At 30.9% G+C, this 130371-nt stretch overlaps 7 protein-coding genes and 1 long non-coding RNA gene across 8 annotated transcripts; 4 read left to right on the top strand and 4 right to left on the bottom strand.

The window, feature by feature from the left end:
• Positions 1-12341: 12341 nt before the first annotated feature.
• Positions 12342-14130, bottom strand: LOC129287882 (uncharacterized). Its single transcript, XR_008587833.1, has 4 exons — positions 13774-14130; positions 13475-13684; positions 12733-12981; positions 12342-12458 (listed from the first exon to the last, which is right to left on the bottom strand). It is a non-coding gene; the product is annotated as an uncharacterized LOC129287882 (long non-coding RNA).
• Positions 14131-27245: 13115 nt separating this feature from the next.
• On the bottom strand, positions 27246-30895 carry LOC129287513 (patatin-like protein 4). The gene is made up of 7 exons (XM_054923703.1): positions 30687-30895; positions 30221-30405; positions 29905-30079; positions 28990-29148; positions 28600-28884; positions 27832-28007; positions 27246-27628 (listed from the first exon to the last, which is right to left on the bottom strand). The coding sequence occupies exons 1-7, from the start codon at positions 30813-30815 to the stop codon at positions 27565-27567; spliced, it is 1173 nt and encodes a 390-aa protein (XP_054779678.1). The 5' UTR covers positions 30816-30895; the 3' UTR covers positions 27246-27564.
• Positions 30896-57822: 26927 nt separating this feature from the next.
• On the bottom strand, positions 57823-58953 carry LOC129289099 (phospholipase A(1) DAD1, chloroplastic-like). Its single transcript, XM_054925915.1, has one exon. The coding sequence runs from the start codon at positions 58906-58908 to the stop codon at positions 57823-57825; it is 1086 nt and encodes a 361-aa protein (XP_054781890.1). The 5' UTR covers positions 58909-58953.
• A 112-nt stretch (positions 58954-59065) lies between these two features.
• Positions 59066-81732, top strand: LOC129289098 (patatin-like protein 2). The gene is made up of 7 exons (XM_054925914.1): positions 59066-59140; positions 77152-77330; positions 78462-78579; positions 79112-79198; positions 79813-79935; positions 80017-80127; positions 81568-81732. The coding sequence occupies exons 1-7, from the start codon at positions 59066-59068 to the stop codon at positions 81730-81732; spliced, it is 858 nt and encodes a 285-aa protein (XP_054781889.1).
• Positions 81733-85797: 4065 nt separating this feature from the next.
• LOC129288199 (patatin-like protein 1) lies at positions 85798-92108 on the top strand. The gene is made up of 7 exons (XM_054924685.1): positions 85798-85983; positions 86120-86298; positions 87131-87305; positions 87386-87532; positions 89263-89550; positions 90147-90322; positions 91868-92108. The coding sequence occupies exons 1-7, from the start codon at positions 85864-85866 to the stop codon at positions 91923-91925; spliced, it is 1143 nt and encodes a 380-aa protein (XP_054780660.1). The 5' UTR covers positions 85798-85863; the 3' UTR covers positions 91926-92108.
• A 10405-nt stretch (positions 92109-102513) lies between these two features.
• Positions 102514-107555, top strand: LOC129288200 (RGG repeats nuclear RNA binding protein A-like). Its single transcript, XM_054924686.1, has 7 exons — positions 102514-102970; positions 103603-103906; positions 103987-104052; positions 104172-104304; positions 104880-105035; positions 105116-105172; positions 107076-107555. Exons 1-7 carry the CDS (start codon positions 102763-102765, stop codon positions 107247-107249), a joined length of 1098 nt encoding a protein of 365 aa, XP_054780661.1. The 5' UTR covers positions 102514-102762; the 3' UTR covers positions 107250-107555.
• A 3452-nt stretch (positions 107556-111007) lies between these two features.
• On the bottom strand, positions 111008-115872 carry LOC129288202 (ras-related protein RABD2a). The gene is made up of 8 exons (XM_054924688.1): positions 115719-115872; positions 114489-114561; positions 112776-112823; positions 112648-112695; positions 112356-112427; positions 112100-112255; positions 111845-111948; positions 111008-111362 (listed from the first exon to the last, which is right to left on the bottom strand). Exons 1-8 carry the CDS (start codon positions 115730-115732, stop codon positions 111269-111271), a joined length of 609 nt encoding a protein of 202 aa, XP_054780663.1. The 5' UTR covers positions 115733-115872; the 3' UTR covers positions 111008-111268.
• Positions 115873-116863: 991 nt separating this feature from the next.
• Positions 116864-119701, top strand: LOC129288201 (50S ribosomal protein L4, chloroplastic-like). The gene is made up of 2 exons (XM_054924687.1): positions 116864-117798; positions 119372-119701. The coding sequence occupies exons 1-2, from the start codon at positions 116943-116945 to the stop codon at positions 119407-119409; spliced, it is 894 nt and encodes a 297-aa protein (XP_054780662.1). The 5' UTR covers positions 116864-116942; the 3' UTR covers positions 119410-119701.
• Positions 119702-130371: the final 10670 nt, after the last annotated feature.

Below are 130371 nucleotides of genomic sequence, written 5' to 3'. Positions count from 1 at the left end.
TAGACATGGGGTAATTTTTTTTAATAAACAGAAATGATAGATGAATACAACCCAAAAATATTAAAAATCAAAGGTGGCTTGGAAATTTAAAAGATTCCATTAAAAAAATATGACTACTAAAGATGTCAAAGGTAGGTTAGGGAAATTTCAGAAATCACTTCGGAAAAATTGGCAATTCGCTTGAAAATTGAACTATTAAAAATTATCTTAAGCTGTAATCAACTATTATCGAAATCAATTACTGTTAATCACTTACCACTAGCTGTTATCGACTTTTTTAATTTTAAAATTATTTTCAAATTAACATAATCAAACATATTTTCATTTTATTTTGTTTTGAAAAATGATTTACAATTTTTTTAAAAACTAAAAAGTGAAAACAAAACCAAATGAGTTCTTGGTAATTTTAAACTTTGGTCGCGGGAGGCATTTATATTCACTCAAAAAGTTTTTTTTTAGAGTAAAATACTCTGACTACCCTTCTACTTTATCTTAATTACATAGACCTCTCCTCTATTTTGAAGATCTACAAGTTAGTCCAATCCATCAACTCTGTTAGGAATATTCTAAAAAGATTCTAAAACAAATTTTTAAATTAAAATTTGCACTATTTACTAATTTATCCCTCACCCTAATAAATCCTAAATCATATTATTTTAATTGTTACATCATTTCATTGTAAAAAACATGTTTACAAATTTTAAATTTAAATTATTTATGAAATCACTTTAATTATGTTATGAGATGCAACGGCGGATGAAGGACCCTAAGTCAGCGGGGGCATATTTTTTATACAAAAATAATAAATATTTTTATTTAATTTATCTAAATTTATTATTTTTAATAATTTTATTTGTCAAGTAAAGATTTGTTACTTCCCTTATTGATAAATTTTTGTAAAAATAATTTTATTATCCTATTTGAAATTTCATAAAATTTTCAATATACTAATTCAAAATCATGTTCTAACTTGGAAAATATAATTTGAATGAATAAAAATGATTTATAGGATCATAAATTTAAAAATATATTTTAGGCAAAGGTGCATAAAAATAAAATATTTTATGGAATAAAGTTATACAAAGTAAATGAAAAAATTCTGTGCTAAAATAATATAAAAATATTTTTATTTTGTTATAATATATTTTTGTATTACTTTTAAATTTGTTGAAGAGAAGAATAAAAGAAATGGTTTATAAGGATTTTAAAATAATGTAATATTTCATTTGATGGTTTCCTTTTCCAATTCCCACCACTTTGAGCAGCATCATCACCTTCTACAAATTGCATATCTCATTCTCTCTACAACATAGAAAATGCTCCTTTTTCAGCCATGAGATTTCTCCTTTGTTTCTGTGGCCGTGTAAGGTAATTTATTTTTCAAATTTTCACATCTGTTATTTGTCTTAGAAATAGAGCTAAACAGGGAGCAATAGTGACTACTAATGTACTACACAATGATGGTTTTGAATGTCTAAAATCTCACTCCACTTAACAACCACACTTGTTGGATTGGATTCGGAATCTTTCACTCTGGCATTGAAGGTAAGAGTCACCTTTTCTTTTCATTGTTGCTATTGAACCTTCATTGTTTCTTCAACTTTCTCATCTGCATGCTTGATCTTGATAAGAGCCATATTACTATATTAGTATGATGACTAGAGAAGAATTAATTTTGATATGTGCTCTTCATTTTCATCTCGTATTTAACTCTCTCAGGTCTCAACTGTGCTTGTTCAGTGGGTGCAGAATTAAGGGATGAGGAGGGGCAATGGTGTATATATATATATATATCAATACTAAATATAAGGCTTCTGGAAATTTGAGGGGGGGCATCTGCCCACCCTGAAAGAACGTAGGTCTGCCACTGAGATGAATAAAAATAAGTATAAAAAATTTGATAAAAATTGAAATCATAATATTTTATAATGTGATAAAAATTAAAAAATTTTATAATATAATAAAAATTTGAAAATGTATTTATTATATTTTTTAATTGCATACAAAAAAGTATTGTTTTGCAAATATAGATTTTTAGAAAATTCTTATGTTAAAGAGGGGCATTTTGATCAAATTAAAAGTTTTAAAGTCAAACTTTATGGTCAACTAACGGTTGGATGAATGGAAATAGAATTTCAAATATAAAAAGGGAGATTTATGTAACATATATTTAATTTTAAAGGAGGTTTACATGAGTTTTCAAGATACATGAGAGGTATATGTGATTAAGACATAATAGAAAGGTCATCAGTGTATTTTACTCTCTCTCTTTTTTTTTTTCTTACCATGACCCTGGTCTTTTTAAAAAGTTAGAATTTGTGGTCATTAGTTTTTAATTACTAAAAGTCTTGTAAGGTCTTCAAATATTATTCTCTCATTTAAAATTGTTCTTAGAGTATTCGCGCCCCTCGTCAAAAACATGTGCTAGTTCGCAAAACGACACCTTTGCAATCAATCTTGCAACAGACGTAACCCCACTTTGATAAGCTTGAAATCTACTCTTTCCGTCTTTATATATAAGATATTTTTAATTAAATTATACAAATTAATAAATTTTTTTATTTAATTAAAAATACAGTAACATTTTAATTTTACCCCTAATTATTGTAAATAAAAAATGAATCCTTTTTTTCAAAGTAAATTAATAAAAATGCTTTTCTTATCTTTTCAATTTAATAAGAGTTATAATAGTTTATTTATTAAAAATATGCTAATGACATCTTATATTTAGGGATAAAATAAATTTTAGAAAACTTCTAATATATAGGGATAGAGGGAGTACTTCCTCTTGTCTAAAATAAAGACATTTTTTTCGATGAAAAAAGTGAAGACATTTTTTATCAGTTGTTGTTAGACTATTAATCTAAAATGTAAAATATTTTGTAAAAAGTAAATAGCATTAAATTATAATTTTTCACAAATTTCATTATTAGAGAGAGATTATATAATGATTTTAATTAGAAGGTAATATTGAAAAAGAAACGTTAAGATTTTATTATTTTAATGATGCAAACTACTTTTCTTAATCTTTATCAAACAATTAAAAATGCCCTATACTTTGAATAAAAGGGACTACCTGCACTTTAATTATTGGGTCACAATTGTGAGTTCAATTTCATTAAAAATGCTTTATATTTTAAATAAAAGGCTTTTTTTTTCTAAGAATGATAGTAAAATCTTAAAGAATGAACTAATGATAGTTAGGTCCCAATGATTTTTTTAATAAAATATTGTGAATATTAATCATATAAGGCTTCTTGTCTGCATTAATTATAGAGAACGACTATATAAGAATGAAAATAAAGGTAATTAAAATATATTAATTTTAATTAGAAAATAATCTTGAAAATTAATAACAATTTTTTATTATTTTACAAACTACTTTTAATTTTTTTTCTTATTTTTGTAGAAAACTTAAAAATCCTATATTTTCTGCTTCAAATTAGCTTTGCCAGCTCATAAATCATATAAGGTTTCTTTTTAGGGCTAAAGTGTTGGAAATTGTGCCTGAAAGCCAATCATTATAATATGAACATTATTTTTCAATAAATTCTTCTTCTGTTATCATATCAATGACATATTCATTATGATAACTGTATCCTTAGATAATCTATAGTGATTATCCTAAATGTCCCTGATTAGTCATTTATAAGGGATCATAGATAAAATAAGACTAATATGACTTTGATTAATTATAAAGATATAAATCAAAGTCATGGGTATTTAAAAAGGTATAAGGTGCTAGATTGACCCGCTATTAGAAAGCTGCATAGTACGAATCACAACCTTATCTCATATGTAACCATGTCACTAAGTCTTTTGACCTGAGATCATCATGAATTCCTATATAATGACTACTGAACTTTGACGTAATCAAAAGTCACTTTTAACCAAGTGATCATAAAGGCTATAATTGAGTTTTCTGATATTCATGCAGAGGAATATGAGTGGTCAAGATAAAATTTGTTTCTCACATTAATTAAGAGATATTACTAGGCTCCTCAATAAGTAAGACTAAGAAAATGTATGGTCATAACAATATTGTAGTTAACTGGCATGGAATTTCCTCTCCCCTGTTCTCGAGGCACTTTCTTTTTCCTTTCTTCTGTCATTGCTGATAGTTAAGGTAAGAAGCTATAAACTCTTCTTCTTAATGACCATGTGTGTATGAGGATTTGATTTAAATGCAATTTTTCCCCCCTTTTTTTTTGTGTTGTTGCTGCCAGTGGACGTGTAGCGCGGAGATGAATTAAGCTTAAAAATTTTATACCAAAAGCATGATGATAATAGTGGGGACTTGAATATATATTGTTATTGAGTTTAATTGATTTTTTATGGGAAATTTGATTGGAAAAAGCAATATGCATTAATGCTGTAGAACTGTTGGAAGAAATTTGAGATGGGATTTGAAGGAAGAACTTAGTGTTAAAATTTAAACATTGGTGCCTATAAAATGTTCGATAAAATACCACAAATTGTTTGAGAAAATTATTTAGCAAGTAAAATTAAAAGTGTTGACAGAAGTTATTGGCGAAAGAGAATTTGTTAGTTGTTGGAGATTAGGATATCAAATATTAACTTACTTACATCAAGGAAAGAATAAATAAGTGATTTTAAAATTGTAATTTACTTGTTAGGAAATTAATGGCACCATTGAAATTAAAATGAGAAGTTGAAGTGATCGAGCTTTAAATTTTTGGAAAACTCTTAAGTGAGTGGGTAGTGTCCTAAATAATTTCTTGTAAAGTATTTATAAAATTTTTTATTTAAAATTTTATAGTATTCCTTTATAAGTTGTATAAATATTCTTGTTAATTCTATTTTTATGATTTATATAATTTTTCTTACTTACCTCACTTTTATATTAATTTTTCATTACAGAATCTGCTTTATTTTCATTAAGAATTATGCTATTGTTAAGAATTACTCATTCCAAGCATTTCTATTGTCTAAATTTTAAAATTTATATAACAGTGGTTAACAGGATGATTCGTATGTGGAGAAAAATTGAAAAGAAAATTTGATAGCTAAATATTATATTTTGAAAGAAATGGTTTTAAATGAATGTTTCAACTTCATGTATGCTTGATTTAATTAGGGACTGAGTTCATAATACTAGATGCTGATGGTAGTTCTATTAGCCCTTGACACGATATAATACACTTAGCTAGTAAGGTGTTTAAGAGGTGTTAGTCTCATGTGAGGGCTAACACACATGGAATGGAAGGATGGTTATTTATGAACATTATACTCACGCTTGTTTTCATAAGCTTTGTGCTTGTGTTTATTTCATGGACTTTATACTTGTGATTGTTTTCGTGGCCTCGAGCTGCGTTTGTTAGTTACTTACCCTTATAGACTATGTGTCCACACTTGTTAATCGTTCTAATAAAGCCCTACTAAAAGTGAATGTTTGGAAACTTATTATTTTTAAATTTATTCTATTAAAAAATTGTTGTTTGATCATATATGATTTTATGTGGTAAATTTCCTCATAGATTGGATTTAAAAATTTATTGCTTTATATTAGTTAATTACAAACAGTTTTTATTATATCATTGTTTGAATTCCTTTTATATATTTTTATGAGTTGTATGATTCTTGATAACCTATAAAATTTTAAAATTATTTGTTTATTTCATTATTATATTGTTGAGCAACTTTGTCATTTATTATTAGTTAAAATATGTATTTTAATATTCCATCAACTTGTTTTAAACTAAATTGTATTAGTTATTACTTTTACATATTTATCTATAATTTTGATTGGGACATAACTCACAAAAAAATTCTTTAGTCTTAGATAATGTAGTTGACCCTATACCTCCAGCTGATCATTGAGGGGCTCTATTGCTTTTTAGATAGTGGAAGCATGCTTCGATCATTTATTTTAATGTAAATATTTATTATATTATACAATGGTAGTTACTGCTCCACATATAACATAATTAGGTTTTGGTTCTATTTTGTTATCATGTAATTTGCTGGTGTGAAACTAAGCTCCTTTTCTAGATTGGTTGATAGGTTTAATGATTGTAGAAATTTTAGGATGTCCTAATTACAGCAAAGACTCTACTAAAATTTCTACTGAATGTTTAAGACTTTACAAACTTTATAATTATATATAAATTTATATTATATGATTTATTGATAAGTATAATTTATCTATCACTATTATGGCTTAGTATTTAGGTAATTAAGGCTTATAAAATATGAGTTTATATCATATTCTGTGCCGGTCACACCATTAGTACTGGGGGTGTGACAGTTGTGGAGTTTAGTTGATATTTGAGCAATAATAATTAACAACTATCCAGAACAATTTCAGTAAATGACATGAAATTTAGTGTAATTTTGTGATATATTGTTTGATTAGCTAGCCTCAAGTGATGGCCAAACAAAATTTTCATTTGTTTGTGCGCTGTTTTTTAAAATTTATTCCCTGTTTCAATTAGTTTATTCTTATTATTATTATAATTTCATTTTTAGAAAAAACATTTAGCAGTGTTAAATGCGTTTTAGTGATGACATGTGAGTGACAAGAGGGAGCCGATTCATAACCCCAAATTAAAATAAATAAATAAATAAGTCTCATAGTTTGTTTTTTGCTTGTTTCTTGTAGGAAGGAACTGGCGAAGAGCTTTAAATTGAGCAGATGGCTTCTATAAGAATATGACACATGCATCTGCATTGAACACGTCATATTGTCATGATCTTGAGGAAACAATAAAGTTATATCTCTACTAATTTATGTCTACATCTTTTTTTCTTTTTTAATAGCAAGCCATGTGTGTTTGATATATCCTATATATAATATTGTATCTAATAATGATGTGTCTATGTAATTGAGAATAAATGCCAACGGTGTTTGGAAAGTCCTGAAAGCTATATTGTTTTTTTGGTTAAAATTTCAATACTTGTTAAAATTTGAAAACTCAGTTGCAATGAAAATCACTCTTTAGTTAGTTGTGAATGCGGAAGATTGAAAAAATAATTAATTCCATTAAGTTTAGAGATTTGAGATTAATCCTTCTAAATGATTGACAATAGAATGGCTTGCAACTATATTTTCAAAATTTGAAATTAAATATTGAAAACATATTTTGTTAATATTCACGTACTCATCAAGTTTCATAGATTTTTCACTATTATTTTTAAATTTACAACTGACAATAGAGGGACTTGCAAATGATCATCATCCAAAATTTAATTAACACAAAATATTGCATGCAAAAAAAAGAAACTTAAAAATAAGGTTATTTAAATAAATTATCTTTAAAATTATGATCATTTTTTTGGTCTTTTATTAAAAATATAAAGGTAGTTTAGACATTTACAAAGATTTTGGAAAAATCATGCAACTTGTCACTTGAAAATTTAATAGTTTTAGAATTGGAGTAATTTTTTTTTTATAAACAGGAATGATAGATGAATACTAAGGAAGTCAAAAGTAGGTTAGGAAATTTTCAAAATTCACTTTGGAGAAAATAGGTAACTCGCTTGGAAGTTTAGTTATTTTAGACTTCTGCAACTGGTGACATTGGTTCTAGTTATTTTCAAAATTGTCATATTCTCTCATTTAAAATTGTTCTTAAATACAGAAAAGGACAATGTATTCACGCCCATCTTAAAAAACATGTGCTAATTCGCAAAAGGACACCTTTAAATTACATGCAATTTTCAACAGACGAAAGCCACTTTGATAAGCTTGGAATCTACTTCATGTGACTTAGCCAAAATGGATCGATCCTGTGAATTTAGGTGCACTCCCCCTAATCATAATATCTTCACTAGATTTCTCACCAAAAGACAAAAGAACAAATTGGCCCATAAATTATACGTCAACAGTATTTGGAATCTTAAACTCATTTTTTATATAATATTTTTCTTCAACTTTTAAAAATAGTGTAATTAAATCTCTTCTATTAACAAATGTAATATAAAAGGACCTCACAATTTATAAAAAAGGACCAATAAAATTTTCTTGATCAATGTCTATAATTTTAGTGTCATTGTCTATAATTTTTAAGTTCTTTATTGTAATTTCTAAGATCCTTTTTTATTATTTTTCGGTCAACAATCAGAGTTAACTTTTATTAATTATAGAAATCAGATTATATTACACAATTTTAAAGTTTGTTGAGAAATGTTACACTAAAAAGTTATCATCTTTAATGTTGTAGAGCAAATAACCCTTTTGGCTACTATATGATATCTTAAGAATATACATGGTTGAGATCTAGGTTGAAATAATTTATCTACCCCTAATGTCTTAGCAAAAGTTAAACACCCAGAGATTCGTAAATGATTTAAATCTGATTGTTTATGTACACTATTTCATAGAACGTTTGTTAATTAATGGCCTTTGAGGGGTTCTATTGATGAGGTATGTGGCAGTCCGTACACTATCTCCACCCACTAGCATATGTCTCTGTTTTCTCTCAACTATTATGTTTTGTTGAGGGGCATAAGAACAAGCGATCTCATGAATAATTTAATTATCTAAAAATAAGTTGTCACATTTTTATTGTGGAATTCAATACCATTATCACTACAAATCCCTTTAATTTTAGCAGAAAATTGATTTTATACATATATAAAGAATATTTTTAGATAATAGTTAGAAATCTTTATTTTTAGTAGTCATCAAATATACCCATGTTGCATGGGAAAAATAAACCACGATAATTAAAAAATAGGGAGAATTGCATTTAAGTCCCATAAGGTCTAATAATAACTGAATTAAGGTCATTGAATTGGCTTTAGTTCAGATGTTAATGGATTTTATGGTAATTAATTTTTTTATATGAAACCTTAGTTCAATTGTTAATGAATCTTGTGATAATTAATTTTCTTATATGAAACCTATATGTAATTTCCTTTTATAGGGTTCCCACACATCCACATGTAATAGATCAAAACAAGATACAAAATTAATTTCGCTAATAGTAAAAGATAAATGAGGTTACTTTTCTTGCAAACAAATGTCACAATTATTAGAGGGAGAGTTTCATCTAAGGATCAAAAAGAGAAATATTTACCAGTGGGTCCAAAAAAATCTAAAAATTCTATGCTGGTTTTTTTAATCACATAGAAAAAACCAAGTAACTGATCGAAAGATTTATTAATAATATAACTTTACTTGTTAACTATAGAATATGACTTATTAACTACTTAACTTTACTTGTTAATTAGTAACTCCTTAAAATTGACTACATTGCTTGTTAATTTTTTAACTTTACTTGTTAATTCTACAATAACAGTTGTTAATTTTGTAACTTAACTTGTTAATATAGTGATAAAACTTGTTTAATTTGTTGATATGAAAACAACTAAATTATTTATTAATCGTATAATTTTACTTGTTATTACTCAATAGCACTAGTTAATTCTCTATCGTCACTTATTAAATGACACTTGATATCTTGTTTAACATCAAATTTGTAACAAATTCATTACTTGTAAAATTATTATCTTAAATTGTAAACTGAAAAATATTACTTGTTAACCAAATAATATTACTTAATAATGCTTGGTAGGGATTAGCGAGTAAATTTAACTAGTTAACAAGTCTTGTTATGTAGTTAACTAGTGAAATTACATGATTAATAAGTCTTTTGATTAGCTGTCTTTTTTCTTTTTTTTGCATAAAGCAATTTCGGTCTTTTTAGCCAACAACTTTACTTCAATTCAGTCCAAAGAATTTGTAGTGAATTTTCAGAATTTTGTTTGGGACCCATTGACAAATATTTCTTTTTCTTGGTCCTTAGTTGAAATTCTTCTTTTATTATATTACTTTCAACAGATGACAATTGATCTTTTAATGAAGCCAAATGTCTAATTAAGTACATTGTAATTAAGATGCATAGCCTATCCTAAAATGCCAAAAGCTCAGTCATTGAAGCAGTATGACTGTTAACAAGGACTATAGTTTCTTCCATTATGCAAAGCATATATTCTATTTTACCAATCACATTCATGCTTTTTTCGGCCATTAGGAATATGATTTGTAAAGGAGGACCAGTATATTTGTATTCATCAAGGTAATCTAAAGAACTGACAACATGACTAGTGGCCCCAGAATCTAATAACCAGTGTGCCTTATTTGTGTGTCCTAAAGGCAAAATTGTGAGTCAAACCTCAAGACTGATCTGAGTCATTAGCAGTGACAGCCCCAAAACTATAACATACTTGGCTTCCTTCGTCAATAATTTGAGGATACTTTCATAGTCCTGCTAGAATAAAAGTTATAATTCTTGCTAGACAAGATTTGCATGTTCATGATAGACAAATGGATAATATGAAGAAGAGATCTTGATGGAACTAGGGTTTCAAAATGGGTCGGGTCTGAGCCTATTGGATCTGATACAAAAATGAATAATACCTCTTATTAAACCATTAGGCTGGCAAATGTTAAGCTTCAATATCGAAAAACAAAATTACTCTGGGCTTGCCTATGCAACACAATATTCCATCAACCCAATAAGCCCAATTACCCCAAAACCATTTAAGAAAAGAAATATAAGAAACTATTAACTAACTAATATCTTCCCCAGACAGATTTAGTTGTTGCACTAAACATTCATTATTTGAAAAATTTAAGTAATATTGTGTTTTTTATAAAAAAAATTTCGCCAAATATGTTTTTTTGCTGGTTTAATATCACATAGTATAACGTAAGAAATTTGAAAAATATGAGAAGTTATCATGCTGAAATGGATTCTTTTACACACACATTGATGGACGTGCAAAACAGGTCAAGCAGGCTTTTATGATTTAGGTCAAAATTGAATTTAATGATTTAGGTCAAAACAGGTCAAGGTTTTTAAAAATACAGATTAATCCGTATAATAGAAGCTAAGGATAGATAATTTGAACTTCATAGTTGGTTGAGAAGCTAAAATAAAACATTGTGCACATGTTAACAAGAAAAGAATAATATTCAGAAAAAAATTGAATTTTGAATTACTCTAATCTGTTTCATTTTTATTACTATATATTATAGATTTTGTAAATTGTAAATTAGCTACATTTTTTAACCTAAAATCTTATCATTATCACACATTACAAGGGATATGGAATTACTTTTCCTTTTTTTATTATTTTTTTTTCATCTGATCTCTATTAATTAAATTGGGATGTTTTATTATTATGCTTAAATAAAAGTTAAAGGATTAACTACGCTTATATTTATTAGATGAAATTACAAAATTAAAATAATTTGCATTATTTACCATTGTAATTAATACAAGGAATCAAGGGGTGTTTAATCAGGTCAACTAGTTGAGGAAGTTAAATTAGGTTATCATAAAATCTCAAGTTCAAATAATGAGATATGCAGTCACGTTAAATAAATTTGTCAATGCGTGGCATTCCCAAAGCACCAGTAAGGTCACCGTGGATAGTAAGGGTCCCATATAGTGGGAGTTTGGATTAGCTAGGACAAGAGGTTATAATGCTCAGGTTTCTCAAAATATTGATTGATGGAATTTAAAAAAAAAATAATACAGGGCCCCAAGATCTAGTTGAAATAAACATATATGATCATCCATTGACATTCATGTGTATTAATTGTAGAGCCGGTCGTTAATTTTGTCTTCACATAGAAAATTCGTTAAATATACGATATGCGGGGTGTTCCTTTTGTTTCTTTCATAATTATTTCCTTTCTTTACGGGGAAAAGTCTTTCATCTCGTTTTATTTTTAATCCTCGTAATTTTTTTCAATTTTTTTAGTTTCTAAAGTTTCAAAAAAATTGGATGACATTTGTTTTATAGGTCCCTATAGTTTTCATTCTTTTAGTGATTTTAGTTTATATAGGGATTGAAAATATTAAAAAAAACTACAGGGCCTAAAAATAAAATTTCTATAAAACTATAGGGACCAAATATTATAGTTTCCTTTCTTTCTATAATATTTTATTTGGAAAAATTACAATTAGGGATCTATGAGAACATTAATGACAATTCAGGGATTCAGGGTCTCTTATTGTCATTAATATTCTTATGGGATAACAATTATTTTCCCTTTTTTTTTAATTGAATAACCCTTCACTAACCTTGTTTTTGATTTTGATGATAACAAAATATACGAAAAACATTTTAAATTACTTATGATTTAGTAATTTATTTATAGAAACAAGTATCAAATTTCATTTGATTGGAATTATTTTCTTGTCGCAGATTTAGACAAATTTTAAACAAATTATGGAATATTAATGGACGACAAATTATGAATAAATTATGACCTATTTTTAAACTGCCCTTGTTTCATCACTAATCATCTATCTTATTTGAACTTAATCAAGTTATATAAAATAGTTAATAGATCCGTATAATAAGCACCAAAGGAGGAAACAGATATTTTATTACATGAATCAAACACTAAAGAGATTTGAACATGATACATCAAGATTGGCACAGCCAGGTAGAAAAAAAGAGACTTTGCAGCGTCCTCCCTGTGAAAAATAATAATAATACCGTGAGACTTGTTTGTTTTGGGATTACAATTGCAATTATAATATAATGTTAGAGAAGCATAGTTAAAGTGGACATTATATTTGCTGAAAAATTGACTAACTAGGGATAAATCCAAAAAGTATCGGACTCTGTCTACATTCATAAACAAACTTATCATATAGAACTATATAAGAATGTGAGAATTAGAATACTGAATAAAATTAGAGAGAGAAAAGACAGAAAAAAAAACCAAAAGAACAGAAATGAACTTACGCGATGGGTGATGGAAAGTGTGAGAAAATTAACGTCGTGAAAGTTAAGGAGCAGCAAAAAAGGAAGCAGTGTTGCAATCAAGGAGTGTAACCCCATCCTCTTCGACACAGAGACGAACCTCATGAAGAAGACGGTGATTTGTTGTGGCATTAAATTTGAAGGTTACCAATGCATCATGTCCTGTGGCATCCTTAACAGCCTTCAGTATTTCTGTTTCACCATGTGGAGTACTTCCATCTGGATTGATACCTAAAACAAAGCAAACCCACAAATTAATTTTATGTTAATCAAATCTAGATCTGATATCACTTATTAGCTAGGAACGAGGAGCAACCTCTTGGAAACAGATGGAAAGAACAAATTGGTGAATAATTAACTGTGAAAAGATATTATATCTTAACTCAAAACTTAAACACTTAGAGTTTTTGTGTCTTTCTACATTATTAAATATCTATTATTTTATTAAACTCAATTTTTAAATATCTATTATCTTATTACACTCAATTTTTTATCCTGCACATGACTTCACTCATCAATTCAAGTCTACTCATGCTTGAACATCATATAATAATTGGGAGTCAGGTGTTAGAGTTGTCATAGGAAGAGGATCTGATCAGATAGAGAACAATTGAGACAAATTAATTAAGGTGAGGATCATATATAAGCAAGTAGAAGCACCCATGAACTTTAGATTAAGATGTGGTGTCAAGCTCACTTATATACTCATACTAAAAGAAATTACCAGCTGCTTTTAATTTGGTCAGGATGGATTGAGCATGCGTTTTTGCGAGATCGATAGTTATTCTGAGATAATGTTGTGGTGCGAACTTGTTTGAAGAGCAGCTTCCATGCTTGTTCCACTCGTGTTCCCAGAATGGGATGCTTGTTGAAAGCTTTGAGCGTTCTGCAAGTCTGGCCAGTAATCAAGCAGATCTTGCTGGAACACCACAAGCTGCATGCAGTGATACACAACATAAACACGCTTGTATACATAGAAATAAAGCAATTTTTGAGAAAAAGAGAGTTTAATCAATTAATTACATCATTAACAGTGATAGGAGGAGCGGGTAGACAATTTTCAGGAGCTTTGTTAAAATTGAAATCAGGCCAAAGCCCATGAATGGTGAATTCTTGGTGTGTCGGAGGATTTGGGTCGCAAGGGATTCTCCTTGGAGGAGTATCGCAGAAAGCGTTCGGCCATCGCAACGTAAACACAAAAAAATCGAATCCTGGTTGGAGTTGGACGGCACTGAACTGTGCTGTGCTGGTATCGGTGTTGCGTGAAGACCAAACAAGGTTTGTGTTTTTGGTAGTGTTGTTGTTGAAGTGATACAAACACAACCAAGCCATTATCAGAGGAACAACAAACACCAACACTTGTTTAGAGATCCTCATGATTGATTGTGTTGCTCTTTCTGGGATATTTCGTGCTTGCTAGCTAGCTACGGTTTTATAGCCATCTTCAACATCATGTAGTGCCATTTTTTTTTTATTGATAGGGCAAGTTCCAAAGATCATAGAGACACGCAACATGACTCAAAATATATATATATATATATATTATATATCCATAACAAGATATTGATCATCACGTGGGTAACGTGATTCAAATCATTGCCTTTATTTATGGTGTATGAGTTGTAATTCTTATGAACTATAAATCAAACTTTGTTGCATGGCTTAAACAATGTATATTGTTTTACGAACTTGAATTTAGTTTAAATCTAAATTCATTTTAAATTATAATTTTTTTATAATTTTAAATTTCCTTTGCACACTAGTCTTTTGATAGTTTAATCACTTCAAGCATTTTATTTTCTTCATATTTTTATTATTGATACCTCTATGACTTTCATATTTTTTCATCTCTTGATGATTAAAAAATATAAATAAACTCATCATTTTTAATTTTCATTTTCATTTAAAATTTCTATTCATCTCTTTTCTTCATTTGAAATATTTTAAACTATGCAAACAAAAAATTTTAAATACATGAATGTTAAATGTGAGGTTTTAAATTCAAGATTTCAAATATAAAATCCCAATCCAAATCCCACAAATGTATGCCCATGCTTGGTTGGAATCCTAAACATCACACTCAGGCTCAAGCTAGGGAAGGTGGTGTTGCTAAGCAAAGGCAACCAGACATTGGCTTATATATTGTTTACTTAACCAAAAATCAAAATGTAAATTTAAGATTCCTCCGTTCATAGCTGGCCATCGTGGAAGCAGCAAACCGGCAACTTGGAATATATAATTTATAACGACAAAAACTGTAATCTTTATATAGAATATAAAAAGACTAAAGACTCGATCACTTAATTTTTTTTTTAAAAGTATAATATTGGGATTATCATAGTAACATAATTGTCAACTTATAAACACTTGTCTCCATATATGACAAATAAATGTTAATCCAGTTTATTATAAAGATTTGGCTCATAACTCACAAGATCATGACATTAAATCTCATGATCGGTGTAAAAACCTTAATGATGGATGATCTATTGGAAATGTGTGTTTTGAAAGTTGTAAATTATGGTATAAGAAGAGAAAATCACTTGAAGTAGCAGTGATATATTCGACAAGTTTTTTATTTATAAATTAACAAATTTCACTTGCAAATTCTTGTTTCCATGGTTGCAAATTATGGAATGAGAGTAGCCAATTTCTAGACAAATTCAGTATTGCATATTTGAACTAAATCCCTCATTTAGATACATAAAAGTCTATGAATTTGAACTTAATCCAAATCTAAATCCATATTTTTATAGCTTATTTATAACTATATTTCAAATTCCCTCTAGACTCTATTTATTTGAAATGTTAGCTATTTCAACCCTCTCATTTTCTTTACATTTTCATTAACATAATGGTACCTTTGTTACTCTCACTTCTGTTATCTTTCATCCTTGTCTCTCATTGATTAAAAAATAGAGGTAAATTCCTTATTCTTAATCTTTCATTTCTTCAAATCTTAGATCACCTTTCTTTTATCTTTAAATTTTTTTACATTATTCAAATAAAAAATTTTAAATATAAGATTTTAAATTTAAAATTCAATTTAAATCCACCAATCCTTTGGACCTTATTTTAGATATTTTCAAATCCTTTGGACCTTATTTAAATTTATTTCAATTTTTCATCATTTAATGCCATTCCCCATTGATACTTTAATGAGAAATGTTGAAAAAGATTTTAGGAAAAAATACTACTTCCTAGAAGTAAACAAAATATTAAAATAAACTGCTAGCACTACATCTCTTGATGTTTCTAATATTCGAATAACTTATGAAGACCAAATTTTTTAAACTGACAAGATTTGGAATAAATTACAATATAATGACCAAGACTCTCATTATTTATAAAAGAAAGAAGACCTGGACGTGGTCTCTTGATCTATATGATAATGAAAAGGTAAAATTTATATACTTAGCATCATATAACTTAATATACTGTTATCCAATTAAATATCAATTTTAATATTAATATGTTAATAATATAAGGTACAATAATTTAATTTTTTTTATATAATAAATAATCTATAAAAATAATGGAATAATAAAACTTTTAGTCCCTCAAGTTTGTCTCAATTTTTGATTTGGTCCTTCAAATTTAATTTTTATTAATTTGGTCTCTTATGTTTTCTTAAATTATCATACAAGTCCTTTAAGTTTTACAACACAAATTAACTATCAAGATAATCTAATGAGTAAGGTACATTGATGACTTGACATGTATATATAGCTAAATGAGAACAAATTAATCATACTTCTTTTCAATTATTTATATTGATGTCTAAATAATAAAGGCTAAATCGATAGCTAAAGTAAACTTCAAGGACTAAACTGATAAAAATTAAACTTGAAGAATCAAATAAAAAAATTGAGATACAAACTTGAGGAACTAACAATTGCATTATCTTGTCTTTGATTTAATTGAAACATATATTTGATGACCCATAAATTTGAAGCTTTCATGCACATTAAAACTTTCTTAGCCCATGTCAACAATCAATTTGGTGTTAGTATTCCCTCCATCTCAAATTATATGATACTTTTAAAGGAATTTTTTTATCTCAAAATGTAAAACACTATGGATAGATTGAGATTTCATTAAATATATCAATTTCAATTTCACCCTTTCTCTCTTTATAATTAATTCATGTTCCTTCTCTTTTTAATATATTAAATGATGGGTATTTTTGAAAGTTTATATTTTTATTTTGGAAAGATAAGGTTGTTAAGTGTATTTAATGAGGTTTCTTAGTACATGAGATTTTATCTAAAAATGTCTTATAATTTGAAACGAAGGGAGTATTAGATAAAAAGTGCTGTTGACTTTAGAATTTGTCAACTCTGCAATTAGAACCATTTTTAATGAAAGGGGAATAATGCATCAAACTTCTTGTCCCAATACACCTCAAAAAATTGGATAGTGGGAAAAAACCACAGATACTAGATGTGGCTAGTTGAAAATGCTTTAAACATGTATAGCTTCAAAATTTTGGAGAGAGGGCATTCAAACAGCAGCATATCTAATAAATAGGACTCTCTCTAGGATACTTATTTTTAAAACACCCTATGAATTGATTTATGGAAAGCAACCCTTTATAGAACATATGCGAGTGTTTGAGTGTTTAGCTTTTGCCACAAAATTACATGATATTGATAAATTAAATTATCAAATCAAGATAGTAGGTGACAAAACTCAGGGGCAGACCAACTACAACAAATTCAACCTTTTTCGTGTGATTATGAATTACCTTTTTCTGCTATAGACAAGAACAGAATAATGTGCAAGCTGCATCTCAACATCAAAATAATGTGCAACGTGAACAAACTCCTCACAAAAGACCTACAAGGGATATAAGATCCCCTAGATGCATGAATGAGAGACTATGAATGCATGAAACCTTCACACAATCAACCAGAGACAGAATCTGACTACCATGAAGACTCAGAGAGTGGAGGTGAAATAGCACATCAACATTAAGATTCAAAAACTGAATCTGATCTGTCCATAATAATGCTTGAACGGTAAACAGGGGAGTTGTAAAATATCCTATTTAAGATTATCTGAATTATTCACATGTTTCTCCCTCTTATAAAAAATTTATATCTTGTAATTATTCTATTTTTGAGCCTATAACTTTAGAAGAAGCAGTTAAAGAAAACAAGTGGATCAAAGCAATGAGACATTTGAGTTTCTGAGTGAGTTAACATGATATTGTAAGATAGAAACATAAAAATGATAAACTTATATAGTTAACTCAAGAGTTTGACATTAACGCTAGGAAGAAGATGGTTATATTGTCATATTTTTCAAGATATTGAGCAATAAAATAAAAAAATTATTTCTTTTTGTTGACTAAAGAGAAAAGAAAAATGTTTTCAGTCCATCAACAGGAATTCCGTGTTTGAATTGTCTACCAACGTACACAACGGTTAGGATAATATTGTTCAGGCACTGACCCGCTGAAACGGTGTAATGTAAAATGTATATCAATGAGTGTCTTAAAAAAATAATAGTGCAAGCAAGGTTGTTAAACTTATGAGTTTAAGTAAAGTCGTTGCAAGAATATAAACTCATAAGAGTTTACCTTTATTAACTATAGCCATTAAAATATGACTGTAATTTAATTTAAATATATTAAAAATATAAATCATTAAAATTAAACTCATTTACATTGATAAATTATGATATACAAGACATACAAATTTTAAAATAGGGAAACTTATTTTTGATATTTTTGTTTTCTTTTTGATTACTATTAATTTTTGCATTTCAAGTTTTTTTTTTCCCTTTGAACCAAGTCCTCTAACTACTATAAATTGAATTCTTCATAACATATACTCCCTCCATTCAAAAATGTAAGGCATTTTTAACCGAATCTCACTCTTCAATAAAATTCTTATCTACTTTCAAACTAACGCTATCTTTTTATATTTATCCCTATTAACTATCCTATAATAAATATAAAGTCATTATCACTAGGGGCACTTTTAAAAAAAAAATAATAATTACACCTCGAAAGACTAAAAATGCCTTACATTTTTGAATAGAAGGAGTACTTAACTTGCTCAACTTAAAAAAAAATTGACAAGCTTAACAAGTTTAACCAAGCTTGCATCTAATCCGAGTTTATAAATTAGTTGATATAATTTTGTAAGTTAGAAATGTAAAAATGATAAACTTGGAGGTAAACTCGTGACTTTAACTGAGATTGCATCTAGTTTGAGTTTATGAGTGGGTTGACACAATTTTATAAGCTCAAAATATAAAAATGTTAAAATCATAGAGTCAACTCGAGAGTTTGACAACTATGAATGCAAGGATTAATAATAATATATGCAATTAACAATATACAAATTGGTGCAAAGTTCACGGACTGAACAAATCATCAATTATATATATAAATATAAATTTATTCAAGTGGCAATAATTTTTTTTAATGGCATAATGCAAAACAGCAAAAAATAAAATAGAGGATTAGAAATATAATCTTAAAAAAAATTATGTCATATAAGTCTCTAAAGATTTTATAATAATTATCTGAGTTTCTGATACTCTTTTATCATTTACCTATTTTTATACAATTTATTTGTTATTCTCCATATTTTATATCACGCCCAAATGGTTCATGTATAAATATAACTTCGCTTCTACAATAAATTAAAGTATTCGAATATCATATTGCTTTCGTGCAATCTCGTATTGCATATCAGTGATTTAATTATTACATAGATCAAGAGACCTTGATGGTCTAGGTCTTCTTTCTTTTATAGATAATGAGAGTCCTGGTCATTATAATTTATTCCAAGTCTTGTCGGTTTAAAAATTTGGTCGTTATAAATTATTCGAATATTAAAAACATCAAGAGATGTAATGCTGCAGTTTTTTTTTTTTCATATTTTGTTCACTTCCAGAAAGTAGTATTTTTTTCCCAAAAAAATTAGTATAAGAATTTTTTTTGAAAAAATTTTCTGCTACATTTCTCGTGGGAATAACTTGCATAGAAAATTTCATAAAGATCTGTGAAAAAAAAAATTCTTGAGAAAGATAGCATGTGGTTTGAACTATTTTCGCAGGTTTTTCCCAAACTTTTTGATGAATAATAAACCTGCTAAAGACGAAGAAAGACCAAGCCAAAAAATATAAAAAGATAATGACATAAAAGAATCAACAGATTGAATTAAATTTGATTAAGGGCTTAAAAATTTTAAAATATCAAATAAGGACCAAAGATCTTTTAGTAAATTACTCTAAAATTAGCTACTCTCATTCCGTGATTTGCAACCATTAAACCAAGAATTTATAAGTCACATTTGCTAATTTGTAAAAGAAAAACTTGTCAAAAATATCACTATTTCAAGTGATTTTTTACTCTCCTACTCTTATTTGCAACTCTCAAAATATATATGTACGAGTAAAATTTGTTGATTTGTTAAGGGAAATATTTTTTATGTAATAATATATTTTACTTGAAAACTCTTGATACAGCCCACCAATCAACAAAATTACAAGTCATTTACTTTCATTATATATTTTGATGCCTTACACTTCAAAGTATTTTTACGCTGGCATAAAAAAAATAACACTAAATAATTTATAGTCTATTACCTCATGTCCCAGTTACCAAAATATATATATATATATATATATATATAATCTGATATGTTCCCAAAATCCAGTTTTGTTAAACTTACAATAATGACAAATTTGATATAAAATTATCCCGAACTGGTTTCCCATAAAATTGACGTTTCCAAGTAGCATAGAACACGGAAATCCAACATTTGTTATTATTTTTTTGCCAACCATCCATTTGTTTTGGTCTTTTTTTTTTAATAAAAAGTTTGGTCTTCTTAAATAAAATTACAAAGAATTTATATTAAAACAATTCATAGACTTGTATGTATACAAATGGGAAATTTGGTTCAAATTCAAATCCCCATGCATCAAAACACAGCCTCAGTATTTAATTTATTTTGCATTGACTTCATTAAATAAAGTTTATAAATATCACACAAACACTGCTACACTGATTAACATCTAATACTACCTAAAAGGTAGTATAATTTGATAGAAATTTTACTACCTAAAAGGTAGGAAAATTTTTCCCTATCATTTAAAAATATATATATCACATTTTAGGACAAACTTGGCTGTTACAATAAAAAAATTACGGTATAAATAATTTTAAGTATAATTTATACAGTATTATGCTTTTGTAGTTTCAAACAATGAATAAATGTTTACATTATAAGATAGTATTTCCCTGAAATAGATACCAAATATATATCCATCCACAAATTAATTCAGGTATGTATAAGTATACTAATATTGGTGTATTCAATATTACAAATTGTCCCTAGTTGTTTCAAATTTTAATATTTGGTCATTACTAAAAATCAGTGATTTAATTATTATATAGATTTGTTTGTCAAAAATTGGGTGATGTGTTTGAATAACAAAAATACCATGCATGCTAAAGAAATAGAGTCTCAAATATGATCAAAGGGTCTTCAAGGTCCCTTACCTCAATTCACTCAAATGTAAAGATGCAAAAACAATGATAGGTTGATCTTATTAAAATATAAAGTTGCAATGATTACAACTATAAAATTGCGAGAACAATTCTAATCTAAGTACATGATACAAAGTAAATTGAATTTGAGACTAAATAATGAGAATGTTATGTGGAGATTGTCTAGTGTTGATTTTATCAGTTGGATCCCCTTTTATACTTGAACGCTTGAGACCGTGGTGTTTGAAAAATTAAGAGCTCATTTGCAAAATAATTGCTATTGCTAGACATGGTCCAATGAGATTTGGGACACATTAGATAACGATCACACATCCTTTTAATGGCCTTCCACACTCTGTCACTCCGAGTCTTAAAGCTCATGCCCCCAACCTTAGCACGTGCTTAGTACATGGACTAGGCTCCATTTTAGGTTGAGTATTGGGCTTGTTGTTTTGTTTTCTTTCCTCCTTGTTATTTTGAGCTTGCCGTTTCATTTTAAGTCCAAACAAGATCAAGAGACCTCAATGGTCTAGGTCTTCTTTCTTTTATAAATCACGAGAGTCTTGGTCATTATAATTTATTCCAAGTCTTGTCAATTTAAAAATTTTGGTTGTTACAAATTATTGGAAAAACACAATCTTTGCTTCTTATAGTTTCATCAAGCTTTGTTTTTAGTCTTTATAGTTTTGTTACAGTGTATTTAATGCCTATAGTTTTAGAAAAATTGGGCAACTTTTGTTTTTGAAATCCCTATAATTTTCATTTTTTCAGTGCTTTTAGCCCCTACAGGGACTGAAAAACATTGAAAAGAACTGTAGGGATTAAAAACAAAACCTAATGAAATTATAGGAACCAAAAATTATGTTTTCCCTAAATTATTCGAATATTAAAAATATCAAAAGATGCAGTGTTGCAGCTTTCCCCCCATATTTTGTTCACTTCTAGAAAGTAGTATTTTTCCCAAAAAAAATTAGTGTAGGAATTTTTTTCAAAAATTTTCCGCTACATTTTTCGTGGGGATAACTTGGATAGAAAATTTCATAAGAAATCTGTGAAAAAAATCGTGAGAAAGATAGCATGTGGTTTGAACTATTTTCGCAGGTTTTTCCTAAACTTTCTGCCGAATAATAAGCCTGCCAAAGAGGAAGAAAGAACGAGCCAAACAATATAAAAGGAGGAATGACATCAAAGATCAAATGATTGAATTAAATTTAATTGAGGGCTTAAAAATTTTAAATATATAAAATAAGGACCAAAGATCTTTTGGTAAATTACTCTAAAATTTCCTACTCCCATTCCATGATTTGCAACCATTAAAACAAGAATTTATAAGTGTTATTTGTAAATTTGTAAAGAAAAAACTTGTCAAACATATCACTACTTCAAGTGATTTTTTACTTTCATACTCTTATTTGCAACTCTAAAAATATAAATGTACGAATAAAATTTGTTGATTTGTTAAGGAAAATGATTTTTATGTAATAATATATTTTACTTGCAAATTCTTGTTTTCGAGGATGTAAATCATAAAATGTGGGTAATAAACTTTTAGACCAATATATTCAAGGACGTTTAATCCTTCTTTTGAATTTCTAAATTTTTTATTATTTAATTTTAATTTAATCTTTTAGTGCTTTCATATCATTTCTTTGTAATATTTGTAGGTTGTTACGAGGGATATTGTATTTGTAGGGGGGACAAGAATATCACTGTTTGAATTTTTTAAATGTTACTCTTGGCCATTCAAGTAGTAAATACAAGGAATTTTATTTTATCAAATATAGGGAAAATATTTATTATTCTCTTCTCATGGATTGGTTTTGAGATAACTTTAAAATTTGAAAAACAATATATCATAGTCATAATATGAACGAATTTGATTAAGAGAGAGAAAAAGGAGGCAAGTGTTCATAATTTGATAATTAGGTCATTATGATGACCCCAATACCAATATTACAATTTTTTAAAAACATCAAGGGATCGAGTTTCGTTAGACACACACACACTATAATTACAGTCTTGGTCGTTATTTTAAATTATATATTCCAATTTCACCTAAAAAAAATTATATATTCCAAGAGGCCGGTTTGCTGATTCAACGATGATAAGCCATTGAACGGAGGAATATTAAATTTACATTTTGATCCTTGTTTAAGTAAACAATATATATATCACATGTGTGTGTCTCGCTTTTATATATATATATATATATATATAAACAAACAGTCAAGGATAATTTTTTTTTAAAAAAAGTAGCACAATATACTACTTTGGTCTATTTATAGTGGCAGAGTGAGTATTATTTGATGTGGTCCTATTTACAAAAAACTTCAATGATTATTGTATTCATCTTTTATCTTTACCATTTTATTGCTATTAAATGTTGGGAATATTATTAAGAGTATTTTATATTTAAAGAATGTATGTTTGATAGAATAAAGTTGGAAACTTATTGAATTTTTAGACAAAGTTAATAAAATTTAAATTTTTCTTTCATTTTAGTGAAAATATTGAAAATGGCTTATAAATAACATCAGTATACTTCTTTTGGCCCCTATTATAGGGAACCTTCCAGGAGCATTTTGTAGTCACTAATATAAGGCACACTATGTGGTATTAATTACATTTTTCTAGTATTATTCTTATTTAAACTTATTAGCTATAAGCGAGTAGAATGTAATAAAAATTTGAAAGTTTTTCATTTAAATAAGGGTAAAATTGAAAGCTTATTTTATTTTCAAACAAAGTTAACAACTTAACTACCTCTCATTAGTTCTAATGACATAATTGAAGGTTCTTTATAATAGGGACTAGATGAAGTATTGTTTAAGCTGACAAAGTTTGATTTAGTTCATATGAATACAACTCACACCTAATAAAAGGCATGGATTTGAATCATGCTGTCCACTTGAATATCTTGTTATGGATAATTTTTAGTTATATACTTCGGAACTTCTCTTACAGTATATCTTTTGTGAGCCTCAAGGCCTAGCTAATTCACTTGAGTCCCGTTTGATTATCTCAATTCCATATCTGTCCAGAACCTATTCCTATGACAGCTCTCACACATGACTCCCAATTATTATAGGTAATTAAAAAGTGGTATCAGATCTATGTTTGATTAACATCAATTAATTTATGGGTTTAATTTGTTTTAGGTATCAATCCAGATGGAACTACTCCACATGGTGCAGATCATCATCTTCTTCATGAGGTTCGTCTGTGTGTCAAAGATGATGGGGTTACACTCTTTGATTGCAACGCTGCTTCCATTTTTTCTGCTCCTTAACCTTGACGACGTTTTCTCACACTTTCCATCACGCATCGCGTAAGTTCATATCTTTTCTTTCTCTCTGTTTACTGTCCTTTCTTTTATTCAGTGTTCTAATTCTCTCATTCTTATATATGACAAGTTTATTTATGAAAATAGACAGATGGATCTGGCTAGTTGGTCAATTTTTCAGCAAATATATATAGATATATATATATATATATAATGTGCACTTTAACTATATTTCTCTAACATTAGGTAATACCACAACAAATGAGTCTCACAGTATTTTTATTATTATTATTTTGGTACAGGGAGGATGTTGCAAGGGCTCTTTTTTCCACCTGGTTGTGTTAATATTGATGTATCACGTTCAAGTCTCTGTAGTGTTTGATTCGTGTAATAAAATATCTCTTTGGTATCTGTTTCACGAAATAAGAAAATAATTCCAATCAAATCAAATGTGATACTTTTGCTTCTATAAATAAATTTCTAAATCATAAGTGATTTGAAATGTTTTTTGTATATCTTTGTTATGATGGAATTCAACAAGGATAGCAAAGGGTTATTCGATAAAATAATAACAGAAATAAAGAAAGGAAACAAAAGAAACACGACGCATTGTATATTTAACTAATTTCCTATATATGAAGACGTTATAACAAGCGGCTCTATTGGAATAAATATAATAATTTATGTAAAGGTCACGGCCTGAACAAATCAATTATGTTTGCGGGTGTGTAAAATTTATAGTAGTTGCAATATTTAGTAATGATAAATACTACTTCCTCCTATCCTTAGTATAATACACCTTCAACTATCTTATCAAAAGACAACTAATTAAGTTATCAACTTTGTTTGAAGATATAATAAACTTCTAATTTTACTCTTGTCTAAATGAAAAGTTTTAAAATTTGCATTACATTTCTCAATTTTAGTTAATGAGTTTCAATACAGGTAATATTAAAAAAACATAATGAATACCCTATAGTGTGCCTAATGTTAAGGACAAAAATTTTCTTTAGAAGGTCTCCTAATAATAGGGATCGGAGGGATTACATCTCTATGTGAGTAGCAATGGGGTTATGTATTCGATTGTGTTCCTGTTTTTAGATTTCTTTTTTGGACTTAATTTCTTTTGACTGCAATTTATCTAAACTATGCTTCCATTACAAGTTTAAATTGTTCAGGTCAAATTTTAACCATACAGGTTAATTTGTACTTTTAAAAGCTATCAAATCTAAATAATCAAATTCGATTTGGCAGTTCAAGCCGCCTCCTGCCTCCCCTAAACCTTGACCTTGTTTTCACGTCCATCACTCATCATGGTGTGAATTAATTTTCAATGTTCCCCAATTATCGCATTTTTTCTATTAGGTGAGGAGAATTTGAATTTTATTTTTATTTTAAGTTTCAATTCACTTGCTATCTCTTGACTTTCATAAAGATAAGTTTATTAATAGTCTGAGACCATGAGTTCTTTTTTGGCTCTGGAGTAATTTGCAGAAAATATTCATTTCAATTACATTCTTAATTTTTGGCTCTGGATTAATTTGCATGGCCTTACATTATATTACTAAATTTTTTATTTGTACAATATTAATGAAAAGTAATTAAAAGAAGAGTACTAATTTTGTAGTCCAAAGCGAATGAGTTATACCCTTAAAAAGCAACAAACAAAAAAACCAGATTGACACTTGTTTCTTAATGTTGATACATGTGCCATCTTATTCATGTCGTAAGTGTTTGATTACTGCAATAAAGTACCTACTAATAAAAGTATCTATGTTCGATAGCCAATGTCTTCATCACATGATTTTCCTCGCATGACATCAATTTGGAATAGAATCTTTATAAGGATGACTAAATCAATTGCAAAGTTAATAGTAAAGTAAAATAGATGATTTTTCTTTTCAGTTTTGCTAAAATTATACAGAAAAAATAACAAGTTGATCTATTGGCATAAACATACAATTAATAAACAAATCAATTATGTTTATGCGTGTGTAAAATTTATAGTAGCTGCGATATTTAGTAACGCATGAGAAATAGTACTCCTTTCAATCCCTACTATAAGATATATACCTTCAACTACCTCACAGGAACAAAAGAAATGAAGTTAAATTATTAACATTATTTAAAAATAGAAAAACTTTCAATTTTGTTCCTATTTAAATGAAAATTTTTCAAATTTGCATTACATTTCTTTCTCAAAGTTAATGATTTCAAATAGGGATATTATTGGTGAAAATATAATAAATACCCCATGGTGCCTTATATTTAAGGACCAAAAAATGCTTCTAAAAGGTGTCACGTAATAGGGATCAGGGGAAGTACATCAATGTAAGAAGCGATGGGGTTATGTATTTAATTGTGTTCCTGTTTTTAGATTTTTTTTTGGATTAATTATACTAAACACCTTTTTGGAGACTTGAGAGAGAGCAGCACTTGTTGGTACTTTAGTATTATTGACTAGCATAATTTATCAATAAGAGGAAATTACATATATTGGGGCTGGGGTTAAATGATTGAGCATTCTTAAAATAAAAGGGGATAAATAATCTTAGGCCTAATTACCTTAAAAAAAATTCTAAATCAATTTTTGCTTTTCTGAGTTTTTATATTCTCTCACACATTTAATTTATATTTTAAGCACAATAATCATGTTCACACTTTTCATATATATATATATATATATATACAGCAGCTGGACACACAGTAACGGCTTCGTATTATTGCATTCATATTTAAAATAAAGTACAATGTATAAAAACCATACCACACGTACGACTGCAATCCAACAAGGTAACATAATATTTAATCACAAACAAACCCACGACCTAAGGGTCGCTACTTATTCTCTTTGGCCATTACATAATCATTAAACCACACAACAATCGACAAGGTAACAAAACGACTTCATGAAATAACACCATCACACTATTGAAGCCTTCACGAAATTACAGAACGACTTTAATGATTGACTCCCATATGAATATCACCACTTTAATGCCATATATAGCGACTTCACTTATTTATTAGTGCGTATATTCGCCAGACGTTCGCTCTTCTCTTTCACAAGTATCTCAGCCATCCTGCATTGACAATAAAACAAAATTAAAGGGACTCAATAGCCAGACATTAAGAACTATGTGTGTGTGTGTGTGTGTGTGTATCTTGAATATGCCAAAGTAAGATTCTTATTTGATCTAGGGTTTTAAGTTGTGCATGTAAACTCAGAAGAAATAAGCTATTTGTTAGGATTTGCAAATATATATATATATATATATATATTTACTTCTTAATGGCCACTGCATTTGTTGGACCACCGGGTACAGGTTCAAGCTTGAAGGTGTCCAAGTTCATCCTCGTCTCGGGTTGGCTTAGCAACTGATCTGCTAACGTTTCAAGATTCTTCAAGTTCTCCTCAGTGGCGCAATCCAAATCAGCCATAGTTTCACTTAATACATCTGTCTGCAGAATATGAATGAAAGAAATGGCTTATTTTGTGAACGATAATTAAAATGTAGAGAACATAACAAGAAATAGGTTTAAACTTATGAGTCATTCTTCTTCAGGAAGGGCCAATCCCATTGTGAGATTTAAATGTGAACACAATAACAGGCTTTCAGATTCCAGGGAAAAATCTAACTCTAATACCAACTAACATCACATCTTAATTCAAAAACTCAAAGTTCAAGTTTATGAGTGATTCTTCATTATTATATACTCTCTTTGTTCCAAATTGTAAAACACTTCCTGGGGGAGATTTAGTGTTTCAAAATATCAGACGCTTTGGTAAAGATAAGATTTCATTGATTATGCTTTTTCAATATTACCCTTTTCATATATTCTATCTCCTTAATATTCTATCGCAAATAGAGCATCTAATAATGTCTGATAATTTGGGACAAAGAGAGTATTATAAATTAATTCCAACTTTCTTTGATAAGAGACTTCCCCCATTGACTCAAGTCCACTCACACTTGTAGCTAACAATAACACACACATACACACAGAGCCATGTGTTGGAAGTGTGGATGATAAAATATGAGATGAAGGGTACCTGAATTCGAAGGTAGTTGCTCTCAGCTCCAAGGGCGCGGAAAACAGATGCAAGATGATAATCAACAAGGTCTTGACTTCCATCAAGAGCAAATTCAATACTTGGTTTAGCCCATTTCAAAATACCCCATTTCTTTGCATCTTCGGCATTGTAAACATTAGGTTTCATGAATCCAGTTCCAAAAGACACCAACACAATTCTCTTATAATCATTTGGTTCAAAGCCCGAGAATTCTGGATTTTTCTTTGTTATTTGTTGTGTCACCTCACTGATAGCAATTAATGCCTGCAATGTTTTCAAGTTCATTCAAATTTAATAAATCATAAATGTCATAGTTTTTTTTTTTTAAAAGCACACACACACACACACGAAAGTGCTTAATTAGCTTACAGGATTGTTGGCTATGATACCACCATCAATCAAATTCAATTCTGTTTCACCATTTTTGAAAGGATAAGGTGGTAGATAGGTTGGCGCAGCTGAAGTTCCAATGCAAATATCTGACAACAAGGCGTCTAAGCCAGCAGGGACGTTGGACTCTGTGTTTAGCTGCATCATGCATGTATCCATATCCTTGTCAACTTTTGATGATCATTAACTAAAGCAAATTGTTGCAACCCTTTAAATCTATTTGGTAATTTAGATGGTTTCAATTTACAGTTTCCAATAATAATTTTTTGCAAGAAAATAGGGTAAGAGAGCAAATTGACCCTGAAATTATAGGCCTAGGAATGTATAGAATCTTAAATTCATATTTAGTGCAATGTTTTCATTCAACTTTCAAACATAATTCAATTTGGCCCGTATTATTAATAAAAGATAACTTTAATTATTAGTTGACCTTAAAAATTATAAAAAATGACTAAAAAAAATCATAAAGGACCCAAAAATTAAAGAAGGACCAAGAAAATTTATTGGTCCTTTTTTGTAATTTTTATATCCTTTCTGTCATTTTATGGTCAACTAAAGCTGAAAGTTAATTTCTATTAACAATGGAGGCCAGATTACACCTCTTTTAAAAGTTGAAAGGAAATATTACACAAAAAATAAATTTAGGATCATAATGCTCCTAAACCTACAATTTAGGGGCTAATTTTCTTTTTTATCCTAGAAAATATATTCATCCAAAAAATTGTCTTTATTTCAATAAACTATAAGCAGCTGTTGGAACCCTAAACTATACGATCCATCCTCTCAACATTTCAAGACAATGCAATATTATTCCTCTTGCTAAGAATAAACAGAGGGAATATCGATACTTAAGAATGGATTATGGTGGAGAATGGGTATAAATTTTATATATACCTTCAAGCTTGAGAAAATAGTGGGTCGGACTTGTTTCATATCGAACGTTGGGATTACAATCTTAGTCAACGTGTCATGCAGCCTTTTTCCATCCAGATGGTACTGTATAGCACTATGCAAATACTCTCCATTGTACTTGGGCTTGTAGAGATAGTTCCAGATAGATTTGAACCAACTTGAGTAAAACAATATTGAAGAGGAGTATGTGAGTATCATATAAAAGATTCAAAATTGAACAATAAAAACAGTACTTGGGTTTCTCATCACCGAATTACTTTCAAGGATAATTAGTTATACAAATTTGAAATTTACGTACTTCTTCGGGGGGAAAATTTGTGGGGATTCCTTTCTATAGAAATCTTTGATTTGTGGAGCGGAAAATAATGGACGATGGTTCCCATCTGGGGCTGTAAGCATTGCAGTGATGATTCCACCTGTGCTGGTTCCCGCAATTATGTCCAAATAGTCTGCGATCCTCGCATTCTTATCTCCAGAAACATTCTGAATAAAATAAAAAGTGGAGATCATGACATCTCAACTCAACTTAAAGTTCAAGTTTATGAATCATTTTACTTTATTATATATTAATTAATTTGAAAAGAGAAATAACTACCAAGGTATGAAAACATATCAGTTATTAAACTAGTTAAAGCATTGGTTTAAAAAGTAAATGGTTAAAACTGTAGTTAAACTATGATCAAACTGGTCAAGACACTAGTTGACCGGTTCAATTGGAAGAGTTGAACCAAATTTATATACTATGATAACAACAATATACGTACTTGCAACTCTTGCTCTAGTTTCATAAGTAGGATAGCAGGTATGATCCCTCTAACCCCACCTCCGTCAATACTGAGAATAGTGACAACGTTCCCAGCTGATGGAGGTGGCAGCTTTGCTATTGCCTCCATTACTTGACGAGCAATGAAGATCTCAGACAAATGATCAGAGATAGAGAGAGAGAGAGAGAGAGAGAGAGAGAGAGAGAGAGAGAGAGAGAGAGAGAGAGAGTTAGGGATTGCTTGTGTGCTCTTCGTTCGTTGGTGTGAATGGTATTTATAGACCCCATACCGGGCACAAAAAAATTTATATTACTTTCCTTTTGAAAAAAATATATTATGTTTTCTAAGAAAAATAACCAATATTTTACAAAAACATTTTTTTTATTTGTGCCCCTCGATAGATTATGCAGAGCTTAAGAGATGAGCCGAAGTGATTATGACTCATAGATATAGACAAATCCACCTGTTCCCACGCTTGTGAATAATTTGACTTCTTTGATTTGCATCTTAAGAAATACTCCAATCTCCATTTTCAAATGTAAGTAAATTTCAACTAGCTTATATAGCTTAAGAAAGTTGATTAAGCATAATAATTATATTTAAAAAATCAGATTAAAATATCCTTATAATTCATGTTTTTCTCTAATTTAATGATACAATCCATTTATGATGGGAAATTTGAAAAATATATAATAAATGCTTCTTAAATTGTGTTGTTTTGTTTATGAAATAAGGGATAATAAAACTTTTAGTCCCTCAAGTTTGTATTTGTTATTGATTTGGTCCATTGAGTTTGTTTCAATTATTAATTTGTTCGTTAATATTTAAATACAATAACACTATTAAAATTTGTTAACATAGACAATGGAATTTTTTTTTTTTTGCCCAATTAGACAATAGAATATTGATGGTAGCTATGTAAAGTAATAAAAGGAGAGTATAATTATTTATGTATGGGAAACAAAACAGGCTCAAAAACTCTAAAAAAACAAAATAACAAAATGCATGTAAGGAACTATGTTAATAAAAATTAAATTGATTTAAGAGTTAATTTGTTCTTATTTAGCTACATATACGTGCCAAATCATCATTATACTTTATATATTAGAATGGAAATAAAAAGTAAAATATAAAGTCAAGTTTAGCAAACTTTTAGGCTTCTTATTGTATGCAGATTCCATTATGCGTACATAGGTTAATCCCTCAAAACATGATGAATCAATATTAGAATTTCTGTTGAGAGAGATGTTACACAATTAAACATTTTAAGTGTGAGGGATAATTTAGTCTTTTCATGTCAAATTAGTCCAATCATTTTTTTCTCATTATATCAAACATCACTTGGTGATATATTTTTGGATAAAAGTGCAAATTTAACTACAAATTATTTTTTAAGAATAACTAAATAGCTCATACCATAAATTGATGTGAAATAAATCCTAATCTAATAAAAATATAGCAATGGGTGCCTACTATTAATTTGAATAAATGGACATTTGTTTGTTCAATTGTTTGACTTTAAAAATTATCAAGCCACATGTCATCTCTTCATTTGATCCCCTCATTTGTGACTCTCTCTCTGTCCCCACCTTTTCTTCAGGGTAGACCTTGCAATAGTAGCAACCTATGGCATCCAAAGTCATTTTCCAGCGAATCTGATAGCAGCAAACTCAATAGCCATAGCCTCCAACTCGGCAATCACAAATGTTTTCAATAGCATTTTTCCGGCAACTTGACAATGTAGGCCTCCCAACGTTGATGCTGCAACATTCTTCGGCAACATGACAATGGCGCAACGACAAATGCCAAACTTCCGACAACCAGTAGCTCTGCCATAACACGCTCGACCCAATCAACAGTACCGACCTTAAGAATTATATAAAGTTAGTGGACAGAATCCGCTATGAACACTGTCATCTAGTCCTTTAATCTTACCGATAGGGTTGCCGTCGAGCACGAAAATGGAACCATGAGAGGCATCAACATGGTCGTTGAGGATTGTAAGGACTTGTTGCAATTTGCTATTGTGAAACTGCAAGCAATGGGCCTAGAGAAGAAGAAGGATGGTGAGGAGAAAGAGTGAGAGAGTGAAACAAAAGCCAAAGGGTCAAAGACAGAGGGTCAGGGAGGGAGGGAGAAGATAAATGGGCCCCACAATGCAAAATAAACGGACCTTAGTTGAAAATAAACAGGAGGCGCGGGAGCTTCATTTTCAATAGTTTAAAATTTATTTCGTAACATCTCATAAGATAGATTATTCAATAATTCTCGAAAAATATTTTACAGTTAAATTTGTACATTTACGCTATATTTTTTAGTCCTAGAAATACTAAATATCTTTTTATATCCAGCACCATCTATTCCCTTCTCAATCCTTATCTCGGTTTTATGTATACATAAAAAATAAAAACCCACCCTCTAAACTATACAGGTGTTAGACTGTAGACCAGTAAACAATTCCTTCCATCTATTCTATGTTGTCAGTTGTAAACAAGCTATGGTGGTGTTTAAGTAATAAAAAATTATTTATATAGAGAACACATTGATCGTTTTTTTCTTAGAAATTAATTACTATCATGATCTTAATTGTTGTATTATACATTGGGAATACATGATATATCATTTGTTGTTTCTATCAGAAAGATCTTATCGTTCGTTCATTTGAAAGTTATAGGGAAAATTAAATGACTTTGCATATATATATATATATATATATGTATATGTTTTGAAATTCAAAGAAAAATTATTGGAATGAATTTTTTTGAACATCTGCTATTAAAATGAATATAAAACCTAGCATTAATAAAAATTGTATAATTTATAAATTATGGCACACTAAACCTCCATGATAATTTTGTCTAAGGTCTCCAAACTTGTTCACACGGCTATGAACAGGGCTCCTATAAAAAAGAGCAGTGGGATTGTAGATTAGTTTGGAATTCATGAACAGGGCTCCTTGATATTTTCTAAGCATAGGCAATATTATTATTCACAAGTTGATATTAAGATGATAATAAGTCTGTTCAAAGTTGGCCGGCCTAAATTAAATTAATTTTTTATGTTCAATCACTAACATGGATTTATATATATGGTTTTCAGTTACCACGAAACCTGACATTATTTTCACATGGATTTATATATAGTCTTGATTTTGACTTAGAAGAATCAACATTTGAACCAGTGCAACGAGGCAAAGGCGCTCAAGTCATATGGTGTTGATAAAGACATTTAAGAACAATTATATTTTTCTAAGACAAATTTAGTTGTTGTAATAAACATTCATTATTTGAAAATTTAGTTTTTTAGAAATTGTTTCACGTGGGAAGGAGAAGGAACAAGATTTCGCTGCCCTTCTTTCTGAGAGACTATCAAATACGCTTGATTGATAGTTAGCAGTGGGTTCATGAGTAGGATTTGGATTCGAACTTGTTGATAAGAGGGATAAGTCCCTTTAGAAATTGAAAGAGTTTCTGTTGTTATATATCTCTTAGTATATATCGCTTGAGCAACTAGTAGGTGGATAAATGACCAATCCAACTGTCCTATTGCATGTTTAACTTGAGGATGAGTCTAAGTCTAAGTTTGAAGATGTGTTAATCTCTATAATTTCATATCATTTACAATGTGCACATTTTCCTTAGATTTTATCATATTTTGAATACTCAATTGAGGGAAATGTGCACATTGTTTGGAAATTCACACAACGGCATTAATTTGGTATTTTCTAGCTAATTTATGACTATCTTGGTTAAAGGATGTGTTGGAGGCCATTCTGGTCATTATGCGAAGTTTTTGGAGGGCTATAAGATCGAGGAATCTGATGCAAAGAAGAACAGTCAAGCCAAATAAGGGAAGGGTACTTAACAGAGCAAAGTAACAACCAAAGTCACGACTTTATTAGCGACTTTCACCTCTAACATTACAGCAAAACGATGCATTTATTGAAAATGATGCATTTTATTTGGTTGATTTAAGTTAGAGTTTTTGAGCATATAAGAGCTATTTTCAACCATGGCCAAAATTATATGCTTCTTGGGAGTATTTGGGAGCTTTGAGTGTGTTAGAGCTTGAATTTTGATGAAGATTGAACTAGGGTTTAAAAATGGGAAGAGATTTTAGCTTCAAATCTTGATTTAATGTTTTGTTCTATTACATTTGTATTTCTTATGGGTTTCTAAACATTTGTTGATAAACTTTTGATTCTAGTATTAATTTGAAACTTTGCTATGGATTAATACTAATTTTCTTCTTTCTCTTTTTATTAATGATAATTAAGTGTCTATTTTACTCTTCTCTTAATGATTTTAAGTCATTGGCCACCATTTAGATGTTTTGATTCATTTAAGTGATACTTAAGAAGACTAGCTTGAGTGTAGAACTTAGGACAAAATAGTGCAAGAACTTAAAATTTACATGATCAACGGATGGCTTTATTGGTAAGTTAGACATATGTTTGTTAGTTTTGCATAGCCACATTAGTGAGGGTTGGAGCTTAAAATTGGGTTTTATTAATTGTAACAAGAGATTGAGTAATTAATTAAATTAAATACTTCTTCATGCCTTGAAAGATCTTCTTCAAGTATTTTTAGAACCCTAATTTTGCATTTATTTTCATTAAAAAAATCTATGAGAAGAGCTAATTTCATTAAGAAATGTAAGGAGAATAAACAATCATAGGTCCCAACTCAATCTTAAAGTCTAAAAATAATTTGTTTTTCTTTATTTTCTAGTTTTAATATAGCTTGCAATATCAACTTTATCCAACTAATTGTGTTTTGCTCAACTTAATTGAATTTATGAAATATTCTACTTGATCATATTTTTAATAGGGAAAATATAACTTTTGGTCCCTATACCTTTAATGTGTTTTGGTATTAATTTGTTTCCTATACTTTTTATTTTGTTGTTTCAAATCCCTTAAGTTTCATTTGTCTGCAATGTTAGTCCTTATATTTTTAAATAGTGACTAACATGTGCATAAACTCTTTTACTTCCTGTACTGACTTGTTAAAATAATCATGAGTTGTATAAAAAATGAGTTTTAAAAAAGGAAGACATTAAATCAGAATCCTTAAACTTACAATGGATTAAGCTTCAAAAAGAAGAAAACACAGCTAGGGCAGACCCAAAAAACAAAAGTTTAATGGCCAGTTGCTTATATAATGTCCAACTCATAATTTTATCAACTCACCAACAAAATTAAACATAGTTATGTACACATCAGCTTATTTAACACCGCCAATTATGACTAGGACCAACATCATATTGTAGACATATGAAACTTAAAAAACTTGGAACAATGAAATAAAAATATAGGGACTAAAACCAAAAAACATTAAAAGTATAGAGACCAATAGTTGTGTTTTTCTTTTTTATTGCAAATATCTCTAAGAACAATACTCTATTCACTTTGTATTATTTGTTACAACCTTTGCACTTGTAGAAATCCCAAGAGAACATCTAGTCTTGGTCAACTTTCTATATAGTGAGTCATTTTAAACTTTTCATAGTTTTCCTTAATGCTAAAATAAATTAATTAAAGTAGTCACCCAAAGTTTGTGAATTTAATGCAGTATCATCTTGATGACATCTTTGTATAATTCTATTATTGATGCATTACATGACCGAGTACGTAGGATGTGATGGCGTATACATATACATAGATATAAACGGCGTGTCTGTCTGTGTGTGCATGTATGTATATATATATATATATATATTATTTATTAGAGTTTATAATGTTATAAATCATTTTTTAAAACCTACAACGACCAATTTGATATAAAATTAGCATGGGCTGGTTTCCACGAAAATTGACGTTTACAAGTGGCATAGAAGAACACGGAAAGCCATACATTTGTTAATTTATTTTTTGGCCAAACCTTCTATTTGTGGATATGATTATTTAATCACAAGGCCTTGCGTTTGAGCTAGTGTGAATGCAAAAAAATATTTTTGAGAGAGCTACATTTAATTAGATTTGACAATGCTTCAATCTGATATAGTTAAATAATTTTATATACACACACACACACACACACACATACATATAAGATTTAGTTATAGCGTTTTTAAATAAAGAAATTAGTGTTTTTGTTTTCATAAATTATTCCATATGCAAAAAAGAAATTTGTATGTGAAGTTCACTACTTAAAGAATTTTCTTCATACCAAAAAAATAAAAGGAGTCAACCAAAGTTATAAATTTAATCCAGCATTATCTTTCTCTTATTAATGCATTGCATGACGTTGGGACGGGATGGTGTGTATCTATGATGTTATAAATCGTTTTGTTAATATGAAATTCTAGTCAAAAAATTTTGATATAAAATTATCACAAGTAGCATAAAAGAAAACGAACAGCCATCCATCTTTTTTTTCTAAAAAAAAAAAGAAATTATATTTTTGGTCTTTATAAATTATTCAATGTGCAAAAGAAGAAATTTTTCAATTTTTCTTACAAAAAATTTGACAGAGAGAACTTCTCTCCTAATGAAGGCAGAGTGATGTTAAATTCTTAAACAATTTAATGATAATTAGGTTTTTAATAAAAAAATTTAAAAAATAAGTTGCAAGTTGCAACAATCTATTTAAATAACTAAAAGTTCAGAAATTTCAATAAAAATAAGATATTTAAATTCTAAATATTATTCTCAATTTGCAGCTAGGATTTCTGTTTGCGACTTTCTAAATCAATATTTACAATTCATTTTTTATAAAAAAATCTTGGAGGAAATAATTGTTTCTAATTTTATCTATTGGGACTTTACTGCCTTCCTAGTTTGACTACAATTTTTTATGTCCCTACCTATAATTTTTTGTCTTTTGTTTGGGTAATTTTCAATGTGTTTTTCTATTATTTTTTTGGTTAACTAATGATCAAAATTAACTCTCATTAATGGTAGGGGCTAAATTGTATCATTTTTAAAATTTAAAAGAGGACATTGTACCAAAACTAAATTTAAAATCCCAAATGCTCTTAAACTTATAGTATTTTAGGGGTCAATTTTCAACTTTTACCCTTATTTTAATTATAAAAATTGCCTTTTTATTTTTTAAAATCTATATATAAACCTCAATTAGAATCAGAAGTTACGTAACAAAGACTCTCATCTGCTTTTAAGATTCAACTAAGCATGAATTAACCATTAAGTCATATGTTTGAAAATCATTACCAAAAAAACAATTTGAAAAAAATGCATTTCTTATCCTCTTATTTTTTTTATAAAATTTCAGTTTAGCAGTTTAATTTGATAAAATATATTTTCAATCTTTTTAATATTAATATAATTAGTCTTATTAATAGAAAATGCCATCAGTCAATTTTTAATCCTGACATGCTAAGTCTAATTTAAAAAACTAAAAAATCATTGGATTAAATTATCATTTGAGAATTTCTTTTATTAGCATTTAAAATTCTAGTGTTAGTAATTCCTATTAATAAAATTAACAGGGTTAGTGTTAAAGAAATGTAAATACTCTCATAAAATTAATGGATCAAATTAAAAATTTGTCCTTTTCTTGTTCTTTTTAAAAGTCACTTCCAACATATTTTAACAAAACTAAGGAAAAACTTAGAACTTGTTAATTAACTTTGTGTAAAAATTTAATAAGTTTTCAACTATGCTCCTATTAAATATACATACTTTAATAATAGAATTTTAATATAATGTTTTTAATAGAAGCTTTCACAAATTATGGTTTAAATTTTTAACAGAATTTTTTCTTAATAAAATTAAGTAATTTAGAGGATTTGGTAATACCCTTAATGGTGTTAAAAAATTGACTAAAATGTTTGTTTCTAAAATGAGAAAACTTATATATTTATCTTTATGTTTAAGGTTCTTATTTCTAATTAAATTAAGACATACGTATCTTGCATAGATTATTTAATTTATAACAAATTCTTTTTATTAATATTATTAACACATTAAAATCCAAATGTCTTGATTTAAATGGATAAAAATATATTAAAGTATAGGGCAAAGTATGCAAGTCTTGCCCTTTTGAAATAAATGAGAAATTTATTTGTAATTTTATCAAAATAAAAGGGAGGCCATTATATTTTAATAAAAAAATTATAAATAAGAAATGTTGGAGAAAATACATGAAAAGTATATATGGTGTGTAATGGCAAGAATAAGGCGTGAAGCATTCTTGCGAATTTGTCTTGAGCATATCTGGTTGTAGATCTCATGCATAGAATTGTTCGCTCGAACTCGAATATTATTTCTTAATTCTCTTGGACTGTTTTAGATAGAGAAGAAAATAACTCCACTTTCTTTTTATTGTCAACAAAAGTTGAAAAAAAAAACAAGAGGTTTTATTCCATTAGATGAGATCAATTATATAGATTATGCAATTCTATTGTGCTCTATTAACAATAAAACTTTTGAAAATATTGTTAATCAAGAGATCTCTTTCAACAACTTCTATTATGATGAATACTATTTTCTTTGATTTTCCTTTATTTTTCTTTACAATAGGGTTCAAGACTATATGTTTCACTTTCCTTGTTAGGGCCTCTCATAGCCTTCTTTGTATATATCCAAATTATCTCAATTTGTTTTTGACCAACCCATCGGTTTGTTGATATGATTATTTAGTCACAAGGTTGAGTTTGTGTGAATGCAAAAAAATACTTTTGAAAGAGCTACCTTTCGTTAGATTTGACAATGCTTCAATCTAAGACAGTTAAATAATTATATACATATATATATATATATAAAATTTAGTTCTAGTGTTCTTAAATAAAGAAATTAGAGCTTTGGTTTTCATAAATTATTCCATATGCAAAAAAGAAATTTGCATGTGAAGTTCACTAATTAAAGAATTTTCTTCATGCTAAAAAATAAAAGGAGTCAACCAACGTTATAAATTTAATCCAGCATTATCTTTCTATTATTAATGCATTGTATGACGTAGGAATGGGATGGCGTGTATCTATGATGTTATAAATCGTTTTGTTAATATGAAATTCTAGTAAAAAATTTTAATATAAAATTATCACGGGCAGCTTTCCTAGAAATTTGACGTTTACAAGTAGCATAAAAGAAAACAGAAAGCCATGCATCTGTTAAACGAAAAAAAGAAATTAGAGTTTTGGTCTTTATAAATTATTACATGTGCAAAAGAAGAAATTTTTCAATTTTTTTCTTACAAAAATTTGACAGGGAGAACTTCTCTCCTAATGAAGGTGGAATGATAGTTGAATTCTCAAATAAATTAATGATAATTAGGTTTTTAATAAAATTAAAAAAAGTTGCAAAACAATCTATTTAAATAACTGCAGATTCAGAAATTTCAATAAAAATACTATTTGTAACTTTCTAAATCAATATTAAAAGCTCATTTTTTTATAAAATTTTGTCGGAGAACATAACTATCATGAATTTTATTTGTTGGGACTTTACTACCATTCTCCTCCTAATAAATCCTTCCTAATTTTTTGTGTCCCTATGTGTAATTTTTGGTCATTTATTTTTGTATTTTTAAGTTCTTTTTCTGTTATTTTTTAGTTAACTAATGGTTAAAATTAACTTTTGTCAATAGTAGGGGTTAGATTGCACTATTTTTAAAAGTTGAAAGGGAACTATAGTATTTTAGGAGCCAATTTGTTATTTTATCCTTATTTTAATTACAAAAATTGCCCTTTTATTTTTAAATTTTATATAACCTCAATTAGAATCAAAAGTTACGTGACAAAGACTCTCATCTGCTTTTAAGATTCAATTTCCATCGACCGTAGCATTAATTAACCATTAAGTCATATGTTTGAAAATCATTTTAAGTTACCAAAAAAATAATTTGAAAAAAAATGCATCTTCAATCCTCTAATTTTGTATAAAATTTCATTTTAGTCCTTTAATTTGATAAAATATATTTTCAATTTTTAAACATTAATATAATTATTCTTATTAATAGTCACAGCATATTTTCAAATACTGACATGCTAGGTTTAATTTTTAAAACTAAAAATGATTGGATTAAATTATCGTTTGAGAAATTTTAGTCAGCATTTAAAATCCTAGTGTCAGCATTTTCTATTAATAAAATTATCAGTGTTACTGTTAAAGAAATGTAAATACTCTCATAAAATTAATGAATCAAATTCAAAATATGTACTCTTATTCTTTTTAGAAGTCACTTCCAATACATTTCAATAGAATCAAAGAAAACATTAGAATTTATTAACTTTGTCTAAAAATTTAATAAGCTCTCAACTATAATTCTATTAAATATACATACTTTAATAATAGAATTTTAATATAATGTATTTAATAGAGGCTTTCGTAAATTATGGTTTAAATTTTTAACAGAATTTTTACTTAATAAAATTATGTAATTTAGAATATTTGATAATACCCTTAATGGTGTTAAAATATTGACTAAAGTGTTTGTTTGATAAAACTTATATATTCAGCCTTAAGTATATAAGGTTGTTGTTTTCAATTAAATTAAGACATACATATCTTTTATATATTATTTAAATTATAACAAATTCTTCATATTAATATTATTAACACATTAAAACCCAAATGTCTTGATTTAAATGGATAAAAATATACTAAAGTATAAGGCTAAGCATGTAAGTCTTGCCCTTTTAAATTAAATGAGAAATTTATTTGTAATTTTACCAAAATGAAAGGGAGGCCATCATATTTTAATAAAAAATATAAGTAAGAAATGTGGGAGAAAATACATGAAAAGTATATATGGTGTGTAATGGCAAGAATAAGGCATGAAGCATTCTTGCGAATTTATCTTGAGCATATCTGGTTGCAGATCTCATGCTAGATCTCAAACTCGCATATTATTTCCTAATTCCCTTGGACTGTTTTAGATAGAGAAGAAAATATCTCCACTTTAACAGAAGTTGAACAACCACAACAAGCCATTGTGCTTTATTAGTAACAAAACTTTTAGAAGTATTATTAATCAAGAGATCTCTTTCAACAACTTCTATGAGTATTGTTTTCTTTAATTTTTCTCTACCTCTCTTTACAGTGCTCAAGACTATCTATTTTATACTCTTCATTAATGCCTCTCCCAATCTTCTTTGTATATGTTCAAATTATCTCAAATGATTTTCTACCATCTCTTTCTTAATAAATGTAATGTTTACTTTTTCTTGCTTTTGCTCACTATGGATTTTATCTTTTCATGTATGCTCATATATTCATCTTAACACTCTCATATGTGCTACACCAATTTTATGCTCTTGTTATTTGTTTAAAGCTCAAAATTTACTATCCCATAATATGTCTGATTTTATAGCAGTTTAGTAAAACTTCATTTTGATACTTTCAGATTACCAATAACTATTTTAATCTTTCTGCATTTAAACCACTCAACTTATATTTTACATTTAATAACCCCATCAATTTTATCATGATCATTTTGAATAATATTGCACTAAAATTTTCGCTCTTGCACTAAAAATTTATAGTTTATATATTTTAATAAAAGTATGATTTATATCCTATATTATAATGCAATAAATGTTAAAATCATTAGATAGTATTACACTGAAATAGCTCTAAGACAAATTAATGCTGGTATACTAATATTGGCATATAGTAAAAAAAACATTACGAATTATTCCTATTTGCTTCAATTCATTATTAAATAGGTCCTCTTTCTTTTATATATAAATAATGAAAGTCCTGGTCATTATAATTTATTGCAACTTCCGAGTCTTGTCCTTTAATTATTCCAATATCAGAAGCATCAAGAAATGTAGTGCTGGCAGTTTCATTTCACATTTTGTTCACTTCTAGAAAGTATCCTTTTCCCCCCAAAAAACAAATTAGTATAAGATTTTTTTCTCAAAAATTTGTCCACAACATTTCTCGGAATTAACTTGGATTTCTATTTTGATAGAAAATTTCGTGAGAAATCTGTGAAAATTTGGTGAGAAAAATAGCATGCGGTGCGAAACTGCGAACTATTTTTGCGGAGTAATAATAAGTCTGCCAGCTGATCCAAAATAATAATAATAATAATAATAATAATAATAATAAGAAGGAGAAGGAGAGAGGACGAAAGAACGAGCGAAAAATACATGGAGAAAACAGGAATATCAGTGCTTGAATTTTTTAATATTTCTCTTGGATTCATTTTTCAACGAGAAAACATATGAAAAATATTCATTATTTTGTTCCCATGGATTGGTTTTGACTTTTGAGATAGCGTTAAAATTTGAAGAACCGTATATATCGTGTTCTTAACAAAAACGAATTTGAATAAGAGGGAGAAAATGGAGTCAAGTGTTTATAATTTGATAATTTTGTACTATGAATATGATATGATGATCCAAGTATTACAATTTTACTAGCATCAAGAGATCGAGTCTTGGTCCTTATATATATGTATATATATTATAGTCTTGGTCTCGTTATAAATTATATATTAATTCCAAGCGGCCGGAATTTTCTGTTTCAACGATATCGGCTATGCATGGAAGAGCACTGAATTTAGGAACAACTACGTATTGGATATGTGGAGTATACCTATTTACAAGTAAGTCTCACAAAATTTAGAAGCCACAGTTATTTTCTTTGGAACCTGAATATAATTTGGAATTAGAGTGGAAAGATAATACTAATGAAATACTGCAATTAGATATATAACACATGATAAGTTTAACTATTAAATATGTAAAGTTATAATTATAAAATAGTAGAGTGATAGTTGTAAATCACTAATGAGGTAGTTAAACTTTGATTGTAATGCATGATCAGTTTGAATATAAGATATGTGAAATTATAATTGTAAAATTTTTAAGTGATAGTTGTAGATTGTACACAATTAGTATAGAACTTTAACATATAATCAGTTTAATTATTAAATATGTGTACCGTGAAGTTACTATCTATTGTAAAAATTTAAAGTAATAGTTATAAATAACTGATAAAGTAGGTGTAAATTATTTTATTGATTTAATGTATTTTTAGTAGGTGTATTATTGTTTTTGCACTGTAATTTCAAATTACACTTACATCCCAATGAACTTGACTGTGATTTTTAAATTCTACAAGACTTATTTTAAATATGTCCATTCCATGAGACCTATATATAATTTTTCCTTGACTTTATTACATTATTGATTTTTGACTATAATATATAAAATTCCTTTGAACTTTGAGGTAGTATAAGATCCCATGACCTTTAAATGTTTCAAATTAACTTCACTAATTTTTTAATTTTTTTTATGAAAACCCCCTGATGTTAATCAACTATATATATTATCCTGTTAATAGAGTTTGGCATGTTAAATTAGTGAAATACGGATCACCTAACATAAACCAATTAGAAGAGATTAATGTCTCTGCAATGGTGCTTTGTACAATGCCACACTTTGCATCTATTGAGAATGCATGCTTACTCAGATTTGGATTTGGTGAGTGCCATAAGTACACTGAATAAGTGAGTGTTTTAATTACTATTTATTTTCCATCAATACTTGAAAATTATCAAGATATATTTCTCTCTAAAAATTCAAAACAATCAACACAATTTTAACACTTTTTACTCTTGTAGTTTCCTTCAAAAAGCTTAGATTTGGTACTTTTTGAGTATTATATGACAAAATCTTTGACAACCATTCAATTAAATCAAACCATTGTTATCATACCACATGAGATAATCATTGAGTGAGTGTACTTAAGCAACTCACTGAATCCAAATCTTGTTTACTCCATAACTTAGAGTCATACTTATCTAATCAATTAGTAACATTGGGGTCAAGCTCCTTCAGGTGTTTCATGTGATGGTTAAATTCTTGTTTAATTGTCGCCCTACTTGCATTCCGAAGTTCATCTTTTCAAAATCTTCTCCTTTTACTTGAGCTTGAAATTGCCATCTAAATGCCGAACACAACCTATACTCACATTCTATCACCTTAAGCACCTCTTGCAATCCATGCAAATTCATTAAATGCATCTATAATTATTTAACCATCATTGATTATTAATAAAAGAAATAGAAATACATTAATATTAATATTAATAATACTATAAATACTATACCTTTTGCACATCTGACATCAGAACCTGCCCTTTATTTTGGCACAAGCCAATGTCCTCAAACAAGTCATCATATCTTAACTCAAAACCTAACTTTATCTAATGTAGACTTTTCCTATCTACTTAAGTCCATCTCACACTTAGACATTGTAATAATCTTCCTCTCAAGTGTGAATCAACAAACTCTCCATATCAAAGATGCTCTAGACATCTTTAGTGTTATAAGTTGTAATAGAGAAACTAACTCTTTTACTATTTCACAATGTTCACAAAATTCTAACTTATCAGTAATTTGACAATATAAGAGGCCTTTCTTACTTAAAGTATTTATACTTTCTTTTTCATACGACCATATGGCCCAATCGTGTGTGCCATAGTTTGAGTAGTATGAGAATAATCAAGCATAGATGTAGGGGCCTGTTTGTCCTCTCTTCTGTCTCCGCTTATTCGCTCTTCATTCTTATCATGCACATCATCTGCATTAAGTGCATCTTCATTCCTTATACCTCAATTCCATGACCCTCCTACTTGATTATCATGCAACCATTGATTAACTTCAACGGCTAGCATGATCTCTTGAAGAAAATATTAATTAATTGTATTCATCAGATATTCTTTTGTGGGATGTTAATTTGGGAACCCACGGTTATTGAGTTGTATTCTTGGGTTTCTTTCGGTAGATTTTTTTTAATTGTTTTTGGGTTTTGTTTGTGAGAGGGCTATATATAGGTGAAGCCCAGCATTTGTTATTTGGTTGGCTTTTGTAAATTGACAGCCCAATATTCAATAATATGCATTATTCAGTCATTTTCTGTTCTCCCCAATATCTCTATCAAGATTTTCATTAAAAAACAAGTCAAACTGATCATTATTGCTGTCGAAAAATTCACACCCATTTAGATCAATTTGAGTCTTTAACGCTCCTCCTTCAACTCTTTGATCCTCCCCATATATATATATATTTTGGATCTTCTTGCCTTTCAGCTATGTTCTTCTTCTTTTTTCCCTTTTCAAAAATTTAGATGAATTGGGTTCCAATGACTCATTAGGGTTAAGATATATTTCCAAACTTAAAAAACACTTACAAAAATACTTATAGATCACGTAGACATCCACTAACAAAGTGTTGTTAGTGGACACATAGATTAGCAATGAGATTTGAACCACAGCTTTGGGGATTATGGGCCAAATCATTACCAATTAAGTCAATTTTTATTGGTTACAACTATATTCTCTTTCAAGATCATTGTCATCATCTCAATAACTTAACCTAATCTTTATTTAAAAAAAATGTGTATTATATTAAAGAAAATTTTCATATAAAATAAAGGTGAAAAAGATAACTTAATTAGGAAATGAAAGAAAAAAAAATCTACGATCTCTTATTATTGCGAGGCTTCAAAACTTTCAATTTGCCTACAAGTAGTTTTTCTTTCTTTCTATCTATTTTTTAACAAAATGATACAAATCACCAATAGCCAAAACTGTCTTGTTCTAGAGCAACACGCAAACCATTTGTAACATTCTTATTTCAAGTTTAAAAAAGTTCAACATACCAGAATGGAAAAGGTTAATTTTTTTTTTTATTATTATTATTATTATTATTATTGTAATAATAATAATAATAATAATAATTATAAGCATTGTTGCAGACCAATTACCTTTTGTCTTTGTGGTTGGGGCAAAAGAAAACTTATAAGAAGTTGTCAACGGATAAACCAAATACTAGAATGGAAATTGACAAATGCAGAAATAAATTATACCTTAGCTTTTGTCTTGTTCGCAAATGCAAGTCTCTTCCTGTCTTGATTCTGGAATTGAATCATGTATGTGTTGCGACGTCAAAAGAATTATTTTGTTTTGCGTCAGGAATGGGTGTACAGCAGCAAGAAGAAAGGGCAACCATGGTTTTTTAATTGATGAATGGTATTTTAATCCTCATAAAAGATAATATAATTTTAACACAGTTATTATTAACTTACATAGGATGCTACATAAGTTTCTATGTGTCGACAAGTCAAATTCTGTTAATAAGATTCTGAAACTGTTGAATTAATGCCAATGCAGCACATTTTTCTACACTTTCACATACTCTTGGTTATAATTGTGAATGTTTTGAGTAGAAATAAAAGAAAATGGGCTTTGGTTGAATTTGGCCTTGGTGATGGAATTTATTGGTAATTCTTTTGTAAAAATCATGCCGTTTGAAAGATCCAATAGTTTAGTTCATGGTTTCAAGTGACTTCTAATGGGCAATCATGATAAGAGACAGCTAAATGATGCTTGAGGAGGTAGTAGACCATAAATAAAGATGGATCTCCTTATGCCATGTGTCATGACGCATGTGCGGTATGCCATAGCATATGGCATAGAGAAGAAGGATTTCCTGGAATGCCAAGTGTGCCATGACACATGCACATATGTCACAGCAGACTTAAAACAAATGACAATATGCTGTAGTGCATTAATGTACACTTCGACACACTCCTAAAAATGCTCTATATGTCAAGGCACATTGCTATATACTGTAGTGTATGGAGCAAAATTAATTGTTGTTATGCATTTTAGCTATTGAAGCAAAAATTAGGGTAATATATAATCATTTCCATGCTGCCAAGGAACACACAAAAAATTTCCAAAGGTTCTTAGATGCTAGCTTTGCTAAGGTTTTGGGTTTTTGAAGGAAATTTGGCCAAGGATTGAAGATTTGAAGGGATTCAAGTGCATTTCCTTCTCTCTCTCTCTCTTTTTTTTTTTTTTTTTGCGTTTCTCTTCCCTTTTCTCTATGTGTTTCTAATGTGGGTGCTGCATATTTTGACGTTTATTGCTTTGTTCTAAACATAAGTAGCTAGTTTTCTCATCCTAGGATTATTTTGAAACTTTGTATAGATTAAAACTTGATTATTTCTCTTGTTTAATAATTAATAATATATATGCATTTATTTTATCCTATGCTTAATGCGTCTAAATGTTTGATCACCATTTAAATTATTTTGTTAACTTGAATTGTGCTTGAGAATGCCAATTTAGGTATAAAAGTTAGATAAAATAGTGTTGGACTTGAAATTTATAAAGATAAATGAATAGTTTTGTTGGTAAAAATAGACATATTTTGTGAACCCTTCATAGTCAAATTAAGATTGATGTTTCAAATTTATTTTCATTAATTATTTTTAAGAGATTGAAAAATTTTAGTGCTTGTAAAAATATTTGATTATGACTTGAGAAATATTTTTCAAGTAAATTAGAATCTTAGGTTAACACTTGTTTTCACTAAAAATCATTTTGAGAGTAATTAATTTGAGTTTTATAACATACAAAGGGGAGAGATAATCCTATGTCCTAATTCATCTTTGAAATCTAAGAATCAATTGTTTTTTCTTTATTTTCCAATTTTAATATAATTTGCAAAATCAACTTTTTCACTCAAATTGTGTTAAACTCAACTAAATTGAATTTGCATAGTCATGTGTTTGGTCATTATTTTTAAATAAATATATGAGAGAATAATATTTTACTTACACTTTATTACTTGTCATGCACTAGTGATAAAAGCACTTTTTGCCACAATTAATAGCCTATTTTCACAACACAAGATGGTATGTAGTAGAGGAGAGTAATGTAATCAATGAAGATTTTTCACCACAGTTGACAATGGAACTATGGTAGAAACTCACAAGTTTCTAAGTTCAGGCATATCAAAACATTTTAAAATTTATTAAATGAATAATTATTTAATTAATATTTTTTAAAGACAAGCAATTATAGCAACAGGCTCACCAGAGTTCAAGCACATTAAAACATCTTAAAAATTATTAAAAGAATAATTATTTAATTAATATTTTTTAAAAAGACAAGCACTTATGGGACATTAAAATAAATTTAAATTAATTAATTAAAAAAATTATTTAATTACAATTTTATTTTATTTAAATTCATTAATGATATTTTATTAATAATTATTCATTTTAATTTTTGGCCATAAGTTTCTTAGATAGATTTAGCCAATGTTAAATTTGTTAAATAATTAACAAATATGTATTATTAACTTTTTAATTAAATTTTATTTATTTTAATTAATTATGGCATACTCATAATTTCTGCCAAAATATCTACATTTTTTCACTTATTTACAAGATTATTGTAAGATCTCTCATACTATTCTCTAATTAACTCAAATGTTAAGGAAATTAAGGGACTAACCCCAAATAAAAATTTCTAATTTGTGACATTCATCAAAATAGGATCCCAAGTTTTCACATGGAAACAATTCAATATGTCTTTACAAAAAAAAAAATTGAACTTAAAGATGTATGTGGAAGCATGGGATCACTCACAAGTTAAAGCATTTGCATAAAATATGAAAACAATAAAAATGATGCAAAAAAGTAGACTTGCGTCGCCGCTTATCATACATGCACCGTGGCATGTATGTCTCTATGCCATGTGTCGCGGCTCAAGCACCATGTTTGACAGCATTACTGCTGTCATTTGACAGCAATAGAGACAAGCTTTTGATGTACCCTATTTCTCTATCCGACATCTGATTGAGATGATATAGGTGTCTATAAAGAGTTATTTCCTCACTCTAAGTAATGGCACTGGTTTCACAATCAAATTATTTCTCAATAAAAAATTGGACACCCATTTTACAACTTACTCCTTTACACAATTTAAACACATCTTTGGTGTCCTAATTTTATTCCAAGTGTCAAAAGCTTTAAATATCACCCAGACCCTACTTAATAGACTATTATGGACCTGTGCAATATATCATATCACTAGCAACACATATAAAACATATTTTCAATGCTCAACCCCTTAATCACAAAAAGAGAAGGGGGAGTATTAAATTCACAAATCATCATATCATTCCATAGTAATCACAATCTCACTAACTTCCTACTTGCACTAATATTTTAGCACTATAGTTGATTTCACGATCAATATAAACACACCTTAAGGCCCAAATACACAATATAGTTTAACCACCTAGTGCAAGTAAGCCCAAAAATATGGATAACTCTAGTTAGCAATATCATGAAAGATTATATGAAACATTCTCACTCCACTAAACATAATTAACTAATACAATACTTGCTAATCAGAAACTTAACTCAACAAGATAATTACCAAGGTTATCCCAAGTTTTCTAAATAAAAATGAGTTAAAATCGATCAAAATCTTTCATATCAGAGTAAAAATAAGTTATGGAAGCATGAGATACCTCAAAGGAGTAAAAGAAGTCAAAAATAGTTAAAAAAACAAAACATGTGCTATGATACAGGGCAATACGTCGTGGCATATTGCTCTCTGTACCACACCTTGCAACTCAAGCACCATGATATGATAGCAGAATCAAGGAAACTTCTGACTCGACCCAATTCTCTATCCGACGTCCGAATGATGTGATCTAAGTGTCTACAGAAAGCTCTTTACATGAACTAGCTAATGGCACAGGTTTTACTTTCAAAATGAGTCATACTAGGAAGTTGAGCACCCAAACACATTTAAACTACTTTCCAACACTTTTACACAAAATGGGTGTTCAAAACCCTCAGCAAGTGCTAAAAGCTTTTCTTAACACCTGGACCATGTCCAATGGACCTAGGACTACCAGTACAACACATCACAAGCATCAAAACATCAGTATAATAAAAATTCACTTTTTAACCCCATTTTACCAAAAACAGAGGGGAGGTAATTTGTCATTGCATCTCACCTAAATTATTCACAACATGTTTAAATCATTATTTCTACACTTGCACTAGTATTTTGGCCCTATAAATATATATATATATATATATCAACATACACAAAGACTAAGGGTCCAAAATACAAATCTAACATTTCAAACAACAAAATAGTACAAGCGTGGTTGCATGCATCCTAGAATTGACAAATCATATACTATTATACAATTAAATCTAAACTAGAGACATATAGTAAAAATATGCTAATTTCCCACCTCTTTAACCTTCTCCCTCTCAACACTAAAGCTAGAGCCTGAAAAATTTTAAATAAAAGGGGTGAGTCTAGCCACTCAGTAACTAAGGTTAAACCTACCCTATGCAGTTATATATCAATTATAAACTAAATACATGCATGAAGAAATCAAACACATAAAACATGCTGGCATATATCATATCTCGTTATTTATCATTAAATAACTTCCTTAGCTCTCATAACTAGGTGCATTGTCACCATATTCTCAGATATGTGACATGACTCATACTCATGCGACTTGCCACCACTTATCACGTGTGACCTGTCATATATTTAATTAGGCAATGATCAACCAACCTTATATCTTCGTTATTTTCTCATATTGAAACTATGAGCTATAAAACTGATTAGGGCTCCATCCGTGTAACTAGACTACTCATGCTCACCAATTGTAAGGTGTGACCTAGCCAAAGATCACAAGACTTACTCTCGGACCACGGCTTCCCCCATTCTTGAATCCCTGAGGTGTCTCATATCCTAGCCTATTCTCCTCATTGAACCGGTGGAGATAGCTAGGTTCTAGTTCCTCGACAAACTATAGGACAATCCCTCAACAAACTGTGGGATAAGACTATACCCCCATGCACTGTAAGGCAGCCTAAATACCATATAAATTTTCTCTACTCTAAACCCCTAGTCGAACTCTCATCACTGATCATGCCATAATTAATATTTACTCATTTCACTTTTTCGTTTTCATATACTCATTATTATAACAATTACATTGGGCTCACGATCATACGCTACCCAAGTATGTACTCTCATCATTTTTTTCAAAATTCATTTCTCATAAACACACAAATACCTCTACACATCATCACATTCATTTTCCAAAAACCTAAGCATATTCATAGTTAAAATCCTCTTGACTTCATATTTTACATTTTTAAGCCAAAAATAGCTTTTTCATGCACTCATTTAAACTAGTATATAGTTTTTACTTTAAAAATCAATCCCATGCATGTAACACTCATAATTCACATTTAACAACCAATTAACATATAACTACCTAAAGTAGAGTTTTCCCCGGTTACCTCAAACTTTTGAGAGGTTAAAGGTTTATCCTTTAATTAGCTAGCTTCCAACTTGAATTTCTAATCCAATAGGTGACCAAGAGCCAAAACTATAATCAATCAAGTTAAATTTCATCAATATAACCAACTCAAGCATTTAAACTCTCAATCTCCCCTTTTAAATTGCCCAACATTTACTCTACAAGAGCTGCAGCCTATCCATTAGGTTTAATGATTACCTTTAGCCCCCAATAGCATTAATCAGCCATTAAATCCTTATTAATTGCATCACAAACTTCCAACCATCCATAATAAATGAGATTTTTGAATATCAATGGTGTCCAACAATCCAAGATACCAAAACTCATTATACCTAAGTTTAGATACTATAATCTACTCTCATTAACTCTATTTGAGTTAATAAATTCAGACCCATACCTCATATAGACTAAAATCACCATTCTCATGTAAACCCTAACTTAAATCCTTGAAAAAATGAAAGAGAAAAGGAGGAAAAGGGCTTAAAAATCTTACATTGGATGATTTAAAGCTTCAAACCTCCTTAAATTCTCATCTAAGTTGTGCCCTAGCAGAGCATTGGTGCGTCTCTCTGTTTTTCTCTTTTCTTTTTTTTATTTCTGTCCTATTTCATGTCTAATAAACTACAGAAAATGGCCATGCATGGCGGTGGACGCACAATACACTGCAACACATGGCACAGAGAGGTCCTCCCTCATTTAGAAACAGTTGTGTGCCATGACAGACAATCTCTACGCCGCAGTGTGAGGCACAGCAACATCAACTCTTTCTTTTCTTCTCCCTTTAATGCTCAAGTGGCCCACCTCGATATCGAACCCACAACTAGGGCTAAAACACCATCACATGATTATTAGACCTCTTTGCCCGCACACCACAACTTACTTAATTACCCTAATTAGGTTTAATTAATCAAAGAGTTAAAACTCGAGATGTTACATTATACACATTAATAATAAAAAAGAAAATGAGGCCAATTGATAGGATAGTAATCTTATACCTTAAATCGTTTCCCTCTATCTTATCCTCTTAAGCTAACTCCTATAATATTGAAGAGAAAGGGTAAGTACAACCACTCAGTAACTAATGAATCTCTAACTTATACTAATACATGTTAATAAATTTAAATGTAGGTGGAAAAGATATCATTCTTAAATCATTTAGCATGTTGAAGAATACTATTCACATTTCTCATTTGTAGTAGCATATAATCATGAGATAATAACTTGATAACATAAAGTCACATGGATATAAGACTAATCACATGATTTTTTTTCACTAGGGTCACAATACTGACAACTATATGCCCTTTTATCATTATATGCATGATTACACCTCCCTTATATCCTCCTTATGCCTCTAATATGAAACTATAGGCTAAAATACACTGGGCTCATATAAGAGATGAGACTACTCTAGCCATTCATGTGTGAGAGGTTACTCGGCTAAGGTTGCCTATCTAACTTGTGGGTCACAGTTTCCCCCAAATCTCATGCTGTAGAGTGTCATTGTCTCTAAACTAGCTTCCTTGTCAAACAAGTGGATAATTAGTTAGGTTTGAGTCCTTCATTGAACTAGTAAAATAGTCCCTCGTTGAACAAATAAAACAATATGAATAATAAATCCACATAAACCATTGAGCTCTGATGGAAGCCTTACCATATAGATTTCAACTTACTACTTCACTTTCTAAGTAAACTCTTGCCTCTCATGATCATGCAGTGCATAAATACAATATCACATAACATGCAAAATTACATAATGTTCAGGCATGCTTAATACTATCATCGTATTCATGTTACATATGTTCATCACATAAACACATCCCAACCAGTCACAAGACTCTACTTTACTTTGCATCATTGAACTCCACTAATACACACTTCATTAAACTTCTTAAAAAACACATCATTGGACTCCGCTTATAAACATTCATGGAACTTTCAATTTCTCACATTCATTGAACTTCACATTTTACACACATCATTAAACTCCATAAACCATAACATTAAACTCCATACAATCACACAAAATCATTGAACTTCATTACACATGATCATATTTGATTTTTCAAGATATTTTATATCACAATTTCATTTCAATAAATTTCACGTACTCCAAATATAACATTTTTAAACAATAAAGAAATTAACATATAAAAGCACAAGAAAGAGGTTTCCCTAATTACCTCAAACTTTTAAGAGGTTGAAAGGTTTTACCCCTCAATTAATCACTCCTAAAGCTTTCACAAAGCTTGAATGATGCCAAATGTGATCCCTTTACATTTAATCACAATATAAATTATCAATATCCCTTTCAGTAATTTTCACTATCTAATTTAACACTTCTTTACTCTTAAGATTCAATCCCTTCACATACAAAGGTACCTATAGAGTTTCTTAGCTTTCTCTAACTCTCATTAACTTCATTGAACTCTTAAATAACTGTTAATGGAGCTAGGGCTATGCAACGGGCAGGACAGGCTGGCCTAAGGGGTTGCCTGCAGCCCATCCCATTTTGTACAAAATGGGTTGGGCCAGCTCGTACTTGTATACAGCAAAATGAGCTAGGCTAACTCATATAGATATAAGCAAGTTAAGTGTAACCTGTTTTGTGTACTAGCCTCATTTTAATTAAAAACACTAGCAAAAACCTATCTAATTTCCAAAACTCTTCAATCCTTTAACAAAAAAAATTTTAGAAAGCTAAGAAATAAATAAAGCATTGTTTGCCAAATCTTAAATTAACCTAGATCAAATTCAAATTCATCAAAATTTCCTAAAGTGTAATGATTATTCCCAAATTACACCCAAGCCAAGTACCAAAAAATTCATCAAAGCAATTCATCAACAAGTTTATTATACTTCAGATCTAGATAAAGGTAAAGCAAGAATGAGTGAAGGAATCTGATGTTGAGTGAAGCAAGAAGAGAAGACAAGCACTAGTTGGATGAAAAGGGATGTATCGACAGGCAACAGAGGTAGACAAGGTAACTAGTCATCCCATAGTAGCAATGGAGGGAGATGTAAGGGTTTCAGATAAAGATTGAAGAAGAAGGGCAACAAAGTACATACTCGAAAGGTGCAAATTACTTATTTTTTGATTTCTTCCTACAAGTCCTTTTGGTCTCCTTTAACTTCAGCCTTGCCATAAACGAGAAGGTGACAAAGCTTAGGCATTGACAAAGTCAGCAAGAGAGAGGAGTGAAAAGATAAGATGCTAAGGTTCTTTTATTTGGGAAATGGGAATTTGCAAATGTGTGACATAAGGTGGGGAGGTTAATGGGTTAGGCTTTACATGTGATTTTTTGGATTGACTTTTTTGGCTAAATTTTGGACTGACTCAATCTAATAGAATTTTTAATAAAAATAATATATATATATATATATATATGGGTGGGAATGGGCAGCTCGAAGGTCTCCTATAGCCTGTCCTGCACATATTTTTTTCTAGCCCCTTTTTTATCTAGCTCGCCCGTTTTTATTTCTGGCCAGGTTTGGGTTAGCCCAAATTAGCTAAATACATGCGAGTATAAGTGGGTTTATGAGGTCACAAGTCACTTGCTCACCCTAAATGGAGCCACATTGCTCCAACCACCTCCTTAATGGTGGAATTTCATATATTGATGGCTTTCAATAACCAAAAATGCATAAAGTCATAAATGTTAGGTTTAAATAGCTTAAATAACTCCCATTAACTCTATTTAAGTCAATGGGTTTAGACCTATAGCCTTTATGGATCAAAAATTATCTTTTTCAACAAACTTTAACTTTCAACTTCAAGAAAAATGGAAGAGAAAGAGAGATTCAACCCTAGGAAACTTACCTTCAGTGGTTGGAAGCTTTAAAATACTCCCAATGCTTCTAAACCATTTATCCTTTTGTTTCTCTTTTGTTCTGCATCAATTTCATGACTTACTTCTGCAAAATTTATACCATGCACTATGGCGCCAGTCTCTATGCACTGCAACATATGGTGTAGAGAGCATGATCTTACCTCCTTGTGGCCCATGTATGATATGCCACAACATGTGGCACAGAGCCTTTTCCTTTTATTTTTCTCACTTTTTGATGTCCAGGTAGCCTAACCTTGCTCCAGACTCAATCTTAGGGCTGAAATCACAACCTATAACACTTATTAGCTCTCTATAACTATACACCACATTAATTTATTTAATTAACTTCATTTACTCAGTTAGTTAAGGATTAAATTCTCCAAGATGTTACATTTTTTACCATAGGTATTTTGGAAACTGTGGCAAAAAGTCTATTGTTAAAATACCATTTTGCACTAGTGATGGCTCGTGCACTTGTGGAGAGTACAACAAAGATAACAGAGTTACTAATGGTAGGGGGTTTTGAAAAGAAAAATAGAAGGAAGTGAGGTTAATTTTAAACATTTAAAGGTGAGAAGTGTCAAAGACAATGGCCTTAAAGCTCAAGAAAGTTTTTTATATTTTAACCTTGATTTTTGTTTAAGAAAACATTATACTCTGTCTAGTCCTTAATATAAGGAAAATTTAATTAATTTGTTGCCTATGAAGAAATGTTAGTTACCTCTTTGAAATTGTTAAAAAAATGTTATGCTTCAATTTTACCTTCCTTTGCAATTAATAATCATGATAAATGATTGTCTGGAAAGTCAAACAATAATAAATAATTAAGGGATAAAATTAGAAAAATAACATTAATTACTCTAACTTTGCCTTATATTATGGACAAAAATGCTTTCAAATTTTATCTTATAGTAAGTCAATCTCTAAATATCTTAGTTACAACACCATCTTTATTTGAGCGTGAGGCCTAAGATTTGAACCTTGCATTATGTGTAACCGTGTGTGTGTCTCTCTCTCTCTATTATGGAAACAGGGGAATCACATCCAAGGACCTATAAATAATGTTATTCATAGGCAATGATTGATAACAAGTTATCATTAAAAAAAAAGGGTCTAAATTTTCATTTTAACAATAATCTATTCTGTATTAATCTTTATCTATAAATAGCATTTTTATAGGTGCTTGGATGTGATTTTTCCTATGAAAAAGGCTAGACATAATTTAAAAAAAAAGGATAGTAAAATTTTTAGTCCCTCAAGTTTATCTCAATGTTCAATTTAGTCTCTCAAATTTAATTTTTATCAATTTGATCTCATACATTTTCTTAAACCATCAAATTAATCATTTAATTTTTTAAACACAAATTGACTCTCAACTTAATTTAACATGTAAAGTATATTCATGATGTGGAGCACATGCACACACACATATAGAATTAAATAAAAGAAGTTGATGGTCACTTTTATCCATGAACTTTATCCCTAGGTCTGCCACTATCTTAAACTTGACATTGAGTCATTTTTGCCTCTAAATTTTTATCTTAGAATTTGCAAGTACCCTGAACTTGATTTTAGGTCATTTTTATCCTTGAACATTTTAAATTATATTTTTTATAATAAAATATTATATATGGGTCTTAGTCTTCTTTCTCTCCCCCTCTTTCCTCCCCACATTCTCTCTCCTCCATTCCTTCAGTCTTCATCTCCACACTTTGCAATAGAATCAATAATTCATGCTAAAGCCCAAATAAACTTAAAAAAATTTAAAATTGAGCTTAGTAAAATAATCATTTTTAATGTTTTGACCCATTTGGGCTGGCCCAAATACCTCTAAAAATTGTCATGCCAAGCCTGCTTAGGTTCAAACTTGACCCAAATATTTGAATGTAAAATAATTTTTATAATAAAATATTAATCATATATTAAATTTTAATTAATCCTTTAATTCATTTGACTAAGAGACCAAAAATTTTGATTAAATAAAATGAACCAAAATTTTTTAATCCTTTCTATAATTTTATGGGTTCTTGTCTGTAATTTTAGGTCCTTCATTGTAATTTGTAGTCATTTTTTATGTCTTAAAGAATGGAATTATATTGCATTATTTTTAAAAATTAAAGATTAATTTACACAATAAATAAGTTGATCTTGGACTTAAAGTTTATATTATAATTTGCACATTTACCCAATTTAGTCACTTAAACGGATAACATTCTTGCGTCACCCACGGATGAACCTCTCAGCGGTGGCTCTGAAAGGACACGTAGAACCAACAAAGCCATCGACTAGGTGGAGATACGTGTTCAGATTGTGACACGTGGCAGCATTCAACCCACTGAGGTACGGAGAATCCGTGCTACGCAACCGAAGCTCCTTCCCCACCTCCGCGTAAGTCCACTGCGCATCCTCCAATCTCTTTTTGACCCACCTTGCCACGTGTGCACTCCTACCATCTGCCACGTCATCATCACGTTCAAAGACGAACCCTGGCACTTTAGTAACCACATCGTCGGAATTCACTATACGTAAAACCTTCGTCCCTTGATTCTCTAGCTCCTGCCGGAACGTCCAGTCTCCAACACGAGGCCCGCCGAACGATATCACGGTGACCATCGGCTTCCGGTGCTCGAACCACAAGGAGGTTTTGATGTCGTACGCTGTGAGTGTCGCCAGCGCCGCCCCTAGACTGTGGCCGGTGAGGGTCAAGCTTAAGGGTTCGCCATCGTAGGTTTGGAGAATCCGATGAATCTCTTCACGGACCATTTGTTGAAGGCTCAAAGAATTACAAGCAGCTGATGTGTACAGACTCAGGAACCCACTTTGCACCATAGGTCCATGATCCTCCGGCTCTGATTCAGAGCCTTCCAGAGGAATATGGGTGAGATTGGCACGTAAATTTTCAAGCCATTCCAAGCACGTGATTGTTCCTCGGTATGCAATCACGACATCTCGACGGCCAAGTCGTCTGATCTCTTCTTTGTTGTCACAGACAGCTACGTAGCCGATGTTGCTGGACTTGTTCGAGAACCAGCATGGCGCCCTTTCGACCCAACGAGGTAGCTCAATCCCTGAGGTTGCTCGTAGGTTCATGGTTACTTTGTACCCGGTGGTGCTCGGCAAACAGCACCGGTCGGAGAATTTGCTCTTGGGGAAGCGACATGCTGCGTAGGAAGGTGAAGAAGGATCGAATTCGAAGGATTTATATGCAGCCTCGACGAAAGTGCCGTACCTGAGAATCTCGGCTCGTAGATGATCATCCAACGGATCCAGCAAACCGTCCCAGTCACTGGAACCTTGGTACTCCATCCATCTCTTTCCAAGGTGGAACCTCGACGACGAGGAGTATGAGGAGGACAAAGATGATGAAGACGACAACTTAGTGATGTCGGACGATGAGCTTGCTGGACTGTAGTCCGACGTCAACGAGTTGTGGGGTCGTTTTATTGTGCAATGAGATTTGTCGATGGTGAAGGTTGTGGCGGCGGAGGAGGAGGAAGTGAGTGACAATGAGATCTGTAGACATTTCATGATCGTCATGGTTTTGGGATAGAGCTTCAGATAAATTAATGAATGAATGAAAACTTGAGAGTTTGACGATGAGATGAAGATTCTTATTAATTTAATTAGATCTAACTTGTGGAATCGATGTGGGGTTTTATAAGCTGAAAAAGTAAGAGTTTACAGTATCTAAAGTTTGATGCGAGGGTTTGAAATGGGGATCCATTTACATTTACACTATCTGCATGTGTCACTCCCCCAATTTTACATTGATATTATAATTTGCAGGCAGATTCTTACTCATTACTCTTAATGAAGCCAATTACTAAGAAGCTTCAATTAATTCCCTCTGTGTGTGTGTGTGTGTGTCTCTCTCTCTCTCTCTCTCTCTCTATCTCACTTAATGCTCTCACTTCTTCTCGTTATTATATGGGCTTCGTTAGTTTTTCAGCACACCAACCTCCATGCTCCCTCCGTTATAATAGGATCTGGATTCGATGAGTGTCTCAAATTATCTCATCACTCAGTACGGTAAGTGTCCCACGTGAAACTACAAAAATTATTGATTTGATCCAACGTTTGTCGAATATGTAGGTATACAAGATACATAAAAAACACGAAATCAAAACTCTACATTTTGTTGTATCCTATACCTTAATCCAATGATTCATATGATCTCAAAGAAATTGTTGGAATGCATCTTCATGAAATTTCTCTTTAACTCATCGTTTCATTAATTAAGCAAAAATTTCAAGCATTGATGAAATCTTATAGCTGTAGTGTGCAATGGCAAAGCCAGGATTCTTAACACAAAGAAAACCTTTATATCTCTTTCAAATCTACTATTTATCTTTCCTTCTTTCTTTCTCTTTGTTTTTTAATTCAACCTTCTCGTAAGTGCAACGAGTCAAGAAAAAGCATTTAACAAGTCTTGAATTTCATTCTTCATTATCTTTTTTTTTTGTTTTTACTAGTCCCTGACTAGTGTTTGGAACTAGGACGACACGGGTCAAGTTTAATCGAATTCAATTTCTTTTCTATTTTTAAAGGATTAATGAATAATATTTGTATTTATGTATAGTAAAATTATGGGCTAATATTCATTGGGCTTTGAGTTAAAAAATTGAATTTTAGATGTGGACTAAAAAGTAGAATCAAAATAGGTTTAAAATTTAAATATTAAAATAAAGAAATACAAAGTATAAGAAGGAGAAGTTGCGAACTACAAAATATGAAAACTCATGCTCCATGCATGTCATTTTCCGAGGGCGGGGGGCACCTTGAACTACATGTGGCTCAGCCACTAGTAGTGTGGATGTTCACTGGCAGTCGCAAAGCCACGTGCATGTGAGAGGGGCACTTGGAAAAAAAAAAAATTACACATTAGACTATAAAGTTTTCCAGCTGCCTCCTTTTTTTCATATTTTGCACCTCTTATTTTGATATTTTCAACTTGAAACCCATTGAGTCAATTGAATGACAGTAAGCTAATTGTTCAAGGATTCCGAAACATAAAAACATTGTAGAAAAAACTATAAGTATTTAATTATTTATCAATTTTTTATTTTTTAATTATTTTAAAAATTTATTATTTAAATAAATTGGCCCTAAGTTTAGGATTCCAGCTCTGCCATTGCTCACCAAGTGAGAAGATACTAAGCACTCATAAAATCCAAATCCTTTTATAATATTGGTGACATGACATATTTCGTTGAGAGTCCGGTGTCACGGAAAGGGTTACCCACGGAGGGTTCTGACTGGTAGAAGGTCGAGTAACGTGCCGTGGAGTGAAGCCAACGGAGACATTGGCTCTTGACGGGGTGGCATTGTCACGAGTTTCACATCAAGGAGCCTCACAAATATTGTGGGGTTTATAAGTGTAAAGAGCTCTTCCACCCAACAGGCTAGTCTTTTGAGATGGGCTCTCTCTTTGAACTTATGCTTTTCACACACAGTTAGAATCAATTCTTATAGTTGTAGCCTCTTTCACATGAAGAGAGAGAATATTTTTAGACTCCAAAATGCCAACCAATAAGCTTCAAAATTCTTTATGTATATCTCACATCATGCTATCACCAACCTCTGTACTTCTCACTCGCTCTAAGTAGGAAATAGTAAGAGTTCGTCGTTCTTACTGTGACTCAATAAATATCACGTTACTTCACAAATAATTAAAGAATATTTCACTGTAGATATGCATTAACATTAACGGGGAGGGGTGAAACTTATTAATTTCATAGGTAACATGAGATGATTATGTGAATTCCGAACGAATTCTTATAGCCTCTAAAAGACATGCAATCATTCGAGCTTGTTTGGCCAAACCAGGTAGAGAAGCCCCAATGGCATGAGCTTGTGGGGTACGCGGTGGCAAGCTGTATGAAAAAATAATTTTTAATTACTACTTTTTTTTCCAAAACTTTAAGTTAGAGTTTTGATTGGTAGATTTGGATTTAGATTTTAGATTTAAAATCTCCCATTTAAATATCCATATATTTCAAATTCGTTACTTGGATTGTTTAAAAATTTTTAAATGAAGAAAATAGATTAGTTGAGATTTAATTTGAAACAAAAAACAACAACAAAATGGGAGTGATGTGTTTACTTCTATTTTTCAATCAACTATTGACGAAAATGAGAAAATATACAACATTACAAAAGTATCAATAATGAAAATGTCAAAAGAACGAGAGGTTTTAAGTGACAAAAATTTTAAATAATTACGGTATATAAAGGATTTGAAATAACAAATGAATTATAATAAAAACATAGATTTAGATTTGATTTAAATCTAAATTTATAAATTTTGTATATCCAATTGAGTGATTTGATTCAAATCCAAATACCTATAAATCCAAAAACAAGCTATAAAAGATATAAAAGAAATTGAAGCTTCACGAATCGGATCTGAGATTTCTAGTGTCCTCATCAACAAAATTTTCACGTGATCCAAAATTTATAAATCAACTTTCTGAAATTGAGAGCCCATGAATTTCATAAAATTTCAAGACTTTGCTAAAACTTGTGAAATTTGAACCAGAATACAATGGCTCATGCACTAAAATGCAACTTCTTAGGGTTACAAAAGGGAATAAAGGAAAGAAACTGCTTTTGTTCTTCCCCAAAATCTGAAACCATTTTGCCGATTGGATTGCCTCAAAAGAATCGTTTTACGTAAGACCTAAATTTTTATTTCTTTAAATTAAAATAACATGTGCTTAACTAAAAGGTGCTTAGTTCAACTAATTGAGGGAGTGAAATCAGCTTATCCTGTAGTTTCAAGTTCAAGTTTTGGGATAAGCAATCATGGTGAATAAATATGTTAAAGACATCTTCGAAGCACCGTGAGGCCGCCTTTGATAATAATGGTCCACACAAGCAGGGGTTTGGATTAGTTTAGACGAAAAGTGATAATATCCCTAAGTTTTACAGGATATCGAGAGATGGAATAAAAAGAATAACATGTGCTTGTCAAGAAAAAGATTAGTCCACATGTTCCCGACTACATAACAAAGAATATTTAAATAGAAGTAATGATTTTAGTTTTTGTTTCCTTTTCTAGCTAGCCTGCTAGCCTATGTTTATGGTGGGGAGGAGAATGTTTGAACTTTTCGACAGAAATATATGAAAATTGAAGTTATATAATAAAATATAAGAAAAATTAATCTTTTAGTCTTCCAACTTTTAAGTCACTTGTAACTCAGTCCCTCAACTATGACTCGCTGTGACTTAGTCCCTCAACTATAACTTGCTTATGACTCAATCCCTCAACTTTTGAATAACTTACAAATTAGTCTCTTAACTTTTGTTAATTTTTTTTTTCATGTTAACTTCTATCTCACATTAATGAATAAGAAGAGGGTATTTTAAAATAATATATAAGTATTTTTTTGACCCCTCTTATTTGATAAAAAAATTAAAAAATAAGGACCGAGTTATAGGTAAATCAAAAGTTGAGGGACTGAGTTGCAGCAAGTTATAGTTGAAGGACTGAGTCGCGGCGAATCATAATTGAGGGACTGAGTTACAAGTGAGTTAAAAGTTGAAGGACTAAAAGATTAATTTTTCCTAAAATATATCATAATCTACAACAATGAATATTTCCGTCCGAGTAGCCTTTTTTTTTTTTTTCCCGCACAATGTACAGGATAGCTAATACTTTGAAAGAATACAGAATCATTTTTTAGGGCAAAAAAAGACTCAACATTGGGAGCTTTTTTTTTTAAAATGTATCTAATGAGTTTTGTGAAAACTGAAAAATAAGAAAAGGAATCAATATTAATATATGAATATCAAGGAAAATTTCAACTAAGAACCATGGAAGAGAGATATTTATTAGTGGATCCCAAAAAAATATGAAATTTCACTGCAAGATTTCTGTGCTAAATTGAAATAAAATGGGTGACTGAAAAGACTGAAATGCCCTTTTGTAAAAGAAAGAAAAATGATTGACAAATGATATTGATAAATCAATAAGTAAGTTAGAGAATTAACAACTAATAATTCTGCATTTAGGACACAATGATTGAATTAGTATGATTATTAATAAGTCATGTAATTAATTTATAACTAATATTGATAAATTAATAAGTAAAAGTTAGACAATTAGTATGATTATTGACAAGTGAAGTTAGGTAATTTACAATTAATATTGACAAATTAACACGAAAAGTAAAAAAATTAATAACTAATGATGGTGCTTTTCGATCAAATTGAGTGAACAAGTTTTGTAAAGGACTCACAAGTCAAGTTAGTAGATAACAAGACATGTTGACAAATTAATAAATAAAGTTATGAAATTAACAAGTAATGTTCTTAAAATTATAGAGTCACAAAATTGACTAGTTAACCATTTAACAAGTACAAGTAAGCAATTAACATATAAAGTTAGGTAATAACCAAGTATGTGTTAATTTTGCAAAAGGGTATTTTAGTCTTTTCAGCCTCCCATGTTATTTCAATTTAGTTCAGAAATTCTGCAATGAAATTTTAAATTTTTCTTGGGACCCACTAGTAAATATCTCCCTTCCATAGTCCTTCGTTAAAATTTTCCCAATATAAAAACTATAGGCGTTGTATCATTTATAAGCCAAACTATGAACCTCCTTTTGAGCTGTAATTCATGTAATATTTTTGTTCTTTCAATACTTTTTCATCCGTTTTATTTGGTCCAATGCAACTTTGCATTTATATCTCCAATATTTCTCTACATATATTTTAACCGGATTTACTTAATAGAAAAAATGAGTACACTCTTGAAAATGTTTCGAGGTTATTTTCTCTACAGTGCATCGCATGAGAAGAAAGACTAAAGCAATTAACTAGAATATGTTGGCATGAAAAGAACTCATCAAAATAAAAGGAAATTAAACTTTATCCACGTCGTATTAAAGGTTCTCTGAAAAGGCCAAGCACATGACTGGGGTGGCTCAAAATTCGGTAAGCTAAGTCGGTGCATGGGGCCTAAAGTGTAAAGCATGATTAAATACACAAGAGAGGGTGATTTGTTCTAAACAAATTTGCGTAAGGTAAAATATGCTCTTTTCGACCCATAATATAGAATATCTTTTAAAAGCTTTGCTTGATTCAAAATAAAAAATATTGAATAACTTTTATAATTATTTTTTCAAATATAACCCTACTTTATTTATTATTCTTTTTGAAAAAAAATGATACATTAGAATTTTAATTATCATTATCAAGACACTCATATAAGGTATTTTGATGAGAGTAAAATTGAAAAGATGTAAATTTTTTTCAGAAATTAAAATTTTAACTAGCATTTTTTGGTAATTATGAATTAGTTAATAATGCCCTATATTTTAGTTCAGAGGAAGTGTGACTAATATACTCTTTCTATCTTTGATTTTATTTATAAGTTATCAAAACCAAGAAAGACCTTAAACCAATGCATATTTCATCAAAATCAGGGAAGACCTTAAACTTTATTAACTCTATCTTAAAATTTAATAAAGTTTTTACCTCTACCCGTAATAAGGACAAACAAAATTATTTTTAATAATTTTTTCTAACATTTAATAAGAGTAGAAAGATAAAGATGAATATAGAAAATAATAAAGTGTTATATAAATATGATCAAAATTAATCTTATATCTTTTCTCTATAAATAAGATTAGAGGAGTAATATAAAAAGTGTAAAGATAAGAGAGAACAAACACTAGAAGTTTACACAAGTTCAATCCAAACCACTTGATCTATATCTAATACTTCCATTAGTCCAAAATATAAACAATTTTCAGAAAAAATTTGCAAACCAATAAAGTCCTCATTCTCATAAAAATATTTATTATTTTTCCTTTTCACCCTTATTCCCAATGATCAATATACTTTATGATGAGTGACAGGTAAATTTACATAAAAATTTAGGTTAATACATACAAGGGATAAAATGAGAAAAGTTTTGTTTTACATGTATTAAGATGCTTATATTTTGAACTAAGTTTAGATGAGAAAAATGATTATATTTTGGATCAAAGAGAGTACATATCTAAGTCATCTCTTAAGATTTCCACTATATTTCTGAGATTTCACGGATTCTTGGCACAACACAACTTTGCCAAAATTATGGAATTCTCACTACTCACGTCCACCCACAATGGTGTTTGCAATGCCCCCTTAAGGTTCCCACAATTTTAAGAATCCCGACCAAATGTGATAATACAAACAAAAGTGTATAAATATCTCATAAGATTGGACATAGTTAATGAAGTTCAGTGAGTGAGATATTCAGAGCTCTTTAACTCAGGAAGTTAATGAACAGGCTAAAACTAGCAGAAGATAAAGAATGTTTTACACAATCTCTAACGAACCTACAAGACATAAATGAGGCTTTTTCCATAATTCTTTTTTCATATTATAATTGTTAGAGTTAATTTGAAGACATGCTAATAAGAACTAGTTGTTGGGATATATTAAATGTATTCGTCAGAAATAAAACATCTATCCCTAGTCAAATACCACAATGGATAGTCAAATACTAGGGCACAAAAAAAGGCCTTCCCAACTAAACTGATTATCAAGCACTTGAAAAACAGTTTCTTTGTTTTGAGCCTTTCATATTCGAGTATCAAAGAAACAAATATCAACTACTTGTGTTCTGTAATTTTCTGGAACCACTTTATTCTATAACTATTTTACTGCAATCATTCATGTAGTCAAATAAAGCACATAATAGTCAAATATACTGTACACATAAGCAAACCAAAAAGAAAAAAAATAGAACACTTGTATTCGAATAAATGCTCAGAGTAATCAACCATCGTTTTCCAAAAGCCAAGACTGGTTTGATTACAAAACAATGATAGTCGAATATTAACCAAAGTGATAGTCGCATATGAGTTTTCTAGAAAGCACAATACTCAATTACTCTAAGTATCAACCGCATGATAATCAACTAACATTTTAAGAGAAGCAAACCAAGTTTATTATTGAAGAGACATAGTCGAATAATGTTAGCAATATATACTTGAATAAGATTTTGAGAATAAACACACCAACAGAGAGGATAGTAGTATTAATATAGATAGTTGAATAAGGTTTGTCCAGAGGTAAAAGCAAGTTCAAAATGACTAAGAGTGATCGAATATCAAAGATATTTATGTTATATTTGAATATTAACAATCCATATGTAAGAAACCGACCTCTAAACATTTTCGAAGACACTCCTGACCATTGAGATCATGAATTTCAAATCTGCACTTAAGTAATAATTAAGGTTGAAATGCCTAAGTTCTTCAAAGACTTAAGTGGAAAGATAGAGCTCTCAACGTAACTAATTTACTAGTAAAAGATTTAATGAAGTAATTGCTTATCCAAACAAAATATTCACTGGATAAGTTGAAGTTAACTTGTATCTTTTCAACTTAATTATTGAATCTTTAATCACCTGCAAAATAATCTTTAAAGTTTGAAATTATCTAAACTAGAAAATTTAGCATGGTTGCCTTGTCCTGCCTGATCAAATCAGGACAGAACGGGCCAACCTAAAAAGATATGGCTAAGGGACTCTCGTGACGAGCAACAGGTAGGTGTTATGCCTGCACATCTCTCCCCGTGATCAACCTTAATTTTGTTACTCTATAGTAATCCTAACTGCACCAAGCAGTGGTAGAGCCATGTTTATGTTAAGGGGTAATTAAATGCATCCCTCACGTTGGAGAAATTGTGTGTGTGTTTATATAATGTAAATTTACAGTTTTGCATCTATACTTTCTGAATTTTGAACCCTAGACTCAATAAAAAATATTTGGGTTGAAATCTTTTAAGATATATGATATTTCAAAAAAATTATTAATTTTAAGCTCTTGTGAATCTTTGACTCAAGGTTTTAACTCCATCACTAATACCAAATATGGTTATCATGATTCATAAGGCCCCGTTACTGCTCCTAATTAAATTACGATGTTCCGTGGATAATATTGCTCCTCCTCTCTCTCCCCTCCCACATCCCTTCAATCCTCCACCTAACTACTTCCATATTTACTAGTGCATTAGATATTCTTCGCCTTCCTCCTTATTCTGCTCAATCTGCCATATTTGGCATTTGTATCCCTCCGTCGCCAGAACTATTCTTTGAAAAAAAAAAAACTTATTGAATTTGATTTTGGTTTTTCAATTTTTTTTTCCCAATGAAACATCCAACTCTATATCGCTAGGGGGAGCATATCTTTTCCTCTTAATGTTGATTTGGTTTACCAAATTTGGAAAGCAATATGACTGCGGACAAGGTGGGAGGTTTTTTTTTTTTTTATTGTATGCAGGGATAAAAAGAGTCATTTCACAGTTTAAGCATTTTTCAAATAAATATTATTTCATGATTCTTTGTGTTTGCAACATACTGAACAGATTCTCAGAAAAATGTTACATAATCGACATTTCTCAAATCCAAATTAATCTACCAATCTAAACACTACCTAAAAGTATCAAGAAAAATGTCACAAGAAATTCATGTTTGTTGAGAGTGAGAAAATACTTTATCCACTATATGGATGATTTCTTATGCTATAGTTTATACATTAATATATCTTTTTGAAGAAAAGTTTGATAACTTTGAAATGTTCAAATTTACATGCAAGACTGAAGTTGAAAAATTAGCTGCAGGAAAGAAGATTGAAGTTTATTTGATAGAAGTGATCACTATTTTGGAAAACACAACCAAAGAAGAAGTTAATTTGGGCTCATTTGCTAGATTTCTTCAATCTAAAAAGGCATTGTAGCAATATACATCAATGCTTGGAACTTCAATAGAATGGTAAAAATAATTAAATAAGATGAACACATTTTGTACTCTGGCTGTAAATTTTAACGGAGGATTTATAAATTTTGGTGGAAGACTTATAAATTATAATACTATTAATATAGGGTACTTAATTATATGTATTTTTTTGGTCATTTTCTGCAATTTTTAAGTCAGTTAACTGTCAATGTTCACTTTTTCAATGACAAAATGTCCAATACACCATTTTCAAATGTTGAAAAGAAAAATTGCACCACATCTAAATTTGGGACACTAGCTAGATGTTTCTAAATGAACAGTTGAAGAGCAAAAACACCTTTTAACCCATGAGTTTATTTAAATTATTTTGTATTTCAGATTTTTTTTTTCGAGTATACCTGCACATTTATCCAGCATTTTCATCTATGTTGCTCCACCAACTTTATGCTCCTATTATCCCTTCAAAGCCCAATAAAATTACTTTGTATTTGGGACTAATTGTCATTCTTATGGTAGATGGAAGAAACTGATTCAAAGATGTGGCCTGAGTTAATAGCTAAAGCGTGGTGAAGCACTTGCAGCATGGGCTGAAGCATATAAACAGAAAAAGATAAAAGAAACTGCTACTTATTGCCAAGAACGTAAATAATTTCCGGTTCGTTGATATGTATCCATTGTTTCAAGTAAAATATAATCTAACGCCTCTGGCCTTAAATTCTTCACAGCTAATATCAATAATTAAGAATTTCATTGGATACAAGAAGTGGATCGGAATATAAGTCTACGCCTTCCAGCTCACTTCGTTTTCCCATCATTTGTGAAATGAGAACTTCTTTCAGTCAAAATCTGATCAAACATACGTTAGACAGCTTGGAATTATTGGAGCTGGTAGGTCATCCTGAAAAAATCATTAGTTTCTATTCTCAGGTACATATCCAAGAACCCTAAGTGATAAATCAATTATATGTTTAATCTTTAAAACTAAATTCAATTCTTTATATCCAATATTGACAGCACAATGCGTCCCTCTTCTTGGCCTTCATTTGGAGGGTTGTGTCACTAATGGTGCGTGCCTTGACTACACGTGAACAAATCTATCAAGATAAAAAACATCTACTTGGAGGGAGAAGTATCACAAGCACTTTTAAGCTTTTTAGACTACAAGTGGGACCTATGTTAGATAGATAGAGATACTATTGTGTAGACCAACTTCTCATCTCAACCAGCGTTAGTTTGTGGAGTGGTGCGGGTTTAATTTTCAGGTAATGTGCGTTAGTTTGTCGGGTGGTAATGTTTGGATTCATGGATTTGAATTTAAATTTAAAATTTAAAATCTCACATTTAAAATTTATATAAAAGAGATATGAGCTGTTCGAGATTCAAAGGTGAAACGAAAGATTAAAAGTGACGAGTTTACTTCTATTTTTTAATCAATGAGATATGAGAACTAGCTAGAGATGAGAGAAGAAGCAAAAGTAATAGAAGAACTGATAGTGAAAAGGTGAAGAAAATAAAAGAGTTGAAATAGTTGAAATTCCAAATAAAGGTCCAAAGAGAATTTATAATTACAAAAAAAAATTAAAATAAAACATGGATTTGAATTTAGATCAAATACAAATCCACATACTTTTATATATACAGATAAATGAGTTTGTTTTGAAATCCAAATTCTCATGCATTCAAACATAACATTAATTAAGTTTAAGATTATAGGGGATTGAATCTTGTAAGTAAATAAAATTGCAAGAGTTGTTTCTAATTATTGAGTTCAACAATTGCTGGTTGAGTTGGAGGGTTCAATAACAAGGGTATGAATCTTGTCGAAAAATGAATAACTTTAGAGGAGTTGTTATATGAGTATTGATAATACTCGAATTTGAGCCAATAACACTAAAAACCAGACAATTTACATCGGTTTTGTATAAGATTTTCTACATCGCTTTGTGAGGAACACAAAAACAAAAGCCATAAATAGTGGACTCCGTAATTAGTTGGTAGATTTTTTGCCTTTATATCCTTTTTGTCTATAATTTTATATAAAATTTAATGATAAAAAGTTATAAAAAAAAAAAGAAGCAAAGGATACAAAGGCAAATTAATCTACAAAATAATTTCATAATTTGGAAAAATGGTTGTTCCTTTCTTTTTGTCTTTTTGTTATACATTGAGATGATTGTCTAGTGTTTGGTGTTATTGGATCAAATTCAACTATTATTGAACTCAATTAACAACTCTCCTAAATGAAAAAGGATAATTGTTAAAAAGAAAAAATAATCGAGAGGTTTGAGCATTACAAGTAATATCATTAGAGAAGTAGGGCATTAGCGAGGCCCATGCCCTCTCTCTATTTTGTCAATCTCTCTCTGTCATAGCCATACAACCAATCTCCATCTTCAATTAGTCAATTAATCACTGATGAGTGGTTTTTGTTGTGACATTTGTAGTCATCGATTCTCAACTTTCAGCAGCAACTTTCTTTCTGCGGCAATAAATTTTCTTTTCTGCTTCAACTTTCAACAGTGACTTTCATTGTTGCCACAGATAGAATCAACAACAAGAGCTCTTGTGGTGATATTTTGATGACTTTTTGTCACTACTGAAAACTTTTAGCGGTGACTTTTGCTGCCATTGAAAGTCAATGTTTTTTGTTGTACAAGTGTCCTCCAATTTCCACAGGCTTATGGATCTTGAATTTTTAATTTTTTTTTATGAAATATGGTTATCAAATTGATATACTTTTTCTACTTTCACTTTCACTTCCTTCTAAAATATTAAGATAATAAAAATCAGACCAACCATTGAACCCATTGAGGTAATAGTTCAAGGGTCAATAATATATGGTCAAATTGTGATTAAATTAAGGTCAACATGATCATAATTAAAATAATATAATTTATTTAAAATATGCAAATTATTAATATATAATATCATAAAAGTAGTAATATTTAAGTATAAAGACAGTAATTCACAAGTAAATTGAACAATTATATATATAAACCACATATAATCCAACAAAACCAAAGTTATTAAAGCATAAATCAGATTTATTATTTTAAAAAAAATCAAAATGATCAATGTTGTTTCAGGTTCAGGAAAGAGGGACAAAGTATATAAAATCTAACCCGATCAACCTATCCAAAACATTTGACTGGACCAGTCAGGAAATCGGTATACTAGTCTAACCGGGAAATGTGAGTTAAGTCTTAATAGCATGTCTAAAACTTTCCCAAATTACAAAACAAGGCAACAATTTCTTCAAATTCAATGTATCTAAATGAGATAATTCCATTGGATATAAGCATATGAAACTGAGTGTCAAGTAGCAGTATATGAGCAACACGTCTTCTGTTCAGATCTTTCTGTCAAAATCTGAAACCGTACGTCAGATGATTTGAAATTATTGATGTTGGTTGCTTGGTCATATCCTCGAACAACGATAGTATCTGTCTGAGTCCAGCAATGAATCAAGCAATGGCTAGTCTAAACATATGTGTCTATATATAGATTAAGCTTATGATACATTTTAGTTGTATTAAGAAAGTTTAAACCTCAACATTATTCTACATACCATCAACATTTTTTGAGAAAATAGTAATTATAGGTGTTTTGGAATTTTTTTTTTAATCGATGATGATTGAATTCATCTTTACTTGGGAATGTGACAAAGATGATAAAAATATCACAAAAGATCTTCTACAGTCACTGATTAGTTGAGGATGCAGTGAGATATTAATTTATGTGACACACACACACATACATCTTGGTCGCTAAAAACAGTCTTAAATCTTGAAAATAACAGGTTTAAAAATTTTCAAAAATCACAACCTTTTGTAAGATTATAAATTTTGTAAAACTTGATAGTAGTTTTTTTAAAAATAATAATTAATATTTTTTTAACATTTTCCCATTATGTGGTTTCTTAAATGTATTTTGCATTAGATTTCTTTTTTTTATTTTTTGTTTCTAAAAAAAAGAGCTAGTTACAGTTATGTCCCTCTACTTATGGAGATGAAAAATATCTCACTGGTGAAAGCACACATGATATGCATTTTTGGTCTGCCAATGTGACCAATTATAGACTGCCAATGGGACCAATGTTGTTAGTTAGATATTTGTCACACAACTTTCTCTCTGAAAACGTGTTGCACTTTATTGTTCACAGTTGAGATAAATTCTTTGGTGTGCTATTGCAGTTATATATTTTTAGTCAAAAAATTGGCACCTCTCCCCCACTTCATTCTTCCTCAGCTTTTTTATATTCTAGTTTTGTAATTGATCAAATTAAATTATTTCGGATGATATGGATCATATAATTTATATAAATAAATAATATATATGAAGCATGCAAATTTAATATTCACAATTCATATGATGAAGAAAATTAGAAATAGAAAGATGCCGACAAAAAATGATTTAGTAATGAATTTAGCACATATCTTATAAAGTTATAGGTTGAAATCTCACTGTCAATATAAAATTATTATTAGAAGAAAATTTATAAGTACCTCTTTAAAGCTAGAGTATGCTTTGACACCAACAAGCTCCTAGAATTTAATTTACCTAAACTTTTGCTTATAAAAAGAGAAAAGAAAAGAAACTAAAAGAAGCCAAGTTGATGCCCTTGAACAGCTAGCTGAAATTTTCTCTGATTACTTATGAAAAAGGCTCCCATGGGATTTGATTTATTTGTTACAATTTTAATTCCAAATAAAAAATAAAAAAAATACTTTTTTTCAGATATATTGGACTTTTTCCTCAAAAATAAACTGAAATGTAGTATTACTGGAGAATCTCCGAGGCCCCTAAGGGTATTCATAATAACCTGGTAGCCAACAAGGCTGAAATTGGCCTAAAAAGTGAAATTTCTGAAAATTTTAAAATTCAATTATTTTATCGAACAAATTTGTAATTCAATTCATCTATAATATATTATTTAAAAATTAATATTCTTCAAAAATATGAATACTCAAATTTTGTACATTACTTTTTTTCATAATATTAAATTAAGAAATCAAATTTAAAAACAATATCTACCTGTATACCAAATACTAATGTTTATTGGAAATTAATTATTCATAAATAATAAATAAATAGTATGAATTATCATACCATTTTTTACTCAAAAAATATATAGCGAGGAAAACAATCAGATATATTAGAAGTAAAAAGAGGAGATCGCAATTGCATAAAAAGTCATCAAATATATATATATATATAATGGTTATAAAATCAACTTACTACATGAAATATATAGCAAGAAAAACCATCATATAAAATCAATTAATATTCATAAAATCTTTAAAATAAGAAAATGAGCGAAATTAGGGTAGAACTCATTCTGATGCTTGGCATTGTGGCCTAACTCGACATATATTCATTTCTCGTTTTTCAGTTGGGCCAATAAGGCCTATAAAAAAGCCTATCCCTAATTTAGGTAAAATTAAAATTTAAGTATTGTGAAAATATAACTTTTGATCTTTGAACTCTTCCTCAATTATTGATATAGTCTCTAAATTCAAATAACTTAATTTTTATAATTTCTTAACTCCAAATAACTTAATCGTTATAGTTTTTTAACTTGGTACACCTCAATTCCTATATTCATTAACTCAATAAACTATAAGAATTGTGTTATATTGAGTTAACATTTACGACTGAAAATTATAATATCCTTTGAAGTATTTTAAGCTGACAAGTCTGATAATTTTGGAAGAAAGAAATAATACTATTTTTTCTTATATTATTGGCGTGATGAAGTAGTTGAAATCATTATAAATAAATTAAGTTAATTTCTTGTAAGCATTGTATGTTAAGCTAATTAATTTAAAAGTAAAAATGAACAAAGAAGCAAACTGAGTGTGAAAGGCATCTCAAGTTCTTCACGTCTATTTCATATGAATAGTTAGATCCGTTTTTTTGTGCTAACACCTTGGCATTTAGTGATATTTTATACCTTGAGGCAGTATTATATTTCATGTCAAGTTGTTGACATTATTAGCCTTTCCGAATAAAAAATCATAAATAATATGCATTATATCAACCGTATTGTCTAAATGAAAGAATATGAACTATTCCCAAAAAAAAATGAAAGAATATGAATACCAACAAGCATTTAGTTCAGCAAGCAACGAAATTATATCAATTTAATCATCAAGCAGCATTTGAATTTGAAGGTAGAGCTTCCTTCCGAAAGAATCCTGAACTAGCTTGATCCAAGACAGAGCTTTGGTTTTGAAAACCACATGGTTTATTAAAAAAACAAACATTATGTATTATAAGCAAGTGTTGTACTCCCTGCTCCAGTCTTATTTATATATCATTTCTAGTTTGTTTCACCAAAACTAAAGAAAACCTTAAATATCATTAACCTCTACTACCAATAAGGAAAAAATAATTACTTTTAATAATTTTATCTAGCATTTAAAAAGAGGCAAAAAAGTAAATATGAACATAAAAAATAGAAAAGTACCATATAATTAGGATGAAAATTAATTTTTTCTCCACTCTACCTCATAAATAAGACTAGAAGAGTTTTTATTGTTATGCTAAACATGTATATTTGTTTGAATATATATTCAAAATTATATAATGTTTCACTCCCTCCATTTCAAGTTGTCTTATTTTTAAACTTATGCACACAAATTATGAAAATGCCATTATTTTTAGCTAAGCTTGCTCTTTTTTTTTTGGCGAACGAAAAGTTTGCTCATGACTTGTATTTCTTTTTTTGGGCTTTTGACTATTCTTCACCATGTTGTTATAAGGCGGTGAATGATGAGGGTGTCTAGAAATAAGTAAATTATGTTACTTGTTGTAGTTTGACACTTGCTTTGACTAATATATTACAGGTAAACATAACTTTTGATTTCTGTACTCGCATTTTGCTTTTAATTTCTATACTTTTTTCGGTGTTTTAGGTCCTTACACTTTTATTTTTTTTATTTTGGGTCCTTTTAAAGTCCCTATACTTTGCTTATAGAGGGACCAAAAATAATGGAAAACAAAAATATAGGGACCTAAAACACCAGGAAAAAAAAGTATAGAGATCAAAAGCAAAACATAAGTAAAGTGCAGAGACCAAAAGTTAAGTTTACCCTATATCATATTATCCATTTTTATTAAAAAATAACATTAGCTACCTTTTTTTTCCAAGGCAAATACTCGCTCAACCCACCCTTTTATATTCATAAAGGGTAAAATAGTTATAAAGTAATTAATGCTTCATTGAAATTCAAAACTGACACAAATTTAAGAGGTGAATCTCGTCCCAGTCTATAAGATCATTTTAGATAAAATTACACATTTTAATAAAAAATCATAAAATTTTATTTTTTCAAAAAAACTATAAATATCCAAGAATACCCTTCATAATTTGATGACCTTAGAGAGAGAGGGGGGGACTGTAATGAGGAGGGAATGGTAATATTGGAAAAGTATATTTTATGAAATCTTATTTTTTTCTAATTGACTTTTATTTTGAGACACTACAAATCACCTCCAAATTGTTCTATAAACTGAGATGGAGAAAGCATTCATAATTAGTGCAAAAATTTTGAAATGTTGAAAATATTATAGTTTTGTGCTGAAATTGCTCGTCATCTTTATATTCATTCCTTAATTAAAAAACATGAAATTTACCATGAATTTGTGACAGAAATTTATGGAGAAAAAAACATCCGTCACAATTTCTTATATGACAGATCTGCAATGAAAATTCAAAATTAATTCCGTAGTAAGAAAATTTGTAACGGATGAATCTATGTTGCGTTCATTGCTAAGGCTTGAATCTGTCACAATTCCACCCAAATTTCTTGCTTTTTAGCTGTAGTAATTTACTAGATCAAATGGTTTAAGCATTAAGAGAATCTAATTAAGTAGATTAAAACCTGATCCAGTAAATATTTACGTCTGAAGTAAACTAATTAATGTTACAATTCAAAATGTCAACAGATCTAATATGGTCTTCATTTTCCCTTTTTTAGGGTATTTCTAGTCTGTCTTCTTTATGTATGAGGACATCAGTAAAGTGTTGGTCATTATAAATATTTATTCCAAGTGTTGCTGGATTCAATAATTTAATCATTATATATTTGGAACGCAAATGCATATGAGATCTATAACTAGCTATAAATAGCCTTCACGATCAATGGACATACACAACTATGCCTCTTCTCTCTCTCTCTCTCTCTCTCTCTCTCTCATTCGTCAATTAGATCACTTGTGTGCATATCTTCTTCTTCCTCATACCTTAAATGTCTCATCTATCCCGTTTCGTGAGAATGTCGCTACTATTCTCAGTATTGATGGAGGTGGTGTTAGGGGCATCATTCCAGCAATTATTTACAATGCCTCGAGGCAGAGCGTCAGGTTAGTTCAATTAATTACTTCCTCCGATCCTTTTTATAACCATATGTTAACGGCAAGTCAAAAAATTGGCAAGTCCTTTTTCTACCATGAGGAGTTTTTAAGATCGTTGCATTTTTGTAAATGAGTTATAAGTTGGGACATAAAAATCATTAAGGCATTGAACCGATTAATATAGAGTTAATGGTTAAAATAATAGTCAAGTCATGGTCAAACCAGTCATGAACAAAACGTTTCATTGAACTGATCAAAATATATTGTTTCAGTAATTTATCAGTTCAATCAGTTGGGTTGACTCAGATTTTGATACAATGGTCATACGTGTGTCATTGAATCTTGTAAAGACCTTTAAATTAACGACCAATAGAAAGAGTCTCGTAAATAGAGATAGTGTTTTGGCATAAAAGAAATACTGATAATAAGTAGGGTTTGAATTTGGCGACTGAGGTCAGAAACTTGATGAAAATTCAAGAATCGCGGACTATTTTGATGTGATCGCTGGGACCAGCACTGGGGGACTTATCACAGCCATGGTTGCAGCACCAGATGATAACAAACGTCCTAAATTTACAGCTAAGGAAATTGTGAATTTCTACAGATATGAATCCAAAAATATTTTCCCCACACTAAGGTATTATTATTGTAAATTTATCTTTGAAAAATTTTATCTTGAAGCTGTCAATTTTAATTTTACCACACACACACACCAGATTTATAGCAAGTCATTCTTGTTCTTTAGATAGCTTGTGATCTACCAGCTCAACAATCAATCCGCCTATCCATTATATTCTTCGACGAAATATTAATTACTGTTCGATCTAATGCCCTCTTTTTTTTTTATTATTCTCTAAGTTTTTGCATGTGCTCGTTATAGTTAAATACTCGTACCATTGTATCTTGTCGAATTATATATATATATATATATATATATATTCCCTCCCTTTCATATCTTGTTTTAGACTTCTTATTTTGTTTCAAAGCTTTGGTAATTTGTCCAGTCAACATCATTTCCTAGCTATACTCTCGTTTACTAATTACATTTCTCTCTTGTCACCTTGAACTGTCACACATTTTTCTTTTATTGAGTTAATATTTTTCTCTTTTTCTTTATTAAAATATGGAATTAAACAAGGATATGTTAGCTGATGTATGGTATCCCTCTGTCCCAAATTATAAGACACTTTTAGATAAAATTTGTGTATACCAATAAATCTCATTAAATATACTTAACAACTTTATCTTTTCAAAATCAAAATATAAACTTTTAACAATGTCCCTCATTTAGTATATGAAAGAGAAAGGATGAAAATTAATTATAAAGAGAAAAAGAAAATATTAAAATTGATGTATTTAATAAAACCTTAATCTACTAAAGTGTCTTATACTTTGAGATGAAGAAATTTTTCAAAAGTGCCCTATAATTTAGGACTGAGGGAGTACTATTTTATATTAATTAAAAAGTTATTCATCTACAATATGCATAGCCTTTAAGCACTATAGATGTACAGACAGTAATCTGAGTCCGAGGTATATTATCTGCTCGTCATGACATTCCTTGTTTATCTGTTACTCTCTTTTCTCATCCATCATTTTTATCACTCTTTTTCAAAAATTTTAGTTATTTTCAAAGAAAATATTTCTTAAACGGTGGTGAACAGATGGTTTTTTTTTCATTTTCGTTATTTGAGATGATAAAAAATAACCACTTCGTGTGTTTTGTTTGTGTGTGGTGTCTGTGTGTCTGTGTTTTTTTTTTCCCCAGCTGGCGACAAAGAATTCAAGCTTATCTCTACAAACCTAAATACGATGGTGTGATATTACGTGAAGTCATAAGAGGGAAGTTGGAAGGAACAAAACTGAAAGATCCACTGACTAACGTTGTAATTCCACCTTCGACGTGAGGAAAATCCGACCTGCTATTTTCTCAACCTTTAACGTATGTGTTATATAGGAGAGATAATAACTCTGATCGATGTGTGTGTGTGTGTGTGTGTGAATTACCATTAGAAGGGCTGAATATTAAGGCTTGTTTGAACTTTTTTTTTTTTTTTGTGATTGTTTTATGAACTGGTGTTTTGTAAAATATGTTCTATGACTAAAAAATTGAAAATAGATGTTCACATTCTCCCTTATTCTCTAATCAATAATTACAAAACACCTAAAAAGATGTTTTGTTTTCTATTCTCTGGAAAGATATTTGATATTTTTTTCTTCAAAATACTTTTTGAAAGCATGATACCAAACATTGTTTTTTTTATTTGGCTATAGAGAACAAAAAAGTGTTCCCAAAACAGATTGTCAAACTAGTCCTTACGTTCTAAGTTCTGAGCATAGCTTTTTTGATGATGTAGCCACGTTACATGTGCCGTGTAGATGATATAGATCTCTCAGACGTATGCATTGGAACGACAGCTGCACCGACATATCTTCCCCTCATTATTTCGTGAAGATGAACCGAAGTTCCATTTGATTGATGGCGGTGTCATAGCAAATAATCCGGTAACTAAATTATGTTCATTTCACTATATATCTATATGTATATGCTTCTCTTTTTGCCCTATTTAGAAGTGGCCAGGGGTGAAGGGGATTAGCAGTGGCCACCTCTTCCCCTCCCCCTCCGGCAAAAAATTTAAATTTTTTTAGTTTATATAGATATTATATACTTCTAGCCCCCCTAGATTTTATGAAAATTTTGTAGTATATATATTTTTAAATTTGACTCCTTTTATTGTTAAATCCTGAGTTTGCAAGGGGCCAACTTGCTCGGCAATATAGTATCCCAATAGCCCATGATCTTCTTTGTACAAACGGATGTTGCAGATACACACAAATGCATCTACAATCTTCACACCAGTTCTTGGCGTAACTAGGTTCTTAATCATATCACTTGAGCTCGGATAGCATTATTTTCTAAATGGACATAAAGTCACACACACACACACACACACACACGTATATACACACACTTGACTTCCCAATACAAAGTTGAATTTGTAAGTGGAGATATGAGATGTCATTGTCTAAATTTTGTGGCTCCCCTTTAATTTTTTTTTTTTTTTTTGGCTTGCTTGTGATGATTGATCATGAATTAATTCATCGTCATCAACTTTCAGGCTTTGATTGCCATAAGTGAGGCCACACAAAAGCGGACATCAATAGATAAGCTGCCATTTGGGATGATAAATAAAAGAATGATACTAAAAGTGGAGCCAAATGATTATGAAAAAATGTATTTGGTATCATTAGGAACTGGATTTCAGAAGCCAAACACAGCTTATGATGCCAGAGCTGCACAAAAATGGCGGGTTCTTGCATAGGCAGCTGGTCCTATCACTGAACTCACACTTGATGGCAGTCAAGATTTGGTTGATCATCATCTTGCCTCTGTTTTCCAAGCCTTTGATTTAGAAAGTTATGTGAGAAACCAGGTACATCATATTAATATTAAATAATACATTTTTGGTTTTTGAATTAGAGAGGCAGATCCTAATGATATGAAATTAGAGGTGGGATTGAACCTGAAACCTTTCACTTATAAGAGAGTTTACACGCCACTAGACTACAAGATCATTGGCACTAATACATTTATTAATGCATTTAACATACATATATTTTCATTTATCATTTCACTTAATTTTAAATACATGCTCCCTCTTGTCCTATTTATAAGACATAAAGAGAAGATTTTTTTCTTATTTATAAGTCACATCATTAAATTTTTATAAATAGGACCGGAGGATTATACAAGTAGTGCTTCATTTTTTAGTTGTTTTCTTATACTTCATTTCAATTTATACCTAACTTAAATTTCGTGACAAAGCCATAAATTTTATAATGTAGGGGCAACATACACATACACTTTATAGGGGTACAAATTAATATTGTTAAATATTAGAAATTATTTATATACATCATATATATACATGTACAATATTGAGCAATATGATTTTTTTTTTAGTGGCACTCGTCCACAATACCGACAATGTAGGTCCGTCCTTGAATATAAATTTAAATAGTACAACTTTTTTTAGATTTTGTATTATATAGATATGTATATATCAATATATGTAATAAATATAATCAATAAAGAACAACAGTCTTCCTAAGTCATGAATAAATATGAATCATCTATTATTCCATGCAAGTCTAGGCGAAATGTTGAAAACATACGTGTGTGGTTTCACATTAATTATTTTATTAATTTGTTAAAATAGGTTAACTAGTAGTCCTTGAAATATTAAAACTCAATTATATTATGTGATCTCATATAGTTGATGGCCTAGGCACACATGATCTATCGAATTTAGTTAATGACTAAAATGTGGGCCATAACCTTACTAAAGCTTGTAATGGGTAAGCCTAGCAAGAATTGTTAAACAAGTCAGGTCCCTCTCTAATCGTAACTCATTATGTGCTTTCTCTAAACCTAGTTTGTTGACGAGCTCGTTGTAGCTTAGCTACTAATGGTCCAAACGAGGTAAGCAATATTTTAATTATTTACTAGTATTTTACCACGTTTTGTCTACATATACTAGATCCTCTCCTCATAATCTAATCTTAATTAGATCTTTCACCATATTAAAAATATATCCAGATAATAAGGTGCCTCAAACATATATAGCTGTATTGTTATGCTTTAGAGGCCGAAGAAAACATAAATATATAGCTGTTGTGTAATTATTTTAATTAATGGTGGGTCGGCCCATGTGTGTTGTATTGCAAGTAGTCAAAAGTCATATATATATATATATATATATTCCCTATTATATATGACTTAATTAGTGAATTTATAATTTATTTTAATATTGTTACAGATCATATTAAATTATTTTATTTTAATGTTGCTTATTATTTGAGCTGTAACGCAGACAGATAAATTAAGTGGAGACATGGCTCAAATGGATTGTGCCACCGACGACAACATAAGGAATCTGGAGAAGTTCGCAAATGATGAAATATTACATGGACCAGTTAAGAAAATGAACTTAGAAACCTTCAAGCTCGAAGACGAGTTCAGGGATGAAAGTGTATAGAGAAGCCTAAAAAGAGTATGTATCCCTGCTCACATAAATATAATAATAACTATAATTTTAGTGTTCAAACATATATTACATTGAAGCTTGCTTCTTTTTTACTTAGGATGAGGCAGGGGAATATAATAATAATAATAAATTTATTGTAGTTGACAGGCATGCTGCCTCAAGATACTATTGTGTATGTCTTTTAAGAATTGCTTCCTGTAAGGATATGTCAAGTGTAAATAAATTTGAGTTGATATGAGAAGTCTTACATTGAATAAAAAATTAGGCTTACTTGATAACTATATATAATAAATAAAAAAAATGACCTATAAACTTAAGCCTTAAAGTTTTGAGTTTTGCCCATATGTTCTCTTCCTATTTTTGAGCAATTGCTCCTTATTTCTAATATATGCAAAATGAGGTCACTCCCCATTACTAACCCATGCGCATACATTAAATGCATAATTAATTTTTTAAAATATGAATTTTAGACCAATTGTGTATGCCTATCCTTGATTGATCATTGCATAATGAGTTGAATCCACTATATAGGTGGTGACTCTCTAATTTTTTATATGTTTTGAATGGATTTTATTAGCAATTAGAAAATCATCTTCTTTATTTTGGCTAATTTTCTCCCTCATTTTCCCTTTAATTTGTCATGCTTGCAAATGGATAAGTCTCTTTTGATCATTATGATTGGCAATCACTTTAAGAAAAATGAGGGTTCTTTGTGTTTTTGAGGACTCGGCTAATAGGGGAGGACTTGAAGGAAGAAAAATTGAAAAATTAACGTGAAAATTAAAGTTTGAAGGACTGCCACGGTGCCTGCCATGTGCTGCAGTCAACCGAAAAAAAAAAAAAAAAAAGACTACATTGGGGCCATGGGCAGCTGCCATTGTGATATCGCATAATAAAATGCATATCATCATTTTTTTAACATATTTAAAGTGTTGGAGGCTAGGGGTTTTGAGGAGGTCGATGTTCTCATCTGACTTTGAGGTCTAAGAGGCGATTTTGGGAAACAAACAAGGGCTTGGAAGCTAAGATTGAAAATTGGAGAGTCATTTGGAGTTTCTTGAGGAGATTTTTCTGCATTTTATTCTTCTACTTTATGCCTTTAATTCTTTGCGTTGTTGTTGAGTTTCTCTGCACAATTGGAGCCATGTGTTGCTAGTTTTGTTTAAACCTTAAGGATTCTATGAACCTTTACAATTTGTAGCTAGATTTCTTCTTGGTTGTTGTTGTTTAATGGATGCTTTAGTGCTTAATATGAATTTATCATCCTCCTGCTATTGGATGGCCGACTCTATTATGAGTTTGGGTTTTGAAATTTGCCTTTGAAAGAAGGGAATTGCAAATAGACTATTAATTAAACAATCTAGGATTATAATTTATCTAATTTTCACTTGAAATGGATATATACTCAAGAGCCCTAGGTAATATTTGTAAAGTTTGTGTATAATTGAATTATGACTTACATAAAACATCATAGCATTAGTTAGATTATGGGTTTTTATGATCAACGGACACTTAAATATAAACAGCTTTGATTCTAAATTTGAAATTAAACTAGTTAACTAGGAGAAAGTGAATTGCAAAGTATAAAAATTAAAGGAGACTAGAATTCCTAAGGTATTTCTTCATTACTTATCCTTTCTCGAAGTCATTTTTATTGCTTTGGTTCATACTAAATTTTTAGTTCCTAAAAATTCCACTCTTCAATTGATTAGCTTAAATCTAAGATAAAAATGAATTTATTTTGTGCCCAATCCCTTTTACTTTAATTTTTTGTGAGATGACTTGATTCACTACTTTACTACATTTGATCCGTACACTTGCAATGCATTTAAATTTTATGCACATCAATAGAAAATTTCATCCATTGAAGATTGCTAGAAGAAATTTCCATGAAACTGTCATGTGCCTTAGAAAATAAAAATATCAAGTCTAAAAAAATACTACTATGGTCCTATTTATAAGTTACTTCTAACATGTTTCAACTAATATCAGGAAAATCTTAAAACTCATTAACTCTGTCTTAAATTTAATAAGTTCTCAACTTTGCTCCTGTTAAATATACACATTTCAATAACATATTTTCTTTTATCCAACATTCAATGGAGAGTAAAAAAGAAAATTTATAATAAAATTTAATAACAAACTTATAAATAAGACTAAAAAAAATTTTTCTCTCTCCCTATAAATAGGACTAGAGGGAGTACCATCCTATTTTTTTTTATAAAAAAATATCATCCTATTTTAACCAATCCTATTATTATAGTATTGCAGTACATTTCCAAAGGTTTTTGTTTTTTAATTTGTGATTGCTAGCTTAAATTGTTGATCCTGCTACGCAATGATCAATTATATAAATTTTTTGTTGTTAAGATACTTTATAACTGTATGGTAGGGTCAACCGGTCAAGATCAAGAATTAGGTCATGCTTGATGCTACATGAGAAAGATTTTTTTAGGAATAAATTAAGAGTGGACATATTATAAATATTAAGTCTTAGCATTCATACGCAAGCTCAAAACTTTAATATGAAAATGAACATTTTTTTATATTAGTTAGCTTTGAATCTTACAAGTTACAATTGATAGTTTTTAAGATTTAATTATATGCAAGATATGAAGCAGCTATATAGATCGTACTAAAAATATTATAGGGATCGAGTTCCCTTCCATATCCTTAGTTTCATTTTTATTAGTTAAACTAATACATACACGTTGAGTACTGATCCAATACGTGAAGTTTCAATATTGCATTTGAATTTTCTTTTCAATTTCATTTTTTATCACGCATTATTTGAGATTCCGAGTTAATTAATCAAGTTGCCTACTCATCAATTAATATTTGAACATTGATTGTTTGAATTAATATTTAGAGAAAATTAACCATTTGCCTCCTTATAATTTTGACTAACTTGTAACTGACGTGACTCAATTCCTAAAATTTAATTCAGTGCAATTTAGTTCATATAATTTTAATAATTTAAAACATTACTCCCTAACTTTCAAAAGATACCTTAGTCTTTATAATTTTATTTTTTAAAATAAAAAAGTAATATTTTAAATGGTTAAAAACTATAAACATTGAGTTACACTAAATCCACGTTCAAGATGAAGTTTCAACTAAGTTAAAAATATGAGAATTGAGTTATATATAAGTTAAAGTTTAAAATTGAGTTTTAACTTAGTCAAAATTATAGAGATTAAACGATAAATTTTTCCTAATATTTAAAATAATTTTTTATTAATGTCCTTTATCATAATGTGAACTGTGATATATAATTTCTTGATGAGAACGGAACAAAGGAATTCAAGTGTGGTGGGCTTATATATAATTTCCATGTATGAATTAATTTATTTCTTATCATTCCGTTCCAATCAGGTGATGGAAGTCTTATTATCCTAATCTATTGGATGTTATACATAATGTTTTTAATTTATTATGACGTTCAAGCAAAGCCCATGAACACAAGCAAAAGAAAGGCACTAAATATTTAAACATATATATATATATTATATATATGAATAAAATAAATTATCATTCGAAAAGTCAAGCGATAATATCTCGTTCTTCCTTGTTCCCAAAGAGACTAAAGAGTTGGTCATTATCAATTATCCCAAGTCTTAAGGATTTAATTATAAGGTAATTACTCTTATAATTAAGGTACTACACATATATCTGAATACAGAAAATTAATAAGTTTAAAATCACAAATTACTCTAAAATCTCGCACATTTATCCCAAATTGTCAATTTAATATATTGAAATTGTCAATTATTACTAGATAGTTGTCAGTGAAATTGTTTAGTTAACAACTAAATATCAATATTTAACAACTATTTTGCAGTAATTGCCAACTTGAGTAAAGGCCATGCAATTTCAGTGTAATTTTATATTTTCATGAAAATTTTCTATATTTAGATTTCCCGTGTGGGATCTGAGAGAGATTTTACCTAATAATAATATAAAAGCACCTTTCACAAGCTTGAATGAAGAATGTGTATGTGTCTATATATTTATAAACCTAATGAATTAGCTGTTATCTCATCAATCATCAATTATTATATTAATTGTGTGTCTGTGTGTGTGTGAGAGAGAGAGAGAGAGAGTCATCTTCCTCATATCTTCATGGCAAAGCTTCCCCCTTCAGCTTATGGAAAGGTCGTTACTATTCTCAGTATCGATGGAGGTGGTGTTAGGGGCATCATCCCTGCAATTATTCTACGATACCTTGAGGAACAGCTTCAGGTTTGGTTAAAATTATTTGAATTTTTCTTTGATCAGTTAACAATTTCTTATCATTTTTTAACATTTCTCATGTCAATATTAGTAGAAACTAACGATCATTAATTAGGGTTTGTTAATTTCTGGTGATTGAGATCAGATATATGATGAAAATGCAAGAATCGCAGACTATTTTGATGTAATTGCTGGAACCAGCACTGGTGGACTTGTCACTGCCCTACTTACAACACCAGACAAAAGTCAACGTCCTAAATACACTGCTCAAGATATTGTGGATCTCTACAAAAACGAAGCAAAGCGTATTTTTCCAGAACCAAGGTGCAAATATATATAACTACCAAACAATAGATATATATATATATATATATATAATTTTTCTCTCGCTCTTAAGTTTTTTAAGTATAAAATACATCGATTGTCTCTCTTTTTCATTTTAATTACAGAAATTTTAATTTCATCTGTCTGGAAAACCTACACAAATATTCTCGTTGCAATTAATAGTTACATAACATGTTTCTATTTTTAAAATTATATTTTCATCCACACAACCGTTAATTGTTAACCGTTTAGTTGTTTGTCTTAGACCAAAATACCCTTATTCAGCATAATGATATTAGTATTCAATACATCTAGTTTAACATTTTAATCATATTTTAAATTTTTTAATTGTGTAAAATTATTTATTTAAAACTTTTTAATAATTTAAATACATAATCTGGCTAAAATAATATTCCAGACACGTATTTGTACAAAAAAAATTTAATGAAATGTATATTTAATATATTAAAGAATAAATTAGTCATGACGAACATAACCTATATTAATTTTAATATCATATTTTAAAAAAATATTTATTTCAGTGTTATCATAATTAATTATTTAAATTTATTTAATATGTAGAGAGAGGTAGACAATTAGATTATGAGGGCAAATTAATAATTCTAGATTTTTCTATATATTTACAAATAATAAAATTAAGTAATTTAGAATATTTAACAAAATATTTTAAACTATTAATGTTTAGAACTGGACTAAAGTATATGTTAAAAAAATAGGAGGAAAGTATTTGTAATTTTAGTAAAATAAAGGAAATTCAATTTCTTATATTTTACTTTTTTTAACGACTAATTGTATATGCATGATGTCACAGCTTGATAAGAAAAATCGAAGTTTTTTTAAACAAACCCAAGTACGATGGGAAGTATTTACATGGGACCATAGAAAACAAGTTGAAGGACACAAAATTGCACGAGACAGTGACCAATGTTGTTATTCCAACCTTTGACATGAAGCAAGTCCGACCAGTTATTTTCTCAAGCTTTGAGGTATTCATAATTAATTAATATAGAGTTGTTTTTAATTGGTAGTTTTTGGTAATTAATTTGTAGTATTTTTGATGGTGTAGCTGGAAACAATTCCATATATAGATGCCAAGCTATCAGATATATGCATTGGGACTTCAGCAGCGCCAACGTATCTTCCACCATATTATTTTTCCAACGATGGTAAAGAATTCAATTTGATTGATGGTGGTGTCATAGCAAATAATCCGGTAATTATTTCTTTTTGTTTTCTTCTACTAAAACTTGAAAATTTCTATGACATTTTTTTGGTATAACAATCTTCGTCCTAATCAGTTTATAATGTCTATTAATTTATATTTTGATATTGTCTAACTTAGGTCCTATTTGGTTGCTAGAAATCAAAGAAATGTGATGAATTGAGAAGGGAGAAAACTTATATACTTAACATTACATACTTAATGTGTTTTTTTTTCCAATTAAATCAAGACATATGGATCTTGTATAGCTTATTTATTCTATAATAAATTCTTGTTATTAATTTTATTAATAGATTAAGATTCACTTGTCATGATTTAATTGGATATAAGTATACTAAGTATATGAGGCTAAGTATATAAGTATTACCCATTGAAAAAATAATGACAAAATTAAGGCGATCAAAATGTGAAGGAAGATAGGTGAACCATATTCATAAAAGAGGATGGTAATTTAATTCATGAAATTGAAAGTCATTATTCATGATATTTTTGAAGAGTGTAATGATTCTCACATTTATGTATATGATATTGAATTTTGTCATACTTATCATAAGGAGGAAGGGTGATTTTGTTCATTTTTTTTTATTTTACTGTTTTCAATTCATTTGATTCTCATCCTTTTTAGCAACCAAAGGAGACCTTATAGTATTGGTATTAACCAATACTCCCATTTAAAAGATAAGGCATTTTATGAGATTAGATAGTAAAAGCTATAAAGGATTTGTAGTTTTTCAATATGTAATTAATGAGTTTTTTTAAGAAAATACCCTTAATAATTAAATAAATCAATAAACCATTCACCTTTGGATGAGACACCAGTTAAATAAGGGTAGACATAAAAAGATGATATATCTATTTAAAAAAAATCAACTAACTTATTGAGAGTGTAATTTGCAATAGATTAAAAATGCATTTTATCTTCAAATGGAGAGAGTAAAAATTAAGATAAATCAATTAATCAATTATTATTTTGTGAATTTTTGTACTTAGAAATTTCTCATATTGAAAGGTATCTTTGTCCGATCAGCGGTTTAAAATATAACCATGCAATTCACGAGTCAGCATACTATGTTTTTTTAAAAAAAAAAAAAGTATCATCTAAATTAAATAATATTCTTTTTAAATTTAAAACTTAAAAGTAATTTTTTTTTGATGTGTTACACTCATCCAGGGATTACAATTATGTAATTTGACTAAAATTATATTTATAAAATTATTTATTAATCTAATGAGTATTAAATAAATAACATATAGAAATAAAGCAACAAAACTATAATTCTACTAATGTTTTCTTAATTAAAATCAATATTATAGTTTGATTAGAAGAGTTCTATTTTGAGTGATGTAATATTAATATATGCATATTGATTATCCATATTGGCAGGCTTTGGTAGCAATAAGTGACATCGTATAACAAAAGAAAAAAGGGAACACAGAATGCTTACAAGTGGACCCAAATGATATTATTCAAAAACATATTTGCTATCATTAGAAATGTTTCTATGTAGCTCCTTGAATGTTGTGTTTTTCTCTTTAATAAGGATGAAGTTGAATTATTTTTAAATTTTAAGATATATTAAATGAGTTAATCACCCTTTTTTAGTTCTAGTAAGATGATTGAAAGTGACTTATAATAAATACAAGAGTTTATTATATTCATGCATATTAAACATATTGAATGATTTGATTGACATATTTTCAATACATGGATATATTGGCAGGCTTTGGTAGCGATAAGTGAGATAATAGAGCAAAAGAAGAAAGGGAACACAGAATGCTTACAAGTGGATCCAAATGATTATTCAAAAATATATTTGGTATCATTAGGAACTGGGATTCAGAAGCCAACCACAGATTATGATGCCAGAGCTGCTTCTAATTGGGGAATGCTTGCATGGGCAAGTGGTCCTCTCACTGAACTCACACTTGATGGAAGTCAGGACATGGTTGATTATCACCTTGCCTCTGTTTTCCAAGCCCTTGGTTCGAATAACTATCTCAGAATTCAGGTACATTATTATCATCAATTCCTAATAATAATCATGTGCTCCAATTTATTAACATATATAACATTCTAGTATGTAATTGGGTTAAATGGCAAAAATACTCTAGGATTTTTTCTCCAAACGTGCCTGGCATCCTAAATTTTTTTAAAGCATCTTTGCCCCAAAAGTTTCAAAAAAAGAGAATTTTGTCCCATCATCAAATATAGGAAATGTTTATCATTAACTAAAGTTCAACCAGTATATAATTTTATGGTCTTCCCCTCCTTCATTTATGCATTTTTTACCTTCATTGTCATTCACTAGAAGAAGAAAGTTAAAGAATTCACTGGAAAATGAAATTAGAGACTAAGCACAGAAGAAAGGAGGAAAAAATACAAAACTATCTTTAGTCAAACTTCAGTTTAACTGTCAACATTTCAAATATTTGATGGTATGGCAAAAATGATCTCTTTTTTAAACTTCTGAGGCAAAAATGTTCTAAAAAAAAGTTTAGGATATTAGGTGTCTCTAAAGTTTCAGGGCATTTTGACCCTTTAACCCTACTTAATTTAATGTTTCTTAATTCATGAGCTGTGTGTGATCGATGGATATGCATGTAGACTGATCAGTTAAGTGGGGATATGGCAAGAATGGATAACTCGACTGATAAAAACATGAAGGATCTTGAAAAGTTGGCAAATCAAATATTAGAGCAGAGAGTTACGAGACTGGACTTGCCAACCTTCGAGTTCAAAGAAGTGCCTGATGCTCCTACAAATAAACAAGCCCTCCAGCAGTATGTATTCTCTCTCTCTCTCTCTCTCTCTCTCTCAAGATCTTGCCCTTTGCTAATGAAACTCTTAGGTCATGTTTGCTTAATGGAATATCATGGAATGGATTGAAAAAATAAAGATAAATATGAATTCAATCACTTTTTTTCCTTCATGGTAAGTATGATAAAATTCATTAATATATACTACAAATGTGAGAATCATCACACCCTTTAAAAATCTCATGAACCATGATTCTCGACGTCATAAATTAAATTACCCCTCCTCCTTCTAAATGTGCTTACATATCTACTTTTATCATCTTATTTTTACTTCTATTTTTTCAATCAATTCTATTCCATTCTATTTTAGTAAGCAAACATGACCTTAATTCTTTAATTTTATTTCAATTATTGATTTGGTCATTTAAATTTAATTTTTATCAATTTGGTCTATGAACAAAGATCATGGAATATTGAGTTGCCAACCATAGAGATTATTGAAAATAAGTATAATTATTTAGGTAGGCAAAAAAAAAACAAAGAAAGAAAGCAGGCTCAAAAATTAAAAGAATAAAACACAATGTAAGGCTCGAAAATTAAATTTATTTGAGGGCCGAGTTGATATTATTCAGCTACATGTACATGTTGAATCATCAACATGTTTTACACATTCTATTAGTTTGAGGGCTAATTTATATTTGAAAACTTAAAAGACTCACGTGATAACTTAAGAAAATATAAGAAATTAAATTAATAAAAGTTAAACCTAAAGGCCTAAATTAATAATTAAGACAAATTTTGAGAAACCCAAAGTTTCACTATCCATTTTTCTTGTTATGCTAAGAGGAAAGTTTGAACCTCTTATCTTTACTTCACTTATACCTCACCTCACTTTTATTACCAAAGCTAGAGCCTTAAGGCTTAATTTGGATGGAGAGAAACATCGGGAGAAAATGAAAGGGAAGGGAAATTACAAGTTCTACTTATTTTCCTTCCTAATTTTCTCCCCCATCCAAATCAAAGCAAGTGATCTAAGTTTTAGCTTTTTTTTTTTTTTGGTAAACAAGTCTTAGCTTGTTTTGATTTGAAATGCTGAATTAGTGAAATAAATAAATTAATAATGTTATCCTGAATTTCCAGTCATGTTCACCTACTTTTTTTAGGAAAAATGACAATTAAGCCCCAAAATATTAAATTAATGACAATTAAATCCTCAAAAAAATTTGTAAAATAAGTTGAAAATATCAAACTAAATAATTGTAAATTTAAAAGTTTTAATTGTACATAAATATTTAAGTATCAAATGTAACTCTTAGATTACAATATTTGTAACGATTTGAATCAATATTTACAATCATTTTTTAGAAAATTTTGTTGGGGACTTAAGTGTCATTAATTTAACCTTTTAGAACCTAACTATCATGCTTTTAAAAAAAATTAAAATAATCCGTGCTTAATTCAAAATTCAAGGGAGCATTATGAAATTCAACAAATTGACAACACACACACACACACATAAATGCTTGCCCTTTTTTATAACAATAAATGCTTGCCCTTTTCTTTGTGTAGGGTGGCTGAGTTTCTCCACAAGGAGAAGCAAGAACGACAAAAACAAGTTGCATTTTAGGAGTGAATGGCTTTTATCAATCGTACCATAAAGTAATGAATTGTCACTTGTGTATTATTCTTCTTGCTGATCATATTTGATTTCGTTAATGTGTACTTTAATACCAATATGTAATTTAATTGTTGGGTCGGAATTGCATGATAGAAGCTAAACATGTCGAATGTATTTTATGGAAAATTCATATGTTTGTTACAGGGCAAGTGTGTGTGCGTTTTTTTTTTTTTTCTTTTTTTTTGGTTATCATTGTAGACATCACAACATATCGATAAAAGAATCTTAATATTAATTTTATAATAGTGGTGTATTGGCCCAATCCTAAACATTGATCGCTTGAACACCATGGCCCAATACTTCTCTTGCCATCTGTTTTTTATTGGGCCAATTGGGCCTCTGTTGAGAATGAGATATAAGAGCATTTTGCATGTTTTTCCCCCAGATTTTTTATTTTCATTTCCTTAAAAAAAAAACCAAACGAATGAAAAAAAAAAAGAAGAAGAAGAAGCTTTGAGATATATAATTAATCTCACCAAAAGAAGAAAAAGAAGATATATAGTACACCTTGTTAGATGGTTTCCCACACTATAAAATTTCAAAAGCACTCTCTTAATAAATCAAGAAAATGATTCAAATACAGAAAATTAGGCGGGCCTTTATGTATGGTAAATAAATTGTATTATTTATAATCTATGAACATTATAGCATATAATAAATATTTTTTTGTGCAATTATATGTTACACTATACTACTTAATAATCTATATGTAAGAATTCTCTTCTAAAATAGTTGCAAACCATTGTTAATTGATTATTGATTATTGATTATTGATTAATGATAGTAATTATTTAACTTAAGGCTATATCATCAAGCATCCTTCAAGCTTTGAATTTAAGCCGCTTTGAATGGTCAATAGTTGGGTTATGAAAAATGACATCCGACCAAATTTACAACTCATTCTTTTGGGTTTGAATCTTTATATGCTTTTGAAATATTCTTTTTGCTAATAGACTGATCAACTAGAAAGATTGGATTTGATTCTTTCTTTCTGAAAAGAGATTTGAGAATTTTCGCTTTTACTTTTTGGTAGATTTTATATGGTATTTCTGTTTCTTTTTCGTACATTGTGGTGTGCACATCCTTTGCATTTTTTAGGGATATCTGGATTCTTTATTAATTTATTTGGATTTAATTTGAATAGTTTATATTATATTTTTACTATTCTTATGTTTACTTTAAATCATATTTTTGAAATGGAAATTAAAATTTATATTAAGAAATATATTTTATTTACATTTTACTTCTTTTAAAATAATATGTGTATATATATATATATTATTGTCCAAATGATGTTAAAAAAACCTATGAAAAAATGCACATCCAGAGAAATTGAACTAATCTCTATATTATATAAGAGACTGTGAATGTAATCTTAATATAGGATTATGTTTCCAATCATTTAGTACTAGAAATGAGTTCTCACTTTCTTTCCTTAAAAACTCCCTGATTATTCATTGATTCCTGTTTGAATTTAAAAGGAAAAAAAAAAAAGCTAAAGCCAAACAAGGAACAATGAAACTTCACCACCTCCTCATGACCTGAATTTTTTATTTTAAATAATCATTTTAAGCCCTTCACGATGAAACTTCAAGGAACATTTGGGTGTGATTTTTTTTTTTATTTCATAGTGGTGTGATTTTTTTTTTTTTCATAGTATTAAAGTGTAAAAAAAAATCTCACATCTAAAAAATTAAAAAATGAATCATGATATATAAAGCTTTGAAAATATCTAATCAAAAGACTTAAGCTATTTTGATAAAATATATTATCCTTAAGCATACTTAATATAAAAAATTTAACACATAACTCTAGTAAGTCACGTTGATATGATCCAATTGACCATCTCTTTATTTATTGCAATTTATTAGCATACAAGGTTTGTTACATTATATGCTACTTCATGTTGTACCATAATAAAGAGCATTCATAACAATAAAATTGGTCATAGATGACAGCTATTTTTTGCCATAGAGAATGGTTGTAAGCACCCTTTATTAAAGAAACACATATAGGACAGTCATAGAACCATACTATGTATGAAAAGACATAAGATAGTTATGAATTAATCATACGATATGAGGTTCCAAATTGAACCAAATCTAAAACTTTTGAAGCTATATAAGATGGTTATAGCAATAGCCATCCTACATGGCCACCTGTAGAGGATGGACAGTTGTTGCCATAGTCATTCCACATGGCATGTTTTTTGAAAAAATAAAAATCCCATACAATATAAATATAGATATAAATCTCAAAACAGTCCAAAATCAAAAACTACACTACTCATTATTAAAAACTACACTATTCACAATTTAAAATCATCAAAACTATTCTATTGACAATTCAATCTTTATTCAAAATTTAAAAGTAATTATTTTAAACCCTTCACAATTGAACTAAACTTACAATTCCTAAGAAATCTAAATTATTGATAATTGAACTAAACTATTTCTAAACTAACTTACTGTATATTATTGCCCCATATTTGATAAGTATATATTTTATAATTAATTAGGTATAGATTTTGGTTTATATTTGATTAAATTTATTAAGATATTATATCTATTTAATTAGAATTTATATATTTTTCTTCTTATCACTTAATCATAGGATGAGAAAGAATTTTCGCTATGAAATCCACTTATATAATTTGTTCTTCATATTGTGCTGGTAAAATGTAAATGAAAATAAAAAGAGGGAAGAAAAGAAGAAATCGGTTTATACACACCCACTTGCGCATGGGAAGAAGACATGAGTTGTGAGAAGAGAGAATTGATTAATTAAATAAAACAAAAGGAAAAAAGCAAGCACAAAAGGCGCAGGATGAGGAGCAATGGATATGTGTGTGTGTGTGTGTATATATATATATATATCATGCCACATCAACTAGGAATCTAAGAAGGAACTTTCACTTTAAACATAAATACTCCCTTATATTAAGAGAAAAGGTGTCTGATCATTTATCTGAATATCTTAAGAATTCTCTATGAAATACTTGGAGCCGGTAGAAGCATTTTTAAGGCTGAAAGCAAGATCGTTGAGGAGTTTTGCATATCATAATTATTTCTTTTTTACTTTTTAATTTTCTCTGTAATCATTTTATATGATTCGATATTTTAGAATAGTATTATTTGATTTTACTATGTGTTTTTAATTTACTCAGTTAGGATAGAAAAGTAGCCCAACTATGGAGCTATTCTATTTTTATTTGTTTTGACTTTTTGTATTTATGTTTTTGAATATATTTTGCTTTTTCCAATTATATTTATTTATTTTGTTCTTCATTGAACCTTATACGGAGCTTAAAAGAGGACTGGAGAAGAATTAGGCTTAAGTTAGGGTTAGCAGATTATGCCATCCATCGCGACAGACAACGTCCTTCGCCATGGTAGATGCGTTGATTTTAAAATGCCCAAGATGCATTTTAGAACAACAAATGGGAAGAAAGTTTTGAAAAGAAAGGCAAGCAAAAGAAATGACAAGAGCTCTACTAGAGTTCATTTTGAAGGACTTTTGGAGGCTATAGAGGGCTAGTAACTCCTTATGTAAGCTTCCCTTTCCATTCTTCTCCCTTCTTGCATTTTCTTCTACATTTTGGGGATCAATGGAGTTGTTGTTTGAGCATTGAGCCAAGTTTTGGCCATTCTAATGACTTCAATAGAGTCTAAAGTTGTTGTTTAAGCTTCTAATCATTAGTCCATGCTAATGACAATGGCTATAGGTATTAATTATGGGATTAGAATTAACCTAATACTAATTAACCTAGATTAAACTAATGAAATTAGTTAATAGTATTGGTTGAGCTTATTGAAGGCTAAATAAGTTAATAGAAGTGAGATATGGACTTAATTCGCTTATTGAGGGATTAAAGTCTTAATTGAGATAAAAGTTAATTAGTGATAATTATTCATTAATGCTATTGTTAATCATACATTGTAGATTGATTGTTTTTGGAGTTTATTGCTATAAGAAGCTCTCTCAAAAATTCAAACCATACTTTTTGAGTGGTAGTCTAAGAGTTGAGGTAACCGAAAATTTGATTTTAATGTATGATCATGCTTGCAATTTCTGAGCTGGCATGTTATGGCATAAAATATGTGACAATAGAATAAGTTTGATCAATTGCATAAATGGGTTTATCATGAACTGTGATTCTTGAGCATGTTGGATTGTTGTTGTAATTGGTAATAACATGATTTATATGATGATTCAATATGAATTGCTAAGCATGAGATTGACCATGTGACCAATTGATTAGTGCAAGTTCATGGTTGTGTTGAATTGAAATGGACATGGTCATAAATATGCCTATATATATATTGTTATTGTAATATCTTACTCCACTAAACACATTTAATAAATCAGACTCATGGTAATCGAGGGATTATCTTCGAAGAATGATTACCAAGTTTTTAGTTCAAAATAAGGGATCCCAAGTTTTCTAAATAGAAACAAGATAATATCAATAAAAATCTTCCATATCAGAGTAAACATAAGTTTTGAAAGCATAGGATACCTTAGAGGAGTGAAAGAAGTTGAAAACGGTGAAGAATAATTATGTGCTGAAAAACAGAGCAATGCGCCACGGCAGGTGCACTCTACGCCGCAGCGGGTGCACTCTACGCCACGGCGTGTTGCTCTCTATGCCACGCACCGCGGCTCAAGTGCCATGTGTCGTGATGTATTGCACGAATTTTCACTGGTTCTATTGTCAATTTGACAACAAAATTGGGGAACTTCCAGCTTGCCCCGATTCTCCGTCTGACATCCGAATGACGTGATCTAGTTGTCTACAAAAAACTCTTTTCTTGTACTAGCTGATGGCATGGGTTTTACTTCCAAAACATATCACACTAGAAAGTTGGATACCCAAATATAATTTAACCACTTTTCCACACTTTTATACAAAATGGGTATCCAAAACCCTCAACAAATGCCAAAAGCTTTTTCTAACACCTGGACCATGTCCAATGGACCTCTGACTACCAGTACAACACGTCACAAGCCTTGAAACATCATTATAATTGAAATTCACTTCTCAACCCCAATTTACCAAAAACAAAGGGGGAGGTAAAATAGCATTGCATTCAACTCAAAACATTCAAAACATGTTCAAATCTTTTTTTTCTATACTTGTACTAGTATTTTGACCCTATAAACCTATATAAGACAACATAAACTAAGCCTAAGGGCCCAAAATATAATTTCAACATTTCCAAACTAAAATAGTACAAGTATGGGTAATATGCACCCTAAAATTGGCGAACATATGCTATTACACAACTACAACAAAACTAGTGGCATACAAGAAGAAATGTACTAATTCCCCGCCGCTTTGGTCTTCTCCCTCTCAACACCAAAGCTAGAACCTGAAAAATATTAAATAAGAGGGGCGAGTCTAGCCACTCAGTAACCAAGGTAAAACCTACCCTATGCAGTTATATATCAATTATAAAACAAATACATGCACAAAGAAATCAAAGTTATAAAACATTTTCCTATATATCACATTATATCATTCATCTCTCTATAGCATTTTTTACTCACATAACTAGGTACATTGTCGCGATATTCTCAGATATGTGACAAGACCCATACTCTTGTGACTTGCCACCACTTAGCACATGTGACACGTCATATAATTACTTAGGCAATGATCAACCAACTTTATATCCTCCTTATTTCCTCAGACTAAAACCGTGGACTATAACACTGATTAGGGCTCCGTCTATGTGACTGAACTACCGAAGCTCACCAATTGTGAGGCATGACCTAGCTAAAGATCACAGAACTCACTCTCGGACCACGGCTTTCCCCATTCTCGAATCCCTGGGGTGTCTTATACCCTAAGCTACTCTCCTCATTGAACCGGTGGAGATAGCTAGGTTCTAGTTCCTCAACAAACTATAGGACAGTCCCTCGACAAACAGTGGGATAAGGCTATAGCCCCCGTGTACCGGAGGGCAGCCTAATTACCATATGGATTTTTTTTACTCCCAATCCCTAAGCGAACTCTCGCCACTGATTATGTCATAAACCATACTCACTTGTTCTCACTTTCCACTCTCATATACTAACTATTACAACAATCAGGTTGGGCTCATGACTTTGTGCTACCCAAGTGTATATTCTCATCTTTTTTCTCAAAATTCATTTTTCATTAACCAACATTCATTTTTCAAGAACAATAGCATGTTCATCGTCAAAATCCCCTTGACCTTACATTTCAAGTCAAATTAGTTTCTTCATATACTCAATGAAATATATATATAGTTTTTACCTAAACAACCCATTCCATGTATGTAAACATTTACAATTCACATTCAACTATCAAATAACAATCAATTAACATATAACTACCCAAAGTAAAGTTTTCCCCCAATTACCTTAAACCTTTGAGAGGTCAAAGGTTTATCCCTTAATTTACTAGCCTCCAAGCTTGAATTTTCACTCCAAAAAGGTGGCCAAGAGCCAAAACTATAAGCAATCAATTTGAATTCCATTAACAACCCAAACTTAAATAATTAAGCCCTCAATCTCTACTTCTAATTTGCCCAACCTTCACTTTACAAGAGGTAGAGCCTAACCATTGAGTTTAATAATTACCTTTAGCTCTCAATAGCATTAATGAGCTATTAAATTCTCATTAATGGCATCACAAACTTCCAACTACCATAATAAATGGGATTTTCGAGTATTTATGATGCTCAACAACCCAAAACACTAAAACTCATCTTACCTAGGTTTAAATATTTTAATCTACCCCTATTAACTCTATTTGAGTCAACAAATTCGAGCCCATAACCTATATGGACCGGAATCTCACTTTCACTATCAAACTCTAACCATAATCTCATCAATGTGGGAGAAAAGGGAAAGATTAATGGGTATGATACTTACCTTGGGTGTTTGTAGCTTTCAAAATACTCTCAAAGTGATCTTCAAACAAACCCTAGAAGAGCTGTGGCATGCCTCTTCCTTCTCTCTTTTCTTTTCTTTCTTTTTCTGTCTCAATTCGCGTCTGATAAAGTGCATAAAATGGCCATGCGCCGCGGCGAACGCATAACGCACCACGGTGCATGTCACAGAGAGGTCCTCTCTCACTCAAAAATGGCTGTGCCACAGCGCGGATGATCTACGTGCCACGGCTTGTGGCACAATGGCTTCAACTCTTCTTTTTCTTCTCCTTTCGATGCCCGAGTGGCCCGCCTCAATACTGGACCCACAACCAGGGTTGAAATAACATCAAATAAGCTTATTAGACCTCTCCAGCCACACACCACTCCAATTTATTTAATTACCCTAATTAAATTTAATTAATCAGGGAATTAAAACTCAAGATGTTACAATTATAAGGGGAGACACTTGTATCATGCAAAAAGTTTAAGATCTTAAGTTGGCACATAGTGTTCTAGGATTCTTGTCTGGCATTGGATTGTGATGAATGCCAATTGCTAGCTTTCATAACTATACACATATTGACACTTGCATAGATACTCTAATGGGAGGTCTGAGTGAACATATATAGATGGTTGAAGTTAGATATATGATTGTTGTTATGATTGTGCTGATAACACAGTCCTCACTGTGGTAAGATGAACTTGTAGGCATAGTGAGCATGCTTGCTAGTGCCGCAATAAGGAAGGTCATAAACTGTGACAAGAAAGTCTTAAGACGTGGCAAGGGTAATTTAGTAGTATTAGCCATGGCATAGGTGACATCAGCTGTGGTATATGTGTCCTTGTATGTTGGCCGCGATGAACAGTTTTTCTTGGTCACGCAAGTAAGTCAAGCGTGGTTGGCCACAATGAATGTACTCTTAGCTATGGTGAGCTCACATAGTATTCGTACAAAACTCTTATTTTGTTCTTTTAACTCAAGCATGGTTGGATTTTTCATGTTTATGCATAACCTTAACTCACTTTGATTTTGGAAAAGAATTCTTTTTAATTTCTATTGATTTTTGGGATCTCAATTCTTATTTGTTTTTGCAGCAAATGGTTTTAATAAGAATGCCAAGGTTGATCCTTATGTTAGTAGTGTTAGTTATTCATGTGGTTAGGAGTTAATGATGGACATACTATACTATGTGTAGCATGCTGTGGTGTATAGTGTAAAAATTTGATTAATAGGTTGTGAATTAGACATGAGAATCAAAGGAAAAGAAGAGAGAAAGATGAAAATGAGGGAGAAGAGGGTTACTCTTCCAGGGAAAGAAATCTCGAGCACTTGGGAATTTGTTAGGACTTGTCATCTTCCAGGTAACCTTATAGTCTCCTATTATCTCTAACTAAATTCATGAGCTACTAATTCAAATAAGACTACCCATATGACTATATTAGCATAAACTCTTTAATTATGAGGGGTTATCAAACCAAATGCTCTGCCACATACTCTCAAACCATGTGTTATACACCTGACTCGCACCGATACCCAGACGAATTGATAATAAATTAGCAATGTCTGATCTATACCACTCTCGTAGGTAGTGACAATGCAGGCAATATGTGCATCAACCATTGGGGCCACTTATGATTAGCACTGGGCAAACGGGTTACGGGCCAGCCCGCAGGCTAACCCACACGAGCTGGCATTTTTGCGAGTTGGGTTGGGCCAGCCTGCTAGATAAAATGGGCTGAAAAATCCAACCGAACCCATTTTCTAAAGGGCTAGCCAACCCGCAGGCTGGCCTGCAAAAAATTATTAGAATTTTTTTAATAATTTAAAATTTATATGATATAAATATATTTATTTATTTCATATTTTAAAGCAAATTAGTAATTAAAAAACTTGTAAATAAATAACATAAACATAGAATTTAACAAAGCAAATTCATTTTGCTAGATTTTTACTATCAATCATCTTTTCACCTAGGTGTGCTATCTTTGTCACTGAGAAAGAAAATTAAAATATAAACCCATATTATTTTCTTAGTGAATTTATATTTATAATTTCAATCAATAGATTTTATGAAATTAACAAATAATATATATTCAAAATATTTCTATAAAGACTAATAAATCATCTTCACAAACTATAACAAAAAATTTATTTGCAAATTGTAAAAAAGATTTACACTATATTTCACATGTAAAGAACATATTTGAGAATCATAAATCATATATTTAAGAAATATTATCATTATTGTAGATTTATAAAAAGATATAATGTAATTAAAAAATAAAAAATTATTTTTTAAAAAATATGCTTGCCCACAGGCTAGCCCATTTTAGCCCACTAATTTTGCAGGTTAGGCTAACCCAACCCGTTTTAAAAAATGAGCCAATTTCTTCAACTAAACCCTTCAAATTGTGTGGGTTAAGCGGCCTAGCCCACAGGCTCAACCCCGTTTGCCTGGCTCTACTTGTGGTGGAGATTTACCACATAAATTAAAATCAACTTTCCCTAGGGTGAACTCCCACCCATCATGTGATCATGCCAAAACATACTTCCATATTTAGTTATCATAACGAATCATTATCATCACATATGCTAGAGATTCATGCTTCTAAAACCAATAAATCAATTATTAACATACTCTAGCATATTTGGCACACTCTACATGATTTTCTAAAAGAAAGCACATCATTTTCATAATTTTTTTAAAAAAACTAAAAATGCATTTCACGAAATTTATAAATTTATCAACAAACACATATAAGGATTTGAGTTCCTGATTACCTCAACTCTTGATTTACTAATTGAGATTATCTATGTCAAGCACAACTGAGCCTTCTCCTTACTCAATCATGCCAATGAGGATCAATCTATAATTCAATATATTGGTTGACATGCGCTACAATGCATGTGCAATTGGTCGTGGTGTGCAACATAGAGGGAAAATTGCACTCTTTATGTTGTGCATGCATAGAGTATGATGCATTAGTTGTGACGCATTGCCCTCATGTTACACGCTACAGTATGTGACATGTTAGCTATGAAAGATGTGTTTTAATTTTCCAAATTTGCCCTTGTTCATATTTTTAAATGCACAATAATACTTTTGGGACCCCTTTACCTTTATAAATCATTTTTTGGACTGTTTTACCCTTATGAAACATGTTATGACACTTGCTTAGAAATAGTCAAGTGTTTTGGATTTTAAATGTCTACCATCCATCTACCATTCTTTCCATACCATGTCAAACAAAATTAAATTGAGGTGTTAATATTAACCACTACTTTTCATTCTTTCCAAATTATTGTCATTCCTTTTTATTAAATGGCTTTATTTATTATAATCAAACAAGTTTCAATGTGCCTATCAAATAAGAAACAAAAATTTACTCCAATTATTTTTTAGGGTGACAATACTCCAATTTTCCTTTTTTATTTACTCTTAATTTAACCTGCTGGAGAGGCTACAAAATTGGGTTGAATATAAAGGATAAATCACTGGATCAAACAATTTTTTCGAGAGGCCCATGACAATTTTTCCCCTAAAAAACTATTATTTTAGTTTTTCGTATTGCACGGGCACTTCAAAACGCAACAGTTCATCGCTTCGAAGGATAAATTCTGAGTTTGAGATTAGGTTGCGCCTAGTTTCTGCTTACTCTCTTCTTCTCTCTGCCTACACAGCCTTCTATTGCGGCTAGGGTTTTTCTCTCTCATATACGCTCTTGATTCTGTTCCTCTCTTGTTCTCTTCTACCTGTGAATCTCTGTCTCTGACTGTATTGCTTGCGATGGAGTTGTTGCTGTTATAGGGTTCAGTGGTCGCCTTCTCGTTGGTGTAAGTCTCTGCTGATTGGTGTGGAGGTTTTGTATTGGTGCTTTCTGAAATGGCGACCATGAACCCTTTCGATTTGTTGGGTGACGATGCCGAGGACCCGTCGCAGCTTATCGCGGCGGAGCAGGAAAAGGTTGTGGCGGCTGCGCCGAAGAAAGCCGGGGCTCAGGACCAGGGCAAGCAGGGAGCTCGTTCTCAGTCACAGCAGCAGAACAAGGTAGCTCAGATGCCTTCGAAGCCACCGCCTCCAGCTCAGGCTGGTAAGCTTTTGATTTCCTTGTGTTTTTTCGTTGTGTGGATGAAGTAGTCTTTATTGCTGTTGTTGAGTGAATGTGTTCTGATACGCAAAAGCATCATCCGCCTGTTGGTTGTTTGAAAAAGTATGTGCTTTCTGTTTGTTCGTCTATTTAACAAAGTGTTCCTCTATGATAAGGCGTTGGTATGTTCGGTAATATTTTGAGTGTATGACTTCTGATTTGGTGGGTTGTTTGCTTTGTTTCTTGTTTCTAGTTTTCTTTTTCTTTTATGTCATGGTCATATCTAGTGCAGATGGTGAGAGAAATCTGAGAGAAATCTGTGTTGCATATGAGTACACATAGGTTTATGCAGTTTTAGCATGTCTTTGATGTCTTCTTATGTTTCTCTTAATTTTAGAAGGAAAAGTAATTTGGGAGTTTTATGTGTGTGCATGTTTTTTGTCATCTGTGTTTATTACTCATGCAAATGCTCAATTTTATCTTTGATGTCACTTGTATGCATTATTACCATTTTTTCTGCCAATTGTGTATTTATATAGTCTGTTCTCTGTGGTCATGATTTCTTAATGCTTTATATTGGTTGGGCATGTTTAATGGTTCTCTTTTTAATATCAATGTTACTTTTCATGTAACAGTGAGGGAGGCCAGAAGTGACACTTATCGGGGAGGCCGTGGAGGTGGACGAGGAGGTGGGCGTGGATATGGACGTGGTCGCGGCTTTAACCGTGACTTTTCAAATGATGAGAATTCATTCTCTGGCGCTGGAGCACCTGCTGGCCAGGGGGCTCTTGAAGAAGGAGATACTGGTAGGCCTGCAGAAAGGCGAGGACCACGTGGTCCTTATCGTGGCGGTCGCCGAGGTGGCTTCAGCAATGGAGAAGTGGGTGAAGATGGACGCCCACGAAGGACATTTGAACGCCGCAGCGGAACTGGACGCGGGTGTGTGATCTTAGAAGATGTTGAAAACTTAACATCGTTTTTGTTTCTGCCAATATTGAGCTTATTTGTTCTATTTGCAGAAATGAGATCAAACGTGATGGTGCTGGGCGAGGCAACTGGGGAATGGCGACTGATGAACTTGCCCAGTGAGTACTCTTTGTTATACTTTTTCATACTTCTAATAGAATTATTGACATATTTATTTGGAATACTCTATAACTCTGAAGTCATTTTTATTTATTTATTTTTATTCTGATTTTCTTAGGGTGACTGAGGAAGTTGCGGTTGAAACTGATAAGAATTTGGTTGATGAGAAGCCTGCAGTGGAGGAAGAAGTAGCAGATGCCAACAAGGATAGTCCTACTAATGAAGCTGAAGAGAAAGAGCCTGAGGAGAAAGTGAATGTCTACATTTGTTTACGCTTTTTTATATTTAACCCGTATCAGCTTCCTCTTCATCTGCATTTTTTTACTTTCTCACGTTTGATAGACAAGCAGAAGATATTTGTATTGTCGTGTGTTTAATAAAAAAAGTATTAAATTGCATGTGATCGGACCTGTATAGATTCGAAAGCTATTGACTTTATGATAAACCAATAAGCCTCAGTTGGGTTAATATGCTAAGTGTATCTTCTCTACTAAATTTTATGGGCTGCTTTACATTTGTTTGTTGAGCTTTTTCTGTATCCTTTCAACTTTGTACTTCTAGGGTTTAACTATGATCATCAATATCTTTTCTCATATACTTAGAATAGAGCTCCAGTGTATTTCACTTGTTAGATTTATACTTGATGATTCTATCTCATGAACATTATTTCCAAAATGTTGGGGTGCTTGTATTTTTCTTGATGTCCTTCACATTTGTGTTCTGGGTTTTTTTATTATATATAAATGCAATTGTAAATGTAGTTCCTCAATCGCATGCTCATTTTTCATTTAATGTATTGTGCTTGAAAGCGAGTTTCCTGTGTCAGGAGATGACTCTGGAAGAATATGAGAAAGTGCTAGAAGAGAAGCGGAAGGCCTTGCAAGCACTCAAGACTGAGGAGAGAAAAGTAGATGTTAAGGAGTTTGAGTCCATGCAGCAACTGTCAAGCAAGAAAGACAATGATGACATCTTCATTAAACTGGTCAGAATGTTACATCTTGTTCTGGTTATAGTTAAATTGGTTATTCATGATTTTGGCACTTACACTTATCTTCATATCAGAGATCTGATAAGGACAAGCGCAAAGAGGCTCTTGACAAGGAAGAGAAATCCAAGAAGGTGTGACTTTCTTGTATTTCCTATGATTATTTTGCTTTTGAACATGCTTCTGATTTTTTTAATTATTTTATTTGTAATTTTGTGCTCAATTATGAAACGTACTTGGCACCAATCTTTTATTCCAAGTTAATAACTCAATTTTGGTAGTTGCCGCCGATCATTATTAATTATTGATATCTTCTATACTAAGTTAATAACTCAATTTTGGTGTTTTGGCGGAACTAGTGAAGTGCAATTCTTTTATGTCGTACTCTTGCACTCAATTCACAGATCCAAGTTTTTGAAAGTCCCCCCACCCCTTTTTTTAGTATTGTTATTTGCATTTTCCAGAAGTTTCCACAGAAGCTGAGTTTAGTGTTATGGAGTTGACAAAATGAATGAAATACAACAGGCATAGTTGCTTAACATTGTTGTGTGAAAAATATTGGATCTTATAAGGAAAGCTCCAGTGTTCTATGCCTGCAACCATTTTGCGCTAAATTCTAAGCTCTTTGCATGCTGTTCTCTCTCTATTCATGGGTGTTGATATCTTGGAATGGCCTTCTCTTTGGTGATTGGTGTGGAACTAGCTCTCCTTTTGTCGTGACTAGGTGAATTATCATCCATTTGAGCCTAATGTGTCACTTTGATGCATATTATGATATTTGCTGGTGTAATGCTTTTATTTATTCTCTCAGCATTTTGTTTTCATTGTTTTCTGGTTTGTTTGATTCTTTGGTATTCTATGTTGCGAATCCATTTGAAGTAGGGTTTATGTGATAGGAAGGGGATAAATTCTGTTGTTTTTGTGCATTATTGGATGTGTGAGAATTGCATCGGAAGCAGATACAATCACCCCCATAACTTGGCTTCCAACTATCCCATACCAGTATACATACAACTAGTTCATGTTTCGTGTGTTGTAAACTTGTAGGGAATGAGATTCCCTACTGTTTATAGCTCATGAGTAGTGTGACTTTTTAGGGTTTTATATGGTATATAGTTATATATACAGTATATATGTAATATTTTTGCCTAAATATTTAAAATGCACTCGTGATCAAATTTGGTCTGATTAGTATCCAATTGTAAGGAGTGATTGGGTTTTGTTGGTAGTTGGTGTTGATTCACTCAACTTGTCTGAGATGACTGACAAAATGAATACTTGATCCCTGACAAAGTGATACTTGATCCTGTATTTTGGCTGTAACTTTCTCCACTTTTTTGTATATCCCACTTTTATGTTGGTTCGAGCAGTGGAGAAGATCGGAATATGTCATTAGTTGTTGGGGTTGATAGGACAATCATTTTAATACTATGCCAGGTTTGTTAGTATATGACTATGATTACTGGCTGCAAATGTCTGAAGCCAAAATTTTGCTTACCATTGCGGTCACTTTGCTTTGCCTGGCTTGCTGGCATTCTTCATTTTTTCTTCCCATAGTAGATAAACTTTAACAGTCATACTGACTGTTGTCGGCTAAAGCCAAATACAAGTCATTTATTTATAACACATGAGCATTTTAAAAAAATTAAGGTAGAGATTCTTGTCTATATCTCTGCATTTACTTATGTATTTGCTTGGGTAAGGTAAACCTTCTTTATATCACATAAAAATGAACTGATCTAAGAGAATGCTGTGGTTCCTTGAAGATCCTTCAATAGTTCTATAAATATGTCTCATGTTAAATCAACTTGTCAAAAAAAAAAAACACTTGTCTCACATAACAATGCTTTTACAATTGAGTTTGTTTTTCGAGTTTAATTTTGTAAATAGACTGGTTTCTTCCTTTTAATATTCTTTCTAATTTTAAAGACATGTAAATTTGAATTTTCATTGTTCTGTGTTCTCACTGCATACTTTGTAACCTGTCAATCTTACATGTTTGTTCCCTCTAATTTTATTTCATTTCTTTGTTCCTAGTCTGTCAGCATTAACGAGTTTCTGAAGCCTGCTGATGGGGAAAGGCACTACTCAGGTGGACGTGGTAGGGGGCGTGGTCGTGGGTCAAGAGGTTATGCTGGGAATGTGGCTGGCAGCGTACGTGCCCCATCAATTGAGGATCCTGGGCAGTTTCCTACATTGGGTGGCAAGTGAGGTTGTCTAGAACCTTGCTGACATTTCCTTGTCCTTTATTCGATTTTGTGTCATCTGCTTTGAACTAAGTCAGAAGTTACCATGGTAATTGGATTTCTTGCATCAGGAGGGTTATTTAATTTCATCTTAGAATGTAAATTTAGGTTCATCATACGGTCTGCTATTCACTTGTAGCCTTTCCCCCCAATTGTTATGTTTGGCATCTGCTGTGTTGAAGTTTTGGGGGTATGTCGTGGCGGATAAAACATAAATGTTGCTGAGTCTGCTTTTATTTATAAGATTGATTACTCAGTTTTGCTTTCAAAATCTGGTTCCCCATATCATAGTCAAGGTAAAATTAGTCAGGGAAGTTTCATGTCATTTAAATTAGTCTTGAATAGGAACTGCTGAAACTTTTCTGGTTCAAAGAATTTGGCTTAATCTGAAGTGGTGAATTCACCTTCAGAGTTGGGATTGCCCAACCATTGGTTTGATGTTTCTGAAATGGTTTTGGTTTTCAGCTTACGTCCGGCAAAAGTTCATTTGAAGGATCCAGCTATTTGTGGAATTTAACAAAGTCATATCCCAAATGTGATTTGAATGTATTTCAAAATTTATCCAAAAAGCCTATTCATCATTTTCTTTGAAAATGACTATCTGATGGCATTTTGGCCTTAAATGTAGAGGGGAAAGAGTAGATTACCTTGTTTGGTGTGTAAGAGGCACACTTGGGAGTGCAAAATTCCATCAGATGATGGCATCTGGCTTTTTCTGAGGCGATGTAATGCTTTTGTTTTTCTGGAGGTTTTCTTTGGACAAAAGTACCCTTGCTCAAAAATCAAATTTTCAAGCCTTGGCGTCTCACTTTCCTGTTTGCAATCCTAGACGCCAGCTACCACCATTCAGGCTTTCAGTCTTAAACGCTGCTTGTCACCGTTCTTGCCTTCGCTTTCCTGTTTGACTTGGCAATGTAGAGCTTCCAAGCTTTTTTTCCCCCCTTTATTCTCAGGTAGAAAAAAGTAGTTTTATGACGAGGGTATTCAAGTCGTTTCACTTCATTATTTATTTTATTTTAGGATTTCATTAATTTTTTTCCTTCATGCCAAATGTGCTTTGAAATCCCATTTTCACTTTCTTAGTAACATTCTATACTAAAAATCCTTCAAGCAAACACAATAGGTAACGTTTGGTATAAGAAAAGGTTTCTTGGGGTGGGTAAAACTGAGAAATTGATTTTATATTTTGTGGATAATAAAGTGGGTTTATTTATCTATGAAAGTTGAATCTAGTAGAATCTAGTAGGAGGGGTATAGTTACTTGCAATGTTATGGTGAACTAAAATTTGAGTTCTTACTTTGTGCTTTGAATAAAATTGTTTTTAATTAAAAAATATTTGTGCACTATATTTGAAAGTAGCTTTGAAAGAACCAATGAGAATTGGGTCTTACAAAAATGGTCAATTCTTTACAATGTTATAAATTGATATTTGAATTTTCACTGAAAAAGGTGTTTATATGTAATATTTGGTAGTGTTTTTAATAGGATTGTTTTTAATAAAAAGATATTTATGAATTTAAAAAAAGTGGGCTGTGAATGAAAATTTCATGAGTGTGTTTTTATTGCCTTTTTCTTCATTTTTTTTGCCCTTTTTATTTTGTGCCAAATGGACGCTGGCTTTTACGATGGCGAGAAGAGATATCTTTTTCTTTTTCTTTATTGGTTTTTGAAAAAGATTTTTTTTTTTTCTTTTCAAGTTGGTATGCAAGTGTCTGCTGTACCTATATGCTAGAATGAATGTATGAACTTTTATCTTTGACAATGACGCTGCACCAACATCTTCTCTTTTGCTTCACATTTGAGGAAGTCCTCTTGCTTTCCTTTCTCTATAAAAGCAATGGAAAGGATGGGTTTTCAATAAAAAAAAACAAGTTCTTGACCAAAAAAAAAAAAAAGAAGAAAGGTTTTCATGAAATTTATTTCCATGCTCGCCTAAGTCAAACATTCTCAGAATCTTGAGCGCCAGCTCTCCAACATTTTCATGAATCATCACTCAATGCAGTCAAGTCTTTCAAAGGGTTGATATTTTTAAAATAATAATATTAATTAATATTTTAAAAAAATTAAACACCATTATATTGAGCCACTACCGAACATGACTGTTATCATCTAGGTTTTTCGTTAAAACAAAGTGACTGTTCACTAGAACAATACACTCTCCTTCCAATCTCTAATGTAAGACAAATTTAGACAAATTTTGTAAACTTGACAAAATTGGAAGTGTTTTTTTTTTTGTTTTGGACATAAAGTGAAGTTAGAGTAATTAATGTTTTTCTCCCCAATTTACTTATTCATTTGTTGTTGTTTGAATTCTTAAACAATAATAATTATGGTTTTTAATTGCAAAGAAGGGCAAAATTATAAATTCACATATTTTTTACAGGTAAAATCAAGACTTCTTCTATATCAATGGTGGTTAAGTCTAATGAGGCTGGTTGCCTATAACATGATAAATCAATGTTTGAATTTCAAATGAGAACAGTGCCCACATTAAATAGCTGATTGTGCCTTTAATATTTTAATAAGACATTAATATACAATAAAAAAAAAAAGACCTCTACGATTAAGGAGAACAAATGTGTACATCCAATTCATGGGATAGATAACAGTTTAATGGCAATGCAATTTTCCAGATTCCTTGTTAATAAGAGAGTTGAGGTTTTCAATCCTATTCACAAGCCGTTAACAAAGAGGCTTTATCTCTCTCTCTCTCTCTCTCTCCATATATATATATATATATATATATAATTTCTATGTGCTTTTAAAAAAAAAAACTATTTTCAAAAAACTATTTATGATATTTTTAAAATTAACCTTCATGAGACAATTTTTTTTTTTTTTTGTGGTGGTAAAAAAGCATTCTATTAAATAAAGGAAAATGGTTACAACAAACAAAAAGTCTGATGAGAATAGTTGAACCACCCAATTAGGCACATCAAACTAAACAACGACAACAACGAAACAACAAAAGCAAGATAATCATTCAGCGAGCTAATCCAAGAACTGATTGTCTAATAAAAAGACCTATCATTGATTGATATATCTCCAATATATAAAGCACAATGGGCAGTGATTTTAAGATACTTCTAAACCTATTGCCATTCAAACTCCCCAATGGAGTTGAAGGAAATATGAAGCATATTGGTTATTCATGCATGATCATGAGGAACAAAGTGGTCATGAGCTGCAGTGTCAACAGATTTTTTGATTGTCAAAGTGAGCAACTTAATTTCAGGAGACAAAACTTCTCACACTAAAAATTAAGGATAAATTGGCCCAGTTGCCAAAAAAACAAATTATGCCTTAAAATATAAATCAAAATTTTCAAACTTAAGAAATATGACCAGTTTATATTGATAAATTATCAGTAACATACAATGAATTTATCATTAAAAATTTAAAAATTTATAAGAAATATATTATTAATATACAACGAAATATTATTAACAAATATAATAAACAACCATAATACAAAATTTAATACATATTAGATTAGATGTTTAATTTAACATGAACTATATCTGCCCCAAAAATTAATTACAAAGACATTTTAATCCAAAATTTTTAATTTTTTATATAATTATTTTTTTTTGGGGTAGAAATACAGATTAAAATTTGAAAATATATAGAAACGGTAGGAGGGGTCCCTGACCTGAGAGCCAAAAAATCATTTTTTGAGGCAGAGTCCAAGTCCAAAATCCACATAAAAAGAAGGCGTCAACTTGCAATTTAAAGGACGAGAATATTATCATCACAGTATATTACCATCCCTGAGTAAAATATATTTTGCACAAACCATAACCATCAGCAAAGTATATACTAAAGAATGGGATCATCCAGGTCAGTTCCCAAACCACAAGGAATTCAATTCTATGACATTGATCCACTACTTAGTGAAATAACAAACAAATCTTACATCATTACACGCATCAGAGTAAGAGAGGCTGACCAAATGAAATGGGACTAAATAATAACACCGGGGGCTAAGAACAGCACCCACTTTTCTGGGCAACAGGCTGTCCTCTGATCTGCACTGTTGGAGGCCTTGCATTGTTACTGGCTGGTTGGCTTGCCATTCTGCATACAAAAGGATGAAAGTCACCATCAAATAGCTCTCTTGGTAGACATTGATAGTTAGTTACAAAAAAAATTGAAATAACTAATCACAATGGTGGCGATATGTTTGGATTGAGAAGAATGTCCCAAATAGGAAGAGAATGACATGTGACTTAAACATTCCATCAGTTTGGATCTCAATCCAAATTTTCATTGTCCCTCATCCAACTTCCAGACATAGTTTTTAATAATCAAATAAATGGTAAAGCGCAGACCCTAATGTTTAGAAAAGGCTCGCTGTCCAAGGAGCTGTCAATATTTTCATATCAACCAACTATACTACGTGCCAAAAATATTCTCTCCTGATATTTTTCTACACACACACATTGCTATTTTTACTCGCAACAAACAAATTATTGAATTTTTCATGTGACTCAGTGAGTTTCTTTCATCAAAGCTTCATTTTCCTTTCCATATCTTAAAAAACGAAGTGTTGAAAGTACCTATCCTTGATTGCAGCAGCCATGGCCATGAATGCCTGTTCCACATTTGTAGCATCCTTTGCACTTGTTTCCAGGAAAGGGATGCCAATTTCATCAGCAAATGCCTACAAAAGAAAAGCAAAATAAAAATGGTAACATGAGGGCAAACAATTGGAATGAGACAGAAATATCTGGCAACAGCTAAATGCATAAACACAATTGAAACTGATTCTTTAGCTGAAAAAGAACAAAAAATAATAGATGGCAAGACTATACTTTAGCTGTTTCATATGAGACAGCTCTATTATCTTTAAGATCGCACTTGTTTCCAACCAAAAGTTTGTTAACACTATCACTGGCATAGCGATCAATCTCGCTGAGCCACTGCTTGACATTATTGAAGCTCTCTTGGTCTGTCACATCATAGACAATCTGTCGCAGAGAGAAACCAGTCAGCTGACACATGAAAGAACCCATAGAAGAGAAAAATCTTATATAGATGAAAATGAATGTCACGAAAATCATCACTCACAATGATCCCATGTGCCCCACGATAGTAGCTGCTGGTGATTGTCCGAAATCGTTCTTGTCCTGCAGTGTCCCACTACAAACAAAGCAGATTGAAATCAGGCAATAAACAATCTGACAAACTAATCTCATGTTTCAGTTATGCAAATTGTCCAAAAACATGAACTTATGAAAGGGAATTCTTATAAAAACAAACATATCATTCGCATGGGAGGATAAATTGTATAAAAATTAAAATACAAAGCAGCAGCCTCTTGAAAATATAACAGCATAACATAATCCAATTAGATACATACAATCTGAAGTTTAATGGTCTTCCCATCTTGCTCAACAGTTCGTATTTTCTACACGGAAAAGAAAAAATGTCAGCTTATAGAAACATTCCAAATCAGTTCAAGCTAAAACTTCGAGAAGTTGTACTCACAAAATCTACTCCAATGGTGCTTATGTAACTGTCAATATATGAATCATCCTGTAGTCAAACACAGAAGTTTAGCAACTTAACAGTACAAATTACTGCATTTAGATCTATGGAGTATGTATTATCACTATGATCAAGCAAACATGCAGTTGACTGCATTGAGCACGAACCTTCCATAACATCAAACATGTTTGGAAAGGAGAATTTTATTAGAAAAGGAAAGTTAGAAGAAAGAAAAAGAAAAGCTTAAAAACATATCGTACTGACAGAAAGCTACAGAAACATGAAACAAATACAATGACATCGACATAAAAGAACAAGCCAGTCACTCCACATGTCTTCCTTTGCCCAAGGATATAAAACAACCAGGCAAACATAAAATAGGCGTACTGCAGTTTCTAAGACAAAACCATGAGCTAGGAAGGCCCTGTTTGGTCTACCAAATTGCAACATATCAATATTAACCTACTAAGTAGTTCTGTCCAAATAAATTACTTAGTCTTTCTTTTTTTTTTTTGGCTAGAAATAAATTGCTTAGTCATATAGAGGAAACTTTAACATTTCTAAGAGGCTTTTACAAGGTGATTTTATCACTGTTTAAAGACTAATCCATACATTTTACTTGGCTTAAACCCAGGGCCACATAAGTTAGACAACTAGTCCGGTTCAATCAGAGACCTGAACTGTATACCGATGTAAACTGATTCAGTTCGATGAATGGAAACTCTGAACCATTGACACTAATCTCACCAAAAAGACAAATGAACTTAATCAAGAAAATATAAATGGTGTTTCAATGCTGTTGGTTGTCGATTGTTTAGACTACAATAAAATTGATTTTCCAAGCAGATAAAAAAGAGCCTCATGTTTGGTAGAAAAGCTGGGTTGTTGATTTTTTTTTTTTTTGGTCTGCCACCTGAGTGGTAGAAAGGCTGGTTTTTTTTTTTTTTGTGGGGGCGGGGCCGGGTAGAGACAATAGTGCCAAGAATACAGATGACAGAGTTAAGAGCATCTCAAAGGGAAACACATCCATCCAATCCTAAGGTCTTCAAAAATCCATGAGAGCTAACTTTAATGGCATCCAACCTATCCAGGGTAAAACCATAAAACTGATGCCATATAATAGAGGTCTCTTTCTTTAGAGGGAGGGAACAATCGTAGTTGCTTTCAACCAAAGCAACACTATTGGACAATTTATCAGGAACTAAATGCTTTTCATGAACTGATGGTATCTGATAGGGGCCTCTTTCTTACCATTTCCCCCAATTAAATAAAACTATTGGAAGGATGTATTAACATTCTTTGGGAAGAATAGAGGGAGGTAACGAAATACTGAAATGATTTCAAGCATCCACTCAACAGCGGGCATGTGTTTAAATACAAACAAAGGAAGAGAGATGATATATTTCCAAGACAGCCTCCAGGTCAGCTCAAAAATTCATTCTTTCATTTCTTGGGTTAACAAAATTGTAACACAAAATAAAACCAAGACCAAAGAACAGAGCATGCAATATTTATTGGTAAAATGTTGCAGCTACAAGATACTGCACTGATCAACCCAAAGGAAGTTTCAAAACATGTAAAGACATTTTTCTAGAAGAGAAGAAAGGCCTGGTAAACCGGGGGCAAAAAGAACAAAATACCATGTCACAAAAAAACAGGTAGTAGTAATAGATACTAAATAGCATCACATGAAATAAAATAATAATAACTTACAGCAAATCTCAGAAGAAGACATGACTTGCCAACACCAGAGTCTCCAATAAGAAGGAGCTTGAATAAATAATCACTGCAATGAAGCCAGAAGTTCATTAACATTCTCAATTAAAATAGATGTAATTTGACTGCCCAAAACTTACATTAAAGGGTAGCCATGAAATGTCAGCATGCACTTATTCATAAGTGATTGATTATTTTAAAAAATATCTCATAAAACTAACTCATATATCTAAAATGCGTGTGTGTGTGTGTGTGATTGTTTAAGAGAATATAAATGCTTAGATACTTGAGTATTTGTATTGCATAACCAATGTAAATCATCCACAAAGCTTACCCATTCATGTTTTCCTCAAGTCCTTACCTAGGGGATCATTATTGTGTTCATTGGCAAATGGGTATATGGAAAAGAGATCATGGATAGCAAGATGAAATTGTAACATAGAGCCTCAATATGAATTCGCACCACACCAGAAACTGTTACAGTTGACAGCAATTGTAATCTAAAGATGGGTAGATGATATACAAGCCCCCCTAATTTTCAGATTTAGGAAGACTGATAGTAAAGTCAAACCATATAGCAAATACATCTTCCACGAGGGAGTCGTTAAAAAACAAAGATACAACTCTGCCGTAATTTAGGCCTCAGAGATAGTAATTATATAACACAATCGTATGTCGGTGCAGCTATCTGTTGATTCCAACATCGAATAATACCAGAATTCAATTCAGTCAATTGGGTCTTGTTCACAAAAAAAAAAAAAAATCAAGCCATTCGGTGTAAAGATAACATGGAATATTCATCTCCAATCTAATCAAAATTTTAAGCAAGGCAAGAAAATTACCAACAAAAGTGATAAATTTTTGTTCCAAGATAAAAGGGGACAAAATTGAAAGAACCCTGAAGATTTGAAATCGTTATTACAATCAGAAAACAAGCATTCCAACATAACCCATGGTTAACATTTACTAGAATTTCAACCTCATTAATCGTATCTGGTTTCATAAAGTTGATCAATCTAGGGTTACGCACGAAAATCTTCGATTAAAACAGCCAACCAACCCAGAAGCACCATCAAACTACAACCGCACTTACTCTCCACGAAAAGAACAAACAATCGGGAATAAAAATAAATCTGCCGAACGTAAATAACGATGCTTCAGGTCCCCAAAAGCATCGATACCGATAAGAAATTGAAGATAAAAAAAGAAATGGATAGAGAAACATACTATTCAGGATTCATGTCGGTTAAGCGAATAGGATCCTCAAATGTTAGCAGAATCGCACCAGAAGAGGAAGGCAGAACTGGAGAGAACCTCTTCGTCTGATGCTCGTGCTTGTTATAAAGGAAGACTTAAACTAGTAGTCTTGTGATTAAACAACTTTTTGTTATTTGTGAGAACCAGGCGATACGATGCCATGTAAATATTCCAATTTTTTAATATATATGAATTATATATATATATATATATATATATAGAACTTATAAGTTTGATGTGAGAGTAATTTTTTTTAATTTTCCATATATTATAATTTATAAGAAAATATTTACTTTTTGCTTGCAGGAACAATTTCTTTTTGTTATATGAGAGAGTTTTTTTATATACTAGAAGGATTTTAACTCTTCACTTATATATGCATTTCACTCCATCTTTATCATCTAGATTAGTCTTGGATGATTTTACATTTTCAAAATTTTAAGCTACGCAACATTTGACTCTTATTTCATCTATATTTTTATCGCCTTTTGTTTTGTTTTGCCAGCATCTACATTTTTGTCACATGAGCTAAAAGTGTTAGTTAGAATTATAAATTAAAAATTTAAAATTTCTTCTGCAAATAATATATAATATATTAAATTTTTGTTTTTGATGAAATCAGAATTTTAAAAAAAATTAAGTTAATTAAATATGTTTTATTAAGACTGAGAAATAAGTTATTAGCTCAGATTTTAGTTATAGACTTATATATTAATGTTGATATTGATATTAATAAAATTAGTTAATTTTATTTCTATTTTTTTCAATATTTTTAATTGTTTTTGTATAATCTAAAAATTATATCAACTCATCTTGTTAAACTAATAAATTATTAAATTAATTTCTTAATTAATGTAATAAAATTTTTTTATTTATAATTGACTTGATTATACTACAATTTTAATAAGTAATTCTTAAATAAATATTTTTACCCATTTAATGATCGGTTTTTCAGTACTTGGTATTTTGTTTTGTTTTTGTTTTTAAAATTTAACAGCTTAAGTCCGTGTTTGGTGAATCAAACGGAGAGCCTTTTTATCTTTTGTCCAAAAATAATAATAATAATAATAATAATCATAAATAAACGCAAAAACAGAAGAAAAAAAAAGCAAAAAAGAAGAAAAATTAAACGGATAGACTCGAGTCGAGGTGCTCATCCCCTTCCTCCTCCTTTCTCTGCTCTATCCGACGAAAATGGCTTCCTCTGCGACCACACCATCCTTCTCCTTCTTCTCATTCTCTATCTTCCTCTCATCATCTTCCTCCCAACCCCACAACAGATTCGCTTCATTCACATTCAGACCCAATTCTTTTACTCCCACTACCCCCAAATCGCTCTCCATCACTTCCCAGCTTGCCACACTCCCTGTCCTCTCCTTCGACGGCGAAAAAGTCGGCGAAACCCACCTCGACCTCAAAGCCGCGCCACCTGACACTGCACGCGCCGTCGTGCATCGTGCTGTCGTCACTGACCTCCAGAACAAGCGCCGAGGCACTGCCTCCACCCTCACACGCGCCGAGGTCAGTGGCGGTGGCAGGAAGCCTTACCCACAGAAGAAGACCGGCCGTGCTCGTCGTGGGTCGAATCGGACCCCGCTCCGAGTCGGTGGAGGCGTTGTGTTCGGGCCTAAGCCTAGGGACTGGAGCATCAAGATTAATCGGAAGGAGAAGAGATTGGCGATTTCTACGGCATTGTCTAGCGCGGCGGTGAATACGATTGTTGTGGAAGAATTTGGGGATAAGTTTGAGAAGCCCAAGACGAAGGAGTTCATTGCGGCAATGAAGAGGTGGGGGCTTGACCCGAAGGAGAAGTCTATGTTCTTGCTCACTGAAGTTTCGGATAATTTGAGGCTTTCGAGTAGAAACATTGGGACTCTGAAGATGTTGACGCCTAGAACGCTTAATTTGTACGACATATTGAATGCTGATAAGTTGGTGCTAACGCCTTCTGCTGTAGATTATTTGAATGAGAGATATGGGATTGATTACATTGGAGACACTGAGGATGAGGATGAAGATGAAGTAGATGGTGAAGTTGAAGGTGACGAAGGTAAGCTTTGAGGATAATAATAATAATTAATAAAAAAAAGTTGTGATCTTAGTATCATTCATTATGCTTAACGTTAATTGATGCATGAATATGGATATGGTTACATTGTTACAAAACAAGATGTTAATGCAATTTGGACTTTGGAGTATCGCATAATATATTAGAAGCGATATGACTCCATTTTTAAGCATCAATGGTCTTGGCTGCAACTCCCTGATTTTTCTATGGGGCATTGTCAATTTTCACTCTTACAGGCACTCAGTAGTGTTGAATTCTGTTGTTTCATATTCAATATGATACAATTTGAAGCAATAGTTCCTTAGATTTGGTTTCTTTTAACATGCCTTGGAAATAGATTGTGCTTGTTTAATGCATGATGATTTCACTGGGAGATTGATCCCCTGCATTTCTTTGGGAGAATATTAAAAACATTAATTGCTCTGCAAAATGTCAATGGAAAATAATCATACAGTGCGAAAATTCTGTCTTTTTGAAGAATTTAAGGTCCGAAATATGAAATACATCACCATTCATCTATTTTACATGCAAAGAGATACTTTTTGACACACCATGCATACCATTCCTTGTGCCTCTGCAGAATATAAATGCCATCTAGTCGTTCAAGTTATCTTCAATCGAAGTATTCTATTAAAGTAGCCAAAATTGCATGGACTCTATTTAATCAGTAGTTCTTCAATTGAACACTGTGCTGCTCCTGAGAAACATCTCATCACTCATCAATTGGCTTTAGTTATCTAGATTGTAGACCATGTAGATTCATAGGTGACTCTTTGGGAATCTATATTCTTGAGAGTTTGAGCACTTTTGCCTTATTAAATCTTATAGAGTTTTTAAATTACAATGTCCTTGATTCTGCATGTGTTGAACACTGAGGCTGTTCACAGTTTGTTATATCTAACTTCTAGATGTGGTTCTATGTTGGGATTTGGAATTCAAAAGTATGGGAAAGAAGATAATGGGATGGTTGAAATAGAACCAATCCTCTGTTATTTGCTTGGGTGTTTGGTTGCTCCCAATAGCCTGAATCTTGCATCTATCTGTAGATGGCATGAATCAGTTTACTTCCTGAGTTCATGACTTCTGTAACTTACCCCCTCCGGTCCTGTTTAAGGATTTTTTTGATCTTTAATATAAGATACTTGATGGGGTATTAATTCCGTTTTTCCAATATTACTCCAATTTGAAATCATTAACTATGAGAGAGAATGTAATGCAAATTTAAAAATTTTCCATTTAAATAAGGGTGAAATTGAAAGTTTATTTTATTTTCAAATGATGTTAATAACTTAACCACCTATCCCTTGTTGGTTCTGATGAAGTGATTAGAGGTGCCTTATAATATGAACAAAAAAGAGTTTATTTTCAGAATATGTTCGTAACAGTTATTATGGCCTCTCATAAAATTTTCTGCACACTTTTAAATTTTAACGTTCATGATTACTTGACTATATATTTCCATGTGATGTTTAATAGCGCAGAACGGTGCTTCATGACAGCATAGATTTTTGAGGTCATAGGCCTTTGCTGAACTTGGTCCTTTTTTGATATGCAGGAACTGAGGGAGAGGAAAGTGCTGATGTGGTGGATTAAGGATGTGGAGTATTGTTTGTACCATTTAGATGTTTTTTTTTCATCTCCATTACTACTGAGGATCGAAAACCAGGTTTTACCTTTAGGATCTGTGCCTTTATGCCACTAACATTCATATGCGATTCTGCAGGCTGTATAACATGCTGCTCAGTGTAGTCTGTTCCAACGATTTTGTTTCACATAGCCCTTTTTCATGCAATGTATGTATAATCAATCTTATATATTAATCCCATCCTTTCATGATTGTTGTATCCATTCTTATCCTTTTATAAAGAGGATACTGTTTCGCTTCCGATCTTTTGAAACCTTTCTGCTGTATCTTACTTTGGCTCCTTATCTCTTAATTCGCTCCTCTTATTTATAAGGGAACCAATTTTAGTGTGGTGCTCATTAGAGTGATGAAATATGAGTCCAATGTTAAAGGTTATATTTTTATTTTTATTAAAATAAAAGTTATAAAATTTTTTATAAATTCACTTTATCATCTATTTGAACAGTATAGATTTAATTTAGATAGTTTAATTAAATGTTGTAAATTTTTTAATCAGAGTGATGAACACTGAAATTGATTTATGTTTATAAGTTACTTTTAATATATTTTATTGTAATTAAAAAAACTTTAAAATTTATTAATTATGTCTAAAAAATTAACAAATTTTTAACTCAATTTTTATTAAATACACATCCTTTAATAATATTTTTTTCTCACCAACATATAATAAAGGGTAAAATGAAAAAATAATGATAAAAAATTAATAACATAGTTTCTAAATGAGAGTAAAATTTTTTCTTTTTGTCTTGTAGATAAAATGGAAGAGAGTATTTGCTTATTGTTGATGTATGTTTACTGGTGATAAGAAACTTGATATGGTTAGGATATGTATCTCATGCTAACCAGAATCTTATGGACTGTTTCGTGTTTGAGACTGAAATTGATTTTGATATAATTTTTAATTGAAATATGTATTTATAATGTGAAAAGACAAAAACATCATGTGAAGAACTTTTTTGTTTTTAACAAAAGCATCTCTCTGCCACCGCATTGGAACTCTAGTAAACAGGATCGGAAATAATTAGAAAGTTGAAATGTTTGCTGTTGGTTTTTTTTTTTGGGACAAAGACATTTTTTGAACAAAGTAAATGAATACAAAAGCCCAAGAGGAATACTTCTAGTCTTTTTTTAGGCCCTTGAACTAAAAACAGAATAGAAGGCCGTAAAAATTACAATCAACAACTGGGCCGAAACAGAAACAAACAACAACAACTAAGTAGAAACAGAAAACGACAAAAACAAAAATAAACGAGTTGATCCAAGGAAAACCATTTGCCGCGAAAGAGCCATCATTGATTGAAATAAACTCATAACACATTAGATGGATCACATTGGGTGTTGGAGTTAAAATTAAGCCCAGTAATTTATGAAAATTTTTAAAGATCTCAATCTCTATCAAAATATGAAATTAACTAAAATCAATATCCATACCAATTCTATGAAAGCATTATCACTTATCAATAGAGAATATCACAGAAGCCATCCATTATCAAGTATCATTAGGAAGATCAAAGATCTCATAGTGAGAGACTAGATTATTATTTTTGACCACATTTATAGAGAAACGAATAGATGTGCTGACTTATTAGCTCATCAGTCGATGCATGACACTTTCAACGTTACGATTTTGGATTTTCCTCCGATAGACTGTAATAACCTCATAGTTTTAGATATAACTAGACCATAATTATTTTGCACGGCTTTGCCGTGGCTTTGTATTAAAAAAAATTAGGCCCAATAATTCAAGAGTGCGCACCAAGCTTATTAAAATTGAACTTAAAACATTTGAATATCTAAAAAGCCTTATATAATAAAGTTTGCCCTTAACATTTAAGGGTTTTGGGTTTATTTGGGTTGTCCTAAATAATTTAATTGTTAAATATTATTTTATTATATATATAGCCAATTTCAATTTTTATCTAAAAAATAATTTTAAAAATTTTACTTTATTTTATTAATAATAAAAAAGAATTTGAATCACGTTAAACCTATTTAAATTCAAGCTTTGCTCAATTTTTTTTAGACTTATTCAAGCTTCTTGAATAAGCTCAAAGTAAATAATTTTTTTAAAATTCCTAAATCGACCCTAAGATTTTTTGAGCCAGCTCGTCGTTCTTGGACCAAATTATTAGCTTTAGTTAACATACTCCAAAACCTACAAACATTCAAGTTCCTAAAGGAGCTGAAGGAGTATGAACATAGTGGATATCCCTATGGGAATTGAAAAACCATTGCTTTAGGTAAAACAATGTAAACTTGAAAGTATCTACTTGTTCCTAAACCCACCATCAAGAAAGAAATCCTAGAACGTCAAAAACATGAAAAGCAAGCAAAACGAACAAAGGCAATGTTGTAATATAACCTCTAAGTGATTAATCAAAAATACTTATTGTCAATTTTGTGTTTTGAAATTAAAAGGCAAGTACAACTTGAAAGCAACTAGCTGGAGCAATCTAAAGGTTGGATTCTTTTATCTCTCTTGCTCGTGACAAAAAAGAGGAATAGTGTCCAACACATAGGTGTTGTTTTTCAGTTGAGTAAGCATTCCTTACCAGCAGGACAGCATATCCTATCTTGTACTTGTTGTCAATGTTGAAAGGGGAGTCAAGCTGAAGTTTCATTTCGTTTAGGCCTTCTTCTTAGTTTCTTCTAGGATTATACTCTCTCTCTCTCTCTGTCTCGCTGGCTACTAGTTTTTCTTTTCCAAGATGTCACCGAATTTGAGTGGACACTGAAAACAACTTCTTGACTGACCACCTTTTGACCTTGCAAATGAAATAAGAAAAAAAAGCTTCAAAACTTTCAAGAGCCCACCTATGGCAATGAGATATTCAATGTCTACATGGAGGATAAAAAAGATGAGATGCCATCTCAAGGAAACAGAGTGCTATGAAACAACTTTTAGAAATTGTACCCTAAGCCAATCATTTTATTATGAACATTGTAATTTATAATGAATTTTTTTATTACCATATTATTTATATGTTCATTATGGTAATTGCATCCTAGGATAAATCATAGTAATTGTCCTAAATATCCCTTATCAATTATCCTTAGGGGAATAAAGATGAAGTAAGACTAGTATGATTTTGATTGATATCTGGAGACACAAATCAATATCATAGGCACTTGTAAAAATACAATGTGCTGGATCAACTTTCCATGAGAAAGTTGCATATATCAAGTCATAAACTTATCTTATATATAATCGTGTTATCGAGTCTTTTGACCTGAGATCATTAAGAATTCCTATATGAGGATCGCTATGACTTAATCAAAAGTTACTTTTGATCGAGTGATCAAACGCTATGATCAAGTTTTGTGGATTTCATGTAGAGGAATGTGAATGGTGAAGATGAAATTTGTCTCTCACATTAGTAGAGAGATGTTATTGGGCCCTTCAATGAGTGAGACTGAAAAATGCATGGCCATGTTACAATGAAAAAGGGTTTCCATTTCTATAGTTAGTCTACTTAGGGATTAAGAAAGTAATAATCACGTAAAGGAGGATGACATTTTCATACCTTATACTTGACTGAAATATTGCGTAACAAAAAGGATGTGATATGATTATATTACAGATTGTATCAAATTATCGATCCTTATGTGATTTAAGTAGTTGCAATATCTTGCTAGAGGTCGCTTGCAACTTGTGGACTAATGATGCTATTAGCGTACCACCAACTTTATATGGGTTTATAGGGTTGCGTATAAGAAGGGCCCAACTCGAGCCATAATGTTAAAATTTATTAAATCTAATTTGTGTCTAGATTCAATGAATACAACATTTTAATTTATTTTATATTTGTGTGTGTGTATGTGTGTGTATCTCTGTGATAAATATTTATATGTATATATAATATAAAATTCAAATTTAGTATTATATAATACATACACACATATGTATATATATGTATATTATAATTATGTTATATTATATTAGCATTAAATTTATTTCTATAAGATGGAATAAATTTAATAACTAATATGATACAAAAAGATATCATATAAGCTTTAAAATTTGAATTTATGAGACAAAATCAAGTTGAAATAATCTTATCAAGTATGATATCTTAAACTAAATTTATGAAAATAAGTTAAATTGTTTTTGGTTGGCTCTTAAATGTATTAAATAAAATAGTTTAAATTAATCTATTAAATAGATCTAAATTTAATCTTGAGCTGTAACCCTCACTCGGTGCTAAATTACCTGGCCAAAGGTAGATTAGCCCGAGCCCTTACAAGCCACCTATTGAGCTCCAATAGGAGCGTACCACGTGGCACATAAATACAACAATAATAGCAAGTCTCCCAACACCTCTCACAATAATCAAACAAATTCATAATAATATTGCACAATTATACAATATTACAAAATTCATAATTTTCTCAATAATCACCCAATTAACATGAAGTAACACTAATTAAAAATTAAAAGCATGGTTACCTCGTGGCTTTTTTAATAAATTATTTCTTACAATTTCTCTCCCACCACAATTTTCACCAATAATACAATCTACAATTAACATATTATTTATAAATATTAGTTTTAATTTTTGAAACTAATAAAATAATTCTAATAATAGAATTAAAAATATAACATAATTTCTAATCTCAATCTTAATACAAATCTAGAGTTAATACTATTAAGTAAAATTTTTAACTCCTCTTTTACTCATCAATAAACATTAATAATCTAAAAATCAACTTCTAAACTAATTTCTATTATCAAAATTTTCTTTTTATTTCATAAATTCGCACCTAAAATATTCAAAAATTAAAAATTAAATCTCTAGCTTAGAATCATAATCTTATAGCCATAATAATTCATTTCTCATCCCAAATAATCATCTAAACCTCAATAAATCAACATATATTTTCAAATCTAGTTTAGAATTTGATCCATAAGCCACAAATTCAAAGATCATCAATAAATTTATGATCTAAAATATTTATTATACTACTAACAATCCCAAAAATCATATTTATTCAACATAAATTCATCTCTCTTCCAGATTCTAAATTTTCTACCACTACAAAATCAGAAACTAAAGAGGAAGGATGACTAAGAAAATTTTTTAGAATACTTACTTAGTCTTGAAAAGCTTAAAATCACACCTTAAATATTCTATTAAAAACTCTTACTTTAAAAATTCAGATCTTCTGCACCGACGACTCACGCTCACAGACGCTCTCTCTTTGCCTCAGCTCGCGCACAGGGAAGAATGAAGAAACAAAGGAAATAGGTGAGTTTTTATAAAAATTCAGTGGGTCTCACATTTTTTTTATTATTTCTTCTTTCCTCTCACTTCTTTCCTTTTTTTTTTATTTTACATGTAATCATTACGCGGCCGCCGAAAGCAATCTTGTTGTTGTTCTTCTTCTTCCTTTTTTTTAATACCTTTTCTTTTTTTTATAATAACAATAATTTAATAATATTTTTTTTAATTAATAATTTTTTTATTTTAATTTAGAATTATATCTTAAGTTAGATTTAATAATCAACTCCTACTAATTTTCTTATCTCTAAATATTTTTTTAAAATTTCTATTAACCTAAATTAACTATTAAAATTTAAATTGGGATGTTACAATTCTCCCCTCCTTTTAAAAATTTTGTCCTCAAAATTTGAAGTTAGTAACTATTAACTACTTACTTAATCAAAAAGACGAGGATAATCACGTCGCATATTGTCCTCAGTCTCCCACGTAGCATCACCTGGAATTGTGCCCTTCCAGATTACTTTAACTAATCTAATGGTCTTGTTTCTTAATTGCTTGTCCTTATAATCCACAACCTCTTCTAGTTCAGCTTTGAAGGTCAAATTCTCCTTGAGTTCAATCTCCTCAGGTTCAATTATATGGGAAGGATCTGGTTGATACTTCTTCAGTTATGATACATGGAATATATTGTGTATACCAGCAATTTAGAGTGGTAATGCTACTTGGTACGCTACTGGTCCAACTCATTTTAAGATCTTAAAAGGCCCCATAAACCTTGGTGTCAACTTCTTAGCTTTAATAGCTCTTCCAACACTAGTTACCAGAGAGATTTTTAAAAATACATGGTCACCTACTTCAAACTCAAGCGGTCTTCTCCTCTTATCCGTATAACTCTTTTGTCTACTTTGAGCTGTGAGTAATTTTTACTTGATTAAAGTAATCTTTTGGGTAGTCTCATCAATAATGTCCGGCTCTAAAACAGTTCTCTCACTTAATTTTGTCCAACACAGTGGTGATCTACATTTTCTTCCATACAATACCTCATAAGGTGCCATCTGAATGCTAGAACGAAAACTATTATTGTAGGCAAATTCAGCTAATGGCAAATGACTATCCCAATTACCTCTAAGCTCAATGGCACAAGCCCTCAACATATCTTCAAGAGTCTGTATGGTTCATTTTGTCTGCCCATCGGTCTGGGGGTGGTAAGCGGTGCTAAAACTCAGACAAGTATCTATGGCTTCCTGTAATGACTTCTAAAAGTTTAATGTGAACCTCAGATCATGATCAGATACAATATTTATCGGCACTCCATGCAATCTCACCACTTCTCTTATGTAGATTTCAGTTAATTTTTCAAGAGAATATGTGATATTAGTAGCAAGAAAATGAGCTGATTTGGTGAGTCGATCTACGATTACCCATATAGTATCATGACCAAAAGATGTTCTAGGTAATCCTGTAATGAAGTCTATAGAAATGTTGTCCCATTTCCACTCTGGAATATCAAGAGACTGTAGCATTCTAGCGGGTTTTTGATGCTCAATTTTGACTTTCTGACAAGTCAAACAACGAGTTACATGTTCAATTACATCTCTCTTCATCCCTGGCCACTACCAACCATGTCTTAAGTCATAATACATTTTAGTTGCTCTTAGGTGAATGGTATATCTACTCTGATGGGCCTCCTCAAGTAGGATATTTTTCAATCAAACATCATTAGGCACACACACTCTACCTTTATATCTCACGACATCATCATCAGTCACATCAAAATGTTCAGCCTTTTCAGCCCCAATCTCTACCCTAATTTTATTCAAATGATCATCCTTTTGCTGCACAATTCTAATTTCTTCCCAAAAATTATTCTCAAATTCAGTAATATGTAGAGCAGCCAAACGATTCTCGATTACTTCTACATTTACTATATGGAAACTACTCCATAATTCATGTTCTTTGACCATCATGTGAGCAGTATGTACAAGCTTCCTGCTCAGAGCGTCGGCAACTACATTAGCTTTCCCTGGAAGATACTTCAACTCAAAATCATAATCCTTCAAAAACTCAATCCATCTGCGCTGTCTCATGTTGAGTTCCTTTTGATCAAACAAATATTTTAAACTTTTATGATCACTGAAGACTTCAAAAGAAGAACCATAAAGATAGTGCCTCTAAATCTTCAAGGCAAATACCATAGCAGTAAGCTCCAAGTCATGAGCAGGGTAATTTTCCTCATGAGGCTTCAACTGTCGAGAGGCATAAGCCACTACTCAATCCTCCTGCATTAATACACAACCTAAACCTTTCTTAGAAGCATCAGTATATAAGGTATAAGGAGCAGTTGGAACAGGTAAAGTGAGCATCGGTGTGGTGGTCAACCTCTTTTTTAGCTCCTGGAAGACAACTTCACACTCGTTCGTCCGAATAAATGGAGCATCTTTCCTAGTCAACTTAGTAAAGGGCATTGCAATTTGTGAAAAACCCTTAACAAAACGACGATAGTAGCCTGCAAGACCCAAGAAACTCTAAATTTCTGTCACACTTTGAGGTTGTTCCCATTTCATCACTGCATCTATCTTACTGGGGTCCACTGCTACCCCTTCTTCTGAAACAACATGGCCTAAGAACTTAACTTCTTTAAGCCAAAAGTCACATTTGCTCAGCTTGGCATAGAGCTTGTGCTCTCTTAATATCTCCAAAACAATTTTAAGATGCCTAACATGGTCCACCTCATCTCGAGAATAAATAAGTATATCATCAATAAAGACTACAACAAATTTATCGAGATAAGGCCTGAAGATTTGATTTATATAATCCATGAAGACAGCTGGGGCATTTGCTAACCCGAACGGCATCACCAGGAACTCGTAGTGCCCATATCTAGTCCTAAAAGCAGTTTTAGGGATATCCTCTGCTCTAACCCTTAATTGATTATACCTTGATCTTAGATCAATTTTAGAAAATATTGCTGAATTGATTAATTGGTCTAACAAATCATCAATTCGAGGTAAGGGGTACTTGTTCTTGATAGTTACCTCATTCAATTGTCTATAATCAATACACAATCTAAGGCTTCCATCTTTCTTTTTCACAAACAGTACCAATGACCCCCATGGTGATACACTCGGTCTGATAAACCTCTTCTCTAACAACTCTTCAATTTATCTCTTCAACTCAGCTAACTCCGATGAAGACATCCTATAGGGTGCCTTAAAAATAGGCCCTGTACCAGGTATGAGCTCAATCGAGAACTCAACCTCTCATTCTGGAGGCAAACCGATCACTTCAGTAGGAAAGATGTCAGGGAATTCTCTCACTACTGGAATATGATCCACACCTTCTTCAATCTCTGCCTTGATTGAGAAGAAAACCATAAAAGCTTGACACCCCTTTTTTATACATTGTTTTACTTGAGCGGCAGGCAACAACATAAGACTTTAGGACTCTACAGGGGTTACAGTAAGAGCTGAGAGTGACACTCTTTTTCTGACAATTAAGTACAGCTCCATTTACAGACAACCAATCCATCCCCACAAGAACATCAATCCCAGACAAAGACAAACAAATGAGGTCTATGGTGGTCTTTCGACCCTCATACTCAACCTCTATATTTAGACATGCCTTAGCAGTCCTTACGGTCAAACCAGCAGGAGTAGAAATCTTCACATCAAAAGGTAAGGTACACACAGGAAATTTACATCTTTTCATACATTCATCAGACACAAAAGAGTGTGTAGCACCCAAATCAAACAAAGCACAAACATCATTATCAAGGATTCAAATTATACCTCGGATAGCATTAGGGTTGTTAGTAGCCTCTGGCCCAGAGAGGGCATACACTCGTGCTGGCACTTTAGGTCTCTGATCATTACCCCTATTTTGATTTTGATAGTAGAATCAAGCAATATGACCAGGCTTCTGGCAGATGTAATAAACCCAACAATCACCAGAATGAAACTTTCCACACTTACTACATGCTTGATTACTAGCAGTACCAGAAGTAGGAGTAGAGGTAGCTGGGCTCCTGTAGGACCCCTGACTCCCACTCTGATTCTCTCTGTAGCTCTGGCCCTTATGGTAGTAGCCCTTCTTCTTCTGATTTCTAAAGCCTCCAAAAACTTGGTTGCTCTTCTTCTCTACTCTACCGATGGGTCTAGTGTGGATAGGGGCTTCCCATGAGATTCTTTCCTCCTCTCTCTATCAGCTTCTAGTCTAGCCTCTCTCTTCCTCTGAGAGACTATTCGAAGCTTATTGCACATCTCACTGAATGTCTTAATCTCAAAAGGGGCTAATTGTTTCCTTAGATCAGGCCTTACCTTCTCTAGTAATCGTTCAACCATCCACTCCGTGTTTTCATGTTTCTGGAGGTAAGTAGAGTATTTAGATAATTCTGAGAATTGTTCAATAAATTCATCCTCATCTAGATCACCCTGGCGGAATGCATGAAACTTAGCCTCCTTTTCTACTCTCAGTGCAATAGGAAAATAATTCTCGAACAATATGGCTTTAAAATCTTCCCAAGTAAGAGAGGAATCATCCTTCGGTCTTGATGTTTCCCACCACTTCTTAGCACTCTTCTGTAACAGGAATATTGCCAGCTGTACCTTCTGATTAGAAGTGCACACAACCATACGAAAAATACTCTCCAATTGATCTATCCATTCTTCAACCACCGCTGGCTTAAGATTTCTATCGAAAGTAGGAGGATTAAACTTACGAAAAGTACTCCAGATCTTTGTGATCGTGGATGTCTGTTGCTCAAAGTGGAGACTCACATTCTTTGAACTAGTCTCATGGTGAGAATAGGAATGTGAGTCTTCATCAGCAGGTTGGCTCAAATTATATACCTTGGTATGACTTCCTTCTTGTTGGCCATTTCCCTCTCGGTTGGCATTCTCCTTATATTGTCTTAAAGCGACCAACTCTTCTTCTTGCCTCTTCATGCGGTCACTAAGATTTTACAATAGATCCATCATTTGCTTCATGGTTGGCTCACCCTGCCTTGATTGTGGCTATATGGGCTCGCCCTGCCCCATTTGTTGCTGTGTGGGCTCCAGTTGTGGCAGTAAAGGTATGTCATTTTCTATTGGCTCTATAGAATCACTGACAATTTCGCCACCTCTCCTAGTTTTGGACACCATCACTCCCCTCTTAAAGGATGGAAGTCACATAATTAAGTCAACACTAATCTCAAGACAAGAAAAATAATGGAGAAGCATTATGATTTAATAATGTATATTGCTAATAAACTAGGTTAATGTATAACAACTTTATAATTTATAAGAATCTTGAAACATGTAGCTCTGATATCAAGATTTGTAACACACCAAATTTTTTTTAAATAATTTAACTCACCCATAGTTGAGTTACAGCCACCTAACACATTTTTATATTAATAATTTCAATATAAAATATTTTATAATTGGCTTCAACTCACATAATATAACATTTCAGATAAATTTTTACCTCCCACATGCCATTAGGCTAAATCACATTTGTCCATCCTTATACTCCCAACAAGTAAACTAAATCACATTTGTCTATCCTTATACTCCCAACAAGTAAAATAAATAATTTAGTCAATTTTCAACATAAGCCAGTTATTTGGCCTCATAATCATGCCATTTTAACCAATCTAAAGTAAACCAAAGATTAAAATTACAGTCATCCAAAGTATACCAAAAATAG

The sequence above is a fragment of the Prosopis cineraria genome, unplaced genomic scaffold (assembly GCF_029017545.1).
Source record: "Prosopis cineraria cultivar Desert tree isolate PC_DT_omini unplaced genomic scaffold, ASM2901754v1 PC12, whole genome shotgun sequence".
NCBI lineage: Eukaryota > Viridiplantae > Streptophyta > Magnoliopsida > Fabales > Fabaceae > Prosopis > Prosopis cineraria.
The sequence above is the reverse complement of the archived record's forward strand: the minus strand, read 5'-3'. Positions and strand labels throughout refer to the sequence as shown.

Coding starts and splice junctions, on each gene's coding strand:
- LOC129289098 (XM_054925914.1), top strand. CDS start 59,066: ATGGTGAAGGTTGTGGCGGCGGAGGAGGAGGAAGTGAGTGACAATGAG. Junction 77,331..78,461: donor AATATTTTCCCCACACTAAG/GTATTATTATTG, acceptor TTTTTTCCCCAG/CTGGCGACAAAGAATTCAAG. Junction 78,580..79,111: donor AAGATCCACTGACTAACGTT/GTAATTCCACCT, acceptor TTGGAACGACAG/CTGCACCGACATATCTTCCC.
- LOC129288199 (XM_054924685.1), top strand. CDS start 85,864: ATGGCAAAGCTTCCCCCTTCAGCTTATGGAAAGGTCGTTACTATTCTC. Junction 85,984..86,119: donor ACCTTGAGGAACAGCTTCAG/GTTTGGTTAAAA, acceptor GATTGAGATCAG/ATATATGATGAAAATGCAAG. Junction 87,306..87,385: donor TTATTTTCTCAAGCTTTGAG/GTATTCATAATT, acceptor TTGATGGTGTAG/CTGGAAACAATTCCATATAT.
- LOC129288200 (XM_054924686.1), top strand. CDS start 102,763: ATGGCGACCATGAACCCTTTCGATTTGTTGGGTGACGATGCCGAGGAC. Junction 102,971..103,602: donor ACCGCCTCCAGCTCAGGCTG/GTAAGCTTTTGA, acceptor TTCATGTAACAG/TGAGGGAGGCCAGAAGTGAC. Junction 105,036..105,115: donor ATGACATCTTCATTAAACTG/GTCAGAATGTTA, acceptor TCTTCATATCAG/AGATCTGATAAGGACAAGCG.
- LOC129288202 (XM_054924688.1), bottom strand. Junction 112,696..112,775: donor GCACCATTGGAGTAGATTTT/GTGAGTACAACT, acceptor TTTTCCGTGTAG/AAAATACGAACTGTTGAGCA. Junction 112,256..112,355: donor GTGGGGCACATGGGATCATT/GTGAGTGATGAT, acceptor TCTCTGCGACAG/ATTGTCTATGATGTGACAGA.
- LOC129287513 (XM_054923703.1), bottom strand. CDS start 30,815: ATGGAGGCAATAGCAAAGCTGCCACCTCCATCAGCTGGGAACGTTGTC. Junction 29,149..29,904: donor CTATTTTCTCAAGCTTGAAG/GTATATATAAAA, acceptor TGCATGATGCAG/CTAAACACAGAGTCCAACGT. Junction 28,008..28,599: donor GCAACTACCTTCGAATTCAG/GTACCCTTCATC, acceptor CATATTCTGCAG/ACAGATGTATTAAGTGAAAC.
- LOC129288201 (XM_054924687.1), top strand. CDS start 116,943: ATGGCTTCCTCTGCGACCACACCATCCTTCTCCTTCTTCTCATTCTCT. Junction 117,799..119,371: donor TGAAGTTGAAGGTGACGAAG/GTAAGCTTTGAG, acceptor TTTGATATGCAG/GAACTGAGGGAGAGGAAAGT.
- LOC129289099 (XM_054925915.1), bottom strand. CDS start 58,908: ATGGAGTACCAAGGTTCCAGTGACTGGGACGGTTTGCTGGATCCGTTG.